The sequence below is a fragment of the Taudactylus pleione genome, unplaced genomic scaffold, assembly GCF_031769625.1.
Source record: "Taudactylus pleione unplaced genomic scaffold, aTauple2 ptg000845l, whole genome shotgun sequence".
In the NCBI taxonomy this organism is placed as follows: Eukaryota; Metazoa; Chordata; class Amphibia; order Anura; family Myobatrachidae; genus Taudactylus; species Taudactylus pleione.
Window position 1 is genome coordinate 2089522 of NW_028285247.1, and position 144179 is coordinate 2233700.

At 45.1% G+C, this 144179-nt stretch overlaps 1 protein-coding gene across 1 annotated transcript; it reads right to left on the minus strand.

Annotated features, from left to right (window-relative positions):
• Positions 1–1431: 1431 nt before the first annotated feature.
• On the minus strand, positions 1432–76634 carry TMEM240 (transmembrane protein 240). The gene is made up of 4 exons (XM_088458636.1): positions 76578–76634; positions 75993–76099; positions 28464–28672; positions 1432–2263 (listed from the first exon to the last, which is right to left on the minus strand). Exons 1-4 carry the CDS (start codon positions 76632–76634, stop codon positions 2115–2117), a joined length of 522 nt encoding a protein of 173 aa, XP_088314762.1. The 3' UTR covers positions 1432–2114.
• Positions 76635–144179: the final 67545 nt, after the last annotated feature.

Consider the following 144179-nt stretch of genomic DNA (forward strand, 5'->3'; position numbering starts at 1 on the left):
CATGAAATCATGAGGAATATTGAAAACAAAGACATAAATTGTAAAATAATGTTCAGAATGGCAGAGAACGTTCATGCAATTCCTATGGAGTTCTGCCACATTCCCATGCAGTTCCACCACCACTTTCCATCATCATCATCATCATCTTCTAACCACTTCATGTCCAAACAGGAAACAAATGCAAGAAACAACACAAAACATCTGTCAAACAGAGTATTAAGATATAATAGTCACTGAATGGCTCTAAGCTTTCTGCTAGAGAAGCCCACAAGATTCAGTAACTGGTGCAGAAGCCAGGTCACTAACCATTGTTTCAGACATGAACAACTTTGGTGGCAGCCATAGCAGACGTTTTTAAAGATGCAGTCCCACACCTCGGATTATGTAGAAAATATGCAGTCACTTGAATACTTATTTAGAAACTACCAAATTTACAAAAGTGCCAGTTGCTAAAAACAGAATTTCAAGGAGAGTTCACAAAACTAAAATTTCAGTTTTGTGTGAAATATCATAAATAACACAGTATCCCAGACAATTACTTACCTGAGGTCTGAAATTCATGTGGTTTGGCGAGATCCTAACATTTTATGCATACCCGGCACTTGCTTGTACCAGGCTGGCAGGAGAACAGAGTGTCTCATGATGTCTACGGGACTCTCCATGCTGCTGCTTTCCAAGTCTTTTTTTTAAATGAGGTGGTATGCATAAATAAATTATAAGAGTACTCACTGATGCATGAATGCCAGACACTAGGTAAGTAATCTTCAAAGGATGGGTTTTACATATGATGTCCCAAAAACTGAATTTTCAGTTTTGGATGGAATATTCTTATAAATCAAAATTTTTTGAGTGACTTTTTTGTGTTCTGACAAATATATAAATATTTGAGAAGAGTTTTTCCACTATCAGTGCGAGTTTCTAAAAGTGGGTTCAATTTCATTTTGACCAAAATCAATATTTTGAGAATAAGATGTTTTTTAAGAAAAAAATATAGCCCAAAAAATTATATTATTAATAGAGGCTCTACAAAAATACCTATGACAAATTTCCAAAGATTCCAGAATGATAATAGGTCATTCATTTGTAAATTTGTCTCCATCATGAACACATTGAAGACCATTGTTTTTGTTGAAATTGCCACTTTTGTGCATTTGGAGCAAAGTATAACTACATTTTCTTTTTAGCACTGACATTGTTTTTTTTAAAACTATTATTTTTTTCATTCTGCAATTTGAGGATTATAGCTCACCCTCACATTAACAAAGACCACAGATAATTGATACTGTCAGACATTTTAACATTACTCACATAGAAATTACTTTTGCTAGTTTTTTTAAGTTTTTGTTTTTTTTAACATTGACATTTCTGCAACATAGAAAACTAGTTGATCATTTCACAACAAAGTATGTGTTCAGGGAGAAAATAGGTGTGTTCTGTAAAAAATACTACTTTTATTGTTTAACATAAGTGGAGCTGCACTTTTAAAAAGCTGCATTTGGTACTGCTCACAAGCAAACAGTAGGACAAGGTCTAATGGGAGGTTCAATGAAGACCATAGCATTTGTTGCAACAACGGCTGTGCTACGTTCCCGATTGGATGCTCCTTAATTTGGCACAAGAAGAGACATTCTTTCACCTACAGACCCATAAGCGACTGTAAGGACATTTTATGATTTTTCCAGAGTAGTGCCCATAACAAATCTTACAATAAATGACACTTAGCAATATATGACACTCAAATCCTCCACTCCTACGACAGTACAGACACACATAAAAGGTGGGGCAAGTCTTGAGGTTTCCACACCTTGCACTTTTGAAAGTATTAATGACACGTCTTTTAGAATTTCTGTTGTTTTTACATATTTACAGAAGTTCAACGCTAAAATCAGGTGCCCGAGACATGTACCAAGGTCCAAGGACTTGCACTCTATGTTGAGTCCTTCTCCTACCAGATAAGGGCAGAAGCAAAAGGTGTGAGGGAAATAAAACTGTTTTCCTACTGTCTTCCCGTTTCGGAAAATGAATTGACTGGTTTTTGCTGTTTCTTTTTCCTCAATAGGAAAGAAGAGTTCTATATCCTCTATGTGCAGAGGATACTATTTGTAGATGACCCCTCAGAGATGCCGCGGGCTTGGGTGTCCGTTATGGTAGAGCTTCTGCTTGATGTGAACCATGTTTCCGCTGGTATCATCATACTGCCGTGAATGACGTTTTCGAAAATCCCTTAAATTGCAAAATTTAGGAATCCAAGACCAAGAGTTGTCTGTGGAGAAACAAATTCAAGAAATGTAAATATGAAATGCTGGATTTTAAGGTGCATACACATGGTCAGATCTGTCAGACAAACGATGAACTACGAACGATTTGAACGATTTTACCAACGATTTCATGAACTACGAACTACAAATGATTTTTGCCTGTATTAAAATTAATGAAATCTGACAAATCTGACTGCAAACACATCAGATGTCAGATATCTTATCTGACAAACGGAAACTCGTATCGTTCATCGTTCATCTGACAAACATGTCAGATATGTCAGATGTTCCTTCAAATATGAACGATTGAACGATTTTTAAAATCGTTATTGTACAGATCTGAACCATAAGTTTCAGCACAGTGTTGCTGGGAAGAAAAGTCTACCAATGAATGATGTACACTCATAATCCTTTTATATAGTATATTAGCCTAGTTACATTAGTATAAGTAGAACATTCAAAATGTCTGCCCATTTCACACAATAATCCACAGTACACCAAAAAAATTTTGGACAAATAACTCCAACATAGTTGACTACAATTGTGAAAATGTATATGTTACAGGCAATACAGGTAATTTAAGCATTGTAATGTGTGCCCAGGAATTGTGCACAATGCTTGAAGCTTTTAGGTAAAATGGGAAATGATGAAGCTGGTACCTACTTTGCCTAGGCACCGTTATTCATTTCTTTATGTGAAGCTTAAATCATTGTTAGTGAACACAGTTAAGGGTTGAGGTTTAGGAGTTAGGGTTATTATTTATTACTATTAGGGAAGGTTTTGGAGCTGGATCTGGTTTTGCAAACCACCCTCAAGTGTTTTGGTTTTGGATCTCGATTTTTTAAATAAAAAATAGATGAAAAGTTTTAAAAACAGTTAAAATCATGTCATTTATGGAATCCAAAACCCGAAATTCGGATTTAAAATCTGAATTCCAAACCGCAAAAAGATCAGAACCAAGACCCGGATTTACCCGGATCTCCTCAGGAGATTAGAATCGCGACTCAGATTTACCCAGATTCATGAAATTCGGGTGGATTCGGATTTCTGGAGAGCCGAACCGCACATCTCTAATTACTATTATAATTAGAGATGTGCGGTTCGGTTTTACTCGAATTTACTCGGATATGTACAGATCTCTAAAACGCCATCATATTGGGTATGTGGCTGTCACGTGTTTTGGAAAGCCAATAAAATAAATCCGAACTAATCCAAACTTGCGATAATTTGAAGATAAGAACCGAATAAAACAGAACCCGCACATCTCTAATTATAATTTCATACTTTTGTGAGAAACACACTATTGCTTCTGCTGTGCTCTCTAATTGTACAGATTACTGTAGACACTTTGCTTAACAGTAAACAGACTGGAACTTTGAGAATGCTAGAGAGGGTGACTGAAAATTAATCGTTTCAAACTAGACATCTTTAGTGCCTATAATACATTTGCCATTGCTAGCAAGTCATAGGCAATGTAGGTAATCAGGAGGCCTAGACATTCTTTCAATGTTTGCTTGTCCATAACATATACAGATATTACAAAAAGTGTTAAAATCGATACTGTACAATTTGCTTAAATATGTTGTTATTCTGTCACAGACACAGGGGGTCATTCAGACCCGGTCGTTAGCGCCGATGCGCTCGGACGGGGTCGATGGCCCCCCACAGAGCATGCGCACGACGGCGACGGCGCCATCGTGCGCATGCGTGAGACCCGCTACGACCGACAGCGCCGGTCGTAGCAGGTCTCGATCCAAAGGGGGCGAGCTGTCGATGTTGATTGACAGCTCGCCCCATTTGGAAGGCGGGCCGGGGGGGTGGCAGCCCAAACGGAGGCCATGGGAACGCCTACCATTTGGGGGAGGCCCCACTGACATCACTAGTGATGTCAGTGGAGTGCTTCTGGCTCAGACAGAGCCAGAAGCTCTCCGGGGCTTACGACAAGGGAGACCCTACCCTAGGGTCTCGTCGTAAGCCCCGATGGTCGCGATGGTCTCTGACCATCACCGGAGTGGTCGTTAGAGCTGTGGGTGTTAACCCACAGCCTAATGACCGCAACAGAGGTGGGCGGTCAGGATGCAAGCGGCCGCCCAGTTTCTGAGCGACCGCTTGCATCCTCCGACCGCCTCTGAATGAGGCCCACAATGTGGAAGCAGCCATTTTGTGAGATAATCCAATACTCATGAGAACATCGCTTATCAATGCATGTGTTACTGGTGGCACCACTGGCATAAGAATTATGATGTACTCATTAAAATAACTGATAGCTGGGAATTAAAAAAAAAAGTAGATTGTATGTATATGACGTGTTCAATTGGGATCTTGTCACTATCCCGACAGTCGGGATGGCAGCACTTAGAATGCCGGCACCGGAATCCTGATACCTATCAGAATCCCGGGCCGGCATCCTGCAGTTAGGGGGAGGATTAGGTTTAGGCACTGGGGGGAGGCTAGCTTCAGGCACCGGGGAGGGAAGGTTAGGGTTAGAGGAGGGTTATGATACTGACCGACAAGTGCCAGTATCTTAACCCTATCGGGATGCAAGCATTGGGATTCTGAACGCCGGAGTCCCGAGCGCGGCATCCCATATCCAACTAGTCCAATTTAGCCAAGACTATACATTTTATTTCCACCCAAAATCTTTACCTCACAACAGTATATCGTTCAACATTTTTTTTTTCAATAATGTGGTCATATATTATCTACAGTGTCTGGCTGTCTATCTGCCTATCTATCTATCTATCTATCTGTCTGTCTGTCTGTCTGTCTGTCTGTCTGTCTGTCTGTCTATCTATCTATCTATCTATCAAGGCTTCTGGCCTTGCTGGGTCTGTGATAGTTTAAAATCATCACTTTGTTTATTTGATATTAGATACCCTGACAAGCAATCATAGTACTGTGAAAGCTGTCCCTTCTTAATCCCTTCAATTCATTATCTATTTATTATCTGTTTAACATAGCACTATGGTGCTGACGGCCCCTGCTGTTGCCAGCAATTCCTGTAGATGAAATTCCCAGAAAACAAGGTGAGAGGACATAATTCAAGCTATAGCCAGCTGGATCTATACCAAATTAATCATTACAGCATTTTTTCTAGGTCTTTGTCAAAGCATTTAAAGAATTGCCTGCCATACAGAAACATATTGGTAGTGTAGTTTTCAGCATTGAGTGACTCCTGACTTGCCCAGCTGTAAGGCCAGCTCAAACTTTGTGTGTGAAAACAAGTTTGTTATAAGTGCTTCCGCCTAGTGTGGACAGAAATGATGCATATATTTTCCCACATGCAGATGTACACACTTCAGACTGCCCATATCCATTTGCTTGGTTTCAAGCCATGCTCATTATCAGTGTTCACATGATGTAATAGCTATAAATTACTATATACTTGGTATACTAGATGAAAAAGATCCATCCGAAGACAGATGTAACAGTTACACCTGTCTCCAGATGGATATTCTGCATCTAATATATACACTGTAACTGTGCAGAATTCTGCATAGACCGAAATTCCACCGTCGCGTCCTTACTGAACTTTAGCTACGTGAGATAAAGTGATGATAGTAGTCTTGTTTTACTCATTGAGGCTCTCCCTGCAAATCACTCATACAAACCATTTAATGAACAATATGCCATCACCATGTAAAATTGTGTAGTTTGTATCAGGAACAATTAAAAGAGTCGTCCAATTATAGAAAAACACCAACAATCTTACCTGCCAAGTACATAATCATGGGAGATCGCTTCACTGTCCCACCTCCCATTAGCTGTAGTCACGCTATTTGGCTCTGTTGTTGAGGACCTGAATCATTTCAGTCCCAACATGCTGTAAGTCAGGAAACCCCCCCCTCTTATTTGCAGTTTATTGAATTTAAGGTGAAGGTTTCCTTAATATAGCCCTGGTAAGAATCTGATGATACTGCTGGCTCAAGGACTATGGGCCTGATTCAGCAAGGATCGCAGTTGCTAATACGCACAAAATCGTCCGATTGTTGCATTCTGCGCATGCGTATGCATCGCAGTGTGTGTGCGAGAACCGACCACTGCGATCTGGACTTGCAATTGTGGGAGGTGACGGGTGCGGTAGGCGAAACGCAGACGTTTCCAGTGCGTTGCCACGCTGTTGCAGGGGCGTGCATAAATTAGCCAGTGCGATGCCCTACGCAGCCTGAGGACTCATAGAGTCAGCTGAAGTTAGCAATTTCTGAGTAAGGTCTGTCCTTTTGCAAGTGTGCTTGAGGCTGCGATGGTACTCGATTGTACCAATGTTTTCGCAGTCTTGCTGAACATTACGGATGTGTGTAAGGTAAAGTGGGCCTCCTTATGTAGTGCTGCAACAGTGATCGCAATGGATTAGCATACTATCTCAGTTGGACTGTGTGCGTAATCGCAGCTGCGCGATCCTTGCTGAATCAGGCCCTATGACCACAATTTATAGTATACCCCTTTTACACCAAAATACTGGGTCCTGACCTGGGATTTGGAACATGGGTCTTGATTCAGACCAGTCCGCTAGGATGCATTCGCACACAGCCATCAGTAGCCAAAGTATGCAAATTCCGCAATCGCTAGCAAGACATTAGAACACCCACTACGTCTTGCCGTGTGATCGCGGTATGTATTTAGATGCCCACCAGCCTGACACAAGATGTCTAAATTTCCTTAGTAACATACGTCATCTCCAGGAAGTGTATTAAACAATCGGTAACATCGGCTGACATCGGACCCATAGGCAGCACTTGTGGCTGACCCTACCAGGAGCACTGCGAGTGCTGCTGTAATTCAGCCATGTGACATGTACGCTGACAATGCGTCTTAATTATGCATGCCACTGAAATGGCATTCCAACACACAGACACGCCTGCATTCGCACCTCCACACCCTCGTAACCATCGACCACTCCCTGTCACCACCCACAAACGGCACGTCCTGTCACTCATGCTTGCGGTGCATCTGTGTACATGATGTGATCGCCTCGCGATCGCATGGACTGGTTCGCGCACGTGTACTGCGTCTTGTATGCATGTGCAAATTGCAAACATTGGCAAGCTATGTGCGAACGCAGCCTAGCAAACGGGTCTGAATCAGGCCCATGGTTACAACCCATGACAACCTTGGGACAGACCCTGTTTACATTGCGGCTTCGAACCAAGTTATTACCGGGTTGGGACGTTTAGACTGCACACGGATGCAGTGTTAAGTTTTCTGCCTGTGCTTGGAGATGACATCATGCAACGGCTATTCCTATGCTGTTAAGGAGACCCGGTTCAAATGATCTGGGTCTCCCGTTTACCGGGCCCAACCCTGTTAGACTGCCGGGTCACTGTACCTTTGTTATTTTTCAGGGACCCTTTTACACTGAGCCACGATCCGCGTTGACAAGACAATTACCCTGGTTATTTGTCCAGTGTAAAAGGGGTATAAGTTTAAAGCACTACCCCAGAGACCAAGATGAGGATCCTTATCACACTTGGGAGCTCATTCAGAGCCCCTCACAAGCGCTGTGCGCTCGCAAGCGGCCCAATGTTTGCGCATGCGCCTACTTGAGCCCCGCTGAGCGACTGAAGTTCATTCGCTACGGGGCTCGCAACAAGACGAGGCGTCTGTCAATGGTGAGTGACAGTTTGCCCCATTTTATGGGCGGGTAGGGGGGTGGCTGGACAAACGCAGGCGTTCCCTTAGGAACGCCTTGTGTTTGTAGGGCGGACTAACTGGCATCACTACTAAAGTCAGTAGTGGACTTCCTGCTCTATTAGAGCAGGGAGTTCACTCGGCTTTGCGGCAGCCGAGTCCCTACTGGCCGATGGTCACGATTATCGCGATGGTCTCCTGGCCGCTCGCACAAGCTGTGGGTGGTCTCCCACAGCTTTGTGAGCGGCCAGTCAAAAAATAACAAACTCCCACAGACCCAGCGAGCGCCCAGCAGCTGCGAGTGGGTCTGAATCAGGTCCATGGAACATAAACAATTGCAATCAGTCATCATCCCAGGATAAGGGTGTAAGATTGTCCAAGACACTCACACAACTGACAAAGAATGAGTTTAAAATCAATTTTTTAAAGGCACTTTATTTGTTTGAAAATAGTACAAACCATGGGGCCCATTTATCAATAATCACATATTCACTGCGATCTGGGCGCGATATTAGTGTCCATTATTACATTGCAGTATGTGATGCACATGCCAGGACATGGGCTCTGAAAGGAGTCTGTCCCTGAGATGTGCTCTGGGTGAAGTAACCGCATCAGTGGTCTCTTCACTCCTCAATTTGGACTCCGGAGCATATGAGGTCTACTAACCGCGCATGTGTGGCGGCCACTGCTGGGGATGGTTACTCAGATGACTGGTGTTCACGCTGAGTGATCCGATGCTGCGTCTGTGGACACAGGGCTCGATTCAGACCCACTCGCTAGATGCGTTCGCACGCACTCAGCGTATGCAAATCTGGCCAACCCACAGCAAGACAGGCGATCACACAGCAAGGCATTAGCACGCCCACTATGCCTTGGCGTGCGATCGCTTTGTGTATGCAGACGCCCACCAGCCTGTCTTAAGAAGCCCACTAGCGCATGTCATCTCCAGGAAGTGTATGCAACCATCGGTACATCGGGTACCGTCGGATGCGATCGCAGCGCTTGAGGCAGACCATACCCTACTGCGAGCACTTCAGTGTGAAATACAACCAGGTAATATGTACTATGACGCTACCTGTTAATTATGCACACCTTTGAAACGGCGTTGAGATGCTCAGGCACGCCTGCGTTCGCACCTCCACTCCCCCGTTATTAATGGCCAGCCCCAGTCACCACCCACAAACGGCTTCTCCTGTCACTCACTCTGCTGGGCTGTCTATGCACAGCGAGCGAACGGTTCCCGATCTCTCACACTGGTTCGCGCACACGCACTGCGATGCGTATGAATGCGCACAATGTGAAAATCGGCCACAGCCCTCAGTTCTGCAATGCTGGATGTAGGCGTTTTCTTACACCTGCGGCATTAGCATATTATTGCCCAGACGCTGCGTACAATGTTGCAGTGCAGTGCAGTAGTGTCCATCTTTGAAGCAGGGGCCTAGACACAAAAGCAAAGCACAAATAGACAAACTGTCTTCTCCCTCTGATGTCAGAATACAAAACACAGGATCCTGGCCAAGTAGTGACATTCCTACATCAGAACTACGGTAGGTATCTGCATTCTGTCTCTTATAGGCTCTCATTCTGCCTTTTATAATGCTTCCATTCTGTCTCTTTGGAGCTTCAAAGATATCTCTTTAACGATCTGAATGTTTCAGACCAACAATTTACTTCCATAGTAATAAGAATAAATGTCTTTCTCCTAAGTTTAAAGTGATTTTAAAGCAATTATCCTTATCTCAGACCTAAGGGGAGAAAGAATAATGGAGATTCCTTCTTGGAAATTTCAGAGGTTAATGACCTTAACATATAAGCTGCTGTTTCTTGACCTTGATACCTTTGCTAAGAGAAAAACTGGAGGTAAATTAAAGTAGCTTAACCCTTTATCGTCCAAATGGGCATAATGTCATGTCAGATAACACAGCTGGCTTCTATGGATGAGAATAATCTTTAATTATGCTAAGTTAATAATGTCCCCTGAATGGTTCCTGGAGATGAAATAACAATCGGCCACATAACACACTTACATATACAACATATAAACACACTATATAAACACACACTCACATACATATGCCCATACCATGTACATTTCTTATAAGGTCACACACTGCACAGGGTATATATACTCAGTGGTCACTAACTCTCTAATACTGGGTATGATTCCCCGTTTGTCCCCAGAACTGCCTGAATTCTTTGTGACGTGAATTCAATAAGGTTCTGGAACCATTCTCAGTTTCTGCAGATTTGTTGGCTGTACATTCCTGGTGCTCTATTGGATTCAGATCCGGTGGCCATAGGAATATACTGAAGTCACTACGGAACCAGCTTGAAATTATATGTACTTGTGACATAGTGCATTATTTTGCTTGGACATTAGTTGATGAGTAGACTGTGGCCATACAGGGATAAACTACATGGTCAGCAACAATACTAAACTGTGGCATTTAAATAATGTTCAATTGGTATTAAGAGGCCTAATATGTGTCAAGAAAAATCCCCACACCATCACCATTAGCCTGAATTATTCACACTGGTCAGGAGGATGTATGGATTCATGTTGTTTATGCCAATTCTAACCCTACCATCTGCATGATGCAGCAGAAATTGAGATTCGTCAGACAACTTTTCCCTGTTCTTAGTTGATGAAGTGGAAACCCATGTAGTTCATCTACTGCAAGGCTCAATGCGCTGTGCACTCAGAGATGCTTTCCTATATACCACTGTTGTAACGCATTATTATTTGAGTTATTGTCTCTTCTGATCTTTTTCATTATCAAGGTGATTTGCCTACAGGACTGCTGCTCACTGGGGGTGGGGGGAGATCTATCAAACCTTCTGAAGAGGAAAAGTGGAGATGTTGTCCATAGCACCTAATCATCTTCTAGCTGTCACTCAGCAAAGTCTATAAAGTGACAGTTATTAGCTGATTTGTTGCTATGGGCAACTGCCGCACTCTTTCTCTTTAGAAGGTTTGCGGGTTGGGCATGATATGCCGGTGCATGAGATGCCGGTGGTTGAAATACAGATGCCAGAATCCTGATCGTGCAGAATCCCGACAGGGTCCGGTAAGTACCCTAACCCTCCCCCTCTCCCCCCTAACCCTCCTTTGGTGGTATCTCACCCCCCCCCCCTCCCGCCCGTGGCCTAACCTCACCCACCCGTAGCCTAACCCTAAACCTTCCCGAGGGGTGCCTAACCCTAACTCACCCAGGGAAATTCCTAAACCTTACCCCCCATCCCTGGGCTAAGTGTAATACTTACTGCATCCTTACATTTGGGATGCCTGACGTCGGGATGCCAGATATCGATGTCCTGATGTGTTCGGCATGGCAGCATTGGCATATCAACGTCCAGGATCCCGTCCGCTGGCATCTTAAACATATCCATTTCCCAACCTCGGTTCTCAAGGCACACTACTGGTCCAGGTTTTAAGGATAGCTATACTTGAGCACAGGTGATTTAATTAGTACCTCAGTTATTTTGATTTAGCTATCTTTGCTCAAGCATTGATATCCTCAAAACCTGGACTGTTATTGTGCCTTGAAACCGAGGTTGGGAAATACTGCTCTAGAGACTGTTGCATGTAAAAGTCCAAGAAGATCAGCAGTTTATGAGATATTTAAACAACCCTTTCTGGCACCAAAAATCAGTCTGTGGCCACTTTGATCATATTTGTACCCCATTCTGTTGTTTGATTTGAACAACAACTGATTTATTATTATTATTATTATTATTATTATTTATTTCAGCAATGCTTTTATGAATTGGGTTGCTGATTAGATATTTGCATCAATTAGCAGATGTACCCAATATAATATACTGTATAGAAGAATGCCTAAAGGGCTGGAAGTAGCGTAAATATGAGGAAATACCATTCGGCCCCTTGCGTGCTCGCTTCGCTCGCCAGGCTGCGGGCACGGTGGCTTGCTTCGCTCGCCACATGGATATATTCCCCCTCCATGCCCACTTCGATGGTAGGGAATGACATTGGACTCTGGCTGATCATATCTGAAGATATGTAAGTACCGTAAAGATCAGCCAGTGTCCAATGTCATTCCCTACCATCCAAGTGGGCATGGAGGGGGAATATATCCATGTGGCGAGCGAAGCGAGCAACCGTGCCCTCATTGTGGAGAGCGAAGCAAGCCCGCAAGGGGCCGAATGGTATATCCTCATGTTTATGCTACTTACGTATCTTCACTGACTAGTGAAGATACATAAGTAGCTTAACCACTGGCTCCAGCAGGGGGCCACAAAGATGAGGAAGTACCCTGAAAAATGCAGTGTAACAATAAACCTGTCCAGTATTTGTGAGCTACATGCAAAAGCAGACAGTATTTACCCTGCATGCAAACTAATAAAATAAATGTATTTGCACCCCTTGCAGTGCAACATGGTTTGTTAAAGTTACACAATTATCTGTTTGTTTTGCTTTGCTTCAAACTCAGGCTGAGCCCTTAAAGCTGGGTACACACCAGTGGCGGCTAGAGGGGTGGGGCTGCAGCGTAGTCCAATTTTCAAATAGGGGAGCCACACCATCTGCCCGTGAGTTCCATAGGGGAGCCACACCAACTGCCAGTGAGTCCCAACTGCCAGTGAGTCCCGGCCTGTCGGAGCAGTGACAGGAGTGTGCATATGGGACCTACAGGTCACGCATGCACACAAGAGCCCCGACGTCCGGCGGAAGGAGCCGGACAGGGGCGGAGGTACCCAAAAGGATCCCTCTTCGCAACCCGGACCTTCTTCCCATAGGAAAGGAGCTGGTTGTGTTTTCAGAGTAGGAACATTCGCCATCTGAAGATGGCGAATGCTCCCGCAGTCAAACTCCGAAAATATTATATTTTCGGAGCTTGATGAATACTGTCCCCATACTAGTGTATGGGGACAGTGGGCCATTCCGCGAGAGGAAGGTAAGTAGGAGATATATGTGTTATCTCCTGCTTTACCTTCCTGATGAATGGCTCGATAACTTAATGTTCGCAATTGCAGGTCAAAATGTGCATTCTCCTGCTTTTGTGAAAATTAAGTGATGATGAATAGGCCCCAAAGTGTTAAAAAGACTTATAGTCTGGATACAGACACTATGGGAGCTCACGGGTCAAGCCACGAAGTCTAGAAGTGAGTGCCGCATTGACTTGTCTTTAATATATTGCTGTTGGAGGTGGGACCCTTCCGTGTGCAGGCAGCCCTTACAGATATTCACCAAATACCTGAGCGCTGATCACATTGCTGTTTACAATGATAAAACAGCACAGATGATGTAATGGTTAGCATTACTGCCTCACAGCACTGAGGTCGTGGGTTCAATACTAACTATGGCCCTACCTGTGTGGAGTTTGTATATTCTCCCTGTGCTTGCGTGGGTTTCCGCCCAGTGCTCCGGTTTCCTCCCATATTCCAAAAATATACTGGTATGTTAATTGGCCCACAACAAAAATGAACGGTAGTGTGTAAATGTGGTAGGGAATATAGGGCCTGATTCAGACCCACTCGCGAGTGGCTGTCCGCTCGCAAGTGGGTCGATGGTCTGCACTGAGCATGCGCACGACGGAGGGAGCTCCGTCGTGCGCATGCGCCAGACACGACGAGCGAAGGACTTTCCTTCGCTCGTTGTGTCCGATCAAAGGGGGCGTGCTGTCAATGTTGATTGACAGCACGCCCCCTTTGGTGGGCGTGCCTCCCTGACGGGGGCGTTCCCACGGGAACGCCTCCCGTCAGAAGCCGGCCCACTGACATCACTAGTGATGTCAGTGGGAGTGATTTTGGCTCTGATAGAGCCAAAATCACTCCGGAGCTTGCGGTTGAAAACCTCAACCGCAGGCTCCAGCTCGCAATTTCGATGGTCGCGATGGTCACGACCATCGCGGCCATCAAAATGCACGCTCATATAGCCTGTGGGTGGTGACCCACAGCTATACGAGCGTCCAGGAGGACGCTCCATGAAAATGGAGCCCGGCCCTCATGCAGAGCGTGCGCTCTGCTCAGAGCGTACGGCTCTGAATGAGGGCCATAGAGTGTAAGCTCCACTGGGGCAGGGACTGATGTGAATGGCCAGATATCTCTGTAAAGCGCTGCAGAATATGTGTGCGCTATATAAATAACTGGTAATAAATCAATAAATATTTTATTTTGCTGTGTTGGTAACATGAAATAACCCTATATTTATAACATAGAAGATTGAAAAATATAATGACAGTATTCCTTTAATGTTCCACTAAATGAAGTGATGAGCATTCATCTAGATGACATCCATTCACCAATCTCACATCTATCTATGTGACATCTATCTGTTCCCATTGCTCTCAGTGGAGAAATGACATAGTTCCCTATAATCAGGATAACAATGTGGAAACTCTCTCGAATATATATAGGAGCAGCATTGCATAGAAGACATGAAAACTCATTTACTAACTACAGAATATATGGGCACTTAGAAGTGCACCTGTTTGGCTGCTGTATACATAAGTATGTGCACACACTATTCTGCACGTTTGGCCTCCGTAAAAACGCTATGTGTGATATTTTACTGTGTGGTAAACCTGATGGAAATGCCAATAGTAGAAACTGTTCCTCCGTCACTTCAATGTCCAGGCCTAGTATATACTTGGCAATATTTATTTTAATTGATACATGAGGTAACTGTGGGGATAGACCAGGTTATTAACCCCCGTCGTGCAGCATAATACTATGAGGGCACCAAAACCTCAATTGCTTCTACTCACATCCCATAGAGGAGCATATAAAAATGATCATGTTTTTCCTACCGTAATAAGCAGAAATGTGCAGATCCACACAATGTACATGGGGCCTGATTCAGAGCCGCTCGTAAGCGGCCGCTCGTTCGCTCCGAGCGTTGTTTGCCCAACTGCGCATGCGTACGGATCGTAATACGCATGCGCAAACCAGTCAGTGCGCCCGAAAATCGTTTGTTCGCTAAATAGCGAATGCCTGCTATTTTGAGTAACTTCTGTTAACTCAAAATTCATGTGCTCGCAATATAGCGAATGCCTGCTATTTTGAGTGACAGAATGAGGCGTATGTGGGTGGTAACAGGGGAAGGTGCTTGAAAACGGGGAGTGGAGATCCGAACGCAGGCGTGCTTAAAGGTCAAAACGGGCGTTGTAAGGGTGTGCCTAATTAATACAGCAGCGTCATTGACCACGTCACTGGGTTATTTTATAGCCAGAACTGCTCGCAAAATTGTGGTAGCAAAAACCAACCACAAGAATAGCGAGCAGTTCATACCCTGGTCGATGTACTCGATCAATCTAATAAATAGCGGACATGACGTAGGATGCGAGCGGCTAGGGGGCGTTTTTAACAAAATTACGTTCGCATGTTTTGATCGCTCGTTCAGACCTAGAGGCCTGAACAGACCGCAAAGAGCGAACGGTTCATTTGAATAGCCACCCCTATTTTCTGGACGAGCGAGCGCTAATTGCATCTGGCTCTGAATCAGGCCCATGGTTCTAACAGAATCACATGGCTTATTGAATTTGCCCCCAAATCTTCCTTTTAAATGTTGTTACAGTACAAGGTGCACAACAGTGTCCTACCCACATTCAGCAAGGAATGCCAAGATCAGCTGCCACGGTCACATGCTAACCCATACACTTCCCAAATAAATGGATTATGCATTCATGCAAAATAAGTGCACAAATCACACAATCTCATTTGCTCTGTGGGTCTGTAATTTTAAAACTTCAAGACCATTATAAACGACCATTTACTAAAACTACTCAGAGGTGCAAATCAGCAGGATAATAATAACAGCAAATTAGCTTTCATTGTCTATCTTGCACTATGCAGATAAGTGAATTTGGTTGCTGCAGATTTAGGGCCTGATTCACTACGGATTGCTATTCTGCTTATAGCCACGCAACGCAGTTGCTAATATCAGTAGTGACATATAAATGTTTGCATTCACACTGCGATCGCAGTCTAACATTAGGACGCCCACTTCCCCTTACTCACATCCGTATACTTTGGCAACATAGCAAAATAATCGGCAACATCTAGTAACATCGGACCCATACGCACAGTTAAGGCAGGTCAGACCTCACTCAGGAATTGCTTACTTCTGCGCACGCTGTGAGGCCTCAGGCTTCATATGGTATTGCGGTGGATAATTTATGCACGCCCCTGCAACACCGTTGATACGCATTGCAATTGCCCAACCCCCCCCCGTCACCACCCACAAACAGCACTTCCTGTCAATCGCTCTGCCACGGGTCTGCGACTCCTCTGTGATGGATTTCCCGATGTCAGTGGCTAGTTCGTGCATGCGCTGTACACAATTGGCCGATTGCAGCATTCCTTGCTGAATCAGGCCCTTAGTGCTCCTTTCAGCCGTGGTTGGAACTTACCCTCATATTCATAATTGCAAATAATCCAGTGTATCTGTGAATAGGTCAGGTGCCTGCAACATGTACGAATGACAACTAGTGATCTGCAATTCGGTTTTGACTCTGATCTTCCCGCCAAGTTCGGATCTCTGAGCGAGGCAAAACTTCATCTTTCACAGACATTTCGGCACAGATGTCCGAGAAAGATGATGTTTTGTCTGTATAAGATTATGGTTTGCCTCATTCTGCCTCATTCTAAGATTCGGACTCGGCTGGAGGATCTGAGCCAAAACCGAACCACTCACCTCTAATGACAACTGCTTATCCAGCATGTTCTAAAATGACGTCAGTACAGGCATCCAGCCTGTGTATTTTATATTCCTCTCATTTTAAATGTCTGCCCACTTACTCCTAATCTTCTTAACACGCATCATTGTTGGTTTGCAACTTAATATAGTGCTGTGAATCCTGGCTCGATCATCCCCCTTTCTTCACCCCTTTTCTCTGCTAATCATCCCTTGAAGTCCCATTTGCAAGTTTTCCATTGAAATATATTTCAATAATAAATGAAAAGTGACATAGAAACAGAAAAGCCAGAGGCTGTATGTCTTCTCTGGTGATTTTTCTGTGTTTCATTGGTTGGCATATGTCTAAGTAATCAGCTGCTATGTTGCCACAGTCTTCAACCTAGAGGAAACTGCAACAAAATATCATGTAATTAATTTTGGACTAAGGCAATTAATTACAGCCATCTGGCTGATCACATGTATCTTTTAGCCTATTGGCAGATTATTCTGTCTACAGTAACTGGAATCAGTACACAATTATCAAAGTGAACTACTCCATGCTACAAGAACTGAAGGTTTTACTTGTCATTGTGTTGGGTATTGTGTAAATCACACATCTTGTCCAATGTGCCACTCCCATGGTTCCTTGTGTGACTAGATAATGTCAGTAGACCATATTTATTTAATGACAGCATGGGAGAATAAGCATGGTGTCCTTGCTGTGTGGGCCTGAGCAATGTGACTGGCAGTCTGGTTTGAGAGTTCTCGTTAGTGTGGCTGGCAAAAGTCTGTAAAATGGGGCCATCGACTGCATAATCAGGATTATACAATATAGTACAGGTGTATTGGTGCATCGCTACTGGCGCCTGTACAGGTGCTGCGCAAAAGTGATTTGCATTATCGCACTGTTGGTAGCAGGGCTATGATAATGAGACTATTATCATTAGGCCCCGCCAACTGAATAAGATAATCTCAACCAAATACAGCAAAGTTGTGGCAGTATGATGCACAATGCAACATCATGGCCTGCTGCCTGTGACACAAAGTGTATCATCACAACCTGCACTTCACCTCTTGGACCTCCGTTCTGAGAACATGATGGATGATTGCTACACTACCTGGTCATAAGTATGTGGTCAACCCTTCTGATTATTATGTATGGCCCTATCAGTCACACCCACTAATAACATATCAGTTATGTGCAGTGAGGTCAATAGCTGGGAGATGGGTCTGAGTGCTGGGAGCCTGTCTCACCCCCTACTCACTGTAACTCTCCCCCCACTACACTAAGCTCCAGTGTCCATTAATTCTCCTACCTGCATCACTGTGTCTTCTCTTGCTTCTACTGACTGAGCTCCGATCTCTAAACACTGCAGTGCACTTCCTGGTCACATGACACATCCAAGGTGTCCATCAGTGCTTAAAGCACACCCCCCATACTTAGAGGCATGCCTCTATTAGCTCTCTTACTGTGCAGCTTACTGTCCATGGTGTGGCCCCGTCCCATGGCTCTGCAAGCAGTGTCTGACTATACAGAAACGTGGCTGAGCTGTTGCTTCAAGCTTCAAGCAGTCCCAGGGAGCTCCACAAAGCTGATGAGTGTTAACTATAAAAATGATTACAATAAACAAAGAAGATGTTTATTAGTTATTCTACTAATTTTTATATCAAATTCCAGGAGTATGACAGGGGAGGCTTCCCTGACTGCATGTCCCTGCTGCATATAGCTTTGCATAGTCAAACATTAGCAATGCAATTGGTTGAACTGAAGAGTTCAGTGACTTTCAGTGTGGCACTGTCTGGGGATGCCATCTTTCCAACAAGTCAATTTGTCAAATTTCTGCCCTGCTAAGGCTGCCCCAGTCAACTGTAAGTGCTGTTATTGTGAAGTGGAAATTTCTGGAAGCAACAACAGCTCAGTGTGAAGATGTAGGCCACACAAGCTCTAAGAAAAGGGACCGCCTAGTGCTCCTCATGAGTCCTAAACTACCTTTGGAAGCACAATCAGCACAAGAACTGTTCATTGGGAGCTTCATGAAATGGAGTTCCATGGCCGAGCAGCCACGCACAAGACTCAATCACTGGTATGTCTGGAGTGGTATAAAGCGCACTCCTGTTTCCGGAGCAGGAATGCATTCTCTGGAGCAACAGATCAAGTTTCATCATCTGGAAAGGTGAAGGACTCAACTGGTTTGGCAGACACTAAGAAAACGCTAGCTATCTGAATAAATACTGCCAACTGTAAATGTTGGTGGGGGAGGTATAGTGTTCAAGTCTTGCAAAAAGAATAATATAAGGTATCCCACCGTAGCGCCTGCTCAAAAATAAATAATCAACTGATACTTAGCTTATATGTATCAAAGATGTCTTTAGACCTCTTGTCTCCAAATAGTGGTGAGGTATAGCCAATATATACCGTAACATGCAAAAAAAAGAAGGAAGAGAAATCTAGTGCAGATGGTCTAACAATAAGTTCATTATGATTTGAATAGACCTTGTTCCAAAGTTGCTAATGCCATGTGAATAAAAATGCTTATATGAAGAGCACTTAATATATAAGGCACATTTATTTTAAGCACAAATTAAGAAACAACATAGGCACATACAATACAATACACTAAAGGAGCTCTAGATGAATAATGAACATCCTTTAAAAATAAAACAAATACATCATGATCACAGGTGAAGTTGGCCTCCTACCAGAATCCAGGTAAACAGATGCATGTAATAACTGGGAAGATGTATTCAACCTGGGTTCAGCCTCAGCTATCAGTCCTCATCTATCCCACACTGGCTCTGGGTGGATCCTGTGGCCCCGCTCTGCTTAAAATAAATGTGCCTTATATATTATAAGGCACATTATATTTTTTTTTGCATGTTACGGTATATATTGGCTATACCTCACCACTATTTGGAGACAAGAGGTCTAAAGACATCTTTGATACATATAAGCTAAGCATCAGTTGATTATTTTTGAGCAGGCGCTACGGTGGGATACCTTATTTTATTATTTTTGCAAGTTTTACCATTGGAGGAGTTAGATACCTCCTTCTTAGGACATCTTACCTAAGCAGCCAGCTTGGCGCGAATATTTAACACCATCATATTTTAGTGTTCAAGTCTGTTTTTTTTGTTTGACATGGACCCTTTAGTTCCAGTAAAAGGAAATTTTAATACTCAACATACAATGACATTCTAGAGAATTGTGTGTTTACAACTTTGTGGCAACAAATTGAGAAGGCCCTTTCCTGTTTCTGCATGATAGTACCTTTGTGCACAAAGCGAGTTCCATAAAAAATAGTACACAGGTGTTATGAATAAACTGTCCTAGAGTAGCACTCTTTGCCAGTCTCTCCCCTTACTCATGATGTCATGGAAGGGGGCTGGGCCGCTGGCAGAAACAGTGTGTAGCGCTGCCCCACCTTTCGGATGGCTCTATACACTGCATGCATGGAGCATCAGAGAAGCAGCACTGAAGCTGCACGCCTGGTCACGGGGGTCTAGTCAGATGCAGGTGCTGCAGGGCAGTGACAGTGCCGCCCCCAGGGCCCTGTGCCCTAATTGACTTCACCGCTCACTCACAATTACCTTCGGTCCTGTGAATGATACCATATATTAGGGGAGCATTAGTAATTACACAACACACTTTGTTTATGATCAGACTGTGATGAGTACAATCATTGTGTGCTGAAAATCCAAGGGTGTTTGACAACATATACTGTATTAGTCTGCCCAGTCTGTTGCCTCCTCTTAATCTCACCCATCATTAGACTATATTATGGGGATGGGGCCAGTGCTGTTATCCTTCATAGATTGTCATTAAGCCTTCCACATTAGGCCTCCAAAAAACACGCCTGTGAACGGATACGTTGTGAGGTGAGGGCTTGCTCCTGCTATAGCTGGCAGTAGTCTTCACTAGTAGAGGAGCTTAGATAAAGAGGCAGAGGGCCTGATTCAGCAAGGAAAGCACGGATGCAGACGCACGCACCACCGCTGCGAGAATATGCTAATGAATGCATACACACGGCAATCGCAGCAGAATAAGCAGACGCCCAGCACTACATAATACCACCCACTTCCCTTTACTTGTGTCCTCTATACCTGGCAATACAGTGGAAACATCGGTAACATTGAGAACCATCGGACCCATAAGCACAATAGTGGTTGACCTGACCCTCCCGCAGACATAGCGAGACTTCCTGTGTGCAACTAAACTTCAGGCTGCGTCCCCAGCCGCAAAGGCTTAATTATGCATGCCCCTGAAACGCCGTCCAAACGCACAGGCATGTCTGCGTTTGCCCAACCACTCCCCCGTCACCACCCACAAATGGCACTTCCTGACAGTCACTTGTCCCTGGGGCTGCGGACTCCCTGCGTACGCATTCTCCAATGCCCTGGCCGGTTTGCACACGTATACTGCGATGCATACGCAGAGCGAAACCATCGACCGATTGCGTGCGTCTGCATCCATGTGTTCCTTGCTGAATCAGGCCCAGAAGCCTTTAATTATGCAAAAATGACAAGACAAAAACAGAAGAATATTTGGTTGTAGGAATAACCATTAGTAGGAGAAGGAAATTAAATTTACACTTTACAAGTCACTTGCAGGGGTAAAACACAAGGTTTCTGGGTAACTGGAATCCCCCCTGCATTTGCCCATGACTCATAAGGCCTTACCTTGTGTACTATACAGACCAAGAAAGGACTTTAATAAAATTGAAAGGAAAATTAAATATGGGCTACAAAAAACGTGCAGGATCCACAAAACAAAACTTATCAGGACAGATGTGAACTGGTACGGCTAAGAATTAAGAGATCCACTTTGATATTGGACTGAAAAGTAAAACAAACAAGAACTTTATACAGGGCGATAGATACGAACAGAATAAACACCAAAACAATCATATACAGTACAAACAGAGGTACATTTAGGTACTTCTCTGCCATCAATTTCTTTGTTTCTATAACACTGATGTGTTCAGTAGGAGCCCTAAGCCAGATGGAATATAAGAAGATATACTGTACACTAGATGTAAAAAAACATTCAGTTCAAAACACTTTTTAAAAAAATACAAAAAATTTAAATGTTTCCCAGAGCTGTCACTTACTGCTGGCAGATGGATTTCAAGGAGCCAAAAGTGTAACAGGCCAAAAACTATCAATGTTGGATATGTCCTCTGGCAGCCTTGCTGTGTTTTTGATGTATTCTACCTATTAAATTATTCACTGCTAAAGATACCTACTGCATATTGCTACTTAAATGTTACCCTTTATCACAGCAACAGTGCCAATCCCCTGATGTATTTACTCTTCCAACTGGAATGCTTATCCGTGTCATATAAATCTTTTCACTATATATTAAGTTGTCTTTATGTTACCGAAAAATATGTATTTGGTTGCTTCCATAGAAAATTAAGCTTTTTGCTTTCTATGAACTAAGGGCCTGATTCAGAGCCGTTCGCTATTTGCGGTCGTTCGTTCAAAAACAAGGGGTGGCTATTCAAATGATCAGTTCGCAAATTGCAGTCTGTTCACACCTCTAAGTCTGAATGAGCGAGCAAAACATACGCTCGTTTATTTGTTAAAAACGCCCCCTGGCCGCACGCACCATACGTCATGTCCGCTATTTATTAGATTAATCGAGTACATCGACCAGCGTATGAACTGCTCGCTATTCTTGTGGTTGGTTTTTGCTACCACAATCTTGCGAGCAATTCTGGCTATAAAATAACCCAGTGACGTGGTCAATGACGCTGCTGTATTAATTATGCACACCCATAAAACGCCCGTTTTGACCTTTAAGCACGCCTGCGTTCGGATCTCCACTCCCCATTTTCAAGCACCTTCCCCTGTTACCACCCACATACGCCTCATTCTGTCACTCAAAATAGCAGGCATTCGCTATATTGCGAGCACATGAATTTCGGCCGCACTGACTGGTTCGCGCATGCGTATAACGATCCGTACGCATGCGCAGATGTGCGAACATCGCTCGGAACGAGCGTACTGCCGCTAGCGAGTGGCTCTGAATGAGGGCCTAAAGCTACATTTAGATTTGACCATGCCTTTATGTCACTCGCAGACAGAGACTTCACATCCAGCCAGTGACTAATGTAAAGACTAAAGAATTGAATTCTGTTAGCTGAACATGAACTTGAACCTAGGTCTGTACCTATAACATGTGCAGACTCACTATAAACCTACTCAGGATTCTTACAATTTTTGGGGCTATTGAGGCTTATGAGCTTATTGCCATACTGTGGATCTCATTCAGAGCCACTCGCAAAATGCGAGCGCTCACTCTGAATGATGGCGGCCGCATCTCTAAAAAGAGCCGGCCTCATGGCCACTTGCTAAGCTGTGGGTGACCACCCACAGCTTTAGCAAGCAGCCAGGTTGATGGTCGCGATGGTCAAGACCATCGCGACCATCGGGGGTTGCGACGAGACCCTTGTGGTAGGGTCTCATCTGCCGCAAGCCCCAGAGAGCTTCCGGCTCTAATAGAACTGGAAGCTCTCCCACTGACATCACTGGTGATGTCAGTGGGGCCGCCCATAAATGGCAGGTGTTCGTTTGGGAACGCCTCCGTTTGTGAAACCACCCCCCTGTCACGCCTAAAAACTGGGCCGAGCTTTTGATCACCATTGACAGCCGCCCCTTTGGTTGTGAGCCCCGGAGCGAGAGAATTTCTCTCTCGCTCCGGGGATTACGCACATGCAGTGCGGCCGCTGCGCGTGAGCAGAGCCCAACATCGACCAGCTTGCGAGTGCTCAAGCGCTTGCGAGCGGGTCTGAATGAGACCCTGTCTGTTTTCGTCATACTGCATTTGTAAAAATCCTCCTATATATGCAGTATTGTGCCTAATTTTTTTGTAATGCATCTGATTATAAAATTGCAGTATGAATCTACAGGTCAACATGCGGGTGTACAAATGTTTGCATAGGACGAGCAGGGCGGATTGACGTATTCTTAGCGCAATATGGGCCCCTGTACAACACAGCATGCTAAAGCAACACATTTGCAGAATATTATCTTTAACCACTTAACTGGCTAATATTTTTACCAAAAACCGCTCAGAAATTGTCGTTTATTTTTTAAGATTGAATAAGGTCCAGAACATCTATTTAAAACTTATCCAACACGATTTTATTAAAATTTTAATTTTTTTTGGAAACACAATACTTTACATTACCCTGGTGGCTCTTATCTCTGCAGCCGCCGGGTATTCACTATGGGGGACAGTGGTGCTTTTACATTAGGGATGGCCATCGGTGGGGTGCCTATCGATGGTTACCATCAATGGGCCCATGGGTGATTACCATCGATGGGACAAAAACTATCTATGGTGAACCATTGATTGTATACACCCCCTCAATGACCACCATTGCTGGAGGCACGCAGGGCAGCGGGCCAATCAAAAATGGGGGTGGGGCTTAGCGACCGCAGGGAGCTGCAGCTAAGTTCCGTCCTGTCAAGGGGAAAAAAACATTGGCTCCCACTCATCCATCGATGGTGGAGAACCTTTGGTTCTCTGCCATTGATGGCAAAACTAGTTAACATCAAATGGCCCCATCGATGATTTAAAAACATCAATGTCGATGGCCATCCCTACTCCCTAGGGATGGACATCAGAAGCCCACCATCAAATGATGACTGGGCTTCCACCATCAAAACTTTTGATGCGATGGTAAGTACCATTGCATCAAAAGTATTTGATGGGAAAAAAAAAATTATAATTTTAATGGTGCATGCTCAAAAGACCCTGCTTACATATGCATATGAGGGCTATGAGCTTGCAAGCGGGTCGATGGTGGCCCAGTGCGCATGCAGGCAATCTGTCGCTCCGGGTCTCGTACCAAAGGGGGCGTGCTGTCGATGTTGAGTGACAGCACGCCCCCTTTGGTGGGCGGGCCGGGGGTGTGGTTGCTCAGACGGAGGCGTTCCCATGGGAACGCTTACCGTCTGGGGCCGGCCCCACTGACTTCACGTGATGTCAGTGGGAGTGCTTTCGGCTCTGTTAGAGCCGAAAGCACTCTAGGGCTTGCAGCAACGAGACCCTACCACCAAGGTCTTGACCATCGCGACCATCTTCCTGGCCACTCGCTATAGCTGTGGGTGGTCACCCACAGCTATGCGAGCGGCCAGGAGGCCGCCCTAAAAAAACAGAAGACCGGCCCTGATTCAGAGCGAGCGCTCTGTCAGAGCGTCCGGCTCTGAATCAGGCCCTGAGTTTGGGAAACACTGATCTACAAAAAAATATACATTTTCTGCATATGGGGTAGTTGCAGAAAATGAATCTGTACAGAGCAACGTATGATGTGGCACAATGACTGTACCAATTACATGAAAATGAGTAATTGACAAAGAGCTTCCTACATCCCTGCATCTTATAACAATATCTAGTTGATCTGCATGAAAATGTAAGTGCTGCCTGCAGCTGTGTAGGCAGCTCCTCCTATCAGCAGGATATGTGCACTGCATTCACAATATGGACAATCTGTAGCACTTTCTTAATAGCAAGAGGCTATTTGAGTTGTTGGGAGATTTGGTTCCATTTCCTCTGATCACAGCCACCTGTCTGCGCTGAAATTCTCTAGGGCAGCCTCTCGGAAAGGCTAATGAGAAACTAATAGAATTTTAATGGAATTAAAAAAAAGAAAAGAGGTAACAAGAAGGTAACAAGTGTCCTATAATTGCAACTATTGTCAGTTTGCATGTCAAGATTCTCATTAAAACCATCACTCCATAACCGGCTGTCTATTAATTTACACTTAGTGTCATTTATTTTTAGCCTCTTATATTAGTAACATTCAAAATTATTATCTTTCTTTATGTCTCATGGTATATTATCCAGATATTCTCACCCTTCCATGTGTTAAACAATAACAAATAATGCTCATTTATTAATTTCTTAATCATACAAAATGCGCACAGGTCCGACTACCCTAGTTACGGCCCTGCCTACTACCATTTCAGGCTATTTAGGCTGCAGACTAGTGCTTCTGACCATGGAGGGAAGCGCCGGCTCCCTCCACCTTTTGGGTATTACTGCAGCAGACACCTAATAATGGTGCAACACTGTCACAAAGTGCAGAGGGACTGGAAGGAGCAAACACAAGCTACCGGGACTACATAGCTTAATGAGAGCAAGCAGTAGGGAACGGAAGTGTGTTCTACATCAGTTCACTTACTACAAGTACAGGCTGGAGGAGATGGTGGAACTACTGCTCAATTATGTGTTCTCATATATGTAACTGTTTACTGATATTGCATTGTCACATTGAGGTCTCCAGCCACAGACGGAAATATCAGTGGTCCTTTACTTGTTAAAATGTAACCCATGCATTGATTTTGTACAATTGTACAACAGTCAATTTATATATATATATATATATATATATATATATATATATATATATATATATATATATATATTATTAGATGAAGAAATATTTTTATTAAACTTCAACAAATCTTAGATACCATTTTTGACATCCTAATCATTATACAAACACAAGCTATAAGTGCAGATGCAATGTATTATGTTTTATACAATTGAAGTATGTATTATATTTGTAATATTCACTCAATTGTATTCACTTGTGGAGCTGCAATGGAGCGGGGACAGCAAAGAGGGGGCGAGAGTAGCCCGAGAGGTGGCCGGGCCAAGCGCAGGGGGGGTCAGTGACTGAGGTGACCCAGCATATACCAGGTCCGTTATACTAGTTTATATATCATTTTGACTGTATCCCCCTAGATGGAAAACATACAACATAGTGGAGACATTTATTGAAAGAAAAAAAGAAACACACAAAGACAGGAGGTGGTGTTTCTAAAGTCAACACATCTCAGTTTTCTTTGCAGCAATCTTCATAAATATTCTGGAATATATTTTGTAGTATTAATTATCCATATTTGTAATTTATAAATAAAGATTAGGAATATAAATAGAATGTGTGACTGCAGAGGAACAAAGTACATTGCATATTTTGATGCCATGATTGGCAACTTTTATCATTTATTCAACCGGGCTCATAGACGTCTAGCCACAAACCAAGTGCCCCCTACTGCAAATGCAACAAATCATGGCATTATGCAGCTAGTAGCAACAAAACGTAGGTAAATGTGTCTTCGGGTGATGTTTGATACTGAACCGTCCTCCATATTTTATCCTAATCAAAATAATGTCACCTCCATGTCACACTACTGTATCTCCTGCATTCACCATTACCCTACTGATAAAATCACCATTCATGCATGCTCTCATCATTTTCTGTCACCCATACTAAGCCTTCTATTAAACACTCCAACAGCTTCAATACATTATTAATGTGGCTGCCAGACTGATATTCTTTACCAATGCTATTTATCTTCTTTGCCAGTCACTGAACTGGCTGCTTGTCCTTCCTGGATACAATTTTACATTCTGATTCTCACTACAAAACACCCTACAATGCTCTACCCACCTACTGTACACCAAGTCTGACCAAATCCCAGTCACCGAGATGCCATGGTGACAACACAATTTTATCTGGCATCTAAAGGAAATTCTCTGCAAACATCCCTTACAGGTGGTAATATCCAACTCCGATGCATCAGTGCTACATGTATTTAGAGAGATTGCAGCATTATAAACTGTTGTTATTAACTTAGACACTCAGGTGACCTCATACTTGGGGTTTACTTGAGGGGTGACAGAGGCACAGGATTCGGCATTAGTAAAATAACAGCTGACAATGATCATGTTATGTCTTGAAGCTAGTAAACTGGGATAGGTAAATACTCATTAGGGAACAACCTATTTTTTATTGGGACAATATGGTAATATGTACAATAATGTGTTTTTATGTGGGTGCACACAGGTTGATTTTAATGCTTTGTTGGGGGCACAGAGGCTGATGTAATAATGTTGTGAGGACAAGGGGTTTAATGTAATGTCTACCTCACAAAATGTTATTTTAAACATTTGGGGCAAAGTATGCATGAAAATGGGGTGTGGGCATGCCATGTCACATTGGGGACAACCCCAGTTCATCATAAGCACTGGCCGTTCCCCAGCCAACTTCCCCACCCCTATAGCACCCCTACAGTGCCATGTGCACCTGATGTTAGTACATGCTTGCCTACTCTCCCAGAACTGCTGGGGGGCTCCCGAAAATCGTGTAGCACTCCCAGTCATCCTGAAGAGTAGGTAAGTCCCCCGGAGCAGGCCGCCACCTGCCCACACCCCCTGTAAGTACCCACACACCCCACAGCCCCCCACTTACTGAGCAAAAGTGGGCGGTCGGGGGCAATGGCGTGATTCCTGATAAATCAGATCATTGTAGCCCCACCACCTGCTTTCCAATGCTTTATAATGCCTGTAATATCAGCACTGTATAGTGGGAGGAGGGCCACAATGACGTGATCACGTCGCCACACCTCCTGCACCATCCACCTATACCGGTGTCATGCACCTTGCTGTGATGAGACTGCCAACCTGGCTGCCCCCTTCTGGTGGGTGCAGCTAGAAAGTCGGCAAGTATGTGTTGGTACATGTAGAATTAAAGTAGCATCACCCTTAGGGAAATTTTACCCAACAATCACAGAATCAGGACAAAAGTCTTGATAACTGGTATGGCGGTATAGGGTTTATATGAGTGGTGTCCTTTGCATAGATTGGGGGAAGGGGTTAATTTCTTTTGATTTTGCATTGATGTTTGTTGTCTTTAAATTTTAAGGAACTAGTGCCATCAGTGAGGCATGGGCATGCTAGCTCTTTCTGGCTTTATAGGCTGCAATCCCATGAATATTGGTTCAGCCTTCACAATGTCGATCTCAAATGTGTGTTGGTAATGGGTACACATAGACTAGTTGATAAGTTCCTAATGAATTAAATGGAAGATTTATAATTTCAAATGCATCCTGTTCAGCTAGTAACAATCTGTGAGCCATGAACTTACCATATCGTCTGCTGGTCCGCCATGCTCTGACGGCATAATGCAGAACCCCATCCATCCAGACTAAGAACCAGCTTATACAAAATCCCAACAAGAGTCCCAGCATCAGGTCAATCTCCTGCTTAGTTACATTGTCAGTGACAAAGTAATTTTCTGATGAGTCCACCACTGACTGGTCTCCGTCGTACGGGATGACATAATGAACGTGGTACCTGGGAAATTGGTGGGGTAACATGGAAAAGAGACAATTAGTAAAGGTAGATATGTAGGTTACTCCTGTAGTTGCTTGTAAGTAGTACAGAACATAATAAAGAGGATTAGCCTGCAAATAACTGCACTTACCAGACAGAAGACTATATATTAAATAACATTGATAGTTAGTATCTTGTGCATATTCAGTAAAATCATTAAAACAAAGATCATTATAAATGGAAAAATTTAGTGGAGTTGGACTTATGTTTCTTTGTCTTGCATAAATTAGGAATTTTATGCACAGCGCATGCTCACCAGAAAGTTTGGTATACGTACATCATCGCTTTGGCTTATCTGCTACTTAAGACTCCTTATGACTGGAGAAGCGGTGCGGGGGAGGGAAGGGGTATGCAGAGAAGTCTGTCAGGAGGCATATAGTGATGATGAATATCAGCAGTACTATACAGCCGATTCTAAATGGTTGATTGTCAATTGTCTTCTCCAGCTGATAGCAATAAAACATTAGTGTCTCTGCTATTTTAAAGTTTATAAAGTCATGACTATCTATTCACACTACTTAAGTGTCATTTAAATACAGCTGCAGGAAAGATGATCCCATTTCATTATTAAAGTGTTAATCAGAGGCCGTGGAGGTGTTGTATTTATTTTTAATATGTTTAATGCAACTTTCGCTTTTATTCGGTAGACATCTTTCCGCCTTGTGTATTTGTTTTTTCATTACATTTTAGCTTGCTTACAAATAGGGTAATCCCGCCACTGCACTAGCACTCACAGATACTGCTTACACTTACTCAATGAGGTCATATGTCTGTATTCATGTCATCAAGCCCCCGGACTGTGCACTTCATTAGAGAAGTTCGGGAGAACTCCCTGGGAGTCTGGGGAAAGTCACCAAGAAATTCCAGGAGAGTATATTCACTCCTTACCAGTGAATGCACCAGAAATGCTCCTCTCCATCACTTGAATCTCATTTAAATACTTTTTTTCTGAAAATTTTTATTTAATTTTTGAAATGAATCTATCCTGCACAGTTACATTTTGTACTAGAATCCTACTTTTATTCCTCTGCAGTAACTAATGGGACTATTCATTACCCCTTAATTTATACAAAATTATGTGAAAATTACAATTTTCACCTACTTTTGTAGAAATTAAGTATTGGTGCCATTCGTTCCTAAACTAACAAATTCCTAAACTAACGAGCTTGGACTATTCTATTTAATTACTACCCCTGTACTCAGGGCCTGATTCAGAGGCGCTCGCAAAAAAGCAAGCGCTCGTTCTGAATCAGGGCGGGCGCAAGTATTTTTAGTTGCGGCCTCTTGGCCGCTCGCATAGCTGTGGGTTACCACCCACAGCTATTGCGAGCGGCCATGATGATGGTCGCGATGGTCAAGACCATCGCGAACCATCGGACTTGTGACGAGACCCATGTGGTAGGGTCTCGTGGCCGCAAGCCCCAGAGAGCTTCTGGCTCAAATAGAGCCAGAAGCTCTCTCACTTACATCACTGGTGATGTCAGTGGGGCCGCCCACAAACGTCAGGCGTTCGCATGGGACACACTTACAAAATGGGGCGAGCTGTTAATCAACATCGACAGCCGCCTTTTTTGTAGTGCGTCCCGGAGCGAGCGCTTTTTGTGCTCGTTCCGGGGCTCGCGCCCGCACAGTGCTCACGCTGCGCGTGCGCACTTGGCCACCATCGTCCCGCTTGCGAGCGGGTCTGAATCAGGCCCTCAGTTCACACAAAACTTACATTTATTCTCTGTTAATTCTCAAATAAACTACTGACCTCCAAACCAACCTTACTATGTGATTGGATCACATAGCCATACTAGGTACTTTTGCCTTTCTACTCTCTCTGGACCAATATGCAATATGTGGCACCTAACCTCCCGTACTGAACTCCTATTTCACTATTGATTGAAAGTTTGTAGACAGACCCCTCTTACCTCTTTTGTCTGTTTGTCAGTAATAAGTATAACCAGTCTTGTTTTATTACAGTGTTGCCAGTTATAAAGCATTGTGTTATATAAATGAATGCCTCCCATCAGAATAAAAAACTTTAATGCATACCTTTTCACTTCTGTTTTTAAAACATTTTATTTTGCTCACATTTACTTACTGATGTTCAGTATACACAGAAGATCTATACCTGTTGTCCGGGGCAGGAACAGGAAGAGAAGTAAGCAGGAGAGCTCACCTGACACCACCCGAGATGTCATACACAGTTCAGTTTTTCATGCGGTGCCGTAGGATGGTTATGCTCATGCAGCCTGAGTGTACTTTTGGTAGGAACTGACAATATTTATAGAGCACAAACGACCATGAACCCAGTTTGATTATATTTTTCCTCAGTTGAAAAGCTGTTATTGTGTACTAACCTTGCATTCTCCATCAGCTCAATTATCTCTATCAAAAATGCGCTCAAGCTGCTTTCACCATGAGATGAAGGCAGCCGAACCCCACTGAATATTGTCTTGTAAACTAATTCTATTGTATATATACATCCTGCTGTAAATCTCGACCACTAATTAACTCAGCTATCTTTAAGCATCACTAAACTGAAAACAAGCACTGCTTAGTATCCTAATTATGTTCAAACATGGCATCATGATAGCTAGGGAAGAGAACTATCCTGGGACCCAGTTGCCACTAATAACCTCCTCAGATTTGTCGAGGAGACACCTTTACCTTCATCGGACCTCAAACCTGGATATTCATGTGGTGCGGAAATAATAGCACATACCATGATAAGCAGTGATGCAGAATATTAGTATTAAAACCTACAAGGAGATACCTAGGGGTAAATTTACTAAAGTGAGAGTTTTTAGAAGTGAGTTTTAGAAGTGATGTTGCCCCTAGCAACCCATCAGATTCTACTTAACATTTAACTAGCACCTTCTAGAAGATAATAGCTAGAATCTGATGGGTTGCTAGGGGCAACATCACTTCTAAAAACTCTCACTTTAGTAAATTTACCCCCTAGAAACAGTCACAGCTAATAGACTAAACAACAATAGAGAACCATACTATTAGGAAACATATATATACAGACAGCTGAATAGTATTACTGGCCATGGATCTCTGTTCGCAGAAATACTCTACTGTCACTAAATTTATGCTGACAAACAGCCACAGTCTCCCTGTTTTCAGCAAATTCAATACAGATACCTGGATGCGCAACGGCCAGTGTAATCACACTCTACACATAGTAGATAAATGGCCCGCAATCATACTTCAAATAGGTCAGCCTGATGGTAATAGCAATCCCTAGTCCCTGCTTGTCAAGAGACAAAATACTTCACCAATCTTCTTCTCCAGGCCAAGACAACTCTCTCTACTGCTCATGCCATTAACTCCAGGTAGAACCTCTTCTCTTGTCCATGAGAACCCAGGTTCCTATTCTGCTAAAGACTGGTAGAAATGCAGTACCAGGGGATAATGACACTTGTTCCCTTTCCTGGATCATTGTGAATGAAGCTCTGGCTGGTCTGGATATCTCGGTACCAGAATCCCGACCGCTGACATCCTGATGGTAAGTATTAGGTCAGGGCAGGGGTTTGGGTTAGGCACTAGGGGAAGGGTTAGGGTTAGGCTGGGTTGAAGTTAGACTGCAGGATGGGAGGGTTAAAGGCTGTGGGAAAGGTGGGTTAAGGGGGGGTTAGGGTACTTAATGCCGGGATCCCATACCTAACCCTATGAAAACACCCATTACTAAAATCCAAGATAACGACAGACTATGCTCTCTCAGTTGGTTTTACAAGTCACCAACATGGGACATGGGATAAGCATCTGTAACTGTTATAACACTTATCTGATGGTAATCCAAGCTTACAGGTATATAGCTGCTGCTGCTGCACTTACTTCTGAGTGACTCCTAGTAACTCTCCTACTGTACCTTGACCCCTCTTAACCACATCAAGGAGATCAGGAATCAGGACCAGTCATGGAAACATAGAATTTGACGGCAGATAAGAACCACTTGGTCCATCTAGTCTGCCCTTTTTTACCTTCTGGTAACCTCAACCCTATGTGATCCTCAGTTCTAAGGGAGAGTCCCTTACTCTCCATTAATCACATTAAACTGAGTGACCTATACCTCAACCCATGCCGAGGAAGGTTTTTAGCAAGTTAATATGGTATCTTCAGCTTTTGTCCCGGCTGGATAGATGGAAGGCATTTACTCGGTATCCCCATGGATAAACATATACTGCTCCACCCAGGCAGCTTGGAGCTTTCTGCAACATGTGGTAATTGAAATAGTGCCTTCTGCCATATGTTCATCTCCCTCTCCTAGGTTCAGCACTTACACACTTTTTTTGCCATCCCTACCTGGTGTGGGTCTATATTATCTCCAGCAAACCATGTAGTTTATTCCTGAGGTTTGCTACATAGTCCAACTAATTATGTGGTGAATTTTCCATTCTTGGACTAGTTTAATTTGCCCTCTAACCATCACACTGTACATATAGTACAGTAGCTCAAAAGTTGAGAAGCTGGTGGAGTCTTCCAGGTCCTCTGGGTTTGCTGCTGTCCGGAACCCACTGGGGGCGATTCAATTATTTTTTATGTTGCAAATTATTTTGGGCGCCATTAATTATCGCGCTCTTCGCGGGTAAATAATCCAGGTTTAGTCATTTAGGCGATTAAAACCAGGATTCATCGCACATTTCTGCCCACCTCCTCAGGCCTCAATTGAATTGCTTCATTTGGTGCCCGGCACTACCAGCCACCAGCAAAAACAATTGAATTACCTTCACTGAGTCTCACCACGTGGTTTGCGGAGGTTGATCCTGAAACATTGGTCTGGTTACAGGAGTAACAGATTGACTGTTCCTGTTTTGTTACATATAAATCTTGTTTCTGAGTAATGGATGGGTACACAAGGCACACTTGGGCTAACACAAAACAGTTGTTATTTACAGTATGAAGGAGTAGGATGGGTGGGTTCAGTCTACCTTGATCTTTATTTCATGGCCTGGTACCTGGGTACCCCTATATTACCAGACATGGAAATACAGAAAACAAGTGCCTCTTATAATCTCAGCTTCGGGCTATTCAGCCTAGCATTTGCACACAAATGTATTTATCAGCATTTATCCTTGCATAAGCAGTGGAGCACTTACAAAAGATACATGTACCAAGCATATCTGGAGATGCAGCCTTCTTCAGGGGGCATGACATGTCAATCTTATGCGTGCTTCCTCTTAAGGGTATATTTACTAAAGTTAGATTTTAAAATAAATCAAATTAACATCGATGTTGTGTTTCTGGAGCTAAATCACATTTACTAATACTTAAAAAAAAACAAATAAAAAATAGTCTGTTAGTGAATGTGTGCATTAGTCCCAGAAACAAAACATTAATGTTGATTGATTTTTTTTTTAGTCAATTGTCATAATTTACTCCTTACTGTGCATCCCCAATCCACCTCTCCATGTGGAACTCTAAAGTCCACCGTTTGTGCTAATGTGCAATTTTATTTCTTGCTCTAAGATCTAAGAGGCATATTTATAATTATTAGGAATTGGTCCTAAGTAATTATTATTACTTATCACCGCAGATTGCCGGAATATATCAACATTCACATACAGTGGCTGCATATAGGAACCCATCTCTGCGGTGTGTAATCTCTAATGTGATCACATTAAATCCGGATCTGACCCCGGCCTCGCTACTGTGTGTACCTGTGTGTACCTGATCACCAGACTGCACTTGTGCTAGCGGAGCTTATAGTCAGCATTTTTTTTTTTTAGAAAAATGCTCCTAATTGAGGTCTATTATGTACCTCTGGTTTTACTTGTATACTTTCTTTGAATCTCTGGCAGACTCCCGAATTTTGTGGAGTTCTCCCTGACCTCTGGGAAAGCACTGAAACCCTCTGGATCCTACCTATCTTTCTAGTGAAATGAGTGACATGATTTGTGTAAAATTGTATCACTTTAGATTTGCAGCATTATGCTATGAGGGACGGGCCATGGTGACACAAATGAAGTTGCCACGATTCCCTTACTTGTTACTTTGACCTCCTCCCTGGATATCCTGAAGGGGACATAACAAAAGTCAGCAAATATGGATTGATTTTATTTTTATAAGTATTTTATCTTTAACCACTAAATGTATATGATTGTTTTTGTTTTATTATTTTTTTCCTATTGGGCTTGTTAAATGATTATATCCAAAGAAAAGTACACGGCTGAAATGTTATAGTCTTAAGGTGCCCACACACTAGGAGTTCAGGTCACGATCCGATATCGTGTCCGATTTCTCTCCCTGCAGTCGTGGGCATGATTTGGTGTTAGAAACAATCCAAATTGATCCACGATCTATCGTGCATCCTATACTATTCCAGTGCATTGTGATAAGATTTTCAGATCTTGCCTGCAGCAGGTAAGATCTGAAGATGCGATGTACGACCAGCAGGTACGCCCATCGGCATCGTAATCGTGAGTAGAGACTCATGATTAGGACGATTAGGACATATTTTACCCGAACCCTCGTCCCGATGCGTCGGAATCAGGCTGATCGTGTAAAATATTGCCTAGTGTGTGGGCACCTTAAGTGCCCTCTCACCCGGGTAAACTGTTTACCGACTGGTAACTTTGAACGTCTATAGTTTTAAATCACCACCTGTTTGTAGGTGCATGTGAGCTTTTACTTGTACTACAATCACATGCACACCATTTTCTTTTCTTTACCTTTTATACATCTTCAGAAATATTCTAAATACATGGGTTTTTGCCATAGGACGCACACCGACCTGGGTGTAGACTAGGGGTGTGCACCGGCCACTTTTCGTGTTTTGTGTTTTTGGTTTTGGAATCTGGATCTTTCTTCGTGTTTTGGATCTGGACTGGTTTTGCCAAAACCACCCTTCTGTGTTTTGGGTTCTGGGTTTTGTGTTTTGGATCTGTATTTTTTTGTAAAAAAGCATAAAAACAGCTGAAAATCACAGAATTTGTGGGATTTTATGCTCCTATGCTATTATTAACCTCGATAACATTAATTTCCACTCATTTCCAGTCTATTCTGAACACCTCACACCTCACACCTCACAATATTGTTTTTAGGCCAAAAGGTTGCACCGAGGTAGCTGGATGACTATGCTAAGTGACACAAGTGGGCGGCACAAACACGTGGCCCATCTAGGAGTGACACTGCAGTGGCAGACAGGATGGCAGTATGAAAAACTAGGCCCCAAACAGTACATAATGCAAAGAAAAAAAGAGGTGCAAGATGGAATTGTCCTTGGGCCCTCCCACCCACCCTTATGTTGTTTAAACAGGACATGCACACTTTAACAAACCAATAATTTCAGCGCCAGGGTCTGCCACACGACTGTGGCTGAAATGATTGGTTTGGGCCCCCCACAAAACAAGCTGGCAATTAATCTGTCCCTGCATAAACTGGCTCAACGGAGGCAAGATGTCATCCTCATCCTCCTCATCCACCGATTCCTCACCCTCTTCAGTGTTGTGTACATCCTCATCCTCACAGAGCATTAATTTGTCCCCGCTGGAATCCACCACCACAGGCCCCTCTGTACTTTCTGGAGGCTGGGCTCCCTGGAAGAATTGATAATTAATTTTGATGAACATCATCTTCTACATATTATATGGAAGCAACCTCCTACGCCTTTCGCTGACAAGGTTCCTGGCTGCACTAAACACTCTTTCGGAGTACACACTGGAGGGGGGGCAACTCAGGTAAAATAGAACCAGTTTGTACAGGGGCCTCCAAATTGCCTCTTTTTCCTGCCAGTGCAGGTTGGACTGTCTGACATGCCTACTTGGATGCTGTCACCGATATAATCCACCACCATTCTATCAATGGTGACAGTATCATATGCAGTGACAGTAGACATGTCAGAAATTGTTGCCAGGTCCTTCAGTCCGGACCAGATGTCCAAACTTGGTCCTGTCTGCCCTGCATCACCGCCAGTGGGTTGCTTAGGATACCTAAGTTGCTTCCTGGCAGCCCCAGTTGCGGGAGAAAATGAAGAAGGAGCTGTTGACGTGTCACGTTCCGCTTCAGCTGACAGTGTTTTCACCAGCAGGTCTTTGCACCTCTGCAGGCTTGTGTCGGCTGGAAAGAGAAACACCATGTAGGCTTTAAACCTAGGATCAAGCACAGTGGCCAAAATGTAGTGGTCTGATTTCAACAGATTGACCACCCTCAAATCCTGGCAAAGCATTCAAAGTGCTTCATCCACAAGTCCCACATGCCGAGCGGAATCGCTCCATCTTAGCTCCTCCTTCACTTTCTCCAGCTGCTTCTGCATAAGCCTGATGAGGGGAATGACCTGACTCAAGCTGGCAGTGTCTGAACTGACTTCACGTGTGGCAAGTTCGAAGGGCTGGAGAACCTTGCACAACATGGAAATCATTCTCCACTGTGCTTGAGTCAGGTGCATACCCCCTCCTTTGCCTATGTCATAGGTGGATGTATAGGCTTGAATGGCCTTTTGCTACTCCTCCATCCTCTGAAGCATATAGAGGGTTGATTTCCACCGCGTCACAACCTCTGCTTCAGGTGATGGTGGGGCAGGTTCAAGAGTGTTTGCTGGTGCTCCAGTCTTCGGCACACAGTCGCTGAATGGCGAAATTGGCCAGAAATTTTTCGGGCCACCCAAAGCATCTCCTGTACGCTCCTGTCATTTTTCAGAAAATTCTGCACCACCAAATTTATTGTGTGAGCAAAACATGGAACGTGCTGGAATTTGCCCAGATGTAATGTCCGCACAATATTGGTGTCGTGGTCAGATATCACAAATCCCCAGAAGAGTCTAAGTGGGGTAAGCCATTGGGCGATGATTTCCCTCAGTTTCTCTAAGTAGTTGTCGGCGGTGTGCCTCTTACTGAAACCGGTGATACACAGCGTAGCCTGCCTTGGAACGAGCTGGCATTTCTGAGATGCTGCTACTGGTGACGCTGCTGTTGTTGCTGCATAAGGCCATACATCTACCCAGTGGGCTGTCACAGTCATATAGTCCATAGTCTGCCCTGTTCCACTTGTCCACATGTCCGTGGTTAAGTGGACATTGGGTACAACCGCATTTTTTAGGACACTGAGGACACTTTTTCTGACGTCTCGGTATCGCCTGCCTAGTGAAGTGGAATCTAGATGGGATTTGGTACCGGTGACACACTACCTCCATCAATTGTCTAAATCCCACTGCATTAATGGCGGATACCGGACGCACGTCTAACACCAACATAGCTGTCAAGGCCTCAGTTATCCGCTTTGCTTCAGGATGACTACTGTCGTACTTTATCCTCCTCGCTAAGGACTGTTGGAGGGTCAATTGCTTAGTAAAAGAAGTAGTGGTGTTCCTACTTCCCCTCTGGGATGATGAACGTCTCCCAGCAGCAACAGCAGCAGTGGCAGCAGTTGGCATAGCAATGCAGGATCCTCCCGAGGAATCCCGGATAGGAGAGTCAGTCATGCCAGTGACATGGCCTGCAGGACTACTTCTGGTCCTGACTTAGGAGGAAACTGACGAGGAGGGAGTTGACGGTGTGGTTTGCAGGCGCTTGGACACAACAGGAAAAAGGGATTTAGGTGTCCCTGGACTGCTTATGGTCTTAGCCACAGTTTCTGAACTTCTCAGTAACTTTTTATGAACGCACTGCAGGTGACGTATAAGGGAGGATGTTCCTAGGTGGTTAACGTCCCTATCCCTACTTATTCCACCTTTACATATGGTACATATGGCAAGACAGTTGTTGTCCGGATTTGGATAGAAATATTTCCAGACCAAAGAGGTGGAATGTTTGGTCTTCTGCCCAGGCATGACCGTGATGGGCTTTTTCATCCCACGGACAACAACTGTCTCCCCCAGTGCCTGATATAAACAAACCACCTAACCATCAGAATCCTACTCGTTAACTTCCTCCTCAGCGCCAGTTACACCAATATCCTCATCCTGTTGTACTTCAACAGTGACATCTTCAATTTGAATATCAGCAAGTGGACTGTGGGTGCTCCTTCCAGCACTTGCAGAGGTTGTGCAAATGGTGGAAAGAGCCACCTCTTCCCGTCCAGTGTTGGGAAGGTCAGGCATCGCAACCGTCGCCACACTTGGATTCTCCATGGGGATTTGTGATATCTTCTTACAATTAGAAAGCACAGTTCTTTGCTGTGCTTTTGCCAGTTTAACTCGTTTGATTTTTGTAGCGGGATGAGGGCTTCCATCGTCTTGTAAAACTGAACCACTAGTCATGAACATAGGGGAGGACCTTAGCCGTTCCTTGCCACTCCGTGTCGTAAATGGCATATTGGCAAGTTTACGTTTCTCCTCAGACAATTTAAATTAATTTTTTAAGGTAATTTTCCTGAACTTTGCCATTTGGGATTTTATATGCCCTCTACTATGACATTGGACATCGGCCTTGGCAGACAACGTTGATGGCATTTCATCGTCTATGACTAGTGGCAGCAGCTTCAGCACTAGGAGGAAGTGGTTCTTGATCTCTCCCTATTTTATTTTTATCGGACAAATTTTTGTCCTCCATTTATGTGATATTGATGCGGCTAAGGTGCGCACAAACACACAAAAACATTTTTTTATTATTTTTTCCGGCACTTTGGGGGTTACACCACCCTTCAACAGACAAGCCAGCCGGCCCTTGATTTATGACACAGGCGCACGCTTGGCGCTGCTACTTTGTTGATGCACGTGCGGCTAATGCGCACACAAGTCACAAACACAGAAAAAAAAAATCTATATTTTTTGAAACACTTTGGGGTTACACCACCTTTCAAAAGACGAGCCAGCCGACCCTAGATTTATGACACAGACGCATGCTTGGCACTGCTACTTTGTTGATGCACGTGCGGCTAATGCGCGCACAAGTCACAAACACAGAAAAAAAAATTTTTTGGAGCACTTTGGGGTTACACCACCCTTCAACAGACGAGCCAGCCGGCCCTTGACTTATGACACAGGTGCACGCTTGGCGCTGCTACTTTGTTGACGCACATGCAGCTACAGCGCACACAAGCAGAAAAAAAAAAATATATTTTTTTGCACTTGGGGGGAGCACCCCTGATGGACAGAGCACCCCGTGGGCAACACTACAGCATCCCTTTAGGACTACAGCCTTTATGGGACACTGCACAACACAGCCCGACCAGCCCCTATGGACTTTGGAGCTGGACGCTCTGAATCAGGGCGTTTTTTTTTTTTTTTTAGTGCGGCCTCCTGGCCACTCGCATAGCTGTGGGTGACAACCCACAGCTATTGTGAGCGGCCAGGATGATGGTCGCGATGGTCAAGACTATCGCGACCATCGGGCTTGTGACGAGACCCAAGGCTGCAAGCCCCAGAGAGCTTCTGACTCCAATAGAGCTGGAAGGTGATCACCAGTGATGTCAGTGGGGCGCCCACAAACGGCTGGCGTTCACATGGGAACGCCTCCGTTTGTGAAGCCACCCCACTGCCACGCCTACAAAACGGGGCAAGCTGTCGATCAACATCGACAGCTGCCCCTTTTGTAGTGAGCCACGGAGCGAGAGCACACCATCGACCCGCTCACGAGCGCTCAAGCGCTTGCGAGCGGGTCTGAATCAGGCCCACAGCCCCTATGGACAACAGCAGCACAACACAGCCCAGCCAGACCCTATGACAGCAGCACAACACAGCCCAGCCAGCCCCTATGGATTTTGGAGTGGACACAGCCCCTATGGACAACAGCAGCACAACTCCCACCCTCCCTCTTCACTGTCCACAGCCGGAGTGAAAAATGGTGCCTACGCGGGGACCTTTTTTCGAATCTAGAACCCGTGAGATCCGTCAGCGGGATGATGAAGTTTTGCCTCGATTTCAGGTCCAAGTCAGGCGAGAAAACCCGAGCCTGACTCGGTTCCCGCCTCGGATCGGGGGGGGGGGGCTCGGGGGGTTTCGGATTTCAGAAATCCGAACCCGCTCATCCCTAGTGTAGCCTATTTGGGATAGTATAGACTATTTGGGGTATATTTACTAAAGTGCAGGTTTTTAAAATTGGAGATGTTGCCCTTAGCAACCAATCAGATTCTACTTATCATTTATCTAGCACCTTCTAGAATAATAGGAGCTAGAATCTGATTGGTTGCTATGGGCAAATTCTCCACTTCTAAAAACCTGCACCTCAGTAAATATACCTTTATGCGTGAAAGGGGCTGACCCGGGTTGGAGTCCCGGGTCCACGACCTGCTCCTTACCAGGGTCGAGTTGAGAGACCTAGGAATTTCGCGGATTGATAGACTCGCCAATTTCCCGGGTCGCAAGTGTGAAAGGGGCTTTATTTATGATATTAAAAAAACTGTCTTTTGACCGGTAGTTTCCCTTAAGGTTTTCTTTGTTGCATTTCAGAGTTCTATTAAAATAATAAACAAACTTCCCGTGACTTAAGCTAGCTACACACTATGGCCCTCATTCAGAGCCGCTCGCTATTTGCGGTCGTTCGTTCTAAAACAAGGGGTGGCTATTCAAATGAACCGTTCGCTAATTGCGGTCTGTTCACGCCTCTAAGTCTGAACGAGCGAGCAAAACTTGCGGTTGTAATTTTGAAAAATATGCCCCCTTGCCGCTCGCACGATACGTCATGTCCGCTATTTATTAGATTAATCGAGTACATCGAACAGCGTATGAACTGCTCGCTATTCTTGTGGCTGGTTTTTTCAACCGCTATTTTGCGAGCAGTTCTGAGTAAAAAAAAAACAAGTGACGTGGTCAATAACGCTGCTGTATTAATTATGCACTCCCTTAAAACGCCCGTTTTGACCTTTAAGCACGCCTGCGTTCGAATTTACACACCCCGTTTTCAAGCACCTTCCCCTGTTACCACCCACATACGCCTCCTTCTGTCACTCAAAATAGCAGGCATTCGCTATGTAGCGAACAAACGATTTTCGGCCGCACTGACTGGTTCGCGCATGCGTATTAAAATCCGTACGCATGCGCAGATGTGCGAACATCGGTCAGAACGAACGAGCGGCCGCTTACGAGTGGCTCTGAATCAGGGCCTATGTGATTTTTTGGTCAAATCGACAATTGGCACGATTTTTCTGCCAGTGGAAGATTTTGATATAGACGGTACACACTAAACAATATTTGGTAAAAACCTGCAGATTTTCAGGCACATGGATGGATAATTTGCATGTTTGCCCACAAGGATGATGAGGTAAACATTAAAAAATGGGAGGAAATAGGTTCAGATTATTGTGAATGCCCACACACTACACGATATTTGGACCTTTTGACCAGTCTGACCCATTTGATAATTGAAGCTGAGCGTTTTGGGGCGTTTTTGGACCGTTTTATCTGCGTTTGGCCAAAATGCTCATGCCTACACACTACACCAAAAAAGAGCCGGATCACCCAATAATTAGCAAATCGGACAAATAATTGTATAGTGTGTAACGACAGTAGCTTTAGACTTCCAGTGATGGTTTACTGCTCAGAAGCCTCCATTTTGAATACTTGTAATACTGTTTTGGTCTCCCTTATCACTAGCATGTGATACTTTTTGGGTCTCCCTTATCACTAGCATGTGATACTGTTTGGGTCTCCCTTATCACTAGCATGTGATACTGTTTGGATCTCCTTTATCACTATCATGTGGCTCTGTTTGGGTCTCCCTTATCACTAGCATGTGATACTGTTTGGGTCTCCCTTATCACTAGCATGTGATAGTGTTTGGGTCTCCCTTATCACTAGCATGTGATACTGTTTGGGTCTCCCTTATCACTAGCATGTGATGCTGTTTGGGTCTCCTTTATCACTAGCATGTGATACTGTTTGGGTCTCCCTTATCACTAGCATGTGATACTGTTTGGGTCTCCTTTATCACTAGCATGTGATACTGTTTGGGTCTCCCTTATCACTAGCATGTGATACTGTTTGGGTCTCCCTTATCACTAGCATGTGATACTGTTTGGATCTCCTTTATCACTATCATGTGGCTCTGTTTGGGTCTCCATTATCACTAGCATGTGATACTGTTTGGGTCTCCCTTATCACTAGCATGTGATACTGTTTGGGTCTGCCTTATCACTAGCATGTGATACTGTTTGGGTCTCCCTTATCACTAGCATGTGATACTGTTTGGGTCTCCCTTATTACTAGCATGTGATACTGTTTGGGTCTCCGTTATCACTAGCATGTGATACTGTTTGGGTCTCCGTTATCACTAGCATGTGATACTGTTTGGGTCTCCCTTATCACTAGCATGTGATACTGTTTGGGTCTCCGTTATCACTAGCATGTGATACTGTTTGGGTCTCCCTCATCACTAGCATGTGATACTGTTTGGGTCTCCCTCATCACTAGCATGTGATACTGTTTGGGTCTCCCTCATCACTAGCATGTGATACTGTTTGGGTCTCCCTCATCACTAGCATGTGATACTGTTTGGGTCTCCCTCATCACTAGCATGTGATACTGTTTGGGTCTCCCTCATCACTAGCATGTGATACTGTTTGGGTCTCCCTTATCACTAGCATGTGATACTGTTTGGGTCTCCCTTATCACTAGCATTTGATACTGTTTGGGTCTGCGTTATCACTAGCATGTGATACTGTTTGGGTCTCCGTTATCACTAGCATGTGATACTGTTTGGATCTCCGTTATCTCTAGCATGTGATACTGTTTGGGTCTGCATTATCACTAGCATGTGATACTGTTTGGGTCTCCGTTATCACTAGCATGTGATACTGTTTGGGTCTCCGTTATCTCTAGCATGTGATACTGTTTGGGTCTCCCTTATCACTAGCATGTGATACTGTTTGGGTCTCCCTTATCACTAGCATGTGATACTGTTTGGGTCTCCCTTATCACTAGCATGTGATACTGTTTGGGTCTCCCTTATCACTAGCATGTGATACTGTTTGGGTCTCCGTTATCACTAGCATGTGATACTGTTTGGGTCTCCCTTATCACTAGCATGTGATACTGTTTGGGTTTCCCTTATCACTAGCATGTGATACTGTTTGGGTCTCCCTTATCACTAGCATGTGATACTGTTTGGGTCTCCGTTATCACTAGCATGTGATACTGTTTGGGTTTCCCTTATCACTAGCATGTGATACTGTTTGGGTTTCCCTTATCACTAGCATTTGATACTGTTTGGGTCTCCGTTATCACTAGCATGTGATACTGTTTGGGTCTCCCTTATCACTAGCATGTGATACTGTTTGGGTCTCCCTTATCACTAGCATGTGATACTGTTTGGGTCTCCGTTATCACTAGCATGTGATACTGTTTGGGTCTCCCTTATCACTAGCATGTGATACTGTTTGGGTCTCCCTTATCACTAGCATGTGATACTGTTTGGGTCTCCCTTATCACTAGCATGTGATACTGTTTGGGTTTCCCTTATCACTAGCATTTGATACTGTTTGGGTCTCCGTTATCACTAGCATGTGATACTGTTTGGGTCTCCCTTATCACTAGCATGTGATACTGTTTGGGTCTCCCTTATCACTAGCATGTGATACTGTTTGGGTCTCCCTTATCACTAGCATGTGATACTGTTTGGGTCTCCCTTATCACTAGCATGTGATACTATTTGGGTCTCCCTTATCACTAGCATGTGATACTGTTTGGGTCTCCGTTATCACTAGCATGTGATACTGTTTGGGTCTCCCTTATCACTAGCATGTGATTTTATGAATTTGATCATGGCAATTTTTTTGCAATTTTATACATTCTTTCACAGTAATTATTAAACAGATTATAGATGGTTAGAAGTGAACTGCATTTATCATGCAGCAAATATTACTGTGCTATTGGTGAATATTGAAAAATAGAGATAAATCTTTAAAGTAGTGACTTGTCCCAGAAAATTAGGATTTGCTGACATCTATTGCTAAGGGAATCCGGTATGTTGAACGCTGGCTGTAGGGATATTTCTAACAGCTAAATATCAGCTTCTTTTACGGTCAGGACTGCTTCTGTCTCTGCATCTGCACAGCAGGGAATTAATGGTGGAGTGCTGCATCTGTGACTGCACCCTCACAATGCAGCAATAACCAAGCACAGGTAGCTAAGACTATGCGGAGATACCAAGGTTCCTGTCAATCAACACCTGCCTGAATATGGATTAGTCTCAGGTCTTGGCATAAATACTAAAATCTAACAAATGTTTTCTGTAAACAAAGGGCTATAGGGCTGTGTACATCCATAAGCAGTTATAATTTAGAAATGACTTAAAGGGACACACCTGCACAGTCAGAAGCTTCTGTTTAAGTGGAGAATGGAATTGTAAGCTGCCAAATTGCAGAGATGGAGCTGGGAGACAGGCATAGAATTGTTGGAGGAACTGCAGTAGGTGTATAATTAGGCTTAACGTACCATTCCTTTAAACCGGGACACTCATGAATTACACAGGTTCTGTGGCTGGCTGACGTCAATCCTGCATTTCACCTGGTTTTAATCAGCCCCAGGACCTGTGTAATTCATGAGTGTCCCGGGTTAAAGGAATAGTATGGTAAACCTATGTATAGTACAGACCATAATTTGAATGTTGACTATAGTATTGGAAGCATAATTATAGTATAGTGCCTCCAGTGTAACATAACCATATCTACAGACAGACCTTCCAACAGACCCCTCTACTGGGCAAAATATACTTTTTTTCTGAACTTTTTACTTTACTTATTATTATTGCAGTTGCCTTTTTTATTATTATTATTATTATTATTATTATTATTATTATTATTGAGGGAATTCAATTAGACACGAAAAGCTCTGGGTTTAATGCCTGGAGCTATTCAATTGATCAGCATTTTTCCCAAGTTTAACGTGTGCTAGTCCACAGGTTCCACGTAAATTGCTGTAAGATATGGATTTCCCCGCATGTCAAAATACAGTCTGCATTTCAATGCATATTATTTTCCTTGCAGCTCCTGAGGCTGTAAGGAAAAAATCCACCCCCTGGGGCGCAGTGCGCAGGGTTCCGGGAGATGAATGAATCTGGCAGTTTGTTCGATTAGCTGCTGGCTAAACCCTGTTTCGCCCATAATAGTTGCTGAAGGGGAGAAGGAGACAAGGCAGCTGAGTATTGGTGACATGGAGTGTGCTATGGAAGAACAAGAGTGGGAAGGGGAGTGGGAAGCCTATAAGAAATTACATTCTAATGGTAAGGGAAGAACAGTTGTAGGGTGAACTGTGAATGATAAATTGGCTCCAAGTGCAGTGCCCATGTGTGACCTGACAACAACCTGGCAATAACTGTACAATATCAAACTTCCCATGTTTTGCAGAGTTGCTGCGATGTCTGCTGTCAGCGTACCCAGCAATGGCCAGGTCATCCTGTGGGCTTTGATAAATTGGGAGAATTCCTAATGGGGAACTTCTTCCTTTGAAAGATAAGCCCCTGAGGGGGAGATTTATCAAACTTTCTAAAAAGTACAAAATTTGGCCTATCATTTTATAGAATATAGTAGATAAATGTTAGCTAGGATCTGACAGGTTGCTATGGGCAAAACATATCTTTTCCTCTTTAGAAGGTTTGATAGTCTCCCCCTTAGTAAGAGTTGCCACTCTGAATAACAAGCATGCATCAGAATAATTCATATGAAGAATGAGAAAACCCCCCAATTTTTGGACTGCACCATGTGAGCGCATTCTTACAAAATGCTCTCTAACGTCTTGCCTGAATGAGCTCTTTATTATTATTTATTTATTACCAGTTATTTATATAGCACATGCATATTCCACAGCACTTTACAGAGAATCTTTGGCCATTCACATCAGTCCCTGCCCCAGTGGAGCTTACACTCTATACACCCTATCACATGCGCACACATACTAGGGTTAATTTTGTGTTGGGAGCCAATTAACCTACCAGTATATTTTTGGAGTGTGGGAGGAAACCCACACAAGCACAGGGAGAATATACAAACTCAGCACAGGTAGGGCCATGGTGGGAATCGAACCCATGCCCTCAGTGCTGTGCGGCAGTAATGCTAACCATTACACTGTCTGTGCTTTAGTGTAATTATGTAAGTATGTAGGATAAGACGCCCAGTCTGATGCATGGAAGAATACAGTAAACTGCTGCTCCTTGGTATATCTTTAAATCCTGTCATGCCAAGTATCGGCAGCATCAACACGTCATCTAAAAATCATTGTACCAAAAGAAACATGCACTACTTTTGGTGCCACAGTGGAAGAAGGCATGGCTTTTGGCACTTCCAAAATAGTGAAGCTACAGTATTTGCTCACTCTTAAATTTTTAGAGGATTATGATTAAGAAATTGCATTTAAATAAGTAAATTAGGAGCAGCCCAGAGATAAAAAGAAAGCCAAACTGATGAGTAATGCAACCTGACAAGAAACATAACAAACAACTAAAATATAAGACATGCAAGGGTGTAAAGAATTGTGCAGTCAATGATAAATTCAACTACATTAATCAGGCATGCTGCCCCTTACTCGCAGCTCTCATTACGGCCAACCAATGTGCACTGCAAAGTGCCTTGATTCTATTCTTGGATGGTCTACCCAGCACAGTTCAAGGTGTACATCTATCTTGCACTCTCGGATGGCGCCTCCATGACCTACAACTCTGCCAACGCATGAGGAAAGGTGGAAAAAGATCAAATGGGTCTCTGCACATAATTATCATTGACACACAGACTCTCCTATTTCACCATTCCTCTCCATGATATAAACTTCTCTGTTTTTCATCTAAGACACTTTTTGGATGATCCTCATTTATGGCTTATATCAGTGGTTCTAAATCTCAAACCTCAAGGTGATATTTTGAGGATTTTTGTTTGTGGAAGCAGGTAGGATAATTAAACAAAATAGATTAACTCACCTATGCATGTTTAAAGAATATTCACAAAACATGACCTGTTAGTAGTAATTGGGGACTGGAGTTGAGAAACCCTGGCTTAGATTAATCATGAAAGTCGACATAGGACTACCAGTACTGCATGTGGTCATAGTTTGGTGTTTGAATTTACGGAATTGTTCCCAGAGCACCTGGAAATGCGTTTCTGATAACATGCAACAAACAGACAGCCCTTCATTCTGTATCTATTGTCAGGGGCATCGGGAGGCGGAATGAGCGGGTACTATTTACCCAGGCCCTGGTCCTATTTTGCTGTGATTTTTTTCCTGGAGGGGGCATGGCCACATCTCCCAGACTTGGCCACGCACCCTTTGTACCCGGGACCCATGAATGTGTCAATGCCCCTGTCTACCATATGTCACAAGCCATTTGATCAACCAATGTTCGCTGCAGCTGAGAACCAATTAATGCTAGGTGATTCTGAGGAGGCCTTTCTAGGCGAATTTAATGGCTCTCCAAAAGATCTTTTGTCATTCTTGCAATCCAATGCATTTTTCAGTTTTGAAGCTTATCTGGATTCAGGATCTGCTGGTGGCAGTATTGATAAAGCCCTGTTTCAAAAATATTGGAAACTCTCAAAAAAAACAATTCACTACCACTGATAGAAATGACTCAAGAACTCAAGAAACTCTACTTATTTTAAAAATGCTTTCAATGTAAAAGTTGAGGTTCTGCATCACTCAGAGCGGGGCTGGACAGAACAGGGGAGGGGAAAAAGGGGTGTCGGAGCGGGACAGGGAGGCAGATTGTGGTGACGCTGCATGGGGGGGGTTGGTCAAGGACTTCATAAGCACCAGTCAGAATGGGGTGGGGGCAGGACCGGACAGTGTTGGTACCTTTACTACAATAGTTTGATATAGTCTTGTAAATCAGACATCATATTACCATATTTGGAGAAGGAGCTGAATAACAGAATATATCGGTCGATGAGGTCATCCTATGAAGAGTACATGTTTTTGTTGTGTTATTATATTAATTTTTTTTCACTGCGTAATTAACTAAACTATGTCAGCCAATCATCCACAAATCCATCTCTCTACTGCCCGCTAAAATGTTCCTCTTTGGCATGTGCCACCCTAAGCCTGTGTGCTATATTGTATTTAAGAGCTGGCACGTATAGCTTTAGATTGAATACCTAGGTGTGCATAATGATCTGCAAAAACACTAAAATATGCAAGATACCGTGGCATAATGAGTATTGCTAAAAATGTAAAAACTTTTTCTCTTGACCAGTAACCATTTGGTTGTAGTCAGACTGTTGTGAAGTTCCACAACTACTAAAATAGAACAGTTACCAATAACATATTTCAGTAGTGTTGCACATTGTAGTGAAACAATTAAAATTATAATGGTGACATATAAGTAAATTATGAATTATAGGGACTGGAAATACTTTGAACTACGTATATAGGTAGTTGGGTGGTATGTTCCCACTCATCTCTGGTGTGTTTGCAGCAATTTAGTGGTTTGTATACAATATGCAGGGCCGTAGAGAGTGGGGATGGGCCCGGGTACTGGAGGAGACGTAGCCAAATAGTGGAGGCGTGGCCATGCCCACTACAAACAAATATGAATAAAACACTATGTGCGTCCCTCAGCCAAGGGCAAATTCAGGAGGGCGAGCAGAGCTATCACTCCCCTTCTCCCCCCTCCTCTCTGCACATCATGCAGGCACAGAGAGGAGACCACTGCTGCTCAATGGCAGCAGCCTCCCTGGAACCTCTACAGCCCAGGACATAGTAGGATGTGCTGGGCAGGAAGGAGAGGCTGCAGCTGACAGGTAAGAAATGTTACCAGGAGGGGGGATGAACCAGGCCTGGGCACTCATTGGGCCCTCCAACAAGCCCGGGCCTGGGTAATTAATACCCGCTTCCATCCTCTCGACGCCCCTGAGGGTATGGGTTCATATGTCTTAGTGCTCCTAAAGTGTTAGACACTCCCCCAAGGAATATAGTTGTGCAAATTGTGATGTGGATGAAACACATACATGACATAATGGGCGTAAAACATGCAATGCATTCTGTTGTGTCACCACTCCATTTGAGGTAAATAAGTATTTTGTGTTGTCCTGCCCAATACTGAGTGCAGGAATGACCATCGACCATCAATGGTTTGCAACAATGGATGACCTATGGCAAGTGTTTTTTCCATGGATGGTGGGCCACCGATACCTCGATGTTGAAGAACATCGGCAGCCTGAAGTCTGCACATGCACAGTACATAGCCATAGATAGCTAGACCACTGATGACTTTAAAACCGATGTAAAACATCAATAAAAGAACCACTGTTCACCAACGCTGCCTGAGTTTGAAACTATGCTAGAAGTGTGCGTGCGTGCGTGCGTGCGTGCGTGCGTGCGTGCGTGCGTGGGTGTGCCTGTTTGTCACTGTTATAAGTGGATGAATGCTGCTCACTTCACTGACCTCATAATCTTTGTGTAAAGCTCCCTCATGCTCTGTTTAGTTATCTGGTGTATCTGTTTGGTGTGTGTATGTGTGTGTGTGTGTGTGTGTGTGTGTGTGTGTGTGTGTGTTTTTAATTTTTTCAGTCAGAGTATAAATAGCATGACATCTCTATATAGAGATATAATATATGCATTCACAGGTCTTCATGTTGGAGTATAGAAACAGCTAACGGGTCTATACTGGAGGGACAGCAGGTGGCACTGTGTCTTAAAATGTCACTATTGTAGTTTTTCCTTGTTGTAATTGTATACATTTTTCTAATAATCTTTTTCTGTTAATCTGCTATTTTATGCAGTTTATCTGTTCTGGGCAAACAAGTTTTACCCCACAATCTTCCTTGCATGTTTGATGCGGTGTTTGTAAAAGTGAGGGGGTAAAGGTCACTAGCTGGACAAAACAGTGACCTACACCGTTTAACCTATTATCTGTGGATTCAGATATATAAATATGTTTATATATGTGTACCACAACAAATGTATTCATATCATTACCATGTGGATATTTTTGTCATAAATCAAACAATCTGCCACTGAAAGCAGAAGAATCACTGACTGAAAAATGGTTCGACTCCCTAGAGGCTTGATCTTTCCCATTATACTACATGGAGGCACTGTGCATAGCCGCAAATCAAAATGGGGACAGCACCATGCATGATGAAACGTACCCCAGTACAAGGAGAGAGGTGTGAGTGGTAGGGCCAGTATCAGCAGACAGCCCAGGGAGTATGAATGCTTGTTAATTACAAAAACTTAAATATGCTTATATGTTGTTCTACTATGTATATGATTGTTACAAAAGTAACACAATTTAAAATGGACAAAAGTAAAGTAAAATTAAATGGAAGTAAATTAAATGGAAAATTACTTTGTATCTTTTCTTAACTTTGTAAAGTTATAGGGGTCTATTCATGAAAACTAAAATAACAGTTTTAAGGACATTTTCCTTAATTACCGTTACTTTAGTATTCATGAAGACACTTAACACAGGAGTTATCACTGATATCTCCTGGTTAAGTCCGCTTGCGTTAATTTCCAGACTTCCCATACATTAGTATGGGGATATGGAAATTATGCTATTCTTCACATTCCGAAAATTATTTATTTTCGGAATTTGATGGTGTTACTATATGCCACTGTCAGGTGGCGTACAGCGGGTTACACTTAGCTGCTGTCAGCTGGGCAGGTCCTCCGTCGGCTCCCTCCATCACTCTGGTCGTTTCTCAGGCTCCGTCTGCTGTTCTGACATTGTGTTCTCCCGGCAATTAATTTTTTTTTCTGTAAACTTTACTGTGTTCTGCCGTAAAAGCAGCGTATGCGCAGCACTGCCTACAGCTGTGGTAATTGTGTCCCCTCCCCCCTCCGCTCACCTCTCCCCTGTCCCCCACTTACCTGGCCACTGCAGCCGCCTCAGGCTCCGTCTGCTGTGCTGACACTGTCTACTACCGGCAGAACACAGTAAAGTTTAGAAAAAAAAAAACACTTTTTTTTCTAAACTTTACTGTGTTCTGCCGGGAGAGCGGAGGGGGGAGGCACAATTTCCGCAGCTGTAGGTAGTGCTGCGCATGCGCTGCTTTTACGGATGTAACAGCGCATGCGCAGCACTGATTACAGCTGCAGTATGGTAGTGAAGAGAGGGAAAAGTATCTATTTCCCGAAAAGCTGTCATCACAAAAATGACAGCTTTTCGGAATAGATACTGATGGAGAGGAGGAATGAAGAATTTGTCCTGTAATTAGGTAGAACTCCATGCGAGTACTAAACCTTATTACCTCCAGCAAATTTTTAGTTATGATGAATAGGCCCCACAGTTTTATAGCCTGCCCCTATACAGGAAAGATTTGCATGGGTATTATTTTTTGTTTGTTTTTTGCTTTTGTCTATCCCTGAATTTGCAGCGTCTCTTCCTAATGAGGTGAAATCATTAATATAGTTTCTTGTTTTGTCTGTTATTTTACTAATAAATCTCAGTGTGTATTGCATGGTTGTTTATTTGTTTTGTTTCATGGCCATTATTTTGGTTATAAAGGGAATATGAATAATAGGAGTCTTTAATGCTATAACAAAGTAGAATATCTGCGGTAGGCACAGGATGTATTTTATACAGTATATGGTGTATAATTCAGTGATATCTATTTTTACACTAAAATGAGGTCATTTAGGTCAGCACAGTGAATTAGAACACTTTCTTTTTTTAGATATTCTACCACCTGCTTTTATGTTCGACTCAAATATTAGGTACACACCCTAGCACAAAACACATTGGCCTTTATCTCTGATTTACCTGTAATGTCACTATGAAGGGCTTTTGGGTATTTATGTAAACTGATTCTACATTGTCACGATTTTCCTCAAAATCTCCCTTGGTTGTAGCTGCCCTTTGACAGATCACCGTGATGTTCCTCATCTAAACTCCATACACACTACACACAGGCCAAGCACACACTGGGCCTGATTCAGAGCCGGACGCTCTGAAAGAGCACTCGCTCTGAATCAGGGCGTTTTTTTTTTTTTGGTGCGGCCTCCGGGCCGTTCGCATAGCTGTGGGTGACCACCCACAGCTATTGCGAGCGGCCAGGTAAAAAGACTGCAACCAGCCAAGGTAAAAAGACTGTACAATATAGTGTATATTATCATCTTATAGATAGTGACAATTATTTTTGCCCCATATTTCCGCCCCATATTGCCGTCCCATAGTGAACTATGTGGATGGCTGTTACAATCAAATTAATATTGAACACATCTCCTAAATCTCAGCAATACAGTATTATTGATATCAGTGTCAAATATTGATCTAACCCTGCAAAAACAGACATTGGGCAAAATTTACTAAGCGGTGGTTTGACGGCGGTTTCTATTCTATTTTAAACCCCGGCGGTTTGGTGGTGGTTTCTATTCTATTCCAAACCCTGGGGGCTTGGTGGCGGTTTTGCAGCGGTTTCTAAATGACAGCCCTGTTCTATTGTATTCTAAAATGTGTTTTGATGGCAGTTTTGCAGCGCTCTTGATCTTAGTAAATCTGCCGATAGCAAAACCGCCGCCAAACCACAGTCAGAACACATTTTAGAATATAATAGAACAGGGCTGTCATTTAGAAACCGCTGCAAAACCGGCACCAAACCCCCGGGGTTTAGAATAGAATAGAAACCGCCACCAAACTGCCGGGTTTTAGAATAGAATAGAAACCGCCGTCAAACCGCCGCTTAGTAAATTTGCCCAGAGTGGCAGGACTTAAGGGTTAAAGGGCTTTACTGAATAAGCTCCTATGTGTATTAAGGATGCTGCAATGGCAGTTTCATATAGCAAGGATGACAGTGACATACAAATACACCCTGTGGTCAGTATTGTTGGTTTGTCATTGAGGCACAGTCTAGTCATAGTGTATCATGAATATTGGTTGAACCACAACATTGTCTTATGTGGGCACGTTGCACTTCAGCTGGTGGGTTGATAGAAATGGAATTTTTGTTACTTAAGGAAATATAAAGGTATTTGTGTAGATTAGCTTGTAGTTATCCAACACATATGAAAAACCACATATGCTGTACAACATTATACACACAAACTTTGCCTAATATGAATTTAGGCTGGGTATGTATGTGAAAATGGGAAGTGATGCATATAGTTTACAACATTTATTGTGTTTTTATCTTTTTTTTCCTCTTTGGCTGCCAAGACACTTAATCACAGCTGTCTACGAGTTCCTATGTTCTGAAAATATAAGCAGTAAAGGGCCATTCAAATTTAAATAGCTATTCAACAGTTACTAGTATGATTTGCAAATACATATGTACAATTGAGAGAACATGGTGATCAAAGGAGAAGATTTTTACCTAAGCACACCAGACTTCCTGTTTTTATTCTATCCATTGCTGGGTCATTCATTAGGCTGCTGAATAGAGCCCAGTGTGCCCTGAAGGGCTTAAATTACCATAATTTGTTATAGCTTCAAACCAGCATGTTGTCTAGGGAACATAGGATCTTCCTCCAGCTCTGATTCAGAGGAAGGTGGATGTATCGAACGCTATATAATAATGTATTATGATGTCATTTTTATGGTTTAACTATCCAGTCACTATATTAAGTAATACTTACTACAGTGCCGTAAAAGGGCTTTATGCAGCCCTGTGCCAGCCCGCCCCTAAACCCATGACGCCATTATGTCATGCCTAGGGAGCAGAGCTGCTGGCTCCACCGCCGGTTTTGGTGGGAGTCCTAAGGACACTGCGGCCAGCTCCACCTGCTCTAGGGTGTCTGCCCAGAGTGCCCCTTGGATGCTCTGGGGGGCTGTGCAATAGTGCTAGTGGCTGTCGGGTGCTATTCCAGACACCCTGAAAGCCATATGCAGGTGCCATAGAGCAACAACAATGTAGCCCACAGGGTCCTGTGCTCTGTGCGGCGGTAAGACTCACACACCCCAAGCTACGGCCCTGACTTACTATACCTATTTTGTCCTGCTCCCTTCCAGAGAATCTTGGAGAGGTGGTCCAGAATGCCAGTGTGGTGGTGTGACAAAGCAATTTGCATCATCACAGAGGGCGGGGCTTACATCATCATGCCTCCTTTTCATCCACTTCACTAGGGAAGTGGACTGGATCCAGGATGGTGGGCTACTCTCCCGGGAGACCTGGGGGACTGACTGTAACTTTAAATTCTTCTTGACACTCTGGGAGAGCTGGCAAGTGTGACTTAGGGGTCTATTTACTAAGCAGTGTTAGGAGACAGAGTGAAAAGTAATAAGGTGCCAGCCAATCAGCTCCCAAATGTCATTTTTCAAACACAGTTGGGACATGACAGTTGGGAGCTGATTGGCTGGCACCTTATCACTTTTCACTCTGTCTCCTAACACTGCTTAGTAAATAGACCCCCTTAAGGTCCAGAGTATAACAAAGGGCTTTGCAATGTTATTACAATAACTTCGCTTATTGTCATGTGTCATCAAGGACATGCAATAATATAAATCGATTCATCACATTTAATCACGTCATCGAGTCCTGCCCACTTAAAAAAAGATAGAAACAGGAGGGCAGCCTACTCTGTGGAAAAGTCTCCCTGTTAGGGGACATCAGAAACGATGTATTTCGCCATATTCCATTTTTGGTTTTGCAGTGTGTGGTGAAATTGTAATTTGGTTAAAAACTAAATTTTTTTATTTCCCTTATAAATTTGATTCTCCAAATATAAAGAGTGAAGTGAAGTGTAATGATTATACATATACTGTACATATGCTGGTACACAACAATGACGGGGCATGTTCTCCAGACACTGAGTAGTTCACACCTGTCCTGTGGATCTGTTATCATTGTAGCAACTCACAATGAGAAATTAGCTAAATTAATAAACCTCCTTCAACACTCTTAAATGCTGTGTTCTATCAGCATCATTTCACACATTGTGCTTTTGCCATTTGAACTACTTTGTCCCTTTTTAATAGACTGTGTTACCTGTTTCTATCAAAAGAGACACTGAGGCAATTGTTTATTCTACACATGTAACATGCAGATCCTTCTTGGCTACGTATCAGTAAAGTGCATGGATTCACAGAGCAAGGTGGTGCATTAGCTAATGGGAGGGGATTAGTACGGAGGAGGCGCACAGGTCCACAATGGTGCAAAATGGGATTTTATTTTTCAGAGCAAGTTTATTAAAACAAGATAAAGGTGTGGAGCAGATGGATTATATTGTGTAAAGTTATTATTATAAACCTAAGCAGCAAAATAAATACATTTACCAGATAAGCCAAACAAAACGGGTTTGTTTATTAACATACAATATAAAAATGAATTACACATCTATTCTATACATTCGCATATTAAGGGGCTGCAAACACCTGTCTAAGGTTTGAATTAGCCGCAATCAGTTCTGTAAGTATGACCTAATATTATTGCATTTAACTTCTGCTTTGGTGTCCAATATAGTACTTTTATACTTTCCACTAGGATTTAATAACATACAACACAGACTGCTATGAACTAATAAGTGCATTTATGCAATTTGTTAACTACATTGCTACTTGATACTGGTGCTATAATTAAACAGCGGACATAGGGCCTGATTCAGAGCCGGACGCTATTTGCGCTCGCTTGTCCAGAAAAAGGGGCTGGCTATTTAAATTGACCGTTCGCTCTTTGCGGTCTGTTGACGCCTCTATGTCTGAACGAGCGAACAAAACATGCGGACGTTTTTTCGTAAAAAACGCCCCCTGGCCGCTCGCATCATACATCATCTCCGCTATGTATTAGATTAATCGAGTACATCGAAAGGCGAATTAACTGCTCGCTATTCATGTGGTTGCATTTTCCTACCGCAATCATGCGAGCAGTTCTGGCTAAAAGACACCCAACTGACGTGGACGATGACGCTGCTTTGTTAATTATGCACACCCTTAAAACGCCCGTTTTGACCTTTTGGCACGCCTGCGTTCAGATCTCCACTCTCAGTTTTCAAGCACCCCTGTTACCACCCACAACCGCCTCATCCTGTCACTCAAATTAGCAGGCATTCGCTATTTTGCGAGCACACGATTTTCATCCGCACAGACTGGTTCGCGCATGTGTACTAAAACCCATATGCATGCGCAGATGTGCGAACATCGCTCGAAACGAACGAGCGGCCGCTTACGAGCGGCTCTGAATCAGGCCCATAGGCCCTGATTCAGAGCCAGAAGCTCTGAAAGAGCGCTCGCTCTGAATCAGGGCGTTTTTTTTTTTTTGGAGCGGCCTCCTGGCCGCTCGCATAGCTGTGGGTGACCACCCACAGCTATTGCGAGCGGCCAGGATGATGGTCGCAATGGTCAAGACCATCGCGACCATCGGGCTTGTGATGAGACCCTTGTGGTAGGGTCTCGTGGCCGCAAGCCCCAGAGAGCTTCTGGCTCTAATAGAGCCAGAAGCTCTTTCACTGACATCACTGGTGATGTCAGTGGGGCCGCCCAGAAACGGCAGGCGTTCGCATGGGAACGCCTCAGTTTGTGAAGCCAACCCCATGCCACGCCTCCAAAACGGTGCGAGCTGTCGATCAAAATCGACAGCCGTCCCCTTTTAGTGCAAGACCCGGAGCAACGGAGTGCCCGTCGCTAGCCGGGTCTCGCGCATGCACACGTCGGAGCCGGCTCTGGCATGCGCATGCACAGTGGCCTAACATCGACCCGCTCGCGAGCGCATAGAGCTTGCGAGCGGGTCTGAATCAGGCCCATAGTTTCAGCACTTTATGAACATCATTGAAGGAATGGCTGGGTAACTATCACAGACCCAGCAAGGCCAGAAGCCGGAATCATTGATCCAGGCAGGATTAGGATACCAACACTTGTCAGTCAGTATCCTAACCCTTTCCTTCGCCCTACCCCTAACCCTCGCTCCCTGGTGCCTAAACCTAACCTCCCCCTCATGCACTCTAAACATAACCCTCCCCCCTTTGTGCCTAACCCAGTGGTGCCCAAACTTTTTAGAATCGCAGCGCCCTAGTGCATCAGCATTGTTTTCACAGCACCCCTAAGCCAAACGTTTGTTATTGAGAAATTCAGAAAAAAATTTAGTGAAGTAAATTGTGCTTACCTGTCATCCTTAGGGTCAGTTATGTAGTGGATGACAGGTTTGTGCTTCTGTTTGTGCACATATTTACATTACATTGACCATAAAGAATTTGATTTGGTGCTGGACCACCAACCTGAGGCACCCCTGCAAGTGTCCCGAAGCACCCCAGGGTGCCAGGGCGCACAGTTTGGGAACCACTGGCCTAACCCTAAACCTCCCCTATTGCCTAACCCTAGCCCTCCCCCTAACCCCAGTACTTACCATCGGGATGCCGGCAGTCGGAATGCTGGCGCCGGGATTCTAAGCGCCGGCATCCCAATTGTCTGGATTTTGATCGGAGATTACTTTTTCCCCCCCACATTCAGTATTCTTTTTTTAGTCTTAATATGTGAATGCATAGATATGTATACAATTAATTTTTAGATTGTATGTTAATAAACAAAATAATTTTGTTCGGTATATCTGGTAAATTTATTGTACAGTGCAGGTTTCTTTTTAATAATATGTTTATGGTTCTGAAAAGTTTTGCCCATTTTCTAGAACCCTGCTGCTATATTCTTTGTATTCAATTTGGGGATGATCTCTAAGATGATTTGCGTCAAGGATAACGATCAAGTGCATGGATTCACAGAGCAAGATGGTGGCCGTTGCATTAGCCAATAGGAGGAGTTTAGTACGGAGTAGGCACGCAGGTCCACAAAGTGCCTATATTCAGCATTGTACCCCATGCCTATATTCAAGGAGTTGAGTGATAATCGGTAAACTACGCATGCATGTAAGCTTGAAACAGTGGCTAAACCTAGTAACATCTTTGTAGAAACCTGCAGCAATTTAATGAAAACGTTAATGTACAATGTTCTTCTTCAGAATCTTAATGTTTGTTTTCCTGCATCTAGGTGTCCTTTCATCAGTGCCTCTGCGTCCTTGCACCTTCACAGTCTGGATCTAGCACTATTTGCAGACCTGCTTTGATACTCTATGTTTTCTCTATCGTGCCCTGCTTTCTTATATAATTTACCGTGTTACAATTCATATCCCTGACTGCATACCATTACTCACAATATTGATTATGGCCTGCCATCACTTTATTTTCCAACCCCTGTTACCTCTGCCTCATTCTGTTTATTGTTAGTCATTTGTTACCTTGAGTTTCTAGCCTCGTGTTGTACGGTTTTATTTCTTATTAAATAATAATCTAATTTCTCTGAATTATGTCTTGGAGTATGGACTCCATTTGAGGTTCACCTTATATTGGTTATTAGAATGTAAGGCCTACAAAGAATTCTATTTCAATGTCGCATTCCAGTTTCTGCTCCTAGTCTGTTACTCCTGGCCATTTTGCTTTTTTTCTCCCAGTTCCCTGTTCCTACAGGTGTTTATCTTACAGTTTTGCTATCTCTTTTCTTACCTGGTTTAGGGATCTATTTATCATTTAATATTTGCAGCATATCTCCTGAAAACACCCAATTTTGGGCAATACCCGCAAATATTGAGTATCACCCCTACATACCATTGAGGGACCAACGGCAGATATGGAGATATAGTATGGAGACCCTCCATTTCTAACAGCAGCCGTAGTCCCTATAGGGCTGTGAAGCTGACAGATTTACTAAGTTCCGGAATGCTTCGCATTCCAGAGTTTGGCCCCGGCAGCTAATGCCATCTGATGGCGTCAGCTGCCGTAGCCTATGGGCTATATTTCACAAAACTTATCATCGGGAAGGGGTTCCCCCTGAATTCTCCCTGGCAATGAGTGCCGCACATGCATGGTCAGTAGAGGAGTGAAGTGACCAATGATGCGATCACTTCACTGCAAACACACTGCATGGACGGGAACCTTCTGGAGTCCTTTTCCCCATTTGCAAGTTTAGATACATTCAGGAGGTATATAATTATTTATAGCGGCAATAAGAAATCACAATTATCTTATCTAAAACTCGATAATTGATAAATATGCCCCTTAGTGTTGTTTTAACTTGTTTGTCTGCTTTTGTGTCCCAGCTCCTTTTTTAACGCATACTCTTCGCTAGTGTCAATGCGGAATAGATTCTATGCAATGCATGTTGTGCCTGACGGGAGAGTGTAGTGAATGCTTAATAAGATCATGCCAAAATGGTATAAACTAAAGTGCTATAACTAAAAGTATTCTCTATATGTGTCAGTTAGTGTATGACAGGGTCTAGTAATGGATGAACTGACCATAATTCACAGTATTGGCCCATGCTGCCAATTTCATCCAACCAGCTACTCTTGTTTAACATTGGGCTCTCGTCAGATCTGTTTTTTCCATTTCAGTTCCCTAACCAATAATTTATCTGGCTTGTCTTTACACTGAGCTGAACAGGGTACTGTATGCTCATGGTTGTAGTTTCTAATTCCTCTCCAGCCAATGTATAGATTTATTTTCTGCCTTCTGAGCTGTCATCTGCAAAGAATATTCCTAATATTCCAACCACACTGCAACAATCTAAACCCCTAGGTATTACTGCAATCCTGCATTTTAGGAGAGCTGGAAAATTATGACATATCACCCCAAGTCCTGACAGAGTGTTTGCCTCACCCTCAAGGTGGTCAGCCCAGCTCACAATGCCACCAAAGTTTGCAGTGCTGTCCAGCTCCCAGAGATTCATGTGGTGCCTATAGACCATGTAGCTACTTCCCTTCAAAAGTCTTGTCATAGTACTGGCTTTATTAAACTCTAAATTTCAAACAGCATTCATAGAAGTAACCGCTATTTGGTACTGTATGTCTATCTTATAACTTCATATAATCCCACCTAAAGAGTTGGGGCTACTGTAAGGAGACTGCATTCTGTTCTTGTGCCCCCATGTGGCAGCAGTTACTGGTTTTCCCACTGTTCCCATATCTCTAGCTCAGTGATTCTCAAACATGGTCCTCAGGACCCCTAACATTTTCCAGACCACCCAGAAGGTGCACAGGTGTATTACCAACTGTCACAATTTAAAGACCCACAGGTGACCTGGAAAACATGAACTGTTAGGGGCCCTGAGGACCGAGTTTTAGAACCCCGGCAGTCTATATTAACACTTACCTCCATCTCTGGAATCTGAAAACCTGTTGGCTGTATACTCTGTATCCCTGACTTGTATAATATACTCTGGTAAACCAGTAACTATCATAGTTAGGGCTGCAACTATGTGAAAGCCTTGTGTGTATGTTTATGGATTTTTTAAATCTTTGGCGGTACATGGGATCCCTTACAAAATTAGGTGTGGGGCCCACAAATGTCTAGTTATGCCCCTACCCCTAGTATAGTTTACTTTGTGTTTGCCCCTATGTACATTCTTTGGTTTTTCTGCATCCCTGAGTCTGCATAGTCTGGATCTGAGATTGCCACCAGTTATACTGTATCTGTTTTACCTTACCATAGTTTCCTATATTCTGAATGGTTATCATTCATATCATTCATATCTCTGACTGCATACTACTCAGAATATTAATGTGTATCTTTTTTTTTTCTGTTCCGCTACTTGTGTGTCTCTCTGAACATTCACTACTGCAATATGAACTTCATGGATTTTAACAGGTTGGGGTTCATACACTGCAGTGGGATGCATGCAGCCTTCCAATAGCTGAACACATGGATACTTAGCACCTGTCTAGCAATGGCTGCTGTCACTGTGTGTCTCCATACTATTTTGTACTGTAGAAATATATGCAGTGTGTTTTCAGAATATCATTAAATGTTTGTAGTTGTGCGTTATCACATGATGTGAATGTGTTGCCAAGCAGCCAATCAGACATTTTTTTCTCTTGTCATAACTTGCACTAAACAGATATCTGATTGGTTCCTATGTTTATTGCCAGATGCACCAAATTATTAGAGGGGTTTTTCTATAGAAGTTAATTTGTCTTCTACATATGTTTCTGCAACTTTTACTAAATGCAGTGTTTTACTTGTGATTCAGGACCTCATTCAGAGTCGGTCGTTGCGGCCGCACGGTCGTACGCCACCGATGTTCGCTAAACTGCGCATGCGTAAAATTCGCAATGCGCGTGCACAAACTAGCTATTGCGATCAGAAATTGCTCTCTCCTTCAACTTGGCCAGGTCGTTAGTTTGAGTGACAGGATGAGGCGTTTGTGGGTGGTAACAAGGGAAGGTGCTTGTGAACGGGGGAGTGGAGATCCGAATGCAGGCGTGCCTGACTATGCAAACGGCGTTTTATGGGAGTGCATAATTAACTAAGTAGTGTCATGGCACATGTGACATGGGAAGTGTTTTCACTAACTTGATCGTAGTGCTTAAGAGGGGTATGGTCAACCTTAAGCTCTACAACCAGCTCCGATGATTCCCGATGGTCTCGATTAATCCTTATATGCCCGGAGTTGACGTGTAATGCGAACGAAAAGGGGGCGTATTTTTAGCCTTACGACCGCATCCTCCCCTCGCTCGTCCAGCTAATGATCCCATCTTAACGACACAACTTGCGAGCACTTCATTTGCATATCCGACCCCTTTTACCTTACGACCGTGCGGCCGCAACGACCGACTTTGAATGAAGTCCTCATTGCTTTCTAGTAATGCCATTATGTAGGACGGCAGAGCTGTAGAGTGTTACCCTGGGATGTGCTAGCATAATGCTGTCTAATACTATTTCACATGTGACATCTATATCTAGTCTAATTTCTTATAACAATAGTGCTGTTTTGACATGAAGATATCTGATTAGTAAACTGATATGAGTCAACTATGAATGTCTGAGAGCTTTTCATAAAATGATATGCCTTGTAGGAGATGCCTAAAGCTGCTAATGATCTCTTTGCCTCACACATTGCCCGTGCTGCATATTCCCAACCTTCCTCATAGTGAAGCAGTTATTTTTTTTGTGTCCTAAATTATCATTTCATTATATTTTTTTTCCTCCTGCAGAAGTTGGTGTGGTCCAGATTTAGTTGAGGAGCAGCCAACTGTACTGTATCTAAGTGTGACATGACAATACTCATTAATGGCTCAGTAATTGCAGAGATATCTCCTCTGTCCTTATACGACAGTGACCCCAGAAATAGCAATTGTATTGTTGTCATTTCTCCGCTATAATCATACATAATTTCCTGTACACTGACCAGTGATTAAAGTCTAGACACATAGCCGTATACTTACTAAAGTGCAGGTTTTTAGACGTGGAGATGTTGCCCATAGCAACCAATCAGATTCTAGCTATTATCTTCTAGAAGGTGCTAGATAAATGTTAAGTAGAAGCTGATTGGTTGCTATGGGCAACATCTCCACTTCTAAAAACCTGCACTTTAGTAAATATACCTCCTAGACATATGTTTGTATTAGAGATGTGCTGGTTCGGTTTTACTTTGTTCTTTTCCCCACATTAGCGCAAGTTCGGATTAGTTCGGGTTTATCTCATTGGCTATCTGGCTCTCTCGTGTTTTGGATAGCCAATAAAATAAATCTGAACTAATCTGAACTTGAGCTAATGTGGCGAAAAGAACCGAGTAAAACCGAACCCGCACATCTGTAGTTTGTATGCATTATAGGGAATACTGTATGTGAGCGCTAAACAGGACTTGGGGCCTGATTCAAAGATGGATGCAATGCTGATGTTTATGCAGTTGAGTGTGATCCGCGCATGTGTTTGAGTCGCACTGACATGTGTCAAGTTACATTACCGATGAGGGTCGCAGTAAAGATTTGGCCACAGTGTGATTGACAGTCAGGGAGCGTTTATGGGTGGTAAAGGGGGAATTCCGATGAAAACACAGGCAAACCGTACATAGTTGTGATGCTCTGGCGCCTCAGTCATGGTGGCCATTCTCAGGGCCATCTTTTCCATTGGGCTTGTTAGGCAGTTGCCCAAAGGCCCGAAGCTTGTAGGGGCCCACCAACCCGCCCCCTGCAGCGCGGCCAGTTGGTAAATTTGTGATATTTTTATAAGCCAGCTGCTGGTGCACTGTATTCTGATCTAACCTCCCCCGCCGGCTTCAGACCAGTCTCTGCAGCTGTGGGAGGTCTGATGGGCATGCAGGAGGGTTTCATTTTAATGACCATTTACATTTTTTCCCGTGAATGGGTGCGTAGCGGCCCCAGTGCATTGCTTTGCCCAGGGCCCACACTGCTGTTAAGACAACCCTGGCCATTCTGAGTAACCATAGAGCTCCTCAGAACTTTGAACTTTCGTCTGATGTGCAGCGATGCTGCGTCTGTGTACGCAATAGCTTGGATTAGCGAAGCCGCTGGTGGGCGTCTAATACAAATCCCGGAGGCTGCAATATTGACATATTTTCACACAGCAGCTGCGGCATTAGCTAAATATCTATTGCCTAACTAAAACCTTAACGACAACCACAACAACAAACAGTACTGGCTAAACCCTGTATTTCATTTTGTAATACAGTGGCGGTAACTCAATCCTCAGGGATTGCACACACATGTACCTGGAAAATAATGATACAAAAATACCCGCAAACTAACATGTTTTTTAGGGGTCGATTCATAATCACTTAATTTATATAAAAACAAGTGAAAATTTAAATTTTCACTTACTTTTGTATAAATTAAGTATCAGGGCTATTCATTATATCACTGATATCTCCTGCTTACCTTTCAGTACCGATCTGGCCCGTTGTCCCCATACACTAGTATGGGGACCTAATTCATTAAGCTCCAAAAATACAATATTTTCTCAGCTGGACTGCGGGAATATTCGCCATCTTCAGATGAAGTTTGCTCCCGCACTCCTATGGGAAGGAGTCTCAGGTTGCTATAAGGGACCTCTGTCCCTATCCAGCTCCTTCCACTGGACGCCAGGGCTTTGTGTGCCTGCATGAACCCCAGTTGGCGCAGACGCACTGATGAGTCAGACTCCACAGTGCAAACTTTCACTGCTAGATTTGGATTGTTCCGGTGCTCGTGGCGAATCAGAATGTTTATTATCGGGGGCCGCCTAGACCCCGATAAGTAACATAATGAATAGGCCCCTTAGTGATGTGAACAGCACATGTTCTGCCCTGTCTTCACCTGGGGCTTTATCAATAAGAAGCTGAAAGTACTATAAATATGGGAGAGAAGAGAGAAAAACTGTATTGTGCCTTATTTCATTTATTTTAATTACTTTTATCTGAATAGGTGCAAAATTTATTAATTAGGTACTTCAGGAGACTACATTCTGGAAAGAAACAAAAACTTCAGGAGACTAAATTCTGGAAAGAAACAAAAACTTTTTAAAAGATTTTCTCGGGCAAAAACTGTTCAGCTGTAAAGAACACAAAGGCGGCGGTGGTAAATAAATTGTGTAGCGTAAGACTGACCAGATATGGAAGGCTTTGGCGTGAATTCGTCTGTTTAATATATGCTATAATATGCAGACCGACCATTCCCTAGTTTTGATAATAGCATAGAGCTTGGAGTGTTAATGGTGGATTTGGTGACTGCAGATTTTTAATGTTTTTGTTTATACAATGTGATCACATTCCTCTTAAGGTGCATACACACTAGACGATATGCTCCCTGAGCCATATCATCTAGTGTGTCCCCGGCAGGCTGTGCTCAATGTGGTTTATGACATTGAGAACAGCCGCTGAACGATATCATTAACGATATCGTTCAGCGCCGGGCTCTCTCCCCCATTCCCTGACATGCAGCAACCTGACGAGATCGTCAGGTTGGCCTGCATGTCAGCCCGATGAACGATGATGACGAATGACCCGCGGGAACGCGCGTCGTCGTCATCGTTCATCTTTTTGGGCTTAAAAATGGACGATAAAGTGACGACTGAACGATAACGATATCGTTATCGTTCAGTCGTCCACTTTATCACCCAGTGTGTACGCACCTTTACACCCTAGTTATGGATATGGTATGTACAATGGTACAATGTAAGACAAGTCTTACAGACTGTGGACCTCATTCAGAGTCCCTCGCTAGCGCTGTGCGCTCGCAAGCGGCCCGATGGTTTGCGTACGTGCATGCGCACACTTCGTTCTGCTCAATCGCGAACTACTCTATGCAATCGCAGGCTGCTCGCTCGCCCAGCAAAGACAGCCCAGGGAACTGAGTGACAGGAGAGGCCGTTTGTGGGTGTTAACAGGGGCAGGACACTAATAACGGGGGAGTGGAGGTGCGAACACAGGTGTGCCTGAGCATCTCAATGCCGTTTTAGAGGCATGCATAATTAACACGCAGCGTCATAGTACATGTCACATGCCTGTTTTTTACACTGAGGTCCTCGCAGTGCTTGCGGTAGGGTAAGGCAACCACAAGCGCTGCGATCATTTCCGATTGTCCTTGATGTACCAATGTTTTAATACACTTCCTGGAGACGACGTGTGCTCTTGGGCGGCTCTGCCTGTGCGATTGGGCGTGCGCTGGCCGCTCGCCAAGACATGGTGGGCGTGCTTATGCCTTGGCGAGCGATCGCTTCCCGTGGCATCACTTTGATAAATTTGCATACGCTGGGGGCGAGCGATCGCATCTAGCGAGAGACTCTGAATGAGGTCCTGTATGTACTACTACAGAGGCATTGCTCATGAGCTGTATGCTGCATTTAGTATTTTGGTAAATATACTCCTATAATATAAGGCCCTGTGTGTACACAGCAACCATGCTGTATTCCTAATTACTTTATGAGCAACAAACTTATGAACATGTATTTATACACACTCATGTAAAAAAAGACTATAATGCTAATATGGGCTGGTCATCACAGCGCTTGTATTGTCATATGTACATATACTCCCCATTATATGCACACAAATGCCGATTGTTGTGTTACAGCTTTTAAAGTAGAGTTGCTATAATATCAGGGACACATGAATTACATAGGTCCTGTCGCTGGCTGATTTCAAGTCTGCATTGCACCTGTATTTATCTGCTACAGAATCTGTGTAATTCATGAACAAAACTATATTAGACAGCATCAACCCTATTTTAAAGCCAGATGGTGCAGTAATTATAGATTGTGACAGCTTCAAGTGAAACATTTTGGGGGATGATTGTTTTCAAATGGATTCTCTGGACATTTTGTGGAGATTCCCCAGCACCTACCAGGAGTTTCCACTCAAATTTGGGTGGGGTTGGATAATTTTGGACCCTGACGAGTAAGGTTCAATTATATAAAATTGATAAGTTTTTTTTATTGTAAGGATTTTTGATCTATTGTTTTATCGGGATGTAGTTGGCATCCTGGAGCACAGAATGCCAGTGATGGAATCCCGACAGGAGTCAGAATCCCGGCAGCTGTGATCCTGACGGTAAGTATTAGGGTTAGGTTTAGGGGTTAGGGTTAGGCCCTAGGATGAGGTTAGGGTTATGCACTAAGGGGGGAGGGTTAGGGTTAGGCACTAGAGGGAGGTTAGAGTTAGGCTGTAGAGGGTAAGGGATAAGCTGTGGGGGGGTTAGGGTTAGGCTGCGGGAGGAGAGGGTTAGGGTTAAGGTGTGGGGGGGTTAGGGTTAGACTGCGGGAGGGAAGGGTTAGGCTGTGGGAAAATTTGGTTAGGGGAAGGGGAAGGGTTAAATTACTTACCTGAATGCATCGCGATTTCCAAACTTCGGGATTCCAGCATCGGGATTCTGACTGCCGGCATTGTGTGTGCCGGAATCGCGGACACAACCCGTTTTATCATTACTAAACATCAACTTACTACACAATGAGTGGCCTGTTGGCCTTCTTTGGTGATTTTGGTCCATTGGTGTAACTGCAGGAGAAATAAGGTTCCAAGAGGAGAAAAATATCTCAAGAGGAGGCACCATCATTAAGGATAATGCATATAACCAATTATTCAAGCTTTTATGAAGTAGACAGAATATGTATTTTATAATTGATTATGAACATTTTCTAAAAATTGTCCTCTTAGTGCATGTATGTTTGTGATCTATTTCCAGAACCTATCTGGAAAGGGGGAAAGGGTTCTTTACCAGGAGGTGCAGCGGCTGTGTCTGAAAAGACTTGCAATTGGTACCTGTATATGTATTACATTGTACATCCCTGGAGAGCATAAAGCTGTGACTTGACAGCGTTAGTTGTAAATGCTGACGTTGACCATTTTCATTACATTATTATAATGTCATATGCAAGAGAATATTGTCCTGATAATTCTTTATAAATGTGTAAATTGCATTTTTCATGTAAAGTGCAATTAAACAAAACATCTCCACATCTGGTTTCCCCTTTAGAAGTCCAAAGGGAGTTTTGTTTCCTATAATTTTCCAAATGGAAATGTCAATTAAGTAATGCGAATAGACTGCTGTGACTTTATATTATCTTGTCATGATGCTAATGATTTAAGTACTATCAGCTGGAGGGGTCAATATGCAATTGACCAATCAGAAGTGTGCTAATAATGCTGCTATAAGTTGACCTAATCGTCACTGCATATAGTCGCACCAGTCCTCTGCTACCCAGAGAGATATAACTTCGCATAGGTGTATCAAGTGATCTTGTCGTGTCTATGTCTAATTATGTTGCATTTACATGGGAATGTCCTTATTGTATTTGGTCTATGCTTGCCTGTCACTGTTCTTCTTCTCTGGGTGTAACTGGATACGCTTTATTGTGCAAAACATTTTGATCTGTTGTGTGAATGTGCCTGTCTCCAACTATTACCCATTTTCCACCAGAAACCAGAGTCTGAGCTGAGTATTTGGACATGGTCTCAACCCAGGTCAGACCCAGGTCAGTCCTAGGTCAGACCGCATTTACACTGCACCTTTAATCCGGGTTATTCCTGGGTAGGCCCCATTCACACTGAACCCGGGTCTGCCCTGCTAAACTTGTGAGGTCATAAAAAGTGGGAGGTGTCTGCTCCACAGCCACCAATCAGCTCATTTAGGCATGACCCAGGTCAAATAAGCCAGGTTGCGCCATTTACACTTCACCATGACCCAGGTCCATCCCGGGTCCAACCCTGGTAGCTACTTTGGTTGGATTCCCAGGTCACTTGACCTGGGTTATTTTTCAGGGACCCTTTTCCACTTAGCCGCTACCCGGGAAAACCCAGCAATAACATGGGTTCTTGCAACAGTGGAAAAAGGGTATTAAAGTGTTGCTGCCACAAACACAATCATTCACATTAACAGAACTTGTACTGTAGGGTATAGATTTTTACAGAGCCCGGATAAATTAGTGGCAGGGACTTGGACATTGGAAATGGACCAGAAAGGTTACTAACACTGCTCAAATGTACATAATGATATACACTAAAATCATTCCAACCAGTCAGCAATTACTTTATATCTTTTTTGAGCAAGCTAGATGATGGGCCTCATTAATGAAGTGCAAAACGGTCGGGTCATTGCAACAAAAATCCTGGAATGGTAATTGGGTGAGGGCACAACGTCTAAAGCATAAAAGAGTTGCATCAATCTTCCTACTTTACTTTTACTGATCACTGGGAAAATCTAAAATGAGCTAAAGGGCAGGACATGGGTTAGCATTGTGTGTGACTCATAGCACTGGGGTCATGAGTTTGATTCCTGGACCAGGAATCAAACTCATGACCTCACTTTTATCAGGTACAATGCTGGATTTAATTTGCACATTTAGGAGGGAATTCCGTGATAAAACATTGCGATAAACATAAACTTTTCGCGTGCTAACTTATCAAACCTATCGCTCGTTACTTTAACTTTTCGATTGTATGCATGCTTTAGTTTTTCTCACAATTCAATTAGAAAACCTGTCTTCTGGCATTCACGCAATAATTCTTTCTGGTTTTACACATGAGAATTATAGGTGAAAATGGGGAAATCTGTCTGTACCCCAAAAATGTATTTGGGGTTCCTAAATTGTGTCAAATGGCTGTTATAATCATTTTTCTAATACAGTGAAATAATGATCGAAAGTAAGTGGTTTTTTTTGCAAAATAAATGTTCTACTTAAATTGTGGGTGTATAAAAATGTCTATAAGTATATATTTGTGTAATTTTAAGCCACTTTGAGAAAACCTTCAAAATACACCCTAACACCCACCTGCAATATTAAAAACACCTATCCCATTCACACAGCACCCCCATATACCTGTCTCACTCATACAGCATTGCCATATACAGTGCATTCAGAAAGTATTCACAGCGCTTCACTTTTTCCACACTTTGTTATGCTACATCCTTATTCCAAAATGGAATAAATTCATTTTTGTCCTCAAATTTCTACACACAATACCCCATAATGACAATGTGTAAGAAGTTTTTTTGAGATTTTTGCAAATTTCATTTAAAAAAACCCTTAAGAAATCACATGTACATTAGTATTCACAACCTTTGCTCAATACTCTTTTGATACACCTTTGGCAGCAATTACAGCCTCAAGTCTTTTTGAATATTATGCCACAAGCTTGGCACACCTATCTTTGGGCAGTTTTGCCTATTCCTCTTTGCAGCACCTCTCAAGCTCCATCAGGTCGGATGGGAAGCGTCGGTGCACAGCCATTTTCAGATCTCTCCAGAGATGTTCAGTTGGATTCAAGTCTGGGCTCTGGCTGGGCCACTCAAGGCCATTCACAGAGTTGTCCTGAAGCCACTCCTTTGATATCTTGGCTGTGTGCTTAGGGTCGTTGTCCTGGTGAAAGATGATCCGTTGCCCCAGTCTGAGGTCAAGAGCGCTCTGTAGCAGGTTTTCATCCAGGATGTCTCTGTACATTGCTGCATTCATCTTTCCCTCTATCCTGACTAGTCTCCCAGTTCCTGCCGCTGAAAAACATCCCCACAGCATGATGCTGCCACCACCATGCTTCACTGTAGGGATGGTATTGGCCTGGTGATGAGCGGTGCCTGGTTTCCTCCAAACATAACGCCTGGCATTCACGCCAAAGAGTTCAATCTGTGTCTCATCAGACCAGATCATTTTGTTTCTCATGGTCTGAGAGTCCTTTAGGTGCATTTTGGCAAACTCCAGGCGTGCTGCCATGTGCTTTTTACTAAGGAGTGGCTTCTGTCTGGCCACTCTACCATACAGGCCTGATTGGTGGATTACTGCAGAGATGGTTCTCCTTCTGGAAGGTTCTACTCTCTCCACAGAGGAATGCTGTAGCTCTGACAGAGTGACCATCGGGTTCTTGGTCACCTCCCTGACTAGGGCCCTTCTCCCCCGATAGCTCAGTTTAGACGGCCGGCCAACTCTAGGAAGAGTCCTGGTGGTTCCGAACTTCTTCAATTTACGGATAATGGAGGCCACTGTGCTCATTGGGACCTTCAAAGCAGCAGATATTTTTCTGTACCCTTCCCCAGATTTGTGCCTCGAGACAATCCTGTCTTGGAGGTCTACAGACAATTCATGCTTGGTTTGTGCTCTGACATGCACTGTCAAGTGTGGGACCTTATATAGATAGGTGTATGCCTTTTAAAATCATGTCCAAACAACTGAATTTACCACAGGTGGACTCCAATTAAGCTGTAGGAACATCTCAAGGATGATCAGTGGAAACAGGATGCACCTGAGCTCAATTTTGAGCTTCATGGCAAAGGCCGTGAATACTTATGTCCATGTGGTTTCTTAGTTTTTGTTTTTTTAATTAAATTTGCAAATATCTCAAAAAAACTTTTTACAGGTTGTCATTATGGGGTATTGCGTATAGAATTTTGAGCACAATAATGAATTTATTCCATTTTGGAATAAGGCTGTAACATAACAAAATGTGGAAAAAGTGAAGCACTGTGAATACTTTCCGGATGCACTGTACCTGTCCTACATCAAATAACCCATTTTCCTGCACTTTTCACATTTTCACCCCAAAAATGACATGTCATTATGGGTCAAATTAAGCTAATTAAAAAATTATTTTGCCTAATTAGTGATTAAGGAGGGTTCCCAGTGGTTCTGAACAGTTTTACCTTTAAATAGGGATTTTCTCCAACTTTTCACCTGCTCAGGAAGTTGTTAAAAGAAATTCAAGTCAAATTCTATAGAGAATTATAGTGCGTAAACCTGCGGGCTCATTGAATAGGGCGAAGTAAAAGCTCACACAAAATTCACTTTTACGTGTGAAAATGGGTTATCGTGGCTAATTGAATTCCCCCCCAAGTCTCCGAAGGCTGACTCTGCTCTCAGCCATATGGAGGTGCACGCAGAATCAGCCTACCATAACTGGTCGGATAATGCATAATGCTAGCTGCTAAATTAATCCGGTCCTCTGCATGGAGTCCTTATGTTCTCCTCATGTCGGTGTGAGTTTTTGCCGGGTGATCCACTTTCTTCCCACACACATACTGGTAGGTTAATTAAATAAATATAAACAGCTCTAATAACCAAGGGTCAGAACCCTACACAAACAATTGTATTTGAAGTAGCAATATTACTGTGAGGACTGTGGAAATGCAGTGTAAGCAATAGTAGATACAATGTAGCTTGCAGTCTGACAGATGGAACTTGAAATATGTAACCACTGGATGTTGCAATCAATCAAATTGTAGTCCAAGACACTGTTTGTGATGAATGGATAATGTGTAGCATTCAGCACTGATGCACTGACAGTATAACAGCTCCCAAATCCTCTAGTGAGCAGACCGGGTTCCTCTCTCAGCACAGCGCCTGCCACGAGCAGCAGCACTGATTCACCTGGGTTTACCACACTGCCGGGAGTGAGACACGCCGACCGGTTGCAACATCAGCTTCGGTGGTCAACCCGCCTTTGGCTCCACTTGCTGTGGAGAGCCTCTGGCTGTCAGCCCCGACCCAACTGGACATTGGGACTTCATCTACGTACCCGCTCCCGTGTTCATTTGGAGATAGATGCCATTCTCGGTGCTGGCGCCAAACACAGATTTAACTATCTCCACGCCTCAGGTTCCACTTGTGGTGTTTGCCTGCACTCAGTCGGGGAAGGTGAGGAGGCGAAAGCCATTAGAAACCCGGCGACCAGGTCCGAGAACCCCCCAGTTGTAAGGTACCTTACCCATCATATTACATGACGAATTATACATGTCAATTTACATATTCCTCATTAAGACTATTATAATGAGAGGAACCCGGTCTGCTCACTAGAGGATTTGGGAGCTGTTATACTGTCAGTGCATCAGTGCTGAATGCTACACATTATCCATTCGTCACAAACAGTGTCTTGGACAACAATTTGATTCATTGTAACATCCAGTGGTTACATATTTCAAGTTCCATCTGTCAGACTGCAAGCTACATTGTATCTACTATTGCTTATACTGCATTTCCACAGTCCTCACAGTAATATTGCTACTTCCAATACAATTGTTTGTGTAGGGTTCTGACCCTTGGTTATTAGAGCTGTTTATATTTATTTATATATCTGTATTTTTTCCAATTTGTTTCCATTTATTATCAATATCTATTTTTTAGTATATATTATTTAATGTTTTATGATTGCTGATTGGTTTCTGAACCTGACTCCGAATGATCACCAATTTTATTATTCATTATTAAATACCTTTTACTTTATTAGTCCTGTCAGTTGTACTGCGCTTCTCTTCCTTTCCTATCTCTGTTATACCCCTTTTACACTGGAGCTAAATCCCAGGTTATTGCAGAGTTAACCCGGGCAGCTCCCTGGTGTAAAAGGGGAAAGGGTTGGATTGCTGGGTTGAGTGACCCGGCAATCCAACCCAGGTAACTAACATGGTTTAACATGGGCATAGCCCGTGAAACCCTGCTGTGAGAACAGCGCACTCTGGGTCACAATGACCTGGAGTGCGCTGCTAGCCAGCCGATTGGTCCGGCTTCAGTGGCGCTTAGAGATGACTTCATCTCCAAGCACCCACTTTCACGCCAGGAAAGTCGGGTCTATGCAGACCCGCTCTCCGGTGTGAGCGGCGCTGACTCAGGAATATCCCGAGTCGGCGCCGGCTAAATTCCGGGTCTGATCCGGATAGGAACTCTGTTCCAACTCCGGGTCAGACCCGGAATTTTGGTGGAAAAGGGGTATTAGATACATTGTGTGAGGCCCAGCACCTCTTTAGAAGCAGCAGTCCTGGAGGATAACTATAAATACACTACTTAGCCATTGAACATTTATACCCACACTTTTTGGCGCACTCCATTAGTTTATTTTTCCTGGTAGGTTAATTGGCTGCTGACTCAATAGTACTCTAGTGTGTGTTAGGGAAGTTAGAGTGTAAGCTCCAGCGATGCAGGGACTGGTATTAATGACAAACATTCTCTGCACAGGGCTGTGCAATTTGGTGGTGCTACATAAATGTATTCATATTTTTATTTGGATGCATTTTGTGACTCCCAGTTGCCCTTCAGCTGTGAATCTGATTTCTAAATGTGCTATTAGTAATGTAAACAAAGCTGCAAACACACAAAAGTGACGCACACAATAAAGACAAACCTGATGTCCTTTCACACCCTTGATTTAAGGGATATGTGAGGCTGAACGAGAAGCATTTCATTATATAAATGGAGTTGGATGTAGGACTCTGATGGACATTTACACTTTTGCATTGTGACCTTGCGCAGATGTTTGTGCCTCTCCGCACACCTAGGTGAACTCCTAGTGCCGGGAGCAGGGAGTGAGTATACTGTGCCTTGATGGGCATACCACATAGGTGCATTGGTGCTAAAGAAAAGTGTTTGGTGCTGTGCAGCTGGTGAGTTTTTGTCAATGAAATCAACATAAAGTAAATGTCTGGCTTCTATGGTAATAACAGTGCACATACCCCAATAAGTAAAACTAATAAGTATCTAATCTAGATAGGTCTGTGCTGAGAAAATCATGTGTTTCCCTGTCCACAAGGACCACTTAATGTATTTACTGCAGAGCTGCAAATAATTTCTGACTGCATCCATTGCTTTAGTTGCAGCCCCAGATTTCTGCTTCTTCTTTGTCGAACTGCAACCTCTTCACTATGTGAAAGATCTAGAATACATTGCTTCTGTCAATATTATTGATGAATTTGTCTACATCAACTCACATTGGGAGTCTGTTCTCTGACTACAGTTAAGCAAATGTACCTTCCATAAAATGCTCCTTAGCCAATCAGCCAATGGTGAATCTGTCTTCCCAGAAAAAGGAAACATATCAAATTATTAATCCAAAATGCTGATCACAACAAATGAGAACTAGAAAGTTACTTTTTTCTTATTTCCAAGTATAGAATAGTATATGTGAGGAGGTCAACAACTGACATGATTTATGCTGCACCATTTTGCAAACAATCAATCAATATTATAAATATGGCAACCAACCACAAACCAGTTCTGCTAGCAGCACTTAATAAGGGCTTCAATCAATTAGAAAGCCCCTTACCAGAAACAATTTTGCCCAGTTGGCTGCAAAGTATAACTGTCTTTTCTGAAAGTGTAAGTGTTGAATGAAACGGAAGCTAATTTGATACTTGTATTATACACATGAACATGCAAATTGGACTGAGGAAGAAGCATTACAAATTAATAACATACTGAGACCATTCCGTTGAAAATATGCATATCAAAATGATTTGACAGTGCACAGAATGCAGCAAGAGTATGTAGTCATCCAAAGTAATATTTATAACATATCAGAAAAAGTCAGCATAGTGCTTATGAAGTTATAACAAAACAGGAAGGTATTAACTTAAGAGTAAACTGTGCAGTGATAACTCCCTAATTCAGAGGTTCACAAACTTCGCCATTACAGTCCAAGTTTTAAGGATATCAATGCTTCAGCACAGGTGACTTAATTAGCACCTCAGTCAATTTGATTTAACCATCTGGGCTCAAGCATGGATATTCTTAAAACCTGGACTGTAATGGCGGAGTTTGGGAACCTCTGCCCTAATTGATACAATGCCTTTCATGGTTTATGTGAAACGTGCAGGAAAGGCCAGTCTGCTAAAAATCAGCCAATGCTGCAGAATCCTGAGTTGAGGAACTGCTTTACTTCCCAAATTTGACCTCCTTGATAAATTAGCATCCTTTCTCCGAAGAGGTTCTGCAGCAGCTACAACCTTGCAGTTGAATAAACTTTACTGTAGACGTTAAATAAGTTGTAGTATACTTGTATTTAATATGTATGGATGGCCTATTATTTGGATTGAGCCCCAGAGCTTCTGGGTTTAGTCTTCCATACATACAACTGCAGTATGCACACACATCTTAACAATCCAAGCCTCTTCTGATTGGGATTCCCCTTATTCAGAACCATGTTATGACCAAGGCATTAGTATTACGTCTAAAATGGATTCCATGCAGGATAACGTTAGCAATAATGTATATAAAACAACGCTTGGAGGGTTAACCATTGATGCATTGCTACAGGCCCTAGATTCACGTTCCTGAGATTGGGCTGATGAGTAATAAATGCAATGAACTGCGTTGTTATCATGCAAACAAGACACAAGAAGATGGGTGGGTGGAGAGAGTGAGGTGGCAACAAAATATAATATATATATATATATATATACAGTCTGAATACAAAGCAGCAGCGTTCTGAAGGCAGCAGCCCCGGAGTGATCTGTCCAGGGTGCTGGATCCAGGCGCATCGCCCATTCATAGGGGGCTCAGACAGGCAGCCTCAGGGTTATATCAAATGCAAAGAGGAGATAAAATGCAAGGGGGACTCACCTTCCACAGTTGCAGTGACAAACGCGGTCTTCCCCTCTTAAATGCGGTAAGATATAATTGTGAAATCGGTCCAAAAGAGCGTTCATGTCCATCAAGCAAGCTATTGCCTGTAAGAGCCCATAACCAAGGCATCTGGTCAACTCTAGATGGAATAAAACATTGACTCTAGTTTGCTGGCTAAAAAATAGACTGGAGCAGTCTTCACAATGCTGCCACTTCTTGTAACAGACACACAATGCACATACACACACACACACACACACACACACACTCTGGCTGACACACAATGCACATACACACAGGAACACAGAAACTCACACACTCTGGCTGACACACAATGCACAAACACACTCTGGCTGACACACAATGCACATACAAACAGGAACACACACACACACACTCTGGCTGACACACAATGCACAAACACATACAGAAATGCACACACTGGTTGACACACAATGCACAAACACACACAGGTACCCACACACTCTGGCTGACACACAATGCACAAACACACTGACACACACACCATTATGACATTGCTACAAATAAAATTACATGCCAGTAAAGTGAGAGTTCTCTTACCATAACAATGGACGCCCCCAGTACCATAAATATCATGGTGTTTGAGCTCATGTGCATATATATGAAATTGACAGGATTGTGTCTATTTCCCCCAAAAAAGCAGGTTCTCTTCTTCTATTTCCTCCCTCTTCTCCGCAAAGGTCAGAATTGGTCATCTCCCCTCTTCCCTCCCCCCCAAAAAAGCTGCAATCCTTGATGTTGAAGCAGGACCACAGGATCCAGTTACATATAGATGTATATATTCATGTACATGTTGGTAAACTACTGTGATGCCCCCACTTAGGGTTTAAAAGCGACCCCCCTCCCTCCCCTCCCTTCTTTGGATTTACTTAGTGGAGTGTGGGGGTCGTCTCAGTCTTGATCGCCCTTCTTCGCCTCCCTCCCATTATAAAACAATGTGACAAGCATCCCCTCTGCCTCCCTCCCTCGCTCTTCATTTTTAGGACTGCCACATTGCCATGCTTGCAAACACCCCTATTCTGCATCAATTGGTGATTGATCCACACACACACAAAAAAAAGAAAAGCCAATCAATAATTCAACGATCCTTTGTGCAAAACTGGATGCTGGTATCTATATATCAGCAAAGCAGAGGTAGGGAAGCAGTGGGGCATTGCTCTTCCCTGGCATCATGACGGCTGATCACCTCCTAATCGCTTCTCCTCCCATCTCTAAACAAAATAAAAATAATCTAAAGGCATATGTAGGGATATATAACCAGCTAGAGAAATGGGGAGGGGGACCAGAGCCCGGTGCCTCTTCAGAGAGGTAAACGTGATGTGTAGCAACAGCCTGCACGCCCTGCTCAGTGACATTGCAGCCACAATTGATATTCTGCACCATGCACACTAAGCCACTGGGCTTCCACCTACTAAAATATGCTAATACAGTATCATCAGCCATTGTTTTAAGTGAGCAGCACAAGGCATCTGGACAGCTCTCTCTAGAAAGCAAAACTCAGGGAAGATATAGTAGCAGCCACCCCTCCCCACCCCTTCCTTGGTGTGTCAGAATCTGATCTGATGTACCTGGGCATCGTTCTGATTGTCAGACAGGTTGGTGCAAGGGGGAGGGGGTTATTGTTGCAACCCAATGCTCCAAGTAACAAGCAGATCACATTAACCATTTCATTAGCAGATCATTTGATATGTGGCAGATGTAAAATAGTGTCTGCAAATAACTAGCTATATACAGTATAATTGTGCTAATTTGTTACATGTAAAATTGTGTAAACTATTGAAGTTTTCTCATCTTATACAGTGTTACATTATATAGTGTTACATTTAGAGTGACATTATACACTGGTCATCTTACAATTTACTTGTCATGTGTGCTCTGAGGTGCATGGAAAATATATTGGGCCACGATGCAATATTTATATGTGGGATGAAACTCCCACAGAAAGCTGCTTCATAATCTGTTCATTCTGTCTTCACTTGTGACAAAAGGTGACTTCAGCTGTAGGTAAATGGTGCATAATGGCTGCTCATTGTTGCCATCTACTGGTGTATTTGGTAAAGTACTGTTGTAACTGCATATAAAACAGGTAATAGACGTACCAGGTTGCAATGAAAATGTGCCTCACTGTGGCGCTGATTCTGAGTTGGGAGCAAAGCATAAAAAAGCAAGTAACTTTGCACCTGGAGCAAACCATTTGCACTGTAAGGGGTGCAAATACATTTATTTTGCCTGCAGGATAAATATTGGCTGCTTTAGCATGCAGCCCACAAATGCTGGACAGCTGTATTTTTACACTGCAAACTAGATTTGAGTTTGGACACAACCAGTGGCGTAACCAGGGCAGGTCAGCCAGGGCTCGTGCTGGAACTGTATCAGGGGCACTACTCAGGGGCACTGCATAGGGGGGACAACTACTGGGGGCTCTGTATTAGCGGGACTGTATAAGGGGCACTACTCGGGAACTGCATAAAGGGACCACTACTGGGGGCACTGTATAAGTGGCACTGTATAAGGGGCACTGCATAGGGGGAACACAACTGGGGGCACTGCTTAGAGGGAAACACTACTGGGGGCCTGCATAAGAGGAACCACTACTGGGGGCACTGCATAGGGGGGAACTACTGGGGGCACTGTATCAGGGGCACTACTGGGGGCATTGCATAGGGGGTCACTGTATAAGGGGTACTACTGGGGGCACTATACGGGGCACCACTGGTGGCACTGCATAAGAGGGACCACTACTGGGGCACTGTATAAGGGGCACTACTGGAGGCACTGTATAAAGGCAGCTACTGGAGGCACTGTATAAAGGGCACTACTGGGGGCACTGTATAAGGGGCACTACTGGAGGCACTGTATAAAGGGTCACTGTATAAGGGGTACTACTGGGGGCACTATACGGGGCACCACTGGTGGCACTGCATAAGAGGGACCACTACTGGGGCACTGTATAAGGGGCACTACTGGAGGCACTGTATAAAGGCAGCTACTGGAGGCACTGTATAAAGGGCACTACTGGGGGCACTGTATAAGGGGCACTACTGGAGGCACTGTATAAAGGGCACTACTGGGGGCACTGTATAAGGTGCACTACTGGAGGCACTGTATAAAGGGCACTGTATAAGGGGCACTGTATAAGGGGCTCTACTGGGGCACAACTACATGGGGCATTGCTTTTGTGTATATTGTATAAGGGGCACTACTACATAGGGCATTGCAAGAGGGGAACTACTACTGGGGGCATTAAGGTGCAAATGGAATGGAAAGAAATGTTCCCAGAGTGACGAGAAACGGGGGGGTGTCATGTTGACATGTCCCCATTTTTCAGCTGCCATGCCTAGGGATGGACATCGGAAGCCCACCATCATATGATGGCAGTGCTTCCACCATTGAATCTTTCGATGCAATGGTAACTAACCATCGCATCAAAAGCATTCAATGATAGAAACTATTCATAGGAATAGTAAAGGGGCGGGGTTGGGGGAGGGGCTCAGACACGAAGCAACAGAAAAAAAACCCAGGCAAGGCATGCAGAGCTGACTGAGGACGAGGAGGAGAATGAGACACACTGTCACTGCCATGCTGCTGCTGCTGTGGGTACTTAAAGCAACAATAAACTGAAGTCTAAAAACATTAATAAATATACTTATAACACACAGAAAAGGAACCTCTTACAGCACCAGCAGAGAAATCACTCCCCATCTCTGCTGGTGTAATGTTGTTATCTGTCACTCTGTGTGTCTGTGAGTGACTGCTGCTGCTGGGCCAGGGTTGCACACTGATTGGCTCTCAGAGTCTCAGCCAATCAGAGCTAGCAGAGAGGGGAGGGGGGCCAGGTCTGAGGCAATGAGAGACAGCCTCCAACGATCCCAGCAGCATGAGCCAGAAAGGTTTTACAGAGGCAGAGACTCAGCACACAGCAGCCATGGGAGGCATAGCTTATAGAATTTAAAGAAAAGAGGCCACCATCAAAACACAATTGAATGATAACCATTAGATGGCAGCAAACATCAGAATGCTGCCATCGAATGGAGAAAACGCTAACATCAGAAGAAAAACATTGATGGTTGGCAAATATCGACCATCAAAGTCCATCCCTAGCCACGCCCCTTGTGGCATGTGGTCACACCCACTTTTTGGAGGGCGCAGATGGGGGGGTCTCAGTTTTTCATCTTGCCCTGGGTTCCAAATGCCCTAGTTATGCCACTGGACGCAACCCTCCCATATCTAAATCTCTGTACATGTTATATCTGTTCCACCTGCATGGTTTTACCACGGAGCAAAGATACTTGCATTTTATTGCTTTGCTCCCTATATTTCCAATCAGAAAAACATATTACTTTTATAGTGTAATGCTGGGTACACATCGCCGACATATCAATTGCTCAATTGAACGGCCAAAATATTGTGTACCCGTCTACTAGTGTGTACAGATGATATTTCTGTGAAGGTCCTTTTTCACAGACACATCACGTCGGCTGTGCAGCACAGCCGATATCAGATATATCTGCTCTTGGTGCTGTGTGTATGGGCAGTCAGACGACCTCCTGTACACTTGCTGCAGAGGCCGTGGGGAGGGGAGTGTGACACGTCCCCTGGCCAGCGGGAACTGCGGCCAGATGGCAGATGATGGTTGGTCAGTGTGTACAGGTGTGTACCCAGCTTTTCAAAAATAAAAAGAGACAGAGCGCCGACAGTTTGGTATATTTTTAGATTTGATTTGTATGTATCTGAGAATTAGGTGGTTCTCTCATATACTAAGCATGGCAGCTAGTTTTTTTGCGCCTTTGAAACAGAAAGAAAGAAAGAGATAGAAAGAAAGTTAATGAAATGACGTAAAAATACAAGTGTCACTTACAGACTCTTCTGCAGCTGCCTTGTGGGGGTCTGCAGGGAGCTGAGCTGACAGTGCTTGGAGCTTGCTGTTGCTTGTTTGTGCGGTGCTGCCATCTGCCCATCGGTTTTGTTGCCAGGATGCCTATTCCATCTTCCTGCTCCTCAGCAGCCTCTTAGGTGGACCGCAGTTGCAGGGAGGAAGCCAGAAACAGAACAGCAGAGGGCAGAGCATCAGCGTCATTCAAATATGAATGTCCGGGCCGGGTGACGGGTAAGGAGGGAATGGATGAGCAGCCGTGCCAGTCGCCAGTTAGCTTATAAATTACAATTAGGCGCCCTTCTGAACTTCAGGGCCCTCTGAGCCTCGGGGCCCGGGATGGATGTACCTTTAGTAGCCCCCTTCACCGAGCCTGGCAATGCTAGCCGTGGTCTTAGGCTTGATGGTGTTTTGGCCTCCAATAGCATATCAATAAGCTAATTTGCTAATCACAGACAGGGCCATTGATAAGAATCTCATGTCCAAGTGTATCCTCTGCTATAAGGAGCTATAGGTCATCACTTTCCCTTGCCCACAGTCTAGTTGTCTAGAATGGATAAAGGAAACATCCACCCAACCATAATCCTGGGGCCACAGTGAGGGCTGCATAATTTGTCCCACCCATTGCCCTTTTTTAAAGTCCATTTGCAATCATCATGTTAGCAACAAGTTGCAGTATGACAGGACATTACCCATGTGTCTATACCATGATTTCCTTTCAGATTACTGTATATGTGTATTCTTGATATTGTGGTACATTAGACATTAGTAGTCATGAAAAGAGAATTAGCCTAGGTGAATAAAGAGAGAGATACCTTTTTGGGGCACTCTTATTTATGTACTTGTAGAATTGGCTAATTATATTTATAATTTATTTAAATTATTAGAGTACCCAGACTATTTAAATAATTAGTCTGCCCAAGAAAAATAACATAACAAATGTAAATAATTTCAGAGACAAGACTTTTGTCTAGCGGTGAAAATAATAGTCATATACTCTGTTAAAATTAGTTCAGAAATCTCAGAGACAATTTAACAGAAAGTACCCCTATGGAGCAAATCATTTACAGTATATGTTTGTATACATACAATCGGCAGTTCGTGATTGCTTCTTATGAGGGTCCTCAGGTATTTAACAGTCACAGAAAGTAAGTACAAACTCTACACAAATTTGTTACAGCAATAATATGGGGTTCTCAGACATTTACAGCTGTAGAAAGTAAGTACAAACTCTACACCAATTTGTAAAACAGCAAAGATACAGCACTAATGCCCCAATTTGACAAGAAATACCCCCATGGAGCAATTCAGTTATGACAATTGTTGCCCTGACATACAGATTAGCACCTTTGATGATCGATGTTATGTTATTTTTCTTAGGCAGACTAATTATTTAAATTAGCCTAGGCTAATTCTCTTTTCCTGAGTATTCGATTCCAGGGAGCACCACCAACCTTGAGAAATGATTGGATAAATGTGATGCAATATGACTTATATATGTTGGTAATTTGACACATTTTTTTAGAGGCACTAATCATACAGTGCAGGATCATCCCCTATTTCCTGAACATTAATGTTCATACCAATTTTTAAATGTTGTTATGTGTAACTTAAATGGAAAATGGGCATTTAATCAGTGCCGCTTATCTATCAGAGTACAACCGTGTTTTCCGTTTTATTTTTTAATTTCTAAATAGTAGTTATTTCAAGTTACATTTTGTATTCTGATAATGCATTATTTTTTTATTCCACTTTTGGACAACCATATGGCTGTCAACCCCATGCAGCAAATAAAGGAGTCTCACAACCCTTGTCTACATCCAGAACCTGGGTTGTTCTGCATATAGGAATGTAGTTGGTGCGTGTGCTGCAGCTTGCAGTGTGGGGTGGTTCAGTCCATCTAGTCTTATTCAATCGGGCCAGACACTTTTACTCTACTATGTAGCATCAGACTATACAGATTGTGGGCCTGGCTCACTACTGATCACAATTGCAATAGCGATTACGCACACAGTTCAACTGCTATAGTATGCTAATCCATTGCGATCGCCAAGGCTGCCATCAGAAATTATGGGGCCCGGGACTGCCAAAATACTGCCCCCCATAGGCAAACGCAGGCGGGTTTCCGTCTGCCTGGAAACCCCCCTCCCCTGCCCATACCATGACCACAATAGAAATAGTAATATAATAGAATTTTACTAATGCTGCATGTTCTTCTCAGTATCACAAATGTAATAATTAGCACTACCTGTGGATCTCTTAACATGTATCAGCCAGAAAAAAATAACTTGTGCATCAACTAGGAGATCTGGAAAACATTCACTGTTAGGGATGTGCTGCTATAGAGCCCAATATTTACATATATGTCCATGGTAGTGCTAGGTTATTCTGCTGTTCCCAGACTCCCGGACTTGCTCCAATGCTCTGGAATGGTGCCCACATCTAAAATAAAAATCGCTAGTCCTTTACATGCTGGAACTATGACACACAATACACTTTGTATGACGCATATTAAAGCTGGTTAAGTGTTAATTCTACCTTCTTCATGGACTGGCCACACTCGTTCTAAAATCCAAACATTTGGAAACCCCCTCTAGAAATCCTGCGTTTGCCACTGGGACCCCCTCATCCAGCCCTGGCCTCAGCCGCCAAACATGCCAGTCACTTACCTTAGTTTCCTCAGTCTTCTCCTGTTCTGGCTGCTCCTCAGTCCCCAAACATCACGGCTCCTCCGCAGGGTTATGATGTCATGTCGCGTCGGCTAACAAGGAAACCTTTATTGTACGGGCGGAGCAGGAGTGAGGCTGGGTGTGAAGTGACCCAAGAGTGACTTCTATTGTGCGGCAGCAGGGGTAGTAGTGGTCATCATGCAGGTAGGAGCTGGTCTCCAGCCGGGCTTGTCATTCACAAGATAATTGTAGTAGCCCCCCGAGTGTCCGGCCGCGGCTTTGTTAGGACGTGGAGCGGGAGGATGTCCCTGCACTTGTACGGCAGCAGCAGTGGGGGTAGGAGCCCACAGGCCCCTAGAGTGTCTGGGCCCGTGACTTCAGTTCTGGCAGTCCCCCCCTGATGGCGGCCCTGGCGATCGCTATGTCACCGCAGCACTACATAAGGACACCCACTTTGCCTTACACACATCCGTAATATTTAGCAAGACTGCGAAACCATCGCAGCTTTGCGCAGACCTTACTCAGAAATTGCTAACTTCATTGCACGCTATGAGGCCTCAGGCTGTGTAGGGCATCGCGTTCAAACGCACTTGCACGCCTGCATTTCGCCGACAACCCCCCATCACCACCCACAAATGGTACTTCCTGTTAATCACTTTGTGATGGCCGGGGCAAATGCAGAATTTCTAGAGAGGGGTTTCCAAATGCTCTAGATGATTTTAGAGTGAACTGTGGACAGTCCATGATGAGGACATATTTAGCACTTAACCAGATATAATATGCATGAAACAAAGTAAAGTGTATGTCATATTTCCGACATATTCAGAACGAGTGATCACCGTAAGCCATTAGTTTGTGGCAGTAGGGCCATCTTGCCTAAGTTGAATGTTTTTATTTCAGATGTGGCCACAGTTACAGAGCATTGGAGCAAGTCTGGGAGTCTGGGACATATGTACACATTGATCTCACTAGATAATGTATGTTGTACAATATTAATAATTATCCCTATAGATGGTCTATACTAGCGCACCCCTAACAGTGCATGATTTCCAGATCTCCTAGTTGGTGCCCAGGTGTATTCATTACTTATTGACACATTTTAAAAGATCCACAGTGGGTACTACGTAATCTTTAAAGAGGACATCTTTAATACATCGCTATTGTGGTCATGGTCCTGGTTGAGGAGGGGAGTTTCCAGGCAACCGGAAACTCCCCCTGCGTTTGCCTATGGATGGGTCTGCGTCAGAGCCGGCCCTAGCCAATTTGGTGCCCTAGGCAAGATTTTGGTTGGTGCACCCTAGCAGATAATCCCACCACACATTATATATATATATATATATATATATATATATGAAGCCCGCTGCTGTCCGGCACTCAACTCCACTATATGATTATAGTGCCAGATCTGTAGTAATTATATCCAGTCCACAGTGGACGGCACTACAAATGATTTATTAACGTGAAAAAAAACCCACCGACTATGCTGCTTCTGCCAATGTTTCAGAGGGGTCACCTCTTTTGTCCACTATCTATCTATCTATCTATCTATCTATCTATCTATCTATCTATCTATCTATCTATCTATCTATCTATATATAATGTATATGTGTGTATATATATAATATGCTACAATAAGACCGGCACTCCAGCACAGAAATAAACATGTATTCGGGTGCTTACCACGATGCGGACACGCCAACATGCACAGAATTCAATACAACAGGTCGCACTCCTGGGCATTAGACAACATGTAATCCGGACTCTCTCCCTTTTATAATAAAAAGGAAAGAGTCCGGAGTACTTGTTGTATAAAGCCCAGGAGTGCGACCTGTTGTATCGAATTCTGTATATAATATATATATATATATATAAAAGACCAAATCGGAATGGCTCCCACCCTAAGGGTTTTCTGTAAGTCAGGTGCCCTCCCGAAAAATCCATCCACTATATCAGCACAAACAAGCAGCGACACTCGGAGACTATGGTGTCACATGTATATATATTCCTAAATACACATTTTTGATACTCTTGAAAAAGTCTCCAAGTGCCGCCGCTTGTTTGTGCTGATATAGTGTATATATATATATATATATATATATATATATATATATTAGGGGTGTGCACCGGCCACTTTCCGTGTTTTATGTTTTGGTTTTGGATCTGGATCTTTCTTCGTGTTTTGGATCTGGATTGGTTTTGCCAAAACCACCCTTCCGTGTTTTGGGTTCTGGGTTTTGTGTTTTGGATCTGTATTTTTTTGAAAAAAAGCATAAAAACAGCTAAAATCACAGAATTTGTAGGTTTTTCTGCTCCTATGCTATTATTAACCTCAATAATCTTAATTTCCACTCATTTCCAGTCTATTCTGAACACCTCACACCTCACAATAGTGTTTTTATGTCCAAAAGGTTGCACAGAGGTAGCTGGATGACTATGCTAAGCGACACGAGTGGGCGGCACAAACACGTGACCCATCTAGGCGTGAAACTGCAGTGGCAGACAGGATGGCAGTTTGAAAAACTAGGCCCCAAACTGTACATAATGCAAAGAAAAAAAAGAGGTGCAAGATGGAATTGTCTTTGGGCCCTCCCACCCACCCTTATGTTGTATAAACAGGACATGCACACTTTAACAAACCAATCATTTCAGCGCCAGGGTCTGCCACACAACTGTGGCTGAAATGATTGGTTCGTTTGGGCCCCCACAAAACAAGCTGCAATTAATCTGTCCCTGCACAAACTGGCTCTACGGAGGCAAGATGTCATCCTCATCCTCCTCATCCACCGATTCCTCACCCTCTTCAGTGTGTACATCCTCATCCTCACAGAGTATTAATTCGTCCCCGTTGGAACCACAGGTCCCTCTGTACGTTCTGGAGGCTGGTCTCCCTGGAAGAGTTGATAATTCATTTTATGAACATCATCTTCTCCACATTTTGTGGAAGCAACCTCCTACGCCTTTCGCTGACAAGGTTCCCGGCTGCACTAAACACTCTTTCGGAGTACACACTGGAGGGGGGGGCAACTCAGGTAAAATAGAGCCAGTTTGTAATAGGGACCTCCAAATTGCTTCTTTTTCCTGCCAGTACGGACTGTCTGACATGCCTACTTGGATGCTGTCACCGATGTAATCCTTTAACAGACAGACGCACGCTTGTCGCTGCTGCTTTGAGGATGCAAGTGCGGCTACAGCCCACACATTTCACAAAGACAGAAAAAAAAAAAAGAATATTTTTATTGTTTGTGGAGCGCACTTTGAGGGTTACACCACCCTTTAACAGACAGACGCACGCTTGTCGCTGCTGCTTTAAGGATGCAAGTGCGGCTACAGCCCACACATTTCACAAAGACAGAAAAAAAAGAACAATATTTTAATTGTTTGTGTAGCACACTTTGAGGGTGTCACCACCCTTTAACAGACAGACGCACGCTTGTCGCTGCTGCTTTAAGGATGCAGGTGCGGCTACAGCCCACACATTTCACAAAGACAGAAAAAAAAAGAACAATATTTTAATTGTTTGTGTAGCACACTTTGAGGGTGTCACCACCCTTTAACAGACAGACGCACGCTTGTCGCTGCTGCTTTAAGGATGCAGGTGCGGCTACAGCCCACACATTTCACAAAGACAGAAAAAAAAGAACAATATTTTAATTGTTTGTGTAGCACACTTTGAGGGTGTCACCACCCTTTAACAGACAGACGCACGCTTGTCGCTGCTGCTTTAAGGATGCAGGTGCGGCTACAGCCCACACATTTCACAAAGACAGAAAAAAAAACAACAATATTTTAATTGTTTGTGTAGCACACTTTGAGGGTGTCACCACCCTTTAACAGACAGACGCACGCTTGTCGCTGCTGCTTTGAGGATACAGGTGGAATCTAGACGGGATTTGGAACCGGGGACACACTACCTCCATCAATTGTCTAAATCCCACTGCACTAATGGCGGATAACACCAACATAGCAGTCAAGGCCTCAGTTATATGTTTTGCTTCAGGATGACTGCTGTCGTACTTCATCCTCATCGCTAGGGACTGTTGGAGGGTCAATTGTTTAGTAAAAGTAGTGATGTTCCTACTTCCTCTCTGGGATGATGAACAACTCCCAGCAGCAGCAATAGCACTAGGAGGAAGTGGTTCTTGATCTTTCCCTATTTTATTTTTATCGGAGAAAGTTTGGTCCTCCATTTATGTTATATTGATATATACGTGCGGCTAAAGCGCACACAAACACAGAAAATATTTTTTTATTTTTGCTGGAGAGTAGTGCACTTTGTGGGTTACACCTTTAAGAAATGAGCCAGCCGGCTCTTTACTTATGGGACACAGGCGCACGCTTGGCGCTCCTTTGTTGATGCACGTGCAGCCACAGTGCACACAAGTCACAAACACAGAAAATATTTTTTTTTTTGGTTTGGATTGGAGTGTACTTTGGGGTTTACAGCACCCTTTAATGGTCAAGCCAGCCGGCCCTTTACTTATGACACAGGCGCACGCTTGGCACTACTTTGTTGATGCACGTGCAGCTACTGCGCACACAATTCACAAACACAGAAAATAATTTTTTTTTTGGTTTGGACTGGAGTGTACTTTGGGGTTTACAGCACCCTTTAATGGTCAAGCCAGCCGGCCCTTTACTTATGACACAGGCGCACGCTTGGCACTACTTTGTTGATGCACGTGCGGCTACTGCACACACAATTCACAAACACAGAAAATATTGTTTTTTTGGTTTGGAGTGTACTTTGGGGGTTACAGCACCCTTTAACGGTCAAGCCAGCCGGCCCTTTACTTATGACACAGGCGCACGCTTGGCACTACTTTGTTGATGCACGTGCGGCTACTGCGCACACAATTCACAAACACACAAAAAATATTATTTTTTTAGCACTTGGGGGGAGCACCACTGATGGACAGAGCACCCCCTGGACAACACTACAGCACCCCTTTAGGACTGGGACACTGCACAGGACTTTGGTGTGGACACAGCCCCTATGGAGAACTGACTGCACAACACAGTCCAGCCAGCCCCTATGGACTTTGAAGTAGTGGACACAGCCCCTATTAACAACAGCAGCACAGCACAGCACAACACAGCCAGCCCCTATGGACTTTGAAGTAGTGGACAACAGCAGCACAGCGCAGCACAGCACAGCACAACACTACTCTGCACTACACTACACTACACTACACAGCCCAGCCAGCCCTAACTCCCACCCTCCCTCTTCACTGTCCACAGCCGAGTGAGAAAATGGCGCCGACGCGGGTACCTTATATAGGATCCAAAACCCGCAAGACTCGGAAGGCGGGATGATGAAGTTTTGCCTCGATTTCAGATCCGAGTCAGGCGGGAAAAGTCGAGCCTGACTCGGATCGGCCTCGGATCGGGGGGGCTCGGGGGGGTTCGGATTTCAGAAATCCGAACCCGCTCACCCCTAATATATATATATATATATATATATATACACACACACAGGCACACACACACAGGATAAGGGGAGGGTCAGGCACTAAGGGGGGAGAGTTAGGTTTAGGGTGCGGGGAGGGGGAGGTTAGGATCAGGCACTAAAGGGGGAGGTTAGGGTTAGGCAGCAAAGAGGGATGCTTAGGGAGAGGATGAGGGTTAGCATATGCTAACCCTGTCGAGCTTCTGACCGTCAGGATCCCATACATAGTGCAATTAATAACAACAGGTATGAAACTATTTGAGGCAGCTCATCCACCCCCGCTTGACCTTATGCCACCCCAAGAGGGTGAATCCCTGTGCTATGCAGTACAAATGATAGTTCTTACCAATAATTACATTAATAATTTTATTTTCCCATTTCAGTATTGCAGACAAAAAAAATTGTTTCAATCTGTACCTTTCTGTAAAATTCATTTCCATGGGCTGCAACCATCACCCCATGACTGTTTGCACTGCCCTCACATGAGGCACTATGGGCAATAGAGACTGCCAGGTGGACCCTGGCTCCAGGATGCAATCCCCATCGATGAGATAGGTGATCCCCTATCCAGATTGTGTTCCATGCGCTCCCAGCCTGCGGACCCTACAACTGCCGTGGATGGCGGGCGCCGACTGAGTCCTGGGGATGCCACCTATTTTTGCCGCAGCTCAGGCTGGAGATTTTCAGTCACTGCTCAGTCGCTGTGTGATTGTGATCCCCAAGCCATCACTCGCGGCCATCTTAAATGAAGCAAGAATGAGCTTCTGCACTTGTGCAGAAGCTCATTGTGACTGCTGCACTGCCCGATCGGAGCTGAGCTCCGATCGCGGTAGCTGTAGGCGGGCCGGCGGGGAACCTGTAGTCACTGCACCATCACTATGGTGCAGGTGCAGAGCCGTGGGATGCCCCTAAGGCATTCCAGATGCCCTAGGCTTTGGCTTAGAATGCCTATGCCTATGGCGGCTCTGCATAGTAACTGTGGGCCTGATTCAGAGCCGAACGCTCTGACCAGAGCGCTCGCTCTGAATCAGGGCCCTCCTCCATGAAATTGGAGCGGCCTCTTGGACGCTCGCATAGCTGTGGGTGACCACCCACAGCTATAGCGAGCGTCCATGATGATGGTCGCGATGGTCAAGAACATCGCGACCATCGGGCTTGCGACGGAGACCCTGCGGTAGGGTCTCGCTGCCGCAAGCCCTGGAGTGATTTTGGCTCTATCAGAGCCAAAATCACTCCCACTGACATCACTAGTGATGTCAGTGGGGCCAGCTTCAGACGGTAGGCGTTCCCATGGGAACGCCTCTGTCTGGCAGCCACGCCCCCGGCATGCCCACCAAAGGGGGCGTGCTGTCAATCAACATCGACAGCACTCCCCTTTGGTGCGAGACCCGGAGCGATGGCTATCCTGTTGCTAGCCGGGTTTCGCGCATGCGCACCATCGACCCGCTTGCGAGCGTCTTGCGCTCGCGAGCGGGTATGAATGACCCCCTGTGATCGCTGTCCCGATCGTAGTGGCTGGCTAATGCAAGCGCACTGTGATGCATACACATGTGCAGTACGCAACAATCGTCCGATTGCGTGCGTATTAGCAACTGCGATCCAAGATGAATCGGGCCCTGAGTCCTCATGCTCTGTGACCAGCAGCAACTGCTTTCACATAAAAAGTACCATAAATCTACTGGGTCCAGGTAACATGGGTTGTTTTGTAGGGACCTCCTCTCCTCCTTCCGTTACATCTGGTGGTGCACATAAAGCAGAAGGGCTGTATAATAATCTCCAGCTATATATATATACAGATATGCCAACTACATCCTTGTTTTTATTTCAGATGTGGCCACAGTTACAGAGCATTGGAGCAAGTCTGGGAGTCTGGGACATATGTACACATTGATCTCACTAGATAATGTAAATTGTACAATATTAATAATTATCCCTATAGATGGTCTATACTAGCGCACCCCTAACAGTGCATGATTTCCAGATCTCCTAGTTGGTGCCCAGGTGTATTCATTACTTATTGACACATTTTAAAAGATCCACAGTGGGTACTACGTAATCTTTAAAGAGGACATCTTTAATACATCGCTATTGTGGTCATGGTCCTGGTTGAGGAGGGGAGTTTCCAGGCAACCGGAAACTCCCCCTGCGTTTGCCTATGGATGGGTCTGCGTCAGAGCCGGCCCTAGCCAATTTGGTGCCCTAGGCAAGATTTTGGTTGGTGCACCCTAGCAGATAATCCCACCACACATTATATATATATATATATATATATATATATATGAAGCCCGCTGCTGTCCGGCACTCAACTCCACTATATGATTATAGTGCCAGATCTGTAGTAATTATATCCAGTCCACAGTGGACGGCACTACAAATGATTTATTAACGTGAAAAAAAACCCACCGACTATGCTGCTTCTGCCAATGTTTCAGAGGGGTCACCTCTTTTGTCCACTATCTATCTATCTATCTATCTATCTATCTATCTATCTATCTATCTATCTATATATAATGTATATGTGTGTATATATATAATATCCTACAATAAGACCGGCACTCCAGCACAGAAATAAACATGTATTCGGGTGCTTACCACGATGCGGACACGCCAACATGCACAGAATTCAATACAACAGGTCGCACTCCTGGGCATTATACAACATGTAATCCGGACTCTCTCCCTTTTATAATAAAAAGGAAAGAGTCCGGAGTACTTGTTGTATAAAGCCCAGGAGTGCGACCTGTTGTATCGAATTCTGTATATAATATATATATATATATATATATATATATAAAAGACCAAATCGGAATGGCTCCCACCCTAAGGGTTTTCTGTAAGTCAGGTGCCCTCCCGAAAAATCCATCCACTATATCAGCACAAACAAGCGGCGACACTCGGAGACTATGGTGTCACATGTATATATATTCCTAAATACACATTTTTGATACTCTTGAAAAAGTCTCCAAGTGCCGCCGCTTGTTTGTGCTGATATAGTGTATATATATATATATATATATATATATATATATATATATTAGGGGTGTGCACCGGCCACTTTTCGTGTTTTATGTTTTGGTTTTGGATCTGGATCTTTCTTCGTGTTTTGGATCTGGATTGGTTTTGCCAAAACCACCCTTCCGTGTTTTGGGTTCTGGGTTTTGTGTTTTGGATCTGTATTTTTTTGAAAAAAAGCATAAAAACAGCTAAAATCACAGAATTTGTAGGTTTTTCTGCTCCTATGCTATTATTAACCTCAATAACCTTAATTTCCACTAATTTCCAGTCTATTCTGAACACCTCACACCTCACAATAGTGTTTTTATGTCCAAAAGGTTGCACCGAGGTAGCTGGATGACTATGCTAAGCGACACGAGTGGGCGGCACAAACACGTGACCCATCTAGGCGTGAAACTGCAGTGGCAGACAGGATGGCAGTTTGAAAAACTAGGCCCCAAACTGTACATAATGCAAAGAAAAAAAAGAGGTGCAAGATGGAATTGTCTTTGGGCCCTCCCACCCACCCTTATGTTGTATAAACAGGACATGCACACTTTAACAAACCAATCATTTCAGCGCCAGGGTCTGCCACACAACTGTGGCTGAAATGATTGGTTCGTTTGGGCCCCCACAAAACAAGCTGCAATTAATCTGTCCCTGCACAAACTGGCTCTACGGAGGCAAGATGTCATCCTCATCCTCCTCATCCACCGATTCCTCACCCTCTTCAGTGTGTACATCCTCATCCTCACAGAGTATTAATTCGTCCCCGCTGGAACCACAGGTCCCTCTGTACGTTCTGGAGGCTGGTCTCCCTGGAAGAGTTGATAATTCATTTTATGAACATCATCTTCTCCACATTTTGTGGAAGCAACCTCCTACGCCTTTCGCTGACAAGGTTCCCGGCTGCACTAAACACTCTTTCGGAGTACACACTGGAGGGGGGGGCAACTCAGGTAAAATAGAGCCAGTTTGTAATAGGGACCTCCAAATTGCTTCTTTTTTCCTGCCAGTACGGACTGTCTGACATGCCTACTTGGATGCTGTCACCGATGTAATCCTTTAACAGACAGATGCACGCTTGTCGCTGCTGCTTTGAGGATGCAAGTGCGGCTACAGCCCACACATTTCACAAAGACAGAAAAAAAAAAAAGAATATTTTTATTGTTTGTGGAGCGCACTTTGAGGGTTACACCACCCTTTAACAGACAGACGCACGCTTGTCGCTGCTGCTTTAAGGATGCAAGTGCGGCTACAGCCCACACATTTCACAAAGACAGAAAAAAAAGAACAATATTTTAATTGTTTGTGTAGCACACTTTGAGGGTGTCACCACCCTTTAACAGACAGACGCACGCTTGTCGCTGCTGCTTTAAGGATGCAGGTGCGGCTACAGCCCACACATTTCACAAAGACAGAAAAAAAAAGAACAATATTTTAATTGTTTGTGTAGCACACTTTGAGGGTGTCACCACCCTTTAACAGACAGACGCACGCTTGTCGCTGCTGCTTTAAGGATGCAGGTGCGGCTACAGCCCACACATTTCACAAAGACAGAAAAAAAAGAACAATATTTTAATTGTTTGTGTAGCACACTTTGAGGGTGTCACCACCCTTTAACAGACAGACGCACGCTTGTCGCTGCTGCTTTAAGGATGCAGGTGCGGCTACAGCCCACACATTTCACAAAGACAGAAAAAAAAACAACAATATTTTAATTGTTTGTGTAGCACACTTTGAGGGTGTCACCACCCTTTAACAGACAGACGCACGCTTGTCGCTGCTGCTTTGAGGATACAGGTGGAATCTAGACGGGATTTGGAACCGGGGACACACTACCTCCATCAATTGTCTAAATCCCACTGCACTAATGGCGGATAACACCAACATAGCAGTCAAGGCCTCAGTTATACGTTTTGCTTCAGGATGACTGCTGTCGTACTTCATCCTCATCGCTAGGGACTGTTGGAGGGTCAATTGTTTAGTAAAAGTAGTGATGTTCCTACTTCCTCTCTGGGATGATGAACAACTCCCAGCAGCAGCAATAGCACTAGGAGGAAGTGGTTCTTGATCTTTCCCTATTTTATTTTTATCGGAGAAAGTTTGGTCCTCCATTTATGTTATATTGATATATACGTGCGGCTAAAGCGCACACAAACACAGAAAATATTTTTTTATTTTTGCTGGAGAGTAGTGCACTTTGTGGGTTACACCCTTTAAGAAATGAGCCAGCCGGCTCTTTACTTATGGGACACAGGCGCACGCTTGGCGCTCCTTTGTTGATGCACGTGCAGCCACAGTGCACACAAGTCACAAACACAGAAAATATTTTTTTTTTTGGTTTGGATTGGAGTGTACTTTGGGGTTTACAGCACCCTTTAATGGTCAAGCCAGCCGGCCCTTTACTTATGACACAGGCGCACGCTTGGCACTACTTTGTTGATGCACGTGCAGCTACTGCGCACACAATTCACAAACACAGAAAATAATTTTTTTTTTGGTTTGGACTGGAGTGTACTTTGGGGTTTACAGCACCCTTTAATGGTCAAGCAAGCCGGCCCTTTACTTATGACACAGGCGCACGCTTGGCACTACTTTGTTGATGCACGTGCGGCTACTGCACACACAATTCACAAACACAGAAAATATTGTTTTTTTGGTTTGGAGTGTACTTTGGGGGTTACAGCACCCTTTAACGGTCAAGCCAGCCGGCCCTTTACTTATGACACAGGCGCACGCTTGGCACTACTTTGTTGATGCATGTGCGGCTACTGCGCACACAATTCACAAACACAGAAAATAATTTTTTTTTTGGTTTGGACTTGAGTGTACTTTGGGGGTTACAGCACCCTTTAACGGTCAAGCCAGCCGGCCCTTTACTTATGACACAGGCGCACGCTTGGCACTACTTTGTTGATGCACGTGCGGCTACTGCGCACACAATTCACAAACACACAAAAAATATTATTTTTTTAGCACTTGGGGGGAGCACCACTGATGGACAGAGCACCCCCTGGACAACACTACAGCACCCCTTTAGGACTGGGACACTGCACAGGACTTTGGTGTGGACACAGCCCCTATGGAGAACTGACTGCACAACACAGTCCAGCCAGCCCCTATGGACTTTGAAGTAGTGGACACAGCCCCTATTAACAACAGCAGCACAGCACAGCACAACACAGCCAGCCCCTATGGACTTTGAAGTAGTGGACAACAGCAGCACAGCGCAGCACAGCACAGCACAACACTACTCTGCACTACACTACACTACACTACACAGCCCAGCCAGCCCTAACTCCCACCCTCCCTCTTCACTGTCCACAGCCGAGTGAGAAAATGGCGCCGACGCGGGTACCTTATATAGGATCCAAAACCCGCAAGACTCGGAAGGCGGGATGATGAAGTTTTGCCTCGATTTCAGATCCGAGTCAGGCGGGAAAAGTCGAGCCTGACTCGGATCGGCCTCGGATCGGGGGGGCTCGGGGGGGTTCGGATTTCAGAAATCCGAACCCGCTCACCCCTAATATATATATATATATATATATATATATATATACACACACACAGGCACACACACACAGGATAAGGGGAGGGTCAGGCACTAAGGGGGGAGAGTTAGGTTTAGGGTGCGGGGAGGGGGAGGTTAGGATCAGGCACTAAAGGGGGAGGTTAGGGTTAGGCAGCAAAGAGGGATGCTTAGGGAGAGGATGAGGGTTAGCATATGCTAACCCTGTCGAGCTTCTGACCGTCAGGATCCCATACATAGTGCAATTAATAACAACAGGTATGAAACTATTTGAGGCAGCTCATCCACCCCCGCTTGACCTTATGCCACCCCAAGAGGGTGAATCCCTGTGCTATGCAGTACAAATGATAGTTCTTACCAATAATTACATTAATAATTTTATTTTCCCATTTCAGTATTGCAGACAAAAAAAATTGTTTCAATCTGTACCTTTCTGTAAAATTCATTTCCATGGGCTGCAACCATCACCCCATGACTGTTTGCACTGCCCTCACATCAGGCACTATGGGCAATAGAGACTGCCAGGTGGACCCTGGCTCCAGGATGCAATCCCCATCGATGAGATAGGTGATCCCCTATCCAGATTGTGTTCCATGCGCTCCCAGCCTGCGGACCCTACAACTGCCGTGGATGGCGGGCGCCGACTAAGTCCTGGGGATGCCACCTATTTTTGCCGCAGCTCAGGCTGGAGATTTTCAGTCACTGCTCAGTCGCTGTGTGATTGTGATCCCCAAGCCATCACTCGCGGCCATCTTAAATGAAGCAAGAATGAGCTTCTGCACTTGTGCAGAAGCTCATTCTGACTGCTGCACTGCCCGATCGGAGCTGAGCTCCGATCGCGGTAGCTGTAGGCGGGCCGGCGGGGAACCTGTAGTCACTGCACCATCACTATGGTGCAGGTGCAGAGCCGTGGGATGCCCCTAAGGCATTCCAGATGCCCTAGGCTTTGGCTTAGAATGCCTATGCCTATGGCGGCTCTGCGTAGTAACTGTGGGCCTGATTCAGAGCCGAACGCTCTGACCAGAGCGCTCGCTCTGAATCAGGGCCCTCCTCCATGAAATTGGAGCGGCCTCTTGGACGCTCGCATAGCTGTGGGTGACCACCCACAGCTATAGCGAGCGTCCATGATGATGGTCGCGATGGTCAAGAACATCGCGACCATCGGGCTTGCGACGGAGACCCTGCGGTAGGGTCTCGCTGCCGCAAGCCCTGGAGTGATTTTGGCTCTATCAGAGCCAAAATCACTCCCACTGACATCACTAGTGATGTCAGTGGGGCCAGCTTCAGACGGTAGGCGTTCCCATGGGAACGCCTCCGTCTGGCAGCCACGCCCCCGGCATGCCCACCAAAGGGGGCGTGCTGTCAATCAACATCGACAGCACTCCCCTTTGGTGCGAGACCCGGAGCGATGGCTATCCTGTTGCTAGCCGGGTTTCGCGCATGCGCACCATCGACCCGCTTGCGAGCGTCTTGCGCTCGCGAGCGGGTATGAATGACCCCCTGTGATCGCTGTCCCGATCGTAGTGGCTGGCTAATGCAAGCGCACTGTGATGCATACACATGTGCAGTACGCAACAATCGTCCGATTGCGTGCGTATTAGCAACTGCGATCCAAGATGAATCGGGCCCTGAGTCCTCATGCTCTGTGACCAGCAGCAACTGCTTTCACATAAAAAGTACCATAAATCTACTGGGTCCAGGTAACATGGGTTGTTTTGTAGGGACCTCCTCTCCTCCTTCCGTTACATCTGGTGGTGCACATAAAGCAGAAGGGCTGTATAATAATCTCCAGCTATATATATATACAGATATGCCAACTACATCCTTGTCTGTAGCACAGCGAATTGCGCCATGCATGGCGTGAGACAGATTCCCGGGATCGGAGACTCGCATTTTCATCTCCATAGGACAGAATGGAGACACATTCCCGCAATTGGGGATGCGCCATAGCGTATCGTGGCTCATAGCGTGACACGTGCGCATGTTTGTGGTGCGATCAGCCACAGTGAACACACACAAAATTAGTGTAGATTCCTCAATTGAATACCAAAGATGCAAATACACCCACAATACACAGTACCACAAATAGGGCTGCTATCTCACATGAACAGCACTTGTTGGGAAATCTGTAAAAATTGGTTGAGAAGGGCCCAATAGTGTAGCATCATTTTATTTACCGTGGATAAGTGAAATAAATGAAAAGTTAGTGCTATAGTGTTTAGCCTCATACCAAATACGATAATGTTAGTGCATCCCAATCTTGGTCTTCAAGGCACCCAAACAGTCCAGGTTTTAAGGATATCCATGCTTGACCACAAGTGAAAATTAGTATCTCAGTCAATTTGATTTAACCACCTGTGCTCAACCATGGATATCTCTAAAACCTGGACTGTTGGGGTGCCTTGAGCAGGGCCGCCATCAGGGGGGGACTTCCGGGACTATAGTCCCGGGCCCGAACAGAAAGGGGGCCTGGGTGGTAGCGGAGGGCATAAGCACCGCCAGCATTTCAAGTTGTGGTCGGCCGCGAGCCACTCATAGCTTGCAAACCTGAAGCTGAGCTAATCAGGAGCAGCCGCAGCTACTGATTGGCTGCTGGTTTGCGAGCGCCGATTTGCTTGCGCCCTGTGCATAATTCAAACTTCCACATATCCGGGTGAGCGGCATGCTTGGCTGGAGCAGGAGCAGCTGTAAGGCAACCACCTGCCAGCGGGAGAGCCTGTGCAGGGAAGAGAGCAGCCGGGGAGGGGGGAAGCAGCAGCGGCAGGGGAGAAGCTGCTGTTGCCGCTTGTTGATGAAGTACTGTTCGAACAGGCAGGAGCAGGAGGCTGTGGGGGATCCCACCTCACTGTGATGGAGACAGACAAGGTACAGAGACTCCCTCTCACTCAGCTCTCACACCCACACCCTCACTATGCTTACACACCCTCACTCTGCTTACACACCCTCACTCTGCTCCCACACCCTCACTCTGCTCTCACATCCACACCCTCACTCTGCTCTCACACCCTCACTCTGCTCTCACCCCCTCACTCAGCTCTCACACCCACACCCTCACTCAGCTCTCACACCCACACCCTCACTCTGCTCTCACACCCTCACCCTCACTCAGCTCTCACACCCACACCCTCACTCTGCTCTCACACCCACACCCTCACTCTGCTCCCACACCCTCACTCTGCTCCCACACCCTCACTCTGCTCTCACACCCTCACTCAGCTCTCACACCCACACCCTCACTCTGCTCTCACTCCCACACCCTCACTTTGCTCTCACCGCCTCACTCTGCTCTAACCCCCCACTCAGCTCTCACACCCACACCCTCACTCTGCTCTCACACCATCACTCTGCTCCCACACCCTCACTCTGCTCTCACACCCACACCCTCGCTCCTGGTCTTGCACCAAAGGGGGCGTGCTGTCGATGTTAATTGACAGCACGCCCCCTTTGGTGGGCGTGCCGGGGGCGTGGCTGCCAGGCGGAGGCGTTCCCATGGGAACGCCTACCGTCTGAAGCCGGCCCCAATGACATCACTAGTGATGTCAGTGGGAGTGATTTTGGCTCTGATAGAGCCAAAATCACTCCAGGGCTTGCGGCAGCGAGACCCTACCGCAGGGTCTCCGTCGCAAGCCCGATGGTCGCAATGGTCTTGACCATCGCGACCATCATCATGGACGCTCGCATAAGCTGTGGGTGGTCACCCACAGCTATGCGAGCGTCCAGGAGGACTCTACATTTTCATGGAGGAGGGCCCTGATTCAGAGCGTTCGGCTCTGAATCAGGACCTCTGTTCTCACCCCCTCACTCTGCTCTCACACCCACACCCTCACTCAGCTCTCACACCCACACCCTCACTCTGCTCCCACACCCTCACTCTGCTCTCACACCCTCACTCTGCTCTCACCACCCTCACTCTGCTCCCACACCCTCACTCTGCTCCCACACCCTCACTCTGCTCTCACACCCACACCCTCACTTTGCTCTCACACCCACTCTGCTCTCACCCCCTCACTCTGCTCCCACACCCTCACTCTGCTCCCACACCCACACCCTCACTGAGCTCTCACACCCACACTCTCACTCTGCTCTCACACCCTCACTCTGCTCTCACACCCACACCCTCACTCAGCTCTCACACCCACACCCTCACTCTGCTCTCACACCCACACCCTCACTCTGCTCTCACACCCACACCCTCACTCTGCTCTCACACCCTCACTCTGCTCTCACACCCACACCCTCACTCAGCTCTCACACCCTCACTCTGCTCTCACACCCACACCCTCACTCAGCTCTCACACCCTCACTCTGCTCTCACACCCACACCCTCACTCTGCTCTCACACCCTCACCCTGCTCACACCCTCACTCTGCTCTCACACCCTCACTCTGCTCTCACAGCCACACCCTCACTCAGCTCTCACACCCACACCCTCACTCTGCTCTCACATCCTCACTCTGCTCTCACACCCACACCCTCACTCTGCTCCCACACCCTCACTCTGCTCTCACACCCTCACTCTGCTCTCACACCCACACCCTCACTTTGCTCTAACACCCACTCTGCTCTCACACCCTCACTCTGCTCCCACACCCTCACTCTGCTCCCACACCCACACCCTCACTCAGCTCTCACACCCACACTCTCACTCTGCTCTCACACCCTCACTCTGCTCTCACACCCACACCCTCACTCAGCTCTCACACCCACACTCTGCTCTCACACCCTCTCTCTGCTCTCACACCCACACCCTCACTCTGCTCTCACACCCTCACTCAGCTCTCACACCCACACCCTCACTCTGATCTCACACCCTCACTCTGCTCCCACACCCTCACTCTGCTCTCACACCCACACCCTCACTCAGCTCTCACACCCACACCCTCACTCTGCTCTCACACCCACACCCTCACTCTGCTCTCACACCCTCACTCTGCTCTCACACCCACAACCTCACTCTGCTCTCACACCCTCACTCTGCTCCCACACCCTCAGTCTGCTCTCACACCCTCACTCTGCTCTCACACCCACACCCTCACTCTGCTCTCACACCCTCACTCTGCTCTCACACCCTCACTCTGCTCTCACACCCACACCCTCACTCAGCTCTCACACCCACACCCTCACTCTGCTCTCTCACCCTCACTCTGCTCTCACACCCACACCCTCACTCAGCTCTCACACCCTCACTCTGCTCACACCCACACCCTCACTCTGCTCTCACACCCTCACCCTGCTCACACCCTGACTCTGCTCTCACACCCTCACTCTGCTCTCACACCCACACCCTCACTCAGCTCTCACACCCACACCCTCACTCTGCTCTCACACCCTCACTCTGCTCTCACACCCACACCCTCACTCAGCTCTCACACCCACACCCTCACTCTGCTCTCACACCCTCACTCTGCTCTCACACCCACACCCTCACTCAGCTCTCACACCCTCACTCTGCTCTCACACCCACACCCTCACTCAGCTCTCACACCCACACCCTCACTCTGCTCTCACACCCTCATTCTGCTCTCACACCCACACCCTCACTCTGCTCCCACACCCTCACTCTGCTCTCACACCCACACCCTCACTTTGCTCTCACACCCACTCTGCTCTCACCCCCTCACTCTGCTCCCACACCCTCACTCTGCTCCCACACCCACACCCTCAATGAGCTCTCACACCCACACTCTCACTCTGCTCTCACACCCTCACTCTGCTCTCACACCCACACCCTCACTCAGCTCTCACACCCACACCCTCACTCTGCTCTCACACCCTCACTCTGCTCTCACACCCACACCCTCACTCAGCTCTCACACCCTCACTCTGCTCTCACACCCTCACTCTGCTCCCACACCCTCACTCTGCTCTCACACCCTCACTCTGCTCTCACACCCACACCCTCACTCAGCTCTCACACCCACACCCTCACTCTGCTCTCACACCCTCACTCTGCTCTCACACCCACACCCTCACTCAGCTCTCACACCCTCACTCTGCTCTCACACCCACACCCTCACTCTGCTCCCACACCCTCACTCTGCTCTCACACCCTCACTCTGCTCTCACACCCACACCCTCACTCAGCTCTCACACCCACACCCTCACTCTGCTCTCACACCCTCACATTGCTCTCACACCCACACCCTCACTCAGCTCTCACACCCACACCCTCACTCTGCTCTCACACCCTCACTCTGCTCTCACACCCACACCCTCACTCAGCTCTCACACCCTCACTCTGCTCTCACACCCACACCCTCACTCTGCTCTCACACCCTCACCCTGCTCACACCCTCACTCTGCTCTCACACCCTCTCTCTGCTCTCACACCCACACCCTCACTCAGCTCTCACACCCACACCCTCACTCTGCTCTCACACCCTCACTCTGCTCTCACACCCACACCCTCACTCAGCTCTCACACCCTCACTCTGCTCTCACACCCACACCCTCACTCTGCTCTCACACCCTCACTCTGCTCTCACACCCTCACTCTGCTCTCACACCCACACCCTCACTCAGCTCTCACACCCTCACTCTGCTCTCACACCCACACCCTCACTCTGCTCTCACACCCTCACTCTGCTCCCACACCCTCACTCTGCTCTCACACCCACACCCTCACTCTGCTCTTCCTCCCACACCCTCACTCTGCTCTAACCCCCCACTCAGCTCTCACACCCACACCCTCACTCTGCTCTCACCCCCTCACTCTGCTCTAATCCCCCACTCAGCTCTCACACCCACACCCTCACTCTGCTCTCACTCCCACACCCTCACTCTGCTCTAACCCTCCACTCAGCTCTCACACCCACACCCTCACTCTGCTCTTACCCCCTCACTCTGCTCTAACCCCCCACTCAGCTCTCACACCCACACCCTCTCTCTGCTCTCACCCCCTCACTCTGCTCTAACCCCCCACTCAGCTCTCACACCCACACCCTCACTCAGCTCTCACACCCTCACTCAGCTCTCACACCCTCACTCTACTCTCACCTCACTCTGCTCTAACCCCCCACTCAGCTCTCACACCCACACCCTCAGTCTGCTCTCACCCCCTCACTCTGCTCTAACCCCTCACTCAGCTCTCACACCCTCACTCTGCTCTCACACCCACACCCTCACTCTGCTCTCACACCCTCACCCTGCTCACACCCTCACTCTGCTTTCACACCCTCACTCTGCTCTCACACCCACACCCTCACTCAGCTCTCACACCCACACCCTCACTCTGCTCTCACACCCTCACTCTGCTCTCACACCCACACCCTCACTCAGCTCTCACACCCTCACTCTGCTCTCACACCCACACCCTCACTCAGCTCTCACACCCTCACTCTGCTCTCACACCCTCACTCTGCTCCCACACCCTCACTCTGCTCTCACACCCACACCCTCACTCTGCTCTCACTCCCACACCCTCACTCTGCTCTAACCCCCCACTCAGCTCTCACACCCACACCCTCACTCTGCTCTCACCCCCTCACTCTGCTCTAATCCCCCACTCAGCTCTCACACCCACACCCTCACTCTGCTCTCACTCCCACACCCTCACTCTGCTCTAACCCCCCACTCAGCTCTCACACCCACACCCTCACTCTGCTCTCACCCCCTCACTCTGCTCTAACCCCCCACTCAGCTCTCACACCCACACCCTCACTCTGCTCTCACCCCCTCACTCTGCTCTAACCCCCCACTCAGCTCTCACACCCACACCCTCACTCAGCTCTCACACCCTCACTCAGCTCTCACACCCTCACTCTACTCTCACCTCACTCTGCTCTAACCCCCCACTCAGCTCTCACACCCACACCCTCAGTTTGCTCTCACCCCCTCTCTCTGCTCTAACCCCCCACTCAGCTCTCACACCCACACCCTCACTCTGCTCTCACACCATCACTCTGCTCCCACACCCTCACTCTGCTCTCACACCCACACCCTCGCTCCTGGTCTTGCACCAAAGGGGGCGTGCTGTCGATGTTAATTGACAGCACGCCCCCTTTGGTGGGCGTGCCGGGGGCGTGGCTGCCAGGCGGAGGCGTTCCCATGGGAACGCCTACCGTCTGAAGCCGGCCCCAATGACATCACTAGTGATGTCAGTGGGAGTGATTTTGGCTCTGATAGAGCCAAAATCACTCCAGGGCTTGCGGCAGCGAGACCCTACCGCAGGGTCTCCGTCGCAAGCCCGATGGTCGCAATGGTCTTGACCATCGCGACCATCATCATGGACGCTCGCATAAGCTGTGGGTGGTCACCCACAGCTATGCGAGCGTCCAGGAGGACTCTACATTTTCATGGAGGAGGGCCCTGATTCAGAGCGTTCGGCTCTGAATCAGGACCTCTGTTCTCACCCCCTCACTCTGCTCTCACACCCACACCCTCACTCAGCTCTCACACCCACACCCTCACTCTGCTCCCACACCCTCACTCTGCTCTCACACCCTCACTCTGCTCTCACCACCCTCACTCTGCTCCCACACCCTCACTCTGCTCTCACACCCACACCCTCACTTTGCTCTCACACCCACTCTGCTCTCACCCCCTCACTCTGCTCCCACACCCTCACTCTGCTCCCACACCCACACCCTCACTGAGCTCTCACACCCACACTCTCACTCTGCTCTCACACCCTCACTCTGCTCTCACACCCACACCCTCACTCAGCTCTCACACCCACACCCTCACTCTGCTCTCACACCCACACCCTCACTCTGCTCTCACACCCACACCCTCACTCTGCTCTCACACCCTCACTCTGCTCTCACACCCACACCCTCACTCAGCTCTCACACCCTCACTCTGCTCTCACACCCACACCCTCACTCAGCTCTCACACCCTCACTCTGCTCTCACACCCACACCCTCACTCTGCTCTCACACCCTCACCCTGCTCACACCCTCACTCTGCTCTCACACCCTCACTCTGCTCTCACAGCCACACCCTCACTCAGCTCTCACACCCACACCCTCACTCTGCTCTCACATCCTCACTCTGCTCTCACACCCACACCCTCACTCTGCTCCCACACCCTCACTCTGCTCTCACACCCTCACTCTGCTCTCACACCCACACCCTCACTTTGCTCTAACACCCACTCTGCTCTCACACCCTCACTCTGCTCCCACACCCTCACTCTGCTCCCACACCCACACCCTCACTCAGCTCTCACACCCACACTCTCACTCTGCTCTCACACCCTCACTCTGCTCTCACACCCACACCCTCACTCAGCTCTCACACCCACACTCTGCTCTCACACCCTCTCTCTGCTCTCACACCCACACCCTCACTCTGCTCTCACACCCTCACTCAGCTCTCACACCCACACCCTCACTCTGATCTCACACCCTCACTCTGCTCCCACACCCTCACTCTGCTCTCACACCCACACCCTCACTCAGCTCTCACACCCACACCCTCACTCTGCTCTCACACCCACACCCTCACTCTGCTCTCACACCCTCACTCTGCTCTCACACCCACAACCTCACTCTGCTCTCACACCCTCACTCTGCTCCCACACCCTCAGTCTGCTCTCACACCCTCACTCTGCTCTCACACCCACACCCTCACTCTGCTCTCACACCCTCACTCTGCTCTCACACCCTCACTCTGCTCTCACACCCACACCCTCACTCAGCTCTCACACCCACACCCTCACTCTGCTCTCTCACCCTCACTCTGCTCTCACACCCACACCCTCACTCAGCTCTCACACCCTCACTCTGCTCACACCCACACCCTCACTCTGCTCTCACACCCTCACCCTGCTCACACCCTGACTCTGCTCTCACACCCTCACTCTGCTCTCACACCCACACCCTCACTCAGCTCTCACACCCACACCCTCACTCTGCTCTCACACCCTCACTCTGCTCTCACACCCACACCCTCACTCAGCTCTCACACCCACACCCTCACTCTGCTCTCACACCCTCACTCTGCTCTCACACCCACACCCTCACTCAGCTCTCACACCCTCACTCTGCTCTCACACCCACACCCTCACTCAGCTCTCACACCCACACCCTCACTCTGCTCTCACACCCTCATTCTGCTCTCACACCCACACCCTCACTCTGCTCCCACACCCTCACTCTGCTCTCACACCCACACCCTCACTTTGCTCTCACACCCACTCTGCTCTCACCCCCTCACTCTGCTCCCACACCCTCACTCTGCTCCCACACCCACACCCTCAATGAGCTCTCACACCCACACTCTCACTCTGCTCTCACACCCTCACTCTGCTCTCACACCCACACCCTCACTCAGCTCTCACACCCACACCCTCACTCTGCTCTCACACCCTCACTCTGCTCTCACACCCACACCCTCACTCAGCTCTCACACCCTCACTCTGCTCTCACACCCTCACTCTGCTCCCACACCCTCACTCTGCTCTCACACCCTCACTCTGCTCTCACACCCACACCCTCACTCAGCTCTCACACCCACACCCTCACTCTGCTCTCACACCCTCACTCTGCTCTCACACCCACACCCTCACTCAGCTCTCACACCCTCACTCTGCTCTCACACCCACACCCTCACTCTGCTCCCACACCCTCACTCTGCTCTCACACCCTCACTCTGCTCTCACACCCACACCCTCACTCAGCTCTCACACCCACACCCTCACTCTGCTCTCACACCCTCACATTGCTCTCACACCCACACCCTCACTCAGCTCTCACACCCACACCCTCACTCTGCTCTCACACCCTCACTCTGCTCTCACACCCACACCCTCACTCAGCTCTCACACCCTCACTCTGCTCTCACACCCACACCCTCACTCTGCTCTCACACCCTCACCCTGCTCACACCCTCACTCTGCTCTCACACCCTCTCTCTGCTCTCACACCCACACCCTCACTCAGCTCTCACACCCACACCCTCACTCTGCTCTCACACCCTCACTCTGCTCTCACACCCACACCCTCACTCAGCTCTCACACCCTCACTCTGCTCTCACACCCACACCCTCACTCTGCTCTCACACCCTCACTCTGCTCTCACACCCTCACTCTGCTCTCACACCCACACCCTCACTCAGCTCTCACACCCTCACTCTGCTCTCACACCCACACCCTCACTCTGCTCTCACACCCTCACTCTGCTCCCACACCCTCACTCTGCTCTCACACCCACACCCTCACTCTGCTCTTCCTCCCACACCCTCACTCTGCTCTAACCCCCCACTCAGCTCTCACACCCACACCCTCACTCTGCTCTCACCCCCTCACTCTGCTCTAATCCCCCACTCAGCTCTCACACCCACACCCTCACTCTGCTCTCACTCCCACACCCTCACTCTGCTCTAACCCTCCACTCAGCTCTCACACCCACACCCTCACTCTGCTCTTACCCCCTCACTCTGCTCTAACCCCCCACTCAGCTCTCACACCCACACCCTCTCTCTGCTCTCACCCCCTCACTCTGCTCTAACCCCCCACTCAGCTCTCACACCCACACCCTCACTCAGCTCTCACACCCTCACTCAGCTCTCACACCCTCACTCTACTCTCACCTCACTCTGCTCTAACCCCCCACTCAGCTCTCACACCCACACCCTCAGTCTGCTCTCACCCCCTCACTCTGCTCTAACCCCTCACTCAGCTCTCACACCCTCACTCTGCTCTCACACCCACACCCTCACTCTGCTCTCACACCCTCACCCTGCTCACACCCTCACTCTGCTTTCACACCCTCACTCTGCTCTCACACCCACACCCTCACTCAGCTCTCACACCCACACCCTCACTCTGCTCTCACACCCTCACTCTGCTCTCACACCCACACCCTCACTCAGCTCTCACACCCTCACTCTGCTCTCACACCCACACCCTCACTCAGCTCTCACACCCTCACTCTGCTCTCACACCCTCACTCTGCTCCCACACCCTCACTCTGCTCTCACACCCACACCCTCACTCTGCTCTCACTCCCACACCCTCACTCTGCTCTAACCCCCCACTCAGCTCTCACACCCACACCCTCACTCTGCTCTCACCCCCTCACTCTGCTCTAATCCCCCACTCAGCTCTCACACCCACACCCTCACTCTGCTCTCACTCCCACACCCTCACTCTGCTCTAACCCCCCACTCAGCTCTCACACCCACACCCTCACTCTGCTCTCACCCCCTCACTCTGCTCTAACCCCCCACTCAGCTCTCACACCCACACCCTCACTCTGCTCTCACCCCCTCACTCTGCTCTAACCCCCCACTCAGCTCTCACACCCACACCCTCACTCAGCTCTCACACCCTCACTCAGCTCTCACACCCTCACTCTACTCTCACCTCACTCTGCTCTAACCCCCCACTCAGCTCTCACACCCACACCCTCAGTTTGCTCTCACCCCCTCTCTCTGCTCTAACCCCCCACTCAGCTCTCACACCCACACCCTCACTCAGCTCTCTCACCCTCACTCTGCTTGCACACCCTCACTCTGCTCTCACACCCTCACTCTGCTCTCATCCCCTCACTCTGCTCTAACCCCCCACTCAGCTCTCACACCCACACCCTCACTCAGCTCTCACACCCACACCCTCACTCTGCTCTCACACCCTCACTCTGCTCTCACCCCCTCACTCTGCTCTCACCCCCTCACTCAGCTCTCACACACACCCTCACTCTGCTCCCACACCCTCACTCTGCTCCCACACCCTCACCCTGCTCTCACACCCTCACTCTGCTCCCACACCCTCACCCTGCTCTCACACCCTCACTCTGCTCTCACCCCCTCGTTGTGCGCTCTCACCCCCTCACTGTGCAATCTCACCCCCTCTCTGTGCGCTCTCTCCCTGTGCTCTCACCCCCTCGCTGTGCGCTCTCACCCCCTCTCTGTGTGCTCTCTCCCTGTGCTCTCACCCCCTCGCTGTGCGCTCTCACCCCCTCTCTGTGTGCTCTCACCCTGCACTCTGACCTTGCGCCCTCACCCTGTGCTTTCCCTCACCCTGCACTCTGACCCTGCGCTCTTGCCCTGCTCTCACAACCTCACACCCACACCTCACTCTGCTCTCACACCCTCACCTCACATCCACACCTCGCTCTCACCCCCACACCGTCACTCTGCTCTCACACCCTCACATCCACACCCACACCTCGCTCTCACCCCAACAACCTCACCCTGCTTTCACACCCTGACCCTCCTCTCACCCCCACACCATTACTCTGCTCTCACTCTCCTCACACCCACACCTCACTCTACTCTCACCCCCATATCCTCACCCTGCTCTCACACCCTGACCCTCCTCTTACACCCACACCTCGTTCTCACACCCACAACCTCACCCTGCTCTCACACCCTCACCCTGCTCTCTTACCCTCACCTTTTTATGATCGATTGACATGTTTTAACACCCACCCACAAGCCCAAACTTTTTTAAAATTGGTTTATGCACCATTTAATGCCTCACCTCTGCTGTAGCTCCACCCACATTATCCACTGCAACGCCCACATCTGACAAACTGCCCCCCGCCACCCAAGGGAAGGGGGCCCTGCCTGTTTTGTCAGTCCCGGGCCCCATCGTTTCTGATGGCAGCCCTGGCCTTGAGGACTGCGTTTGGGAACCTCTGTGTTAGTGATTTATCTGAAACTCATTGGTGAAAAATCCAGTCTTTGGTCAGCAGTTGAAGAGTCTTCATAATAGTAACATTAGATGACTTCCTAATACAGTATATAAGACAGCAAAATTTGTTTCAAAAATTGATAATATCATGTCCTTTGCAGATGACCATATTATGCAGGTATTCTTTCTAAATGCCGACCACCAGCTTCCCGACTGTCTAATCCCGGCAAGGCACTAATGACAAGCGTTGAAAACCCGACACCCGGCATACCGAATGAAAGTAATCCGGGCGCCGTGAGTTTAAAAAAAAAACAAAACAGGCTCTTGACTATTGGTGGGAAATTTAAATAGCCATAACAATGGGAGGGGCTATCTAGGGAGTATAAAAAGCAGGCACCCTTTAAAATCTGTGTACATTCTGCTCTGCTACTAGATGAGGCTAGGTGTATTCTTGCTGAATCCTGTACATTGCTACTGTGCTCTTTGTATTTGGCTTGCCTTTTACAAAGTTTATTCTACCTGCAAGTGTGTGCTACCTACCTGCATTCTATCCTGTTCCTGAATTCTGTACTGATGCATCCCTATCAGTATAGAGTGTTGGTCGAGAAGCTGGGGTCCAGGAGATTAGGAAGAGGGCCCAGCGAAGAAGGAAGAGAGCATGCTGGACCAAGGAGTGGCTTCTACAAAGGAATATCCACTCTCACATGTCACTGCTGATGGAGATCAAGGAGAACAACCCGGATGACTATCAGAACAACCTGCGCATGGATGACACCACCTTCCAGGAATTGCTGCATCCAGAGACAGGACACAAGGTGGCAGAGAGCAATCCCTGCTGAAGACAGATTGGTGGCTACCCTGAGGTACCTGGCTACAGGAAGGTCATTTGAAGACCTGAAGTTTGGGACACTCATCTCACCTCAGTCCTTGGGCGTCATCATTCCGGAGACCTGCAAAGACATTGTTAAAGTGCTACAGTACCACTATTGCAAGGTAAGTAAAAAAAAACACACATTGGTTTCTTGTGTAAAGAAATTTTTTTTTTTTTTTACTCAATATAAAGCAAAAAATAGCTTGCATTTAGAACAATATGCACTGATCTGCAGGCAACTGAAAGTGTGCACTAAACTGTGTGCAATATACTTTTTTTGTAACAATTTCACAAAAGAACATTATAACCAAATTATATGAATCCCAATAGGTAGTTGGCTGTATGTGATAGGGTGGGTCAGACGCCAGTTTGGACAGGCCAATACACACATGGCACAAGTACACATTGTGGTCCCGGCTTCCAGCATGCCATGTGCCATGTGCGTAGTGACCTTGTCCAAATGGCGTCATCACCACCCTATCCCATGCAGCAAGCACCTATTAGAATTCATAAAATTTGGTGATATTAAAAGCAAGAAAAAATGTACATCTCTGTATATTGGGGCGACTCATCTGCTGCATCCAGCAGAGCATTATACAAGGTCGTGCTGGTTCTTGGGGTGCTTGGTGGGGGAGTAATATCTAACTGGGCAGGGGGGGGCAGACATACCTATTTGGGGCAGGGGAAAATAGGGATCTGCACTGTATGTAGAATTTGAGATATTTTTGCTCATACAGCGACTCAACAAGTCGTAGTTTAACCTTAGAAAATTTCTTTGGATATCTGTATCCATATTTCTCAATGTGATGTTCACATGAGCTGTGAAATCATCTATTGTATCTGGGAATTTCTGCAGCAGCCGTTCTACATTTTGGAAAAAATTGACCTTACGTTCAGTAAGATTCTCCTTTCCCCCTTGTTTTTTTTTCTTTTTTTGGGGTTGTTGTGAAGATGAGGGTCCAGGTGGAAGTGGAGTTTCCACTTGTGTGGTATTCTCCGGCTCATTGTCACCACCGAGCAGACTGAGGTCTGGTGTGGATGCTAAATCAGGGTCTTGGATGGGAGTCTATATAGGGAAAAAAAATATAAAAAATATTATAGTCATGTTTTAACCCCTTTTTTTTTACTATTTTTACAGTTTCCTAACACCGTGGAGGAGTGGACCAGCATCGCGGAAGATTTTGAACAACGTTGGAATTTCCCTAACTGCGGAGGAGCCATTGATGGGAAACACATCCGCATCAACCCACCTGCCAACACCGGATCATATTACTACAACTACAAAGGATTCTTCAGCATCGTTCTCATGGCAGTGGTGAATGCCAACTAGGAATTTCTGTTTGTGGATGTCGGCAAGAATGGCCGTGCTTCGGATGGTGGGTCCTTCAAAAGGCAGCTTTCTACCAGAGACTCGCCAACAAAACCCTCAACTTGCCCTCACTGGACCAGAGAAAGCACGGCCTAAATTATGTTTTTGTCGCAGTCGAGGCTTTTGCATTACATGAACATGTGATGAAGCCATTTGCACAGAGGGGCCTGAACAGAGAGAAAACGATCTACAACTACAGTCGTACAGCCGGGCCCGGGGCATTGTCTAAAATGCGTTTGGAATAATGAGCAACCGCTTCCGCATTTTCCACACCAACATCAATCTACGTGTGGAGAAGACAGACTGGGTCATGATGGCGTGCTGTGTGCTGCACAACTTTCTGTGAAGAAAATCTACTCAACGAGGACCAGTCCCAGCTAGACCAGAAGATGTAGGAGTCCCAGCTAGACCAGAAGATGTAGGACCCCTGGAGGACATTGAACATCTGACATCTGTGTCTGCACCACCAACTACAGCAACATAAGTGAGGGAGGAGTGCATGACCTATTTTAATGGACCAGGTGCTGTACCATGGCAGGAGGACTGTCTGTGAACTACTGACTAAATTGGACATTTGGGATTTAACAGCAAAAACATTAAGGATTTTGGTTTAAACTGTGTCACTACTTACCAAGACTTCTGCAACCTCCTCATCTCCCTCACGCTCAGCCATCAATTCCCTTTGAGGCTCTTGTTCACTAATGAAAGACATCATATGGTAGTACCACAGCGCAGGAATATATATTTCATCTGTGCCTGCTCCTGATTTTTTGGAGTCATCCACCTTCTTTTTTTCTTTGATGTACACTGTCCTGAGATTTTGAATCTTTTGACGCACAGTTTTCAGGTCTGCATCAGATATGTATTTTTTCGTATACACCAAGAGTTCATCTAGTGCGGCCAACTTGTGCGACTTGTTGTGGTACTTCCGAGAACTGATCTCCCACAGACACTCTTTCGAGTGCAGGATTTCAATGAATTCAAGTTCAGAATCCATGGACATTATCTATGAAGAAGAAATAAAGGACATTTAAATATTTGTGTATTTAGTTTTGTTAAATGTAATGTTGTTATAGTTCACATTTTTAATGTTTTAATATTTTCTTTTTTACAGGTTTTAAAAATGTAATGTTGTTATAGTTCACATTTTTAATGTTTTAATATTTTCTTTTGTAAAGGTTTTTAAAGGTTTGTTATCGTGTTTTCTTTTACAGGAATGTCATGTGTTCATTGCTTGGTAATATAATGTTTTTCTTTGTTTGACAGCATGGGTCTTCCACCTTTGGGCCTGTCGCTGTTGTAGAACTACAGATCCCAGGATGCCCTAAAAACAGTTTTAACATGCTGTTATTTCCCAAAGGTGGGTGGCAGGTCATCCTGGGATCTGTAGTTCCACAACAGCTGGAGACCAAAAGGTAGAACACCCCCAACTTTAAATAATGTGTGTTTTTAAATGTAATGTATGGTGATTATTTTGTAAAATACGTGTTTATTTATTTATTTATTTGTTATATTACGTAAAATGTATTTTTATTTTATCTGTATTGAATTGATTTTTAAACATGTTTATTATTAATATAATATGTTATTTCAATATGAATAATCTTCCTGGAATGTATTTGTTTATCTTGATTAAATATTTTTGTCTATTCATTTTTAAAAAAATTGATTGGTTTTCTAATTAATTATTAGGTAAGGGGGTACACATTGGTGGGCAGTGGGAGCTTAAATGCATGACCTAGCCACCGCCCGCCTCATTCCAGTGGGCGGTGGCTGGGTCATGCATTTATTTCCTGGGGGCACACATTGGTGGGCAGTGGGAGCTTAATGCATGACCCAGCCACCGCCCGCCTCATTCCAGTGGGCGATGGCTGGGTCATGCATTTATTACCTGGGGGCACACATTGGTGGGCAGTGGGAGCTTAAATGCATGACCCAGCCACCGCCCACCTCAATATGGTGGGCGGTGGCTGTGTTATGCATTTATTAACTGGGGGCACACATTGGTGGGTAGTAGGAGCTTAATGCATGACCCAGCCACCGCCCACCTCATTCCAGCGGGCGGTGGCTGCGTCATGCATTTATTACCTGGGGGCACACATTGGTGGGCAGTGGGAGCTTAAATGCATGACCCAGCCACCGCCCGCCTCAATACAGCAGGCGGTGGCTGGGTCATGCATTTATTACCTGGGGGCACACATTGGTGGGTAGTGGGGAGCACATATTGGTGGTCAGTGTGGTTGTATTTAAACTGTACCAATACTCACCAAAAATTGTCCAAAACCAGAATCCAGTGTGCAGGCTCCTCAATGTGCGACTGTCTTGCTCCATACACGATGCTGCACAAGATGGCGATGGGGCGTGTCCAGGCTCCTGTCAGTCAAATTCCGCGTTGTGCGATCAATCGTACGATTCGTCGTGAGAGAAAAAAACCCTCACGATCGGCTTCCATCGTGTTCATGGTTGGCTAATCTGCCCTACAGCACGGCAGATCAGAGGATGCAATGTACGTCGAGCGGGGATTGCGCATCGGCATCATGCTAGTGAGAATAAACTCACGATTTGTACTTTTTTACCCGATTCGTCGAAATCGGCCTAATTGGATGAAAAGTCGGTATGTGTGTGGGCACCTCACAGCTTCAGGAATGAGTGGGGGCGGTTCCCCTTGCCCTAAGTGCCTCAGGCTACGCCCAAAGGCTTAATCTGGTCCTAGTGCTGTAATATCAGGCACCAAGACGTTAGCAGCAAATCCTATAGACACAGTGGCGTAAGTTCAGCCCAAACGCCCGGAGGCAAGTTATAATTTGGTGCCCCCTTCACGTCATAGCCGCTGACACTGTAATGTAGCAATTTGCATGCAGACAGGCTATAGATAGACGAAGGCAGCAGCTGATGGTCTGACATGGAGCTCTCCACTAGTGTATGGTGGCTTCTCAGGTGCCCGGAAGGGGTGCCATGTATTGGGCGGCCATGACGGTACACTCTGGGTACATAGTTACAGCCCTAAGTGGGGTGAATATGTTGTGGACAATGGAGGTGGTGCCCCTTCAGAGCTGGAGCCCGGCGGCAGGCGCCTCCATTGTCTCCCATAGTTCTGCCCCTGTATAGACACTTATTTGGCTAATATTTTTGCCAAAATGTCCCCAAAATTGCTAATTTTTTAATCAAATTATGTAAATAATAGCTATTTAAACATGGTCCAATATAATTTTGTAATAAATCAAGATATGAAGCTATCATTTACATAATTATATCATTTAAAAAAATCAACAGTTTTCGGGACATATATGGTAAAAATTATCTTTTACATTTACTGATTTACTGTGGTAAAAAAAATAAAAATAAAAATAATATATATATATATATATATATATATATATAAAGAGATTGATAGATAAATAGATATACAGACAGACAGATACAGTGCATCTGGAAAGTGTTCACAACGCTTCACTTTTTCCACATTTTGTTATGTTATAGCCTTATTCCAAAAGGGAATAAATAGTTTTTTGTCCTCAGAATTCTACACACAATACCCCTTAATGGCAATGTGTAAAAAGTTTTTTTGAGATTTTTGAAAATGTAATAATAAAAAAAAAATAAGAAATCACATGTATTCACAGCCTTTGCCATGAAGCTCAAAATTTAGCTCAGGTGCATCCTGTTTCCACTGATCATCCTTGAGATGTTCATACAGCTTAATTGGAGTCCACCTGTGGTAAATTCAGTTGTTTGGACATGATTTTGAAAGGCATATACATGTCTATATAAGGTCCCACACTTGACAGTGCATGCAGAGCACAAACCAAGCATGACCAAGGAATTGTCTGTAGACCTCAGAGACAGGATTGTCTCGAGGCACAAATCTGGGGAAGGGTACAGAAAAATATCTGCTGCTTTGAAGGTCCCAATGAGCACAGTGGCCTCCATCATCCATAAATGTTAGAAGTTCGGAAACACCAAGACTCTTCCTAGAGTTGGCCGGCCATCTAAACTGAGCTATCGGGGGAGAAGGGCCCTAGTCAGGGAGGTGACCAAGAACCGATGGTCACTCTGTCAGAGCTACAGCATTCCTCTGTGGAGAGAGGAGAACCTTCCAGAAGGACAACCATCTCTGCACCAATCCACCAATCAGGCCTGCATAGTAGAGTGGCCAGACGGAAGCCACTCCTTAGTAAAAAGCACATGGCAGCCCATCTGGAGTTTGCCAAATTTCTCTGGTCTGATGAGACAAAGATTGAACTCTTTGGCATGAATGCCAGGCGTTATGTTTGGAGGAAACCAGGCACCGCTCATCACCAGGCCAATGCCATCCCTACAGTGAAGCATGGTGGTGGCAGCATCATGCTGTGGGGATGTTTTTCAGTGGCAGGAACTGGGAGACTTGTCAGGATTGAGGGAAAGATGAATGCAGCATTGTACAGAGACATCCTTGATGAAAACCTGCTACAGAGCGCTCTTGACCTCAGACTGGGGCGATGGTTCATCTTTCAGCAGGACAACACACAGCCAAAATAACAAAGGAGTGGCTTCAGGACAACTCTGTGAAAGTCCTTGAGTGGCCCAGCCAGAGCCCAGACTTGAATCCAATTGAACATCTCTGGAGAGATCTGAAAATGGCTGTGCACCGACGCTTCCCATCCAACCTGATGGAGCTTGAGAGGTGTTGCAAAGAGGAATGGGCAACACTGCCCAAAGATAGGTGTGCCAAGCTTATGGCATCATATTCAAAAAGACTTGAGGCTGTAATTGCTGCCAAAGGTGCATCATCAAAGTATTGAGCAAAGGCTGTGAATACTTATTTACATGTGATTTCTTAGGTTTTTTTTTTATAAAATTTGCCAAACTCTCAAAAAAAAACTTTTTACATGTTGTCATTATGGGGTATTGTGTGTAGAATTGTGAGGACAAAAATGAATTTATTCCATTTTGGAATAAGGCTGTAACATAACAAAATGTGGAAAAAGTGAAGCATTGTGAATACTTTCCGTATGCACAATAGATAGACAGATAGATAGATAGATAGATAGATAGATAGATAGATAGATAGATAGATAGATAGTTTTTTAGTCTTTATTTAAACTGTATAAACCTGCTTCTTGCAGGACTTCACAGTGCAAGAAGAGAAGCTGGCAGCATTAGGTGGGCGATCCTGAGGATCAGGCCCGCTGAGAGCTGCGGCGGGCCCAGGTAATAGGGGGCGTGGCCTAATCGCGAGAGGCGTGACCATGCCCCCTTCATGAAAAAAAAGAAGATTTGCAGCGCCGTGAGGCGGCGCTGCGTGCTGGGGAGGGGGGCGCTCTGGGCCCCCTCAGCCCTGCTCAAAGCCAGGGGGGGCACGATCAGTGTGATCGCTCCCCCCCACAGGCATAGGAGACTGCTGTGGCTGCTGCTCAGCAGCCACGAGCAATCTCCACTGCAGCTCAGCACACGCTGTGTGCTGGGCTGCTGTGAGGGAGGGGGAGTGGCGCCGGACCCGGGCCCCCGCCAGGCCCCTCAGGAAGCCCGGGCCCTGGTAATCTGTACCCGCTCCCCCCCCCTCTCGGCGCCCCTGCTGAGGATCACCCATCACGTCTCTGACTCTCTGCCTGGGGAGAGGCACAGCTGCAGGGAGCTGAGAGCTTCAGACTGGGCATTTCTTTTAGGATCATTGATCACACTCTGCATGAAGTCAACACCTTGACCTCTTTGTAATGTTACTCAAAACATTCCTGAACACTTTTTGCAGTGTGGAAGGGCACATTATCTTGCTGAAATAGGCCACTGCCATTAGGGAATACTGTTGCCATGAAGGGGTGTACTTGGTCTGCAACAATGTTTAGGTAGGTGGTACGTGTCAAAGTAGCATCCACATGACTGCCAGGACAGAATGTTTCCCAGCAGAACATTGCCAAGAGCATCACACAGCCTTTGCCACCTTGCCTTCTTCCCATAGTGCATCCTGGTGCCATCTCTTTCCCAGGTAAACCAAGCACACACATCCTGCAAGCACCCAGCTGTCAACATGATGTAAAAGACCAGGCCACCTTCTTCCATCGCTCCATGGTGCCCTCACATCAAATCTATTATATAAAAATACATCATAACGTATTTTTGTTAATATATTTGTTAATATTCAGCACAGGCATGCAGACACACACACATTGAACCTCCATATATTTAGTGATGCAACTCCACATGCTCAATGTTCTTAACTGTATAACCAGTCATTGTGCTAATAATAATCATGCTGATCCCAACAATCTATGCAACACATTAAACTCAGTCATATCTATCACATCAATAACAATCCTCTCCTATAGCGTTATCCTGTTTTGGCAACATTTACCATACAGGGGGTTAGGAGGGATGAGAGCATATGTTATCATCTGCAGTCCAGCTCACAAATAGACTGTTTGCTTAGACTGTAAGCTCTCACGAGCAGGGCCCTCTACACCCATGTAATTTTCCTTCCCTTACTTAAACTATCATCTACTCCATACTTTCTACCCTTGGTTTCTGCCACCCTGCTGCTTATATGAGTGTTACGACTGATGTGGCAACAAAGTTTATAATCCATCTCCTTATCATGCCTTATCATTGTCTTGTACTGTAAGTCACTGTTTTCTTATTATTTATTTATTACCAGTTATTTATATAGCGCACACATATTCCGCAGCGCTTTACAGAGAGAATATTTGGCCACTCACATCAGTCCCTGCCCCAGAAGAGCTTACAATCTATATTCCCTATCACATGCTCACACTCACACATACACACTAGGGTTAATTTTGTAGGGGGCCAACTAACCTTCCAGTATATTTTTGGAATGTGGGAGGAAACCGGAGCACCCGGAGGAAACCCACGCAAGCACAGGGAGAATATACTAACTCCACACAGTTAGAGCCGTGGTGGGAATCGAACCCACGACCTCAGTGCTGTGAGGCAGTAATGCTAACCACTACGCCATTCTTGTTTTTGCTCATTCGTTTATGTACTTTGTTAGGCACTGTGGAACCCTTGTGGCACCATATAATAATAATAATAATAATAATAATAATAATAATAATAATAATAATAATAATAATAATATGTTAAGTTATTTTGTCCAGATATCTGTGTGAGCCTGTAAATGGGGGTGTATGTGTTTCAGAATCTTGGAATCTGCATGTTCCTGTCTCTTACCTTGTGTTCCAATTACACAAGGCCAAAATTAGGGATTCCATTACCAGACCTGTTATGAAATCCTGGGATATCAGAATTACCAGGATCCTTTAATTAATCCTGGGATTGTGAATAAAGGAAAAATTTATTTGATCACAACAAAAGAGCAAGAAGAATAAACTTGACTATTAAGCTTTTATAAACTGGTAAAGTAATCTTTTGCATGACAAAATAATGTAAACCTTTTTGTTTTTACATTAAGAATTTAGTAATTTTGTAAAACAACATGATTTTTTTTAAAGTCTTCAAATAAAAAAATAAAATGTCTGATTCAATCGCTGAGGTTCCACAACACAAATTTTTTTATTAAGATGCGAGGAGATCACACATAATAATCAGAGGCAGGCAAAAGGGGAAAAATTAACAGAACAAAATATCACCAAGACAAGCATGCGTGGCTAGTCACAAGAGTACCTTTGGGATACTCTGCTGTCTGAAGGGTCAGTGTAGTACAATAAATACACAGGCATAGTCAGAGGCGTCGTCGGGTCTGGTGACACCTGGTGCGCACTCTGACTTTCTTGGTGTCCCTGCCAACAGGAGGCATGCACAAAAAGGAGACACGGTCTAAAATAAAGGGGGCATGGCCTTGCAGGGATCCTGATTACGTCTCTCCAGAGGCAGCCCTGCATCGCCAGAGATGCTGGGCTGCCCCCAGAGACTGGGCTGTCGGCTCCTCTTCTATGACAGGAGCCAGGTGCTGCAGGAGAATGTCACACTGCAGCACCTGGCTCCTGTCACTGCAGAGAAGCCGGCATTTTGGTGTCACAACCTCCGAGGGAGGCACCCGGGTGTGGCCCACACCCCCCGCAACCCCCACATGACGCCACTGAAATAAGGTCATAAATTACATCATTTCAAACAACATTTTTCAGGTACATAGGTCAGTCTCCTATAGGTCAAGGTGTCAGTACCTTCCAAGAACATGGTAGTTATTTGGTGAATAAAGTCTCTGTTTGTTGGAATCAGGAACCTTCTGATTGCATTCATGTTTAGCTTCAGGTTCACAAGGCTAAGATTTTTCAAACTAAAGCTAGGTACATTGATAGACATTAGTTTGAACAGGTGATATATCTATAGTGCATTGCCGGGTGTCACGTCTGAGACTGGAGTAGAAGACGTGGAGGGCCTAAGTTGTGGGAGGAGGCGGAGACGAGGGGCCTGGATATATGTTCTCCTCATCCACAGGTCTTGAGTGTTGGCGAGACCTGGGCAAAGGTGCGGACTCTAACCCACAGGATGGTGTTCGCCAGTGACCCCCCCAATTGGGATTTGGGCTTAGCTGCACCCCGTGAGCAGGTCGCGGTCCTTTGACCAGGTACCCAAGCCCTGCGGGAATAGAGACCCAATACCCGTGGCCCAGAGAGGTGATGCCTGGATAGGCACTAGTAATACCCTAACCGTACAATAACTATATCTTGACACGTGGATCAAATATCAAGTGGAGACTCACGGTTACTTGAGAAATCGCCAGAGACAGAGGGCACACAGGTAGGGATGGTATACACTGCTGCACGATATTCATCAGAGACGGGAGGCACACAGGTGGAGATGGTATACACTGCTGCACAATATTCACCAGAGACGGGAGGCACACAGGTGGAGATGGTATACACTGCTGCACAATATTCACCAGAGACGGGAGGCACACAGGTGGAGATGGTATACACTGCTGCACAATATTCACCAGAGACAGGAGGCACACAGGTGGAGATGGTATATACTGCTGCTGTAAGAAAGGTTTAGGAACCTGGACCGGGAACTCACTAAGGCACGCTAGGAGACAACCGTTGTTCAGGCAACTTCCTGGAACCTGTGGAACAGTTATATACCCAGGGGAACCCTTTGATAGGTGCACAGCGTCAGCTTATCACTCACCTATCCTGGGAAGAAGATGCTGTCACATGGGCCGACTGTCATGGCGGCGCCCATGTCCGGAATTGTGATGCCAGACACCAGCCCACCAGGAAGCCACTGCATGCGGGGAGAATACTCAGCTTCTCCCCCGCCGCCGCGCCAGCTGCCCGACCACCCAGGATGACAGGGGAAGCCGGCGGCACGGTAAGCGGGAGCCGATCCCCGGCTGAGCCCTGACAGTACCCCCCCCTTTCAGGGTGGGCACTGAACACCCATCAGGTTTATCTGGAAATCTCCTATGAAAACTCTGGATTAGTCGCGGAGCGTGCACATCAGAGGCTCTGATCCAGGCCCTTTCCTTGGGGCCGTAGCCCTTCCAATCGATGAGATATTGAAGGGTGTTGAATCTGTGCCGGGAATCCAAGATCTCCACCTCAAATTCAGTGCCTTGTAATGTCTTGACTTGAGGAAATTTAGGGGAACAATTCTGAAAACGATTGAGCACCAGGGATCGTAAGAGAGAAACGTGAAAAGTATTTGAAATCTTCATTTGAGGGGGAAGTTCCAATTTGTAGGTTACTGGACTGATTACCTTAAGGACACGATATGGCCCAATAAAACGTGGGGCGAGTTTCATGGACGGTACTCTTAACCGAATATTCTTGGAGGACAACCAAACCCTGTCCCCAACTCTCAACAGTGGAACAGCCAAACGTCTCCTGTCTGCAAATTTCTTGTAATTGTTTGAAGATTGCTTTAATGATTTATGAATTTTACTCCACAAAACTGAAAAGGATTGGATCTCTTGGTTCACAGCCGGAACATCCATGGAAGGGAGCTTTTGGAAATCTGGAACTCGTGGGTGTCTACCAAAGACCGTAAAAAAAGGAGTGGATTTAGAAGAAGAATGGTATTTAAAATTATGAGAAAACTCTGCCCAGGGTAGGAGGTCCACCCAATCATCCTGGGAGGATGACACAAAGAGCCTAATGAAGGTCTCCAGCTCTTGATTGACCCTTTCCGTTTGACCATTCGACTTTGGGTGGTAGGCCGAGGAAAAGTTCAGTTTGATTCCACACGTATTACATAGGGCTCTCCAGAATTTGGCTATAAATTGAACACCTTGATCAGAGACTATTTCCTTTGGGAGACCGTGTAATCTGAAGATGTCTCGAATAAACATTTTTGCTAATTGAGGGGCTGAAGGAAGACCAACCAGCAGGATAAAATGTGCCATTTTAGAAAAGCGATCCACGACCACCCATATTGTGTTATGCCCTTTGCACCGGGGTAATTCAGAAATGAAATCCATTGAGATGTGGGTCCATGGAGCAGCTGGAATAGATAGAGGACGTAGAGGACCAACTACCTTTCTACGTGGAGTCTTATGTTGGGCGCATTTAATACAGGACAGGACAAACTCCCTGACATCCTTCTTCATGGTAGGCCACCAGTAAGATCGGAGTAAGAACTGATAGGTTTTGGTGATTCCAGTGTGACCTGCGAACAAGGATGCATGAGCCCAAAGCAGTAGTCTTTTGCGTAGATTAGGAGGTACAAAAATTTTTCCAGGTGGTAGAGATACTACTTGAGTAGGAGCAAACACCATTGGGTCTAAAATGGAACGAACTTGAGAACACTCCACCTCCTCCAACTTGGTCATAAAGGAGCGAGATAATGCATCAGCTTTTTTGTTCAACACACCTGGACGAAACTGAAGTTTTAAATCAAACCTAGAAAAGAAAAGTGACCATCGTGCCTGCCTGGCATTCAACCGGTGTGCAGTTTGCAGATAGATTAGATTCTTATGGTCTGTAATAATCGTGACAGGAAATTTAGCCCCTTCAATAAGATACCGCCATTCCTCCAAGGCCAAACGCATAGCTAACAGTTCTTGGTCGCCAATAATATAATTCCTTTCTGCAGGAGAAAATTTACGGGAGAAAAATCCACAGGGATGAGTCTTCCCGTCTTCAGCAGTTTGAGATAATACCGCTCCTACTCCAACAGAGGATGCGTCCACCTCCACAATGAATGGTTTGTCTATCCGAGGCTGGCAGAGTATTGGAGCTCTAGAAAAGGCTTTTTTTAGGTTTTGAAAGGCTTGTACCGCTGGAACAGACCATTTAGCAGGATTGGCTCCTTTCCTTGTAAGGGAGGTAATGGGTGCTACCAGCGTAGAAAAGTGTGGAATAAATCTCCTATAATAATTTGCGAATCCTAAGAAGCGTTGAGTACCTTTTAAAGAAGTAGGCAGGGGCCAGTCCGAGATTGCTTTTAGTTTATCAGGATCCATCTGGAAATTCCTCCCGGAGATTATATGACCCAAAAAAGGTACCGAAGTTTGATTAAACACACATTTGGATAGTTTTCCAAAGAGGTGATGAACACGAAGGCGGGACAATACCTCCCGTACTTGAAGACGATGGCTCTGTAAATCTCGGGAAAAAATTAAGATGTCATCGAGATAGATCACAACAAATTTATGAAGAATATCCCGGAAGACCTCGTTGACATAACCTTGAAAAATAGCTGGTGCATTGCAAAGACCAAAGGGCATTACAAGGTACTCGAAGTGCCCGTCTCTGGTATTGAACGCGGTCTTCCACTCGTCCCCTGCTTTAATTCGAATCAAGTTATACGTGCCACGTAGATCCAGCTTGGTGAAGATCTGAGCCCCCTGGACTTTGTCAAAAAGTTCTGAAATTAAAGGTAAGGGGTACCGATTCTTTATGGTGATCAGATTTAAGCCTCGGTAATCTATGCAGGGACGGAGTCCTCCATCCTTTTTCCCTACAAAAAAGAAACCTGCCCCTGCAGGAGAAGAAGAGGGCCGAATGAACCCTTTAGCAAGGTTTTCCTTAATGTATTCTTCCATGGCCGCAGTCTCTGGCACAGACAAGGGGTAAACACGGCCACGTGGAGGACTTTTCCCGGGAAGTAAATCGATGGCGCAATCCCATCATCGATGCGGAGGAAGTTAATCTGCGGCTTGTTCACAGAATACGTCAGCAAAGTCTTGATAAGCCTCAGGCAACCCCGGCTGGGAAGGGTGTCTTGGACTCTCAGGAGGGAGGAACTTCTTAGCTGGGTTGGAAACCGTTGCTTGGTTACATACTGGAATGACCTTAGTCAAACAATTTTGAAAACAATGTGAGCCCCAGGATAGGATTTGCATAGTATCCCAGTCGAAGACAGGATTGTGTTTTTTCAACCAGGGTAACCCTAATACCAGCTCATAGGAGGATTCGGGTAATACAAAAAATTCTAGCATTTCCTGATGTAAGCATCCAACTCGGACAGTCACAGGATAAGAGAGCGAAGAAATGGGTAGCCCCACCAGGGTTTTACCATCTAGACCGGACAGTAACAATTTATTCGGTAGGGGGACGACTGGAACACCCACAGTGTGAATCAATTTTTCTGCAATAAAATTACCAGCAGCTCCAGAATCAATTAAAGCATGGACCTTTCTTGTCCTGGACTTATGGGAAAGCGACACTACTAGAAGACTTTCTGATAATTGGGATGGCTTGAGAATGACCCCCAACTGAATGCTCCCTACTTCAGTCAGGGTCTCGCATTTCCCGCAAGTAGAGGATAATTCTTCAGAATGTGGTTAGGTGCAGCGCAATAAATACACAGCTTATTTTGGAAGCGTCTATTGCGTTCTGCCGGGGTGAGTTTGGTTCTATTAACCTGCATCGGTTCCTCTTCACTAGCAGGGATGGGCATAGGCGGATTGGCAGCAGAAGAACGAGCTGGTAGACGTTCACCTCTACCCCTACTAGCCCACCTTTCCCGGTGACGAAGATCAATTTTGATACAGAGAGAGATAATGTCAGCGAAGGATTCTGGCAAATCTCTGGAGGCGAGCTCATCCTTCATCCTCTCAGAGAGTCCATGAAGGAAGGACGCCTTAAGCGCTTCCTCGTTCCATTTTAATTCCGATGCCAGGGTCTGAAACTGGACTAAATACTGCCCTACGGATCGTGTGCCCTGACGCACACGGAGAAGATCAGAAGATGCAGATGCAGAACGGCCTGGCTCATCAAAAATTCTCTTAAATGCTAAAACAAATTCCTCGTAAGTAGATACGATGGGGTCGGCCCGTTCCCATAGAGGGGAGACCCAATCTAACGCTGCTCCAGTTAACAGGGAAATAACATATGCCACCTTTGCCCGAGACATAGGAAAATTCTGGGGAAGGCACTCAAATTGGATCTCACATTGGTTAATGAATCCGCGGCACCGCCTGGGATCACCGTCAAATCTTTCCGGAGTAGCTAACTGGAGCCGGGGTTTGGGGGTAGGAACCACCAGTGGAGGGACTGATGGAGAAGGTGTGGGAGCTGCAGCCGGAGGAGCCGGAAGAATAGAAGCCAACGTGGTTTGAATAGAAACCAGTTGCCTCGAGAGCTCCTGTAAATACTGAGCCACTTGTTGTTGGGCTGCCTCTTGGTTATCCATCCGAGAGGTCAGCTCTTGTAGTGACCCAGTACCTTGAGATCCTGCAGCCTCCATTGGTTGCCTGAACAAACTGTCACGTCTGAGACTGGAGTAGAAGACGTGGAGGGCCTAAGTTGTGGGAGGAGGCGGAGACGAGGGGCCTGGATATATGTTCTCCTCATCCACAGGTCTTGAGTGTTGGCGAGACCTGGGCAAAGGTGCGGAATCTAACCCACAGGATGGTGTTCACCAGTGACCCCCCCAATTGGGATTTGGGCTTAGCTGCACCCCGTGAGCAGGTCGCAGTCCTTTGACCAGGTACCCAAGCCCTGTGGGAATAGAGACCCAATACCCGTGGCCCAGAGAGGTGATGCCTGGATAGGCACTAGTAATACCCTAACCGTACAATAACTATATCTTGACACGTGGATCAAATATCAAGTGGAGACTCACGGTTACTTGAGAAATCGCCAGAGACAGAGGGCACACAGGTAGGGATGGTATACACTGCTGCACGATATTCACCAGAGACGGGAGGCACACAGGTGGAGATGGTATACACTGCTGCACAATATTCACCAGAGACAGGAGGCACACAGGTGGAGATGGTATACACTGCTGCTGTAAGAAAGGTTTAGGAACCTGGACCGGGAACTCAGTAAGGCACTCTAGGAGACAACCGTTGTTCAGGCAACTTCCTGGAACCTGTGGAACAGTTATATACCCAGGGGAACCCTTTGATAGGTGCACAGCATCAGCTGATCACTCACCTATCCTGGGAAGAAGATGCTGTCACATGGGCCGACTGTCATGGCGGCGCCCATGTCCGGAATTGTGATGCCAGACACCAGCCCACCAGGAAGCCACTGCATGCGGGGAGAATACTCAGCTTCTCCCCCGCTGCTGCGCCAGCTGCCCGACCACCCAGGATGACAGGGGAAGCCGGCAGCGCAGTAAGCGGGAGCCGATCCCCGGCTGAGCCTTGACACCGGGTGTGTACAGTGGATATACCGTTCACAGATATATCCGATATGCTGTAAAGCACAGCAGATGGCCAATATATCTGAAAGAGATATTGTCATCTGCTGGTGTGTACGGGTGACTTGCCGATTGCCTGTACACATGCTGCAAGGACCTGGTGGTGATTAACAGCTCAACTGGGTGGGCAAATTAAATGCCCACCCATTTGAGCTGTCAAGCCCGGCACATCGGGCAGATGAATTGGTAAGTGTGTACACACTTACCAATCATCAAAAAGGTCGAACCATCAACCTAGTGTGTACCCAGCTTATGAGAGAATGCTTGTTTGTTATTCTAAAATACAAAGACAATGGTCAGTGCTACAATGTTGATATTAGGATAAGAGCTAGGGAGTTTAGAACAGACACCAATGAGAATTGTTTACTAACCAATGCAATGTTAAATTAAGAATAGGGAAAGGCAATAAACAATGTTTGACATCCCAAGATTATGTTGAATCTGAACATAGACTCAGTAAATGGTTATTGGTACAGAGTAAGTATATATAATGTCTAAAGTTAGTATTGCATTGGTATTATTTGTATTTGATCAACTCTCATTGACCTTTTTGATGAATGGAAGTCCTGCCATTAGCAATGCCCATGCACATCCTATTGTACAATGAGTCTCTATGGGAATACAGTGATAAAAATACAACAAGACATGTGGTAACATTTTGTTGCTATGAAGCAACTACACAAGACCGCTTTTGCGGTAACATGCAATCGATAGTCTCAGTGAATTGTGATTGCATCCCACAATATATAAACAATTCAGATTGATTATTTCATCTGCTATTTTAATTTATCTTTAAAAGTTCACCCTTTGATATTCTATATAAACTATCACATCATATGCTCTAATGTGGGATGATAATGTAGGACCCCTGTTTCTGTGTTGGTAGCCCCTATCAGTACCATAGACCTACTATCAGCTGTATTACTTTCAGTTGTTACCATGGTTACTTTTTACACACTTCAACACAGCAGAAACACACTTGTAAAACATATAAATTATTAACAGGACACCAAATATAAGAATAAGGAGCTTACCCAAAGATGACACTAGTTCACCCAATCATCAAAACCAGAGAATCAATTTGCAGGATTTAACCATAAGACCCAACCTACTAACTTTTTCCCCACTGCAGAATGAGAAACAATATGAACTCTACAAAACTCCCATTTTAGCTGTAAGATCTAATCCATTTTAGTGTCAATTATTTCCTTAGGGTCATCGGTATTCTTAATGATGTAAGTGCAGCACTTGACACCAAACTGTGTTGCTAAGGTTACACAATATCCTTCAGTGATAACTGTCAAATAGTTGAGAACCATCCTATGTTGTGCTTATTCCTTCTTGCAGGCCTGTAGTTCCTTACTATATACCAGAACATGTCATCATACAATTTGGTTATGTTTTTAATTAATTTTACTAGAGCCTGTACATAATTAAAATTCATGATTCACTGAGCAGTACTGGTTATGTCCAATGCTACCAGTAACTAAAACCCTGTAGACTCTGATATAAATTTGTAGCTAGGGGTTCTTCCTGTTTTTATACTGTGTGTGTACATATGGAGGTGGAGTAGATCTGTAAATACTGAGCATCTTTTCATGTGATAAAGTCATGTTTTCTGGGACTATCCTTCCTATGAAACATATTCCCTTGGAGTTCAGAGATAACCATTTATAGGCTTTATGCCCACAGATATAATACACATACTCAGGGAGAATATAAGATACAGTGTAACTACATAAAGTTCTAGTAAATCTGCCCAAGCCTATAGTCCCCATCTGTTCAAAGAAAGTATTTGCCTCGATAGTCACTAGATAGTCCCCGGTTTGCAGTTTACCAGCAGACACCAGAGGTACCTTTGATAAGATTTAACTGGTTGATATCATTTGGTTTCCCATCAGTCCTTCTGGATTAGGTAATTGATTGAGCCACACTACTACTTCCCAATGGGTTGGGTATGGGATCCCAGTGGTCAGGATGCTGCTGGTCAGAATACCGACAGTGGCATCCCAACAGTCAGAATCCTGATGCCCATACATAAGTATAGTAGCTCTAACCCTAACCCCTAGCCTAACATTCCCTCCCCGATGCCTAAACCTAACCTCCCCCACAGTGCCTAAACCTAATCTCCCCCTTCCTGCACCTAAACCTAACACTCCCTTCCTGGTATCTAAACCTAATATCCCCCCTAGTGCCTAAACCTAATCTCCCCCTCCCTGCACACTAAACCTAACCCTCCCCCCTTAGTGCCTAACCCTAACCCCTAACCCTAAACCAACCCCCCCCCTAATTCCTGATACTTACCTTCGGGATGTTGGCAGTCGAGATTCTGGTGCCAAGATCCCGACCATTGGCATCCCATGTGCCGGGATGCTGACTACATTCCCTTCCCAATACCCAGTTTTCTTGGTGTTGGTGAAATGTATACAAGTTTCAAATTAGGGAATTTAGTAACATTATACTTTCCATCCATTGGCTTTCCCTCAAAAACATTCAAGAACTTCAGAGATATTTAATGGAATGGGGACTAATCCTACATTGACTTCTCCCTGAGGTACAGCGAGCACAACCAGCAATTACTGTCATTTAATACCTTTCTCACTAAAGCATGATAGTGATCTAGAAGATGTTTGTGAAAATCAAGGTTTCTGTTAGACTCACACCACTGGATGCACCTTTCTTCTATTATGGGCCACAATATTTACAAATGAAATAATCTTCAGACAATAACTCTTCAGATCGCCTCCAAACTCCAGGATGGGTATATTATTTATTGACTGTTGAGTTGAGAAGTTTGTGGGGCAAAGCCAAGTGAACTAACATTTCATCCTCAATCTCCACATCATCAATCCCATCCCCAGAACCGATTTTCATGGCCTTTACATGACCACAAAAATACAAGGTATTGTAAAAAAGAAAAATGAAAAGGAAAAAGAGAAAAATTGATGGTCTTTTTGCCTCATCCAGAACCTCTTCCAGATTGTTGAATCTCCTGCAATGAGTGGAATGAATCCAAGTGTCTCTCTCTGCTACCTTCCAGAATGTGGTGCTGGTCATCAACACTTGACTTGGCCCTTCCCAAAGGTCTACTATACAACCTCAGCACAAAATGTTACTGATCAATATATATTCTCCAGGTTCAATATCATGATAGTTAGTTTCTGGCATATCTAAAGACAGTAGTTTTAAACCTTTCTGCTAACCTGCTTTGCTCATTTAATGAGATATTGAATAGACACTTTAAGTCATCATGGGGATCTACCATCAAGTATGGTTGTTGGCCAAAAAGTATCTCAAATGGTGACAGGTTAAGAGGTGGTCTAGGAGTGGTTCGGATGCTATGCAGTACTAGTGGCAAAGTTTCTAGCTAACCCAGTCTCAGCCATCACTTTACTGAAATTATTCTTGATAGAACTGTTAAATCTCTCTACTTTCCCACTTGCTTGTGGCCTGTAGGTAGGTTGTAATTTCCTATCTGTTTATGTAAAATTACACATGATCTGAAAAACATCACCCAAGAAATGGGTACCCCGAATACACTCAACAACATTGGGGATACAAAACTGACACACAAATGTCTACACAATATTCTTAGCATTAAACAGCGATATTAGTTATGGCTTGATAGGACTCTACCTTGTTAGAAAACACATTAATGTATATCAACACATATTTTAAGATCCTTCAATAGGGTAATGCATTGAATCAAAATGGATTACCTGGAAGGGACCATCTGTGGGAGGAATGTGTGATGATGTGGTTGGTATAGCCTTCTCTTAGTTCTTTCTCAGACAAGTCATCAAGGCATGAAGTAACATTCTTACCAGCATGAGCAGAAATCCCAGGAGCATACCAGTATGCATTGATTAATCTACACATACCTTCTTTACCCAAATGTATCAACCTGTGCACCACTTTCTAGAAGCTCAGAAATTATGCTTTTGGAGCTACCGACCTACCCATACTATCTTTCCATAAGCCTGTTGCATACTGTCCATGTCCCTTTAACAGAGGACCTTTATCTGTGGGAAACAAATTTATTGCATTCTAATTGGTTATTTGTGCTAAGAGCTTGAAATAATAGCAATTTATATGAGTTGTCGTCAGTATCAGTGTCTATGTTTTGAATCACAGGTTAAGCTGTCGATTGCTTTTCAGCCATCATCGTCTATTCTGTTCCCCATAGAGACTGGATTAGTGTTGTGTGTGTGTGTGCTTGGCATTTGATGACAGCTACCACCCATAGTCCTTGTACAGATGGGCCCATCTAGTTTGTTGCTCATAGTGCGACATTTAGGCTTCTGAGTCGCACCATGGAACATTGCGTGATGGCTGTACCGTGGTGCACTGTGGCATTCCATAATGGAACAGAATCCATGTAATACACTGCTTAACCGCTGGGTGGCGAGTGCTCCACTGATGAAATTTGTACTACTGAATACCATACTGTAGAAATGGATGACAAGCGGGCCCATCAAGTTCACGCAGTGTTCAGTATTTGCATGTTGCATGTTCGCACAACCAATCTTTTTAATACTGTAATCTTTTCAATGCTCAGGATGCAACATTAGTGTAATTACCGTGTTGTTATGACAGTCTAACCAATACATTAACAAGACGCATGCACAGCTTTCAATGAGATGGGATGAATTATTATTCACTAATGGTGGGGTTATGTGTTTACAAGTACTAGTTTAATATTTTGAAAGGAAGACACATTTTTATTATTATTATCATTAGTATTATTATTATGCTTCCATCACTGCAGTAGGTGGGTGGAATGCACAAGGATTCAGTAGATGGATGTGAAATCCTTCTTGGTCTAGCGGTAGAGCGGTGGTTTTATATTGGCATGGTCCAAGGTTCAAATCCCACCACATTCCAATGATTGCTTTAGATTCATTCTTCTATATTTTTCTTGCCGAACCCCGACACTCGAATCCCGATCGCCGAGAGAATACCAGCAATGGAATCCTGACATGACTGGGGAAGCCATGGTCGGAATTCCGGCAGACGGCATCCCAATAGTAAGGGGACAGGGGAAAGGTAAGTATCAGCCGCGGGGAGGTGGGGGGGTTAGGTTTAGGCACCCCAGGGGGACTTAGGGTTAGTCTGCGGGATGGGGGAGGTTAGTGTTAGGCTCTAGACAGGGGGGTTAGGTTCAAGCACCATCAAGTGGAGGTTAGGGTTAGGCACTAAGAGGGGAGGATTAGGGTTAGGCACTAAGGGGGGAGGGTTAGTTTGAGGGTGCTGGTAAGGAGATTTAGGTGGTAAATAGTACAGGGCAACATTACTCACCATTCCTCTGTCGAGATTTGAACTATCAGGATGCCGCTGTCAGTGTACTGACAGCCGGCATCCTGTCCATCGATATTTCATACCAATTCCCTTTTAAGTAGCACCAAATTTACCCCAATGGCTAAGATATAGAGATAGCTGCGCTCTCCTGCTAGAACCTCACATGGTAGAAGTAAATAAGCTCAAGGTCAGATTTTAGGGTAGTCAAGTTCCAAGTCTGCAGGCACATCCAAGTAAGGCTCATTTGTCTTTGACAAGATACTTACCTCACCTGGGCATCTTTCCCTCATGGGCTGGGTGCAGGGGCAGATTGGGCTGCCGGGAGAGGGAGCTGACAATGCGTGTGGAGGGGGGAAAGGGGGGCTGAGCTAATCATGCAGGGCAGGGAGGGGGGTGGGAGCTGACACAGGGGCTGGGGAATAATGCTTAGACACACAGGGGCTCTGAGAATGAGGCTGAGATACACAAGGGCTGGGGGGGGAATGAGAGACAAACAGGCTGGAGAATGAGGCTTGGGGAATGAGACTGAGACACACACACTGGGGTTGGGTGAATAGGGCCAAGAGATACACACTGGGAAATGGGACTGAGAGATACACACTGGGACAGAGGGAATGGGACTGAGAGACACACTGGTGCTGGAGGATGGGGCTGAGACACACTGGTGCTGGGGAAATAAGGCTGAGACACACTGGTGCTGGGGAATAGGGGCTGAGATACACAAGGGCTGGGGAATGAGGCTGAGACACACTGGTGCTGGGGGAATAAAGCTGAGACACACTGGTGCTGGGGGAATGAGGCTGAGACACATTGGTGCTGAGGGAATGAGCTGAGACACACTGGGGCTGGAGGAATGAGGCTAAGACACACTGGTGCTGGGGGAATGAGGCTGAGACACACCGATGCTGGGGAATGAGGCTGAGACACACTGGGGCTGGAGGAATGAGGTTGAGACACACTGGTGCTGGGGGAATGAGGTTGAAGCCTTTGACACTTATGAAATGCTTGTTTTAATGCAGTATACCATAGTAACATCTGAGTAAAAGGTCCAAAAACACTGAAGCAGCAAACTTTGTGAAAACCAATACTTGTGTCATTCTCAAAACTTTTGGCAATGGCTGTAGTTTGCAATTGGATATTCCATTGTATTTACATTTACCCTCTACACTTGTAATGGTAGAGTGGGTAATCCCTGAAGATTACATTTTACAAAAATATTAAAAGGAAAAAATGTTTTTACATTAACACTTTTTATATATTTTCCCAATTTTCTTTGCACATCAATTCCATCTGGAAAAGTTTATTAATCTTTATATCCATCAGGTCCTTTATCCAGTTTTTACATACTTTTCGACTAGCCCTTAACTCTAAATATTGCACTTTCTTAACTCCTCGCATTCCCTTCATTCCATTTTATTTCCGAAAAGCATTCCCTAATTCTATCTTGTATTGTTTTGGATAAGGTTTGGATATATCTACCCCATGTCTCATAAAACATCCCTATATTTTTACCTTTCTGCATGGATGTCTCTACCCAATCCATTCTAAAAATGTAATATAATTTATCTAGGAAGATAGATATGGATGGTTTTGTTGGCTGAATCCAAGTCTGCAGTATCGTATTTTTGCCACCACAAATATTGCAAGTATTATCTTCTGAGTTCCAGGTGTATCTTTCCTGTCCTGAGGCCTAATATTAAGTATAGCCCATTCTGCATTTATCCTAATATCTTTTTCTACATATAAATTTATGAAACCTTCAATTCTTTTCCAGAACCTCCTAATGATCGGGCATTCCCATAGACAGTGAATAATATCTGCCACTCTCATTCCTCATTTTTCACATATACAAGAGTTTGATAGACCTAGCTCTCTTCATCTCAATGGGGACAGATATGCCCTGTGTTGAATTTTAAGGAACATCCCCAGGAATGTCGGTATTGGAAGTAGGCTAGATGCTTTACTCAATGCCTTATATAATGTTTCCAAAGACACATTCAGAAATTTCTCCTTCCATCTACCAAGTCCTGTTTTAGTTTCTTTAATATCTACTAAATCCCTTACCATTGAGTAATTGCTTTACTTTTTATGCTATTCTGCATCAATAATATATCTAATCTATTATTCCAATCTCTCTCTCCCAATGTTCGCACTACAGTGCTTACATAATGTTGGGCTTGGGTGATTGCTAAATTATGGGCCCCTATCCCCTCAAATTCTTCTCTTATCTGTCCGTATGTTTTTTGTCTTTTATTATACATATCAACCAGTTGTCCAACTCTGCTTATCCCCATCCTTTTCCAAAGAGTAAAGGGGTATTGCTGCCTCACCTGGAAATTTGGATTGCCCAGGAAAGTTAAATGCATCGACTTATTTGGGTGAATTTTCAGTCTACGTCTCAGAATATTCCATACTTTTCTAGTACTCATTAATAATGGGTTTCCAAAATTTTTTGGATCTACCTCCGCCTCTGTGGCGTGAAGAAATGCGGTTAACCCCATATTTTTAAGAAATGAACCCTCCAAAGAAGAATGTGCATAGTTATCTATTTCCTCAAGCCAGTCTTTAATATATCGTAATTGTGCTGATAGACTATACCATTCTAGATTAGGCAGGTTCATTCCTCCCTTAGAGGTAGGTTTTTGCAATTTGGGTATACTTATCTTTGCTTTCTTCCCTTCCCATATAAACCTACTGAATAAGCCATTAATCTTGTTTGCACCAGTTCTAGTTATCAAGACCGGCAATGACTTTATTGGGTATAGAAGCCTCGGGAAAGACACCATTTTTATAAGGTGGATACGGCCCCCGATGGATATAGGGTTTTTTTTCCACCCCCTCAGTTCTCTCTCACAGGTCCCTAAAGTCTATTTAACATTAATATTATATATTGAGTCTATCTCCTTCGGTATTTTAACCCCCAAGTAGGTTATAAACTTAGGAGCCCATCTTATAGGAAACTCTCCTGCCCATGTTGGTTTCCTAAAGCCCGACTTTAAATACATTGCAACGGATTTATCTAGATTTATTGTTAATCCCGATGTTCTACCAAAGTCTGCTAATTTTTCCATCAAGGGTTTCATAGCCGATCTTGGATTTGTTATGTATAGTAACAGATCGTCGGCAAAAGCCGTTATTTTAATTTCTCTGGGGCCTGCTTCTATTCCCCTCAAAGTTGACCAATTTTGTAGGTATCTTAACATAGGATCTAACACTAAGTTGAACATAAGTGGGGAGAGTGGGTATCCTTGTCTGGTGCCTCTACTCATTTTTACTATGTTGCTCTTATTACTATTACCGAGAAGAGATGTGTATGGTGAGTCATATAAAAAATTAATAATGCTAATAAATTGTTCCCCAAATTCTTTGGTGTTCATAACTTTATTTAAATAAGACCATGATATAGTATCGAATGCCTTAGTTGCGTCTAGGCTCAGCAAAATACCATGTTCGTTTGTACACTGTTGTGCCTGGACTATAGCTGCTATGGCTGTTCTAATCCCTTTTACCGTATGGCGGCCCGTTATAAAGCCCAGTTGATGGTATGTCATTAATTCAGCACATATTGTCTAGAGTCTATTAGCCATTATCTTTGCCATAAGCTTACAGTCCAAGTTCAACAATGATATTGGTCTATATGAGGACTCCATTTGCGGGCTCTTACCAGAATGGGTATGATATACCGCCGGCCGCATGGCCGGCGGTTCGATTCCCGTCAGCGGCAGCCCGACAGGAGCAGAGTGCGAAGCAGCGGAAGCCCAACAGCGCTGGAAATCCCGATCGTGGCTAGGTAAGTATCTGCTAACCTAACCCCCCTAACCCTAACCCTCCTTAGGGGTGCCTAACCCTAACTTCCCCCCAAAGTGCCTAACCCTAATCCCCCCTCTAAGTGCCTAACCCTAACAACCCCCTTCCCCGCTGCCTAAACCTAAGTCCCCCCGGGGGGGTGCCTAACCCTAAGTCCCCCCCGTGGGTGCCTAACCCTAACCCTCCCTCCCTCTAGCCTAACCCTAACCCTCCTGGGGCGGTGCCTAACCCTAAGTCCCCCCCGGGAGCTCTAAACCTAACCCTCCCCCCGCGGCTGTCCGCTCGTGGCGCCCGGCATCACTACGATCGTGATGCCGGGCGCCGGTCTCCCAGCCTTGGGGAAATGCGGGCGTCTACATCTAGAAATGCCCAGCATTTCACCCATGCCGGGATAAGACAGTCGGGAAGCCGGTTGCCGGTATTTAGGCACTTGGCTTCCCAACTGCTTGCCCTCTTACCCGATTTCAGTATCAATGTTGTGTGTGCTGCATTGAATGATGGATAGTCAGGGCTATGTGTATGTATATATATTGAAATAAATCCAATAATATTGGACCAATCTCCTGCTGAAGAATTGTATAGTATCCTGGTGCTAATCCATCAGGTCCTGGGGCTTTTCCTAATTTAATTGAGGAAAAGACAGCCTGTATTTCCTCATTTGTAATTTCTCTATTCAGTAGCTCCTTTTGCTCTTGTGAAAGTTTTTGGAGATTAGATTTTTCTATTAATTGATTCATTAAGGGAACCTCCTGTTGTGTAGATGTATATAAATTAGAACAGTATTCATGGAATACCCTTATTATCTCTTCGTTATTAGTAAGTAATCCCCCATTCTTTGGGTCCTTAATTGCCGTTATAATATTTCTCATTTTACCCGGCCTCGCCAGTGATGCCAATAATCTCCCTATAGAATCGATTTTTAGAGTGCTGTCTTTGCCTGGGTTAGTAAATGACTTTCCAGTATCTGTCTTTTTTGTTTATACTCCTTAAAGTTATTCTCTAATGGATTTATTACATATTCTCTAAAGCTTTCTGATACATTATTGCTAAGACTTTCATACTTTTGTTTATTTTTCTTCTAATTTGATACGTAAGATATTATGTGGCCTCTATGAACTGTTTTAGATGTTTCCCAATTTAGAGCCGTATTCAATTTGAGCCGAACCGCGATACTTTTTCTCGGCCTGGACTTTTCGCCTACTTTGCCTGTTTTGCAGTGGGAAAAGTATCGCGCACGTGCCCGCTTTACCCCGTATTCAATGTGAAAGTATGTGAAAACGGGACCCGGCGAAACTTCAACAGGTGGAAAGTGCTCTCAGATTTGGGGAAATCAGCCTGACACCCCCAAAAGATGCTCTGACATGGGGGTTCCCTATTGTACCCTCCGATTTGGCTTGCTGAAGGTATTTGGTGTTTTTAAATGGGCTGAATAGCTGCTAAATAGCGCTTTTCTATATGTGATGCATAATAGTATTCAGGAGTTTTTTTTCCAGAGAATAACTTATCCCAGCAAATTTGGGGTACTTGAAAATGGGGGTCAGCATATTTAAAAGTTGCTAAAGTGAAGTTGAACAAATCGTGAAAATTCCACCTGCAATCAAAAAAACACTTGGGGCATACTTAGGGACCCACCCAGAGTCAAATTTGCTAGTTTTTAACATTGTACCCCAACATTATTTTTTTCTCCCCCAAAATGAAAGTGATTTTTTTGTTGTGTTTACCTTTGGGGGACTGTCTGAAGGCTGCAGGGGGATTCCCATCAACGTTGCACCCCAAAACCACAAATCTGCACTTTTCGCCTATTACATTGATTTTCCGCCTAGGCGCAAAGTCTTCAAATTGAATATGGGGTAAAAGCAAAACAGGCGAAAATGATGTCATCGGTGAAAAGTATCGCGGATCCGGACTTTTCGCCTCAAATTGAATACGGGCCATAGTATTGGGTCTTGTCTATGTTCTTGGTTATCTCCCTGGAATTCTAGCCATTTAGCCCTAAGGTATTTTCCAAAAGTCTTCACAATTATATAGGTATGCTGGGAATCTCCATGATCCGGACCCTTTCTTAATATTTGGTATATTATTATTATTATTATTACTATCCATTACTTATATGGCGCCACAAGTGTTCTGCAGCACCTTACATAGTACATAGAACTAATAGGTGAATAAGAAACAAGTAACTTAAAGTACATTACAATGCAGGACAAGGACAAGATTTATATACATTGCTGCAATAGCGACTAAAGCACTCACAATAAGCAGCCGGGAGTTGGCAGTCACGTGTTCCCTTATGGGGAGTAAAGAGTAGAAGAAAATGTAAAGAGAAGCACATGAGGGAAGAGGTCCCTGCTCGTATATCTATTATAATATATATTAGAGCATGGTCAGATATGACTATCTAATTAATTCCAGATGTATCCACCTGTGATACTAGTTCTTCGGCTACTAAAAGGTAATCAATTATCGAGAAAGATCTATGCACCCCAGAATAACAGATATACGATCTTTCTGATGGATTACTCATCCTCCAGTAATCTACTAGGGCTTGTGTATTCTTTATATTATTTATGGGGTTATTTCGGGTGTCTCCGTATATTTTTGATGGCTTAGATTTATCCAAAGCCGGGTTGTCCACCCAATTATAATCACCGCCTAGTATGAGGTTTCGACATTCCCTCTGGAGAAGCATCTGTGTAAGATTAGTAAAGAATATATTTTGTGTTGAATTTGGGGCATATATATTTAAAAAAGTATAATTTTTTAAATATAACCTAATTGTGAGCAATAAAAATCTGCCCTCAGGATCCTCCACCTTCTCCGAAATTGTATAAGACAAATGTCTAGCGAATACTATTGCTACTCACCTAGGGCTCTATTTATTAACATTATTTTTACTAAAATAAAGTGAAAAAGGGTGTTTTCACACCCTTTTCACATTATTTTAGTATCACCTGTAGTTATTACAGGGCAATTGGAGTAGAATTCGTAAAATTCTACTCCAACCCCTAAGTATCACCTATTTTTTAGTAAGCAGATTGCATTTCCCATAATTGTAATGGGAAATGTGATCCTACCAAATATACTAAAAATAAATTGTAAAAAATATCGGGGAAAGCCCTGTGATAATAACGCCACCTGGAGGTGGCGTTATCCAGGGTCTCCCCGGTTACCGGCCTCCTACTCTGCTCTAATTGGCAGAGCAGAGCCGGGAGTCGGTCCCAGTAATCAGCTGTGTGGTCTAAACAGACCGAATGTTGATTACTGTTAAAAAAAAAAAAAAAATTGTCAACATTTTTTTTTATTTACCTGACTCCAGGGACCACTGATCGGGCCTCCGGTGATGTCTCCCCTCCGGTCAGCTGGTCTCCCATAGTGCACTGCGGCGTGGTCATCAGGTGATCGGGTCCCAGTGCAGTATGGGAGATCACCTGATCGGAGGCATGGAGGACATCACCGAAGGCCCGGATCATGCAGGTAAGTGTAATTTAGGGAGGGGGGGGGGGTTGCAGGGGGAAGGGGGTTGCGGGGGGTCCGTGATCATGGGGGGCAGGACTTAGCACCGAGGGTGGAGCTTAGCGTAAGGGGGGTAGCAGCGGAGGCCGGTCGGTGCATGCACGGGGCACTTTGTCATGGTATTTTTTGTGAAAATACCTTGACTAGTGTGCAGAGGGGATTCGCAGGGACAGAGCTTTATTGCATGCTCTGTCCCTGCAAGGAATTTGTAGTAAATCCCTGTGATATTGCCTGAATTCACAATGCGAATTCAGTCGATAATATCACACTAGAATCTGCATTCAATATGCGGATTGTAGTAAATAGAGCCCTTAGACTTTAGAACTGTAATACATTCTCCTATCTAATTGGCTCTTAAATTACATCCCTTTCCCTGTTCCCAATGGGTTTCCTGTATAAAAGCAATTTCTGTTTTATTTCTTTTCATATGTTCTCCTACTCTTTTGCGCTTGACCGGGGTATTCAAGCCTCCCACATTCCATGATATAATTTTAACCCTTTGTGACATTAATGTTCTATTAAACGGGTAGCACAGGATCAATTTTCTGCAGACCGTACCTCACTATTTGTCCTTGACTGACAAATTCCAAATATCTCCATTCACATAATATGTCCATATACCAAAAGGGGGCAATAGTGGACAACCAGAGAGAGGTTTTTTTTTTAAGACCCTTTATTTCTATAGCGTGCATTATCTTATTGTCTATGACATTATTCCCTTTTTTCCCCCAATCAGTGAAATTATACTGCAACTTTAACTTCATTGTGCAAATTATAACCATTTTGATATAGCAAATTCCTTTGACATTTTACTATCGCCTTTGTGAAAATTTTCCTTTTCCACATTTTCCTTTTTCCAAATATATACCTAAAGACTAAGCATTCATTAATATTGTACTGTGAATATACCTTCCATGTGCATGTTATATATATTTTAACCAAAGAAGAAAAAAAAAATAACCCATTTGACTCTCCAGTATGTTATCCCTTTTACCACTTTCCATTTTCCAAATTTCCCCTTTCCCAAACACGTATATTAAATTTTGCTTAGTGGGCCCTTTTCCCTTCTTTTTTACCATCGTGTAGAAATATAATCTTCACTCTATTGAGCTGATCCCTCTTTACCAAAGAGAGCATCCCCCCCCCCATAAAAAGCAGTGTTTACTTAAATCATACATTCCAATACATTCAACTCTTTCAGATATTATCCAACTCTCTCTATGCTTTTGCATCGCCTTCTCTCGGCTTTGTATTTATATTTAAATGTCCCCCCCCGAAGGTTTTCTCTATATATGTGAGCCGTTGACTCTTCTGGTGTATCAAAAATCAATGTCTGGCCATTTTCCATCAAGTGTAACTTAGCTGGGTACCATAGTGCAAACCTTCTCCCATTCTCTATTAACATTTTGCATATCGGTTGGAATGCTATACGTTTCTGTTGCAGGGCTACTGACTAGTCTTGAAATATCAAGATATTAACTCCCTTTATTTTAATTTGGGATTGTTTCCAATATGCTCTCCATATTTTATCCTTTATGGAGTAATCTAGGAATGTTACTATTGTTGGTCTTGGCCTATCATTAAGGTCCTCCCTCCTAGTACCATCGATGGGCTCTTTCTATTCTTAGATCTCCTATATCATTTTGAAGATTTAAAGCAGGTACAAATTTAGTAATGACATAGCTCACTGGTGCATAATCTGGGACCATCGCTGGTATACCTATAAATCGTAAGTTTTTCTACGGTCCCTATTTTCTAAATCATCTATTTTATCAAGGAGCCATTGAATTTGCTTAGAGTGTGTTTCTATCATATTTTGTGTCATTGATGCCTCATCCTCCAAATTACTTATACGTTGTTCGAGGGTTTCTATTCTAGCAGTATTTTCAGCAATTTTAACCAAGGCCGAAAATAATGGTATCAAGTTTTCTATCTATGGTAGGTAACAGGGTTATAACCCCTTCATTTATTTGTAGCATATTACCCTCTGTTCCTTCATTTTCTGGGGTACGAGTAGGAGTATGAAGTGGCGTATGGCCTCGTTTTTGTTCTCGCACTGGGGAGGCCTGAGTTGCCTTACCCCCTCGCTGTCTTTGTTTACCCATTTCCATATTTTGTTAGTTGGAGGATAGCCTTGTTCCACTCGTCTTTCAGATATATTTCTCCATACCCTGCGGGATCTTTTCTGTTATCCTAACCCTCCTATACAGAGGGACAGTGGATTATTGATAGATATCACAATATTAGCTTTCCTTTTTACACTTCTATTCCCTTATACATCAGCAAATATTTACTAGCTCCTTAGCGCTTCTACTTTTACTAGTTATACATATTTACTCAAGATTAACCATCGTTCAGTTATTCGAGTTATAAAAAATTAATTTCTTCACAAGGGGAACAGAGTCTCTGTACCATTCACTATCACCATATGGTATTTTGTTGTTATTATACCCATCCCACCAAGCCGGTTCCCACTTTCAGTTCACCATGGGAGCCTAGAGAGCGAAGAAAAAAAAGAAAAGCAGAAAAACATAGGGCTCATATTTACTTCTATTTTCCCATTCACAGTCAAGCTCATACCATAGTCCAGAACTTTATAACACAGTCCCTCCAGTAATGTCTGGTAAAGTCAGCTGAATTGTAGGGTTACCTTAGTATTTAGAGGTTTGGCCCCTGAAATAATACCAAAAATATAAAATAAAAAAAGAATGATATATTGTACTTGCGTTACTAGATCCCGTCCCGTTCAAGGATCTTTCTGTGTGCTAGCATTCTTTAACACCATATTACTTTGCAGTTTGGAATTCAGCACTCCACACTGCCCATATTCCACATTTACTTTGATGCTGGACTTGGCCTTGTCCCACCCGTCCTTCCTTCTCTCCCTTTCTAGGTATTCGTGGATGCAGCCTCACCTCACCTCGGTGCAGATCTCTGCTGTCAACCTCTCTATAGGAAGCCTGGATCAAAGACATTTATCAAGGGGAGTTATGGTGGTGCAGATCTCTACTGCCAAACAAGGAGCTCCTACCACAGTCTCAGGCCACAATCTCTGGCACCAGTTTTTCTTTGGTCCTTAGTTGAATCAAGATCAGTGTTGCCAACTTTGGAAACTATGGTCAGGATCCGGAATATCACATCTCTTTGGCTCCAAAGTCCTCTGAGCCAGGCAGTATCTTAGCCGCCAAATCTCCATATGTTGAGTGCGGCATTAAGCTCTGCCTGCTCCACCCAGCCCGAATCACTGCTAGCAACCTCTCTATGGGGGGCTAATAGCAGAGACGTTCAGCTCGGGGATTGTAGGAGTACAGCCTCGCTCCAGCGAGTATCTCTATTTCCAGCTCTCCTGCACTAATTTCTCTTACCCCAATTTGGGTCAGACTCCGGGGAAAAAAAAGCCGCTTGAGCTCCGACATTCTCCGGGCCACGCAGCCTCTCAGCAGCCAGCTCTCCTGTGTGCCAAAAATGGCCTCAGGCACTGCCTATCTGTAAGTAGCGTGGTCCATTCAGGAGCTGACTAAAAAAAAAAAAACAACACAGACAGAGAAAAAACAAAAACCAACAATTGGTGTAACAGTACTGAGCAAATTAAAGCATCCACTGGGGAAGACATGTACAAACATGTATAACAATCAGAATACAAAGCGATACTCATTCAGATATAATAAAAAAAACAAAAAACAAACAAAATCAAGTACAATAGCACATAGAACAAACAAACAAACGAACAAACATAAAAACAACAAATATACAAGACAAGACAAAGGGAGGACTTATAGGATAGGAGGAGAAGGGAGGATTTCACCTAGAGCATCAGTTATTTAAATTAGAGCATCGGCATAATCAGTGGAAGATTTAAACTCAAGCCAAGGGAGCCAGGTATCACTAAATTCACACTGTTTCTCAACTCCCAACGTTAGATCTCCCATATCCATATAAAGATCCACGTGAGCAACCACTCCTTTAGTGAAGGAGGGGCCACAGATTTCCAGTGAAATTGGAATTAGTGCTTTCGCCACACTTTTAAGAAATTGGAGTAGGGATTTCTTGTACAGCTTAAGCGATCCAGGGTACAAATTTAGAAGCCAAAAGGAGGGGTCTGAGGGGACTGCAAATCCTAAAACTGATGCAGAAAGAGAAATAACTTCCTCCCAAAAAGGATGTAGCGCTCGACAGTACCTCCAAATATGTAGGGACGAGTCTTCTGCAAAATTGAAGCGCCAGCAGCAACTAGACACAGTAGGGAACATTTTAGCTAATATTTGTGGACACCTATACCAGTGTGTGATTACTTTATAGTGGGTCTCTTTGAATAATTGACCTTGAAGTTAGATAATGCGCCAAACCTACTGAATTCTGAGACTAGGCTAGGGACATAGGTGGTCGTATTGGAAAGTATTACTAATAGGTCGTCAGCAAATAAAGCTAATTTATAGTCGACCCCCTGAACACATAAACCCGTCACATTGGGATTGGCCCTAATATCTCGTGCCAGTGCCTCCATGCAAAGAACGCAAAAAAGAGGGGATAGAGGGCAGCCCTGTCTAGTACCATTTCTAATCGCACCGGTTCAGATAAAACCCCATTAACCCTAATTCGAGGTGATATAGCAACATTATTCGATGTAGACATTCAGATCCCAGACCCATATGTAGGAGGACCCTCTGCATAAACAGCCACTCAACCCTATCGAACGCCTTTTCGGCATCAGTGGAGAGGAGGACAACCGGGAATGAACCACCAGCAGCCAAGTGTATCAAGTCAATAACTTTGGTAGTGTTGTCCCAGGCCTCCCTCCCTGGAACAAGTCCCACTTGGTCCGATTGTATAAGATTGGGGAGCAAAAGCTTAAGCCATTGGCGAGGAGTTTAGCAAATAGCTTAATGTCTACATTGAGCAATGATATAGGGCGATAACTAGAACATTGGGCCGGGTCCTTGGGATAATGGTGATATATGCCTCAAGGGTTTGGGGAGAGAAATAGCGACCATCTGTTATTGAATTAAAGGCCAAAAGCATTTTAGGGAGCAATAGTTCCCGGAATGACTTGTAATTAGCAACAGAGAAACAAGCAGGGCCCAGACTTTTCCCAGATGGAGTCGACTTAAGAGCTACCTCTAACTCAGACAGGGAGAAGGGGGATTCCAACCAGACCCTGTCTTCATCTGTAACAGTAGAAAAATGAACGTCATGAAGATATTGGGCTACCAACCCCTGGAAGGTGTTCATTTCTCCTGGGGATTTATAATCACGCAAATGTAACAGGAATGAAAAGCTGCTGCGATATCCCAAGAAAGCGTACGAGTCCCACCCGAGGGCTCATGAATGAAGAGGGAAGCCCTTTGAGTTCTGAGAGCCCTGGCTAAGTACTTTCCTGGCTTGTTACCCCACTGGAAAAAGCGGCTCCTGCATAAGCGAAAATCTCATCTAACAGAGTCAAAGAGGAGTTTATTCAGGGCTTTTCTGGTAGCAAACAGAACAGAAAGAAGCTGGGAAGAGGGGTGTCTCTTATGGGATGTCTCTAGAGATTTAAGCTTCTGTAAAAGGGCTACTTTTTGTTCTAATTTTCCCTCTTCAGCATTGATGCCGACTGGATCAATTTGCCCCAGAGTACACATTTGTGGGCCTCCCAAACTGTGACA

Excerpts from the sequence above, each read along its gene's own strand:
- TMEM240 (XM_088458636.1), bottom strand. The coding sequence starts at position 76,634 with ATGCACATGAGCTCAAACACCATGATATTTATGGTACTGGGGGCGTCC. Across the intron at positions 76,100-76,577 it reads TGGGGGCGTCCATTGTTATG|GCAATAGCTTGCTTGATGGA; the intron begins GTAAGAGAACTC and ends GGGCTCTTACAG. Across the intron at positions 2,264-28,463 it reads GCGGACCAGCAGACGATATG|ACAACTCTTGGTCTTGGATT; the intron begins GTAAGTTCATGG and ends GTTTCTCCACAG.